Source organism: Macaca mulatta, chromosome 2 (assembly GCF_049350105.2).
Source record: "Macaca mulatta isolate MMU2019108-1 chromosome 2, T2T-MMU8v2.0, whole genome shotgun sequence".
Taxonomy (NCBI): Eukaryota; Metazoa; Chordata; class Mammalia; order Primates; family Cercopithecidae; genus Macaca; species Macaca mulatta.
In genome coordinates this window covers 110,572,146-110,693,976 of record NC_133407.1, presented here as the reverse complement: position 1 = coordinate 110,693,976, position 121,831 = coordinate 110,572,146, and the positions used below count along the sequence as shown (strand labels likewise).

The window sequence follows — 121,831 nt, the reverse complement described above, 5'->3', positions numbered from 1 at the left end:
AAAAACTTAAAAAAATAAAGTTGCCATCCAAGAGTCCAATGGACAAGACTGACCACAAGCTGACTTTTGGAAAAGTGTGACTGAAGAGTTTCCCAAAAGGCAAAACCACAGTAACCACAGTGTAATCTTGGAAGGGCAGATCTGGAATGTGGCTGTATTTAAGGGAGTGAAACTGAAGATGGTAGTTCTCACACTGAAGAGCAAAAAAATCACCAAGGAAACTTGCTCACGCCAGAAAGATGAGCTGCACCCCAGCCCTAGGGAACCTGTCTCTAGAAAGGGACTTAGGAATGAATCTGTGGTTTAAACATTTTCCAGTGGCTTTTATGTGCACCAAAGTTAAAGCACCTCTGGCCTAGAGCATAAAAAAGGAGCTGGAGGTGCTGATTCCAGGCAGTCAACAGGCAGCCACATTCCATTGCGGAACGCTGGAGTTTTAGGGCAGTGAATGGAGAAAAGGGGAAATCCGAGAGTAGGGGTGATCTGGACAGGTACCAATATGCAGTCCCATTATGCAAATAAAGTCTTTGCATATTTTTCACCAGAAGTGACTCTCATAAAATAAATCTCTCCAAATACTACTTTTGCTGTACATCTGGCTTTTCCCTTATTTTCACAGAAATATTCCCACTTTGTCCAATATATTTTTTTTCAGTGAATCACAATTAAAAAAAAGATGTACTTCTAATATCTAAGAAACAAACCAAGGAAGGACAAGAGCTATTAGGAGTGTTCTCTTTCTTTATTTCTTTGGTTTCTTAACACAAAAGACATGCATTCTATAAATAAAAGGAAGGAAGATTTTCTGGGAAACAATAAATTGGGAGGAATTCCCATAGTCACACCTCTGTGGTCAAGAGGCTGGTCTTCAGCCCCCATCTGGCTGTAATCTCTGATGAAATCCAGAAGAGAAGGCCCATGTGTTATCCGAGAAGGTGAAACACTCAAGGACAGTGAATGCCACAGTCCTCTGCTCAGAGCTGGGCTAGGCCCCAAGGCCCACTGAGCACAATGTCTACCCTATCTCCTTGTTACACCCTTTTCACAATATCCTTGGGTGAAGCTTCTTTTCATGGGGCTATTGGAAAGGCTCCAATACCAAAGAGCCAGACCAGCCATTTACAAACAGCCATTCACCATCAGACTGAGGAACCTACTGGGAGGGTGTAAATATGTTGGTGTTTGCTCACTAGTGCTCAGAGCCCAGATCAAAACACTGGCTTGATCTTACTTTGAAACACTGACCTCAGGTGCAGCAGTGTAAATTCTACACCAGGAGGTGGGATTGGACTCAGGAAGGCCACTACAAGAGCAGCAGGCCATGGGAAAATGATCTACCATATCCAGTGGCAAAATCTGGGCCAGTATCCTAAGGACCCACTCAGTAGCCCACAGACTGATTCTTAATACCTTCACAATCCAGGCTTGTTGGTGCTACTTCAAATTCACAAAAGGGGCTTGTAATAAGACAAGCACTGATACACTCCTAACAGGAAATGCACACCCCACCCACCTTCCGAGTCTACCCCTACAGGAAGGAGGGAGAAATGCTGGAGCTCTACCACCAGCCCAGGTTAAACGACATCCGATATCAGATTGTTGAGACATTAAAAATAAAAATATCATTTTCAAGTGCTTGTAGCAGAGGCCCAGCTCCTAAGTCGTAGGTAACAAAGGTACTTCCCTCTGAATACATGGCGATTGCACACACTGGTAAACCTGACGGTCCTGGGGTGGGGGAGACACCCCAGGCTCCACATTGTGCCTTTCTGAACAGGCTTCCAGGCCACCCCAGGCAGGCAGCAAAGGACAGGAAACCAACCAGGTGGAGACTGGAGCCCTAAGACCCAGTCTTGGGTTACAAGAATTGCATCTTCTTTTAGTCTCTACTGGAAGAACTTTAAAAAACCAATTTTGGCAGCAGCAGTTGAAGGACAGCCCCACTGCCCAGTGCACTGGTAAGAGAAATGTCCTCCTCTTTGAGTCCCACTGTGCTACATTAGGTCCCATCCAGGGAGAAGGAAGCAGTATGAAATCTTTCCAAAATGTAAAGGTCATTTGCCAAGATTAGAGGAAGAAATATAAAATCTGTTCTTTGCAGCAGCAAGAGATTCTTTCGGCCTTTAGTTATGTCATAAAAGCCAGCTGTGCTTGAATGTAAAGGTCCACCTTGCTGGTCAGTCTGCCCAGGGCTGGAGGGAGGCCAGACCCTTGGGATTGGCAAGTGGATGGAGGAGCAGTGGAATGGCAGGGCAGACAAGGTTACCAGACCAAGCCAGCCCACAGCTGGTAAAAGGAAGCCCCTGGTTAGATTCTAGAGGTGCATATGGTCAACGTGCCCCAGACGCATCACAATGAGGGCAATCATCCAAGAACAAGATCGACAGGCAAGTGAGAATCTGGCCGGACCTGCTGTTTCCTGCTGGTCAAAAAAGGAAGGAATGTCAGTGAGAGTGGGGAATCTGAATGAGCGCCATGGTGGCAATAGGAGGTAATCACAGGGGCGTCTGGAGCCCCCAGCCCCAGCTAGGAGCCCCCACCAAGAAGAGTGGCAGTAATTCAGCAGATAGCTCTCTACACCTATGATTTTAAAAGTCCTCTGACAGTGGGTGTGAAGACAAACCCCATGAGCACCTTACTACAGGCCCAGTCAAGAGTGTACTGATTCCACACACACTGGGGCTCAGAGGGAACCCCCAGCTTGATGCGAGGCCTCAGGACCCTGGGATCCGAATGTGGGGTGGATACCGCCCTTCTCCAGTTAGACGGTTTTCCATTTAAACACAGATTTGCCCTTAGTGTCTTTTACGCTTTTTTCTTCCTGCAAAAGTTTGTTCACATAAAAAAAAATTATTTTTCTTTCCAGTTTCTTTCAAGTGTTTCTTTGTTTAAATTTCCTTCAGTATCTTTCAAGTATCTTTTTTTCCCTTCTGTTCTCCTGGACAGATGGAAAAGGCCTCACTGAAATCCCAAAATTAGACATGGGGAAAACTTCTCTTCTCCCTGCTTACCCAGCAATGAGGACAGAATCCTTGGTGCCCCACTGTGGAAGAAGGAACGTGCCTGTGTGCAGCCCTCCACTGCTGTGGCCACACCATCTCAGGCACGGAGGACACTTGGGTCTGTCCTTTCACCCCCAACTACATCCCAGTTTCCAGCAGGCTTGGACATTGCAGTCTCCCCATGGCAAAGTGGCCAGAACTCGGCTGGAGAACAAGCAGGCGAAGGGGAGCATCAGATGGAAGGTCTTCTGTGAACAGCGGGCCCACAGAGAGGCGGTGGGTAGGAGCTGGGCCTGGATGGAGCCTGTGTTCGTGTGGACCAGAAAACAGTTCCACGTCACCAGCTGCGGGATCCAGAGGAGCTTGTTTTCCATGCTGTGCATCTTGATGACCCAGGCCTGAAGGTCACAAGGGTGGCACAGTAGGGGAGGGCTTAAGCACCTGGAAAAACTGTACCTCCGGCGAGCTCGCATTTCGCCACCTCTTCTGGTCCACTGCCTCTCCTGAGGGACTGTTCCTGGAAGGATGCGCCTATGTCTGTACCAGATCCCTGCCCCACCACATCCCCATCCTCTGCCTTAGATGGTGAGGAGAGGGATGCAGCCCACACCGACTCCTCCCTCATGGCATGCCATGGGGGCCATGAATGTCCAGCGGTCCGTCTCTGGGTCATACATCTCCACTGAGCTTAGGTTTGACTGTCCGTCGTAGCCCCCTACAGCGTAGAGGCGCCCACAGCTGGCCACCAGGGAGACCCGGCTCCGGCGCGTGTGCATGGGGACAATCAGGCACCACTGGTCTGCCACAGAGCTGTACATCTCAGCAATGCTGAGGAAGCCAGAGCCATCGTAGCCCCCGCAGACAAACATCTTGCTCCCCAGGGAGGCGGCTCCGTGCCGGCAGCGCTTGTTGAGCATGCCAGCTGCAGGGTGCCAGGTGGCAGTGTGGTGGTTGTAGTGCTCCACCTACAGTGGGGAGAGAGGCACAGGTACAGGACAGTCAGAGACAAAGCTCAGTCCATAGAGTGACCATTGCAGGGCACAGCAGCCCCCATGATGTCAAACTCCTGTGGGAGGCATGGGGATGAGGAGCTCTGCCAGTATTCCCTCTGCTGCAGGCCTGCTCTTTGGCGTATGGGGCAGGGAGAGGTCACCTCACCTGACCCTTTCTGTCTGCATCTAAGGAAACAAAAAAAAGGATGTGCCCAAGGATGCAATGCTAGGTAGTGACAGAACCTGTATGAGAGCTGGGTCTCCTGTAATCTCCAGGGCTTTCCACTGCGGCACTGACTGACTATGGAATGACTAGTAAATGGCTGTTGAGCCTTTTTTACAGAATAAATACAATTTCAAACAAATTATCCAAAAGAATACAACTGTTTGCAAATTTACACTTGTAGATTTGCAGTGTCTATGCAGTGTCCGACAGACAGTAGAACAGGGTGGTGGCTGCAGATGTGACTACCCTACACCCTTCTTTTGCGTACACTGGCTCATTCTCTGTAAGTTCAGAATTTCAGAAGACGCAGTGGATAGCCTGAAACCTCACTAGATGATACTTTATTCAGCTATGGCAAGGCTGAAGTTTTTTCAATTAATGATCTTCCAAAATAAATCTCAAAGACAGAAGAAGTAGGTGCCCTTATCCCAGGGGGAGCCCAGACTCACACTGCTGAAGATCTGCAAACCATCGTGGCCGCCTGACACATATATCCTGCCCTCAAAGACCGTAACCCCAGCAGCACTGCGATTCGAGCTCATTGGGGTCACCACTGTCCACCTTCAGGAAAGAGTCAAAATAGGAGGGAAAGCATGAGATTCAGGGTTCTTGTCCCCCCAAGATAGCCTAGCAGGGTTCAGGTGAATTGTGCTGGCCATCTCTCTACCTCTTATCACCTCTCCCACCACCTCTCTGACAGCTCTCCCTGGCTGCCGCCTCTCACCCAAGCTGCAAACCGACAGCCCATCTTCTCTGCTCATCTCCACGGCTGCTCAAAATCATTGTGTCTCATACAAGGCCTCTTTCTCTTACAGTTCTGCTCCTCCCTGCACTCCCTGCCTCGTTAAGCAGACGACCAGCTCTCTAGCTGCTGTACTTATAAATCTCAGTGCTGTTCTGGCTGCTTCTCCCTCACCGTCGACATTCCTGTGGTCCCCCAAGTCCTGGCTGGTTTGCTTCCGAGTCAGTGCTTGTTCCCATCCCCACTGCCAGTGCCCTACCCTGACCTCTCATCTGGACCACTGCCACAGCCTCTTTACAGGCAGCCTGGATTTCACACCAGTCCCATCCAACCCCACCCAGCCAGAGGGATTGCTTCTCCTGTACCTGGACCATGTCCGTCCAGTGGCTCCTCACTGTCTCCTCTAAGACAGTCCAGGTTCCGTCATGTGGTTTTAAACTTTTTTTATTTTTGAGACAGGGTCTCACTGTCACCAAGGCTGGAGTGCAGTGGTGCAATCATAGCTCACTGCAGTTTTGACCTCCCAGAATCAAGCAATCTTCCTGCCTCAGCCTTCTCAGTAGCTGGGACTACAGGCTCACGCCACCATGCCTGGCTAATTTCTCTCTCTCTCTCTCTTTTTTTTTTTTCGTAGAGACAGGGTCTTCCTATGTTGCCTAGGCTGGTCTCGAACTCCTGGGCTCAAGTTACCTTCCTGCCTCGGCCTCCCAAAGTGTTGGGATTACAGGCGTGAGCCACTGTGCCCGGCTCTTCATGTGGTTCTTTACCTCTTGGTCCTCATCTACCCTTCAGCTTCACCCCACACCATATGCTACCCACTCTGCTCCGTCTCCCATCCACACACTGGGCTCCAGCCCATGAGAGGATCATTGCTGTTCTCGATTACAGTGAACACTTTATCGCAGCCTCGCTCCTTGTTGTCTCCCCGCCTATGATGAGCAAACACCTCCCCCTGGCTATCCATGACAGGTCTCACCTTGGAAGACATCCCTGCTACCCTGTCCCTTCCTGCAACCCTGGGGAAGATGCAGGTTCTCTCTGCTCTGTGTCCAAGAGCTTCTGACACAGGCCTCCAGGGTAGGACGATCATGATGCAACCTACGGCCCAACCACACTGGGTGCTTTAAAGGATCTCAGACACCCAGCTTGCTGTCTGATCCATAGTAGACCGGTTAAGTGAACAGAATACTGACTTAAAGGCATCCTAATAAGTCCATTCAACTAATTTGTTTATATTTTATTATATAAGATGAGAGGATTCAAACACTAAAATGAAAAACTCGGGCTAACCTTGTCAATGTTTTTCAAAGAGTGTTCCACAAATGAGTCCCACAAGACGGTGACTGGTGTGTATTAAAAACCCGAGGTTAAACAGAGTTATTCACTACAGGGTTTCTTAGAGCCTTTAAAATGTTAATATATCTTATGGAAAGACAAGGACTCTGGCAGTTCAGACATCAACATTTTCCATGCCTATCTGACCACAGAACTTAAAAACTTTTTATTTTTTTTCCAAATCATATCCTACCCACTTTGGAACATGCTGTTCATCTACTTCTTATCCCCTCTTGCCTGTATTTCCATTAAAATGGGCTGATTTAGCTAAAAGGTACAGACCATTAAATAACTATTTCCAAGCATCTATGTAGACTATTTGTTTTAAAATTTTATTTACTCATTCTTTCACTTAACCAAGGGTTATTAAATATCTGGTATATACAAAGTACTATAGGGGAAAAAGGGTAAGACATTCTCTACCCTCAAGAAGCTTAAATTTAAAAAACTGCAGTTCTGATTTTTATACTGTTTATCAGCTCCAGTTGCCCCAAGGGAGTTGGATTCCTTACTTGTCCGTCTCAGGTGAGTAGGTCTCCACGGAGCTGAGGGAAGAGTTGCCATCGTAGCCCCCACAGACGTAGATCTGCCCGTCCAGCACGACTGTCCCCATGGCACTGAAACAGACAGAGCTGTCATCCCAGATGAGCCGTAGCCTTCCTGGAGCAGCCTCTCTTGCCCACTGAGAAACAAACCTACCTACTGCCTCTTTCTGCAACCTAAATCTCAGGTATGTGACTAAGTAAAGGCAAAAAACTGAGGTGACAGAAGCTGCCCCATCATTCCTCTTGTGCCCCACCCTTCTACCGCAGGCTGCCTCCCCTCCCCGCTCTTCTCTGTCCTTAATCTTTCTAAAATGCTCACCTTCCACCTCACCATGTGAAGGTTGAATTTACCTTGAAGGCCCAACGCAACTTCCTCTTTCCTCTTCCTCCCCTTTGTAAGAATTACTCTTTCCTGCCCCTACACTCCCTGAGTGGCTTATTACAGCCGTTGTTACAATCATTCATTCATCCATCAGATCTTTATCAGCTGGGGTTGAGAGTGGTAAGCAAGCCAAAGTTCCAGCCCACAAGGCACTTATGTTCTGACATTATAGGCTACCAGGAATCTATCTGCCACTTCTGTTTGTGTGTAATTTTTAATCAAAGCCTTGATCTGTCACTCAGGCTAGAGTGCAGTGGTACCATCAGAGCTCACTGTGCCTTGAACTCCTGTGCCCAGTCGATCTTCCTGCACTTCAACCTCCCAAGTAGCTGGGATTACAGGTGTGCACCACCACACCCAGCTAATTTTTTTTTTTTTGAGACAGGGTCTTGCTATGTTGCCCAGGCTGGTCTCAAAACTTCTGTCCTCAAGTTATCCTCTTGTCTTGGCCTCCCAAAGTGCTGGGATTACAAGAGTGAGCCACCACACCCAGCCAATCTATCTGCCACCTCTTAATAAGTGAGGACCTCCTGGAAGACAGGAAGGTCCTCACTTCATCTTCATCTGTGTGACCTTCACAGTGATAAGTATGATGTCCTGTATGTAACAGGCACTGAATGTATGTTTGTTGTGTTACCTCTGCTTTTTCCCACTCAATTCACATATGTTGTTTTCATCATGTGCATGGCCTCTAATTTATCTTAGTGGTTGATGCCACAGCTCCTGTTTGCTGTGCATTTACTACATGTGTCAGGTACTCTACATTTGCTATTTTCTTTTTTCTTTTTTTTTTTTTTTGAGACGACGTCTTGCTCTATCATCAGGCTGGAGTGCAGCGGCACAATGATGGTTCACAGCAATCTTGATCTCCTGGGTTCAAGGGATTCTCCCACCTCAGACTCCCCAGTAGCTGGGACTACAGGCACATGGCACCATGCCCAGCTAATTTTCTTTTTGTATAGACGGGGGTCTCACTATGCTGCCCAGGCTGGTCATGAACTCCTGGGCTCCAGCAATCATCCTCCTGCCTTAGCCTCCCAAAGTGCTGAGATTATAGGTGTGAGCCACTGTGCATGGCCCACTTGCTATTTTCAGCCCTTAGCACACCCTGCAAGGAAGGAAAGAGCACCATAATCACTGTACAGACAGGCAGCTATAGCTTGGGGAGGCTGAGGTCTCTCCTCAAGACTGCCCAGAGAGAGGCCTGCCTCAGATTTAAATGAGACAAGCCCAACTACCCAACTCCTCACATGCCAAGTTTTTCTAATACCAAAGACCCAGGGGTCTGGTGTAATCATGTAATCTTCCACTCTACACAAAGCCTTATAAGGAATTCAGCATGAATGCCAAGCTGTATTTTCAAATGTGATGCTGGTGAAGATTAAAAATGAATCTAGGTTTCTAACAAACAGGAAAATAAAACATACCAGGCTTAATGCTACCTTTTTTTTTTTTTTTTGAGACAGAGTCTCATTCTGTCAACCAGGCTGGAATGCAGTGGCACGATCTTAGCTCACTGTAACCCTTGCCTCCCTGGTTTAAGCAGTTCTCCCTGCCTTAGCATCCCAAGTAGCTGGGATTATAGGCGCCCACCATGCCTGGCTAATTTTTATATTTTTAGTAAAGACAGCGTTTCACCACGTTGGCCAGGCTGTTCTCAAACTCCTCACCTTAGGTGATCCGCCCTCTGTGGCCTCGCAAAGTGCTGGGATTATAGGCGTGAGCCACGGTGCCTGGCTTGCTGCTACCTTTTAAATGTACATAGTAATCAAACTGATCCACAGAATGTCCCTTTCAGGGACATGATAACAGACCCCCTGGACCAGCCCAAAAGAGGAGAGGGACTTGCCTTAGGTAAGTACTGAGGGAAGATCACACATTTACTAGACATGATTACTATCCTTCTGGACACGGACACAAACATAAAAATTACATAACAAAACAGGTGTTGAACAATATGAAAATGAATTAAGAGGTGCCACAAAACTGCATGAGATTAACTATCAACTAGGTAGTAAAGGTGAGTGTGAAGAGGAGAAAATGCTGATTAGCATGGACTGGAATAGTCCAGTGTAAGAAAGCTCTATGGGATGGCATAGAACACTGGGGGAGATGGGAAGGAAAGATGGCACGATGTCACTAACTGGCAGGACAGACAGCTGTGTGGGATGTCAGGAGAGAAGTGACTAGGAACGCTTTAAGGGAGCCTATAATTTAAAAGGGATGTAATGGAACCGGGCCCACACTAATAACAGGGTATTAACCACAGTGAAGGAAAGGAATACCCAGAGGACTTTCCTCCAAGACAGCACTCTAAACCAAGTAACATCAAAGCAAGGAAGTGGTCCAGAGCATACACACAAGGAAGGACAGTTGACTGCAGTCAAAGCAAAAAAGCTACTCATGGTTGGGGACATGGAGCAATGAGTCACTCAAACACAGGAAGCTGCAAAGTATCCAAGCAGCAAAAGTGGGGATGGTGGGAGGAAAGGACTCCCAACGCATTCTTGGGAGGGGCAGATCTTACGTATTTTTTTCTTCCCAAAGGAACCTACCCCAATGTTTTGTGAACTGGTCTCACCAGTACAAAGGCAGATCCCTCCCAGCTCACATCCACATGTGAACGCTGCTGGATGTGGAACAACATTAGGCATATGTCAAGGAAGCTCAATGTGTAAAAGCGATCAATGCAGAGCTGTCCTGGGTAATGGGCAAGGGGGCCCTGGGCAGCTTTCCTCTCCCCTCCTTGGGCTGCGCCAGCCTTTCGGCTGCCCACACGTGTGACGACTCCATCATGTGTCTGACATAATGAAACATGCCACCTGTTGTCACCTCAGCCTTAAGAAGGCTAAACACAGGCACCAGGATGTCTTCTAATCCCACTTCTTATTCGGGCAATATAAGCAGAGAAGTGGAGGGAGCAGGTAGCTAGAATGTACTGAGTGACATACCAACTTGGCCCACCTTGCAAATACCTATGTTTTCCTGTCTAGGAGAATGTGTGTGACCTAAATAAAAGAACACTGCTTTGGTTCATATTCTCCCCAGGTAGTGGAAACTCATGTGTGAGGGGAGTCCTGGGGAAGGAAGGTATACAGAAAAACACCTTGGATTTCCTTTTATCACTAATAAAGGTAAATCCTCCTTATTCTTCAAGTTTCAACTTTAATCCCACCTCTTCCCTGAAATCTTCCAGAAGTTCCAGTCCAGTTTCTCTCCCTCCTTCAATCTTCCATAATACACATTTCCAGTCCTTATCTGGCACTTAAAATAACAACACAACTTCCACATGTCCACGTCTGGTCTCCCCAAGTTCCTCAAAGGACAAGGCGGGTATTTTACTTTTAAGCAGATGGGGGCTTGCTCCCAGGAGGTACCGGCAGTGGCTGGCCTGGCTGCAGGAAACTCCTAGGCCAAAGCTTGTATTTTACTTTACTGTGTGCCCCTGCTTTTCTAGCATGGCGCTCCCCAGGTGCTCAGTGTGTATGTTCGGGCTGCACGTGGCTTCCAGAATACCTTCTCTTGCTATTCATGCTCCCCACTCTGGTCCATGTGTCTGTCTCCGGGTTGTACGCCTCCACAGTGCTCAGCCGTAGCTGGCCGTCATATCCTCCAATGGCATAGAGAAGCCCGTTCACCACAGCCACGCCAACACGGCTGCGGGCTGTTGTCATGGGACGGCACCTCTCCCAGTGATTGGCGATGGGGTCGAACACTTCCACCACATTCAGGGAATCACCTGCATAAAAATTTGCTACTCAAATTAAAACAAATGAGACCACTTGTTTAGATCACAGCTATTGGGCATTGATTATACGGAACATTTGACTCAATTCTATTAGCTCTTCCCACAGAATTACTCAAGGCACAAGGGCCCACTAAGAAATTTCAGCCATGATCACCTCAAACCTAATTCTTTAAGGAAAATCAGAATCAGACAGGAGGTATTTATTTTTTAGAGAGGGCAGTTTTCAGTTACAATCAGGTACTCCACCTATTTAAAGTCAAAGGTATAGGCGAATCGATACAATATTTCCTCCAGGCAGGAGGCATGCCAGAGGGACGGGCATGCGCTCCAGTGCTTTCATTTGCTAGTGGGTGACCCAAGGCAAGGGGCTTTGTGTCTCCACCCTCTGCTTCACACATGAAATGGAGATAATCTTTACGGATTAAATGATGTAACAGGTAAAGCACCTAGCATGGTTCAATATACTTAGTGCTCAATAAATAGTCACAGCAGCAAGGAATGATCATTCCAGCCCTACCTTTTGCATCAGGTTTTTGTGATGATCAAATAAAATAACCCCCTCTTCCTGTGGTATGCTGCTATGGGGCACTTGGCATTTCATTTGCACACTGCTCCAGCGTGCACTGAGTTGAGGACTTACCTGTTCCAGGCCCTATGATTAACAAGCAGCAGCTAGTACCCAACTCTCATTAACATTCAATTAAAAACAAAACTGGGCCAGGTGCGGTGGCTCACACCTGTAATCCCAGCATTTTGGGAGGCCAAGGTGGGCAGATCACTTGAGGTCAGGAACTAAAAACCAGCCTGGCCAACACGGTGAAACTCCATCTCTACTAAAAATACAAAAATTAGCTGGGTGTAGTAGCATGTGCCTGTAGTCCCAGCTACTCAGAAGGCTAAGGCGGGAGAATTGCTTGAACCTGGGAGGCAGAGGTTGCAGTGAGCCAAGATTGCACCACTGCACTCCAGCCTGGGTGACAAGAGTGACACTCCATCTCAAAAAATTTAAAAACAATAAAAAATAAAAACAAAACTGCCTGGGAGTGCCCACCAACTCCTCCCAAGTTGGGAGGCCATGCAGCTTTCTGAAAATCTTACTTTTAGATTCAAAAACTGCCAATAACCCACGGACTGTAAAGCATGTGTGTGTTTCACAGTGGGTGGGGCTGACAGTGGTAGAGCCTGTGTATTTGGATAATCTTTCTCTTGGGGACATTCTCAGTCTAACCCCAGAGATTCATATAACCAAATGTGAATAGTCTGGTATGGAATTGGGTCTCTGACTGTATCCTATCCAGGGCTGACAGGATGCTATACCATAGCCAATGTGATACTAGGGCAAAAGTGCTGGCTCAGGAACCAGTACACCCAAGTTCTAGTCCTTGGTCTGCCAAAAACAATTGTATGAACATAGTGAAAGTTCGGTGGGGCTCAATTTCTTCACTTGTCAGGTGAGCAGGCTAGGCCTCAAAGATTTCTAGAAGGTCTCTTTAGCACTGATATTCTGATTCAATGGCCTGAATATGTGACATGCTCTAACTGTAGAGCAATTGTATAAAATCAAGAGGGGCAAGGGAGATGACAGTACAAAAGAGAGAAACCAGAAGGGCCAGGCTAATTTGTTTGGTGCTTCCTCATCCATGGAGTCCAAGATGGGGGTCTATAAAGGGGAGCCGCAAGGTACCTGCTGAGTTGAGGCCCCCCACGGCGTAGATAAGCCCAGCGATGGACGTGCAGCAGCGTGGCCGGGTTCTGAAAGCTGGCAGGTGGGGCCGGCGCTCTGGCATGAGGTGGTAGTCCTTTGCTTCATCTACCAGGTCCCTGGAATAAGGTGGAAGATGCTAGAACAGGAGGTATCCCCCCCTGACTTAGTCCTTGTTTACATCCCTGAGCCTAGCTCCCCACTGCCAACTGCAGGGGAAACCTGGGAGGAGAAGCCTTCTGGAAGGTCTGGTCTCAAAGAAACCAGGTGAGTTCTGGGAAAATCATATACGGCTACTGAGATATATTCAAAATTAAAGGGGCAAGACAAGTAGAGACCACCTCAGCTAGTGTAATCAGGTACAGATTAGGCATGAGAAAAACAGGGTGGTGGCCAAAATGGCTGGACCTGGGAGTTTCGACAAGCAGCATGCACCCTGTCGCCACTCAGACCTAGCCCTTCCTTTCCATCCCCACAACTGCACCTTGGCTTGCAACCTGCAATTAATCACCACTCACCTGCATGGTGGCAGCTCCTCACACATTTCCCTGCCTCCAGCCTATCCCTCCATTCCACTTCCACACTAGAGTTCAAGCTAAGGCCCTTCAATGGCCACCCACTGCAGACAGAATAAAGTCCAAACTCCTCAACAGCACCCTTGAGACTGCTGGTCACTGGGCCATAGCCACCTCCAGACACAACTCCACCCTGTCCTGACACACACCTTCATACCACCTGCCATGGACAAGCACTTACTTCCTCCTGAACCAGCTGATCCCAACCAGGACATGGGAAATGAAGGAAAGCTGAACATGTGTAAAGTTTTTATCGGCAAAGGAGAAAAAAATATTTCAGGGTTGTGAATTTGACAAGCAATCTGGAGGAGAATGAACATTTTTCTCTGCTCTTCTACTTTTACAGCAGTCATCCTATAGGGCTGCCATCTTCTGAACTGTTTGAGTAGCTCTGCTGTGCCATGTTGTCATTGACTTACTCTGGGTAAAAGTTTCATGTGTTGGTAAACATGTCCGCCCCTTGCCCATCATCATAGATGTAAAGCCTACACCTGCCAGAGGCCCCCCATGCCCATGGCACTGACTAATATTTACTGAAGAGGGCAAGGAGCCCCAGGAATTCCCATTTGCAGCAATGAGTGAGGTGCTGGTGTGGATAGGGTCAGGGAAGGCAGTAAAGATACTTGCACATTCATAAATAGCTCAGTGGGGAAAGATGCTGGAAAATCCTCAGATAACTCAGCAGGAGAAAGCCCTTTCTGCTTTGATGCTCCCACATGGCACATCTCTCTGCCCAAGGAGTAAGATTCGGCCTCTTCACACTTGCTCTTCCAGCTTCTAGACAGACGGCTGACCAATCTGTGTGCCATGAATTAGACTGACCACTCTAAATGCTTTCTTTCCAGAACTGGAACAGGTGGCCAACTCCTCTTCCCTGCTTAGACCTTTAGCAATGTCCTGTGCAGGTCCACCCTCACTCACCTGCATTTGTGGCAGCAACGCACCAGGTCATCCTGCTGTACTCTGTCTGAAAGGAACTGGGGCCGGCAGAGGGGCAAGCGGATATTGGACAGCAGCTCAGGCAGGTAGGGACCCCTCTGCTCCCGGTCGTATCTGACCCAGGCCAATGCAGCTTCAAAGACCTGTCATGAGAGTGGATGCTCTGGCAGCAAATCCTCCCACCCAGGGGCCACACCCCAGGCCTGCAATCTGAATGCCTCCACTTCCTATACTGAAGCAGTCCCTTGGGCCCATCAATCTTTTCTCCTACTTGTCTCTGAAATCCCTGATTTCTCTCTACTTCCTAGGCTACTAGAACAGCTTCCTGAATTTCATTATGATTATGATTGCATAGTGAAAAATCATCAATGGCATCTTATTCCTTTCTGTCAAAAAAAATTCCTGTTTCCCTTCCCGCTGCCCCTGCACCCCTGCTCCCTCTAAACTCCCTCCATCACCCTCTCTGTACTCTATCGAGGCTGGGCTGGTTCTCCTGTTCGCACTGTCCTCCCTCACCTAAAATGCCCTCTCATCTCCTCTTCATCTAAACCCATTCGCCTATTTTAAGGCCTGGCTCTAGATCGATGTTCTCCAAGGAGCCTTTCTTAATGGCTCCAACCACAAGGATATCGCCTTCTAAAGCCCTATAGCCCTTACAAAATTTATCACTCAAATAAATGTGAGCTGCCCCGCCCCCCAGCCCCATCATATTAATCAGTGTAAGAGCTAGGGACAGGACACCTAGTTCTTGGAATGAGGCTTTTTCCTCGAAATCAGTGTCTACGCTGCTAAGCCCAGGGTCCACTTTTCTCTCAGGCTCCTATCAAGCCCGTTTCACCTCCCTAGCATCCCCCTTTCCTAGAGGAAAGAGGAAAATAAATCATACCTTTTAATCCCTCCTCAAATTTCTTTCTTTTTTTTTATTTTGGAGACAGGGTCTCGCCCCACCACCCAGGCTGGAGTACAGTGGCGCAATTTCAGCTCACCACAACCTCTGCGTCCCAGCTCAAGCAATCCTCCCACCTCAGACCAAGTAGCTGGGATTACAAGCCAGGAGTTTAAGCTGGACCATGCCTGGCTAACTTTTGTGCTTTTAGTAGAGATGGGGTTTCACCATGTTTCCCAGGCTGGTTTTAAACTCCTGAGCTCAACAAATCTGCCCACCTTGGCCTCCCAAAGTGCTGGGATTACAGGCGTGAGCCACTGCTCCTGGCCCTCCTTAAATTTCTAACATTTGTCCCTCATCCTCACTCTCAGGTGAGAAAACAGAAAATCAGAAGAGAATGTCAGTAAGAATCTACCTGTTCCCTGTCGCTGGGTGTGTGCCCCAGCTCTCCCTCCTGCTATTGTGGATATGGATGGCTTGTGCTCCTATCAAAGATGCACACCCTTACGCCCTAGACTGTCTGTTCTCACTTATTCCAGAACATCATTCCAACAAGTGCTCTCCCATTTCTCCAACATTATCAATTCTTCCCTCTCTTCTGGAAAATTCCCACCAGCAGTCAAATATGCTGTAATTTTGCCGGGCCTGGCGCAGTGGCTCACACCTGTAATCCCAGCACTTTCGGAGGCCAAGGCAGGCGGATCATCTGAGGTCAGGAGTTCGAGAACAGCCCAGCCAACATAGTGAAACCCTGTTTCTACTAAAAATACAAAAATTAGCCAGGCATGATGGCGTGTACCTGTAATCCCAGCTACTCAGGAAGCTGAGGCAGGAGAAATGCTTGAACCTGGGAGGCGGAGGCTGCAGTGAGCTGAGATTGTGCCATTGTGCCATTGCATTCCAGCCTGGGTGACAGAGTAAGACTCTGTCTCAAAAAAAAAAAAAAAAAAAAAAAAAGGCCTGGCATGATGGCTCATGCCTATAATCCCAGCACTTTGGGAGGCCAAGGTGACAGGATCATGTGAGGCCAGAGTTCAAGACCAGCCTGGCCAACATGGCGAAACTCTATCTCAACTACAAATATAAAAATTAGCCAGGCGTGGTAGTGGGCACCTGTAATCCCAGCTACTTGGGAGGCTGAGGCAGGAGAATCGCTTGAACCTGGGAGGCAGAGAGGTTGCAGTGAGCTGAGATTGTTGCCACTGCACTATAGCCTGCCTGGGCATCGGAGCAAGACTCTTTCTCAAAAACAAACAAACAATCCCTCTTGATTTCACAGACCCCTCCCACAGCCGCCCCAATGTTCTGCTCTTCCTTAGAACAAGATTCTCTCAAAAAGTTATCTACACTTGGCCAGGCACAGTGGCTCACGCCTGTAAACCCAGCATTTTGGGAGGCTGGGGTGGGCGGGTCACTTGAGGTCAGGAATTCGAGACCAGCCTGGCCAACATGGTGAAAACCCGTCTTTACTAAAAGTATAAAAATTAGCCTGGCATGGTGGTGCGTGCCTATAATCCCACCTACTCAGGAGGTTGATGCAGGAGAATTGCTTGAACCCGGGAGATGGAGGTTGCAGTGAGCCAAGATCGCGCCACTGCACTCCAGCTTGGGTGACAGAATGAGACTGTCTCAAAAAAACAACAAAAAAATTATCTATACTTGCTGTTTCTGGTTCACAGCAGGATTACTTCTAACAGTAAACATTGGAAATAACCCAAACATGCAAGAATAAGGTGAGTAGGTTGATAAAAATCAACAATGCTATTTAGACACTAAAATGTATAGAGGCCAGGTGCAGTGGCTCACGCCTATAATCCCAGCACTTTGGGAGACTGAGGCGGGAGGATCACTTAAGGACAGTAGTTCAAGACCAGCCTGGGCAACTTGGTGAAATCCAGTCTCTACAAAAAATACAAAAATTAGCTGGGTGTGGTGGTATGTGCCTGTAGTTCCCACTACTCGGGAGGCTGAAGTGGGAGGATGAGGCTGCAGTGAGCCATGATCTTGCTACTGCACTCCAGCCTAGGTGACAGTGCAAGATACTGTCTCAAAAAAATAAATAAAACACATAGAGAGTTTTCATGAAAAATGCATGATACAGTAAAACAAGCTCCATAATATACAACAGCCACATACATGTCATGATCTTAATTTTGTAAAAAAAAATAAATATATAAAACAATGATTATAAAGAGCAGCACCTCATGTCACCTGCACAGACTGCTACTGTGCTCACATACCTGCTCCTCAGATTTGACATTTAGCTCATCCCGAGACACCAGCTCAAGCACGTCTTCCAAGGGCAGGGCCAGGAACTCTTCTGACATGGACACCTCCACAAAGTGTTGGTGGATGAAGCTGTTGGCAGCGTCGTACAGCACAGCACACATCATTGTCTCAGCAAACTGGCGCACACCCAGGCAGTTTTTTGGGTGAAGCCTTTTGGCATAAGAAAAGAAAAAAAAAATTAGAGGAAGAAAGGATGTTATCTTTGATCATTCTCAGGCTGGTTCTGGGTAGAGCCACAGAATGAAAACAAATTCTTAACCTCAGCTTTGTTGGAAACTCTCTGTGTGACACAAGCTGTACTTCTCTGGGACTCAACTTCTAAAGGTATAAAATTAAGAAGAAAGATTATCCTCAAAGGTCCCTGCCTTTTGGGCCTGGTGCTCTGTGGGTCAGGTGGAATGAGCTCTCTGGGTAGTTCTGTAAAGTAAGTGTCAGAAGGCGAGAAGTAACCGTCACAGGAGCGCATGCACTGAAAATCTGCTTGAGATGTTCCACCACTGAAATTCCTGGTTGAGTGTCCAGGGCACTATCTCAACTTTGGTCACAAGGAAGGCACTGAAGTCACAGAATTAGAGTTTAAAAAACAAAGACAGGGCCGGGCACGGTGGCTCACACCTGTAATCCCAGCACTTTTGGAGGCTGAAGTGGGCGGATCGTGAGATCAGGAGATCGAGACCATCCTGGCTAACACGGTGAAACCCCGTCTTTACGGGGTTTACTGTATTTTACTTTGTAAAAATACAAAAAATTAGCCGGGTGTGGTGGCGGGCGCCTGTAGTCCCAGCTACTCGGGAGGCTGAGGCAGGAGAATGGTGTGAACCAAGGAGGCGGAGCTTGCAGTGAGCCGAGATCGCGCCAATGCACTCCAGCCTGGGTGACAGAGCGAGACTCTGTCTCAAAAAAACAAAAAACAAATAAACAAACAAAAAAACAAAAAACATGGAGAGATGGCTTCTTTAATATGGGAACCCTTATACTTTTTCTTTTTTTTTTTATTTTTTGAGACAGGGTCTCACTTTGTCCCCCAGGCTGGAGTGTAGTAGCACAAACATGGCTAACATCAGCCTTGACCTCCTGGGCTCAAGTGATCCTTCTGCCTCAGCCCCACAAGTAGCTGGGACTACAGGCACCACCATGCCTGGCTAATTTTTGTACTTTTTGTGGTAGAGACAGGGATTCACCATGTTGCCCAGGCAGGACTTGAACTCCCGAACTCCAGCAATCCACCTGCCTCAGCCTCCCAAAGTGCTGGGATTTTTTCTTGTTTGATATAGAAAGAGACTCCACGGGCTTAATTGTTCAGACAACCAGAAACAACAGTAGCACTATCATTTATTTACCATCAGTGAGTCAAATATTTTGCTAGGCCTTTTATACACATTCTCCAGAATCTTCTTAACCTGCAAAGTAGTAATGCACTCATAGATGGAAAACAGGCTCAGGGAAACCAAAAATGGTGCTCACAGTCCCTCGAGACAAGCAAGTGGAGGTGCTGAGATTGAAATCAGGCCTCTTGTGCATATTCCCACAGTAACCTGGCAGACTTACACTCATCAGGGCTAGAGAAATCCAGGATAAATCCTGGCCCTGATGCTCATGGGGCAATTTGGGTGGGTTATGTTCTTCCAAGTGCCAGTATGTTCTTCCAAGTGTCACCTGAAAGAAGATGATGACAACAGCTACCTACCTCTTAGGGTTGAGCCATGATGCATGGTACCTGGTACGAAGTTAGTGGCTGCCTTAATTTTTTATTATGGTTGCTTTTGTTTTTTGAGACAAGGTCTTATTCTGTCACCTAGGCTGGAGCGTAGTGGTGCAATCACGGCTCATGGATAGCCTTGACCTCTAGAGCTGAAGTGATCCTCCTACCTCAACCTGCCAAGTAGCTGAGACCACACCTGGCTAATTAACAAAAAATGTTTTTTGGTAGAGACAGCGTCTCCCTATGTTGCCCAAACTCGTCTCAAATTCCTAGGCTTGAGCAATCCTCTTGCCTTGGCCTCCTGAAGTGCTGGGATTACAGGCGTGAGCCACTGTGCCCGGCTTGTTTTTCTTACTACTGTTGCATCTAAGAAAATTCCAAACGAGCCCAGTGCGATTCTAAAATCTTGGTGACAGCAACAGACCCTGGGGGATTCTTCTTTTGGCTTCATGACTAATTCTCTGTAGAGATGGCATTGATCAGATTAAAAATTGGACAGGCTTGCTTTTCTTCATTAGAAAGGTTTATGTATTTTCCCCGATGTTGATTTAAGGTTTTAGGCACAGAGTTATATTGATTTAGCAATATTCACTATTGTCCCCTAGCAGTTGACCCATCAAGGACTGAATAGGCAAGGTACCTTGGAGCCTGGCTTTATGACTAGTCAAAAATTCTACATAGTTATTTCATTCCAGCCTGAGCTTGCTCTGTCTATTGCTTTGGAAACTGATGTGAATTTAGAAGAGCAAAGAAACATAAGCAGAGAACAACATGTAGGCAAAGTTCATGGCCACTGAGGAATACAGTGCTGAAGGTCAGAATGTCAGCTCTCATCTGTCAAATGCCTTTCTCCTAAAGCACTTACAGTGATTGAATAAGATTTGTTAAAGCACTTTACAAATATAAGGCAGACAAACCTTCCCTGGGCCTCTACAGCATGTGCTTCACTATTTCCTATCACTATGACATCAACCTGAGAGGAGGATTCAAAATGCCATGGAGCAGAAGTTGGATCAAGTACAAGGATGTGGGAGCCAATGATCAACGTAGCCACTGGCATTCATTTCCAAACTCTCCTTCTCAGGTTAGGATTCTCATACCTTATTTTTGGGTGTCTCTGATTGGCTTGGCATAATACTGAGCACAAAATACACCTTTTTTTTTTCCTTTTCTTTTTTTTTGAGATGGAGTCTCCCTGTGTTGCCCAAGCTAGAGTGCAGTGGCATGATCTCAGCTCACTGCAACCTCTGCCTCCTGGGTTCAAGTGATTCTCCTGCCTCAGCCTCCCAAGTAGCTGGGATTACAGGCATGTGCCACCACGGCTGGCTCATTTTGTATTTTTAGTAGAGATGGCATTTCACCATGTTAGCCAGGCTGGTCTCCAACTACTGACCTCAGGTGATCCGCCCACCTCGGCCTCTCAAAGTGCCAGGAGAACAAGCGTAAGCCACCACGCCTGGCCAAAACACATCTTCCTTTTTTTTTTCCTTTTTTTTTGAGACGGAGTTTCACTCTTATTGCCCAGGCTGGAGTGCAATGGCACGATCTCGGATCACTGCAACCTCCGCCTCCCAGGTTCAAGCAATTCTCTTGCCTCAGAGCTGTCACACAGGAAAGGGGCCCATTCAAGAGGAGGAGGGAGATATGAGGGAAAATAAACCTTCAGGGTTGACGGAGACCCACATCTTTCATTAGCCACATCACAACCTTCTTCCTTGCTGACACAGCTTGACTTTGGAAGCAAGAAGACAGCATAAGACATAATGCTTTATCAGAGGCAGGAAGCAGTGACTTGAATTAAATAGGTTACTGACATGGTTCACTGACATATTTGATGTCCCAATCTACCTCTGAGGGAATTTCAGAAAATACACAGCTCCAAGGCCGGGCGCAGTGACTCACGCCTGTAATCCCAGCACTTTGGGAGGCCGAGGTGGGCAGCTCACTTGAGGTCAGGAGTTCGAGACCAGCCTGGCCAACATGGTGAAACTCCATCTCTACTAAAAATACAAAAATTAGCTGGGCGTGGTGGTGTGTGCCTGTAGTCCCAACTGCTCAGGAGGCTGAGGCAGGAGGATCGCTTGAACTTGGAAGGTGGTGGTTGCAGTGAGCTGAGATCATGCCATTGCATTCCCGCCTGGGCAACAGAGCAAGACTCTGTCTCAAAAATAAATAAAAAAAAATAAAAATACAAAAGTTAGCTGGGTGTGGTGGCAGACACCTGTAATCCTGCTACTCCGAAGGCTGAGGCAGGTGAATGCTTGAGCCTGGGAGGCAGAGGTTGCAGCGAGCCAAGATAGCGCAACTGTACTCCTAGGCGACACAGTGAGACTCCATCTCAAAAAAAAAAAAAAAAAAAAAGAAAGAAAGAAAGAAGATACACAGCTCCAGTAGTGCTTGCCTAAAAGCAAGGAGGCCCATACATTTGAAGGCCGGAAAGAGGGCCACCAGAAAAAGTCAACCCCAGCTTCAGGGGAAAAAAAAGGCAGCAGGTTGAAGATGTAATAGACTGAGCAGCCTCAGGAACTGTGGCTTTAAGAACTCTGATGGCAATGCAGCTTCTCTGTGCTGTCACATATCTTTTCCACTGGTGCTCAGAATGGTTCTCCTCAAGTCGCTGGCAATCAAATCTTAAAATGATGCACCCTCAAGGGCACAGAGGAAGTGGGGAGCTGGGAGACACCACCACATTCTGTAGCCAGGCTCAGGGAGAATCATTCCAAGAAACAGAGACAATAATAAGAACTACTGGAGAGAAAACAGAAAGCAGGCCATGGCTCTGGAGTCTGTGGCAGGAAATAGGAATGAGGTATAGATTTAGGTCTCAGAAGGCGTCCTGAAGGGCTGAATGAACAAATGTCAAGGATAGACTCAAAACATCAGGTTTATGTGTAAGTACTTATTCCTAAAATGTTACTGGTGCGTGCAAACCTGCACTGGCCTAAAATGACTTTTCTTTTTTCCTTTTAGTTTTTAGAGACAGAGTCTTGCTCAGTCGCCCAAGCTAGAGTAAGATGATTATAACTCACTGCAGCCTTGAGCTCCTGGCTCAAGCGACTCTCCCACCTTAGCCTCTCCAGTAGCTGTGAACCACTGCACTTGACTAATAAAATTTTTTTTTTTTTTTTTTTTGTAGAGACAGGATCTTGCTCTGGCATAAAGGCTGGTCTGGAAATCCTAACCTCAAGCAATCCTCCTGCCTTGGCCTTCCAAAATGCTGGGATTACAGCATGAACCACCTCATCTGGCCTAAAAATCACTTTTCTAAGCAACTTTTAGATGACAGTATTTTACAACACAGCCTGGATCCAGTGTTGACAGTGACTCTCTCAAAAGCCCCCTAGGTGGAGCTGTTGTCCCTTGGTGAAGATTCGAGGATTGCCAACAATCCTTTCCAGGATTAATCCTACTTAGCCACAGAAAGCCATTTCAGCAGTGGTGAAGCCCAAGGCCTCCAAGCCTGGAGCTCTATCTTACAGAAAGAAAGAAAAAAAAAAAAAAGAAAGAAAGAAAAGAAAAAGAAAAAAAAAAGTCACTTTCCAAGTTCTGTGGGAAAAAGAGGTGAACGAAGTCCAGTCTGGGTCTTAAGAAGCTCACAAATGAGCAGAAGATAGTGTATGCCCCTCACATCTCCATATGCACCCTCTGGCCTGCCCCAGAAGGCATCCCAGAGCAGGGACAAGCTTGGTTCTGCAGCTTTACTCTTACTACAAGGTCTTTATAAAACTGCGAACAGCACCACTTACCTCAAGATGAAATCCTTTACCCAGTGTTCAGCAGATGAGCCCCCCACTAAATCTTAGGCATCATTACCATGATTATTTGACTAGCTGCACACACAGCAGTACTCAGTGTGATGACCATGAGCACCCTGTGGGCAGGATATGAACACACAGCGGGTGTGGTCCACAAGCTGCTAAGTGAACTGGATAGGTGGAGTGAGAATGGGGGAGGGGAGGTCAGCTCCATGAGGGGATGAGGTCCGGGAGGGCAGATCTGAGTCAGGAGGAATGCTGACAGGCCAGCTACCTAGTGATCGGAGTAGGCTCAGGTGAAGGCTGGGTGTGCGAAGCACCACAGACACTGGGGTGCTGTTTGGGTTCCTCCTGCCTGTGTGTGGCCCAGCACTAACCTGCATCCCCAAGCCTCTGCTAGTTAAAAGGCCTTTATCGTATAACTAAGAGCTCTGGCTCTTGAGGGGGAGGGAGAGGCTTCTTAACTGCTTAGGCAGAAGGTCATAGGAGATCCACAGGGCCCCACTGCCAAGCACTGGAAATAGGGGGGTGTATAATCCATGGTCCCAACCATAAAAGTGCATACAATGATAGTTCCCAGTGGACTAAGGAGGATAGAGAATTCCAGGAAGTGAAATTTGGGTAGGCTCTTAAACAACTGAAGTATGAAAAAGAAGGTCAAGAAATTCAAAGAGGGCCGGGAGCAGTGGCTCACGCCTGTAATCCCAGCACTTTGGGAGGCCAAGGTGGGCAGACTGCTTGAGCCCAGGAGTTGAGACCAGCCTGGGCAACATGGCAGAACCCCATCTCTACCAAAAAAATTACAAAAATTAGCCAGGTGTGGTGGCACGTGCCTGTAGTTCCCGCTACTTGGGAGGCTGAAGTGGGAGGACTGCTGAACATGGGAGGCAGAGGTTGCAGTAAGGCGAGATCACACCACTGCACTCCAGCCTGGGTGACAGAGCAAGACCTTGTCTCAAAAAAAAAAAAAAAAAAAAAAAAAGAAGAAAAAGAAAAGAAAGGAAATTCAGAGGGTAAAGTACCTAAACAAAGATGGAGATGGCTATGGAACAGTTGGGGAGCATTGCACAAATCAGTTTGGTGAGAAATCAGCTAAATTAGTGGCTGGTGAGATTGGAGAGGGAGGAACAGAAGATGCACATGTCAAGCCAAGGGAAAGGGCAGGCTGGACTATGTGAATCATGTTCTGAAAAAGTTCATCTCAAAGAAGTGGGCACTGCTACACACTGATTTCAAGAAATGTAAGTGCTGCAGAATAACCTTTCCAGATCACTCCCCTTCATAAACCTATATATGGTCCCAAGAACTCAGCAAACTGGCGCAAGATTCCAGAAATGAAATAGTCATGTTCTCTACCAGGCCCACCACATCACCTCACCGTTCTCGGAGGAATGTGCAGCAGGCGTCTTTGATGCTCTGCAGCTGCAGGAAGCTCGCCCCCATCAGCAATGACTGGACATTTTGCTGGTCAATGGCAAGGTTGCCATTGTAAGCAAAGTTGATCAGAGCCTCCAGGGCACTAGAGGAAAGAGGGAAAGCTGTGAGATGCTCTTCAGAGACAAGTCTTGGCCCACAGGAGATTCAGGCCCTAACTGAACTGACAATACTTAGCCCAGGCCCTTCGAGAATCTAATGGAGTAACTACTTCACCACAGCCTAAAACTTGTGAAAAAGAGAACACAATCACCTACAATTTCACTACTGAAAAAGTCAACACTGGTTATTTTTCTACATTCATATTTAGTCCCTGATTGCCTACATGCATGAATTACATGGATATAATCAAAAACATGTATCAAGCCCTTTCCCATGTTGCTACACTACCTTCATGTTTATTGTTTTTAGTGGCTGCTATATAATATTTCAACATGCAAATATGCTATCATTTATTTCCTTTATTGGTAAGCATAATAGCTATTGCCATCTTATTGCTGTTAGAACATTTTTGAATTATTTCTTTGGGGTAAATTTCTAGAATGAGATTTCTAACATTTTTTCTGCTTTCAATTCACACTGAAAATGAAATCAAAATTCCATCTACAGGGCTGTAGGTGTTCTGGTCCCTCTCCATCTGTCTGTCCTCCTCACCTCCACTTTCTCCTTTTCTCACTTGATTCCAACATTCTGAACATATTCTTACCTCAGGGCCTTTGCAATGACTCCTCCCTGTTTGGAGGACTCTTCCCCCAGATGGCTCACTCCCTCACTTCAATTAAGATGTCTCAGCTCAAATGCCACCCCATGACAGGGGCATTCCCTGATCACCCCAAAATAGCACAGACTCCACCATCCTTCACTAGCCTTTACTCTGCTTTACTTTTCTCATATCACTTTCACTCTTAGCCATACCATGCATGTATTTGGTGACTGCCAAATCACTACTAGAAAGCTGGTAGAGGCAGGGCGCGGTGGCTCACGCCTGTAATTCCAGCACTTTGGGAGGCTGAGGGAGGCGGATCACCTGAGGTCAGGAGTTCGAGACCAATCTAGCCAACATGGCAAAACCCTGTGTCTACTAAAAATACAAAAATTAGCCGGGTGAGGTGGCATGCACCTGTAGTCCCAGCTACTTGAGAGACTGAGGGAGGAGAATTGCTTGAACCCAGGAGGTGGAGGTTGTTGCAGTGAACGGAGATCATGTCATTGCATTCTAGCCTGGGCAACAGAGTGAGACTCCATCTCAAAAAAAAAAAAAAAAAAAAAAAAAAAAAAAAGGCGGGTGCCTGTAATCCCAGCTACTCATGGGAGGCTGAGGCAGTAGAATCGCTTGAACCTGGGAAGTGGAGGTTGCAGTGAGCCCAGACCGCACCACTGCACTCCAGCCTGGGTGCCAAGAGTCTGACTCCATCCCCCGCTGCAAAAAAATAAAAATAAAAAAACGAAAGTTGGCAGAATGAGAAGAGGTGCTGTTTTCTCACTGTTATACCTCAGATACATGATAGAGCTATGCTCATCATGGATGTTCAGGCAATCTCTGTTAAATGAAGCCCCTGGACTATTCATGGGATGAGCATGCCTCCTTCAGACACACACTTCAGAGAAGAGGAGGGCACAACTGCCCTTGGACACCTTACTTCTATGTCTTTCCTCATAAGTAACTGGCCTAAGATTTCTTTTTTCTTTTCTTTTTTTTTTTTTGAGACGGAGTCTCGCTGTATTGCCCAGGCTGGAGTGCAATGGCCGGATCTCAGCTCACTGCAAGCTCCGCCTCCCAGGTTTACGCCATTCTCCTGCCTCAGCCTCCCAAGTAGCTGGGACTACAGGCACCCACCACCTTGCCCGGCTAGTTTTTTGTATTTTTTTTTAGTAGAGACGGGGTTTCACCGTGTTAGCCAGGATGGTCTCGATCTGCTGACCTCGTGATCCACCTGTCTCGGCCTCCCAGAGTGCTGGGATTACAGGCTTGAGCTACCGCGCCCGGTCTAGATTTCTTTCTTTCTTTTTTAAGAGTCAAGGTCTCACTCTGTTGACCAGGCTGGAGTGTAGTGGTGTGATCACAGCTCGCTGCAGCCTTGACCTCCTCGGCTCACCTCCCACCTCAGCTTTCTAAGTAGCTGAGACTACAGGTGTGCACCACCGCGCCCAGCCAATTAAAAAAAATTTTTTTATACAGATGTGGTCTATGTTGTCTAAGCTGGTCTTGAACTCCTGGCCTCAAGTAATCCTCCCACCTTGACCTCCCAAATTGTTGGGATTTCAGGCGTGAGTCACCTTGCCTGGCCTGACCTGACCTGAGATTTCTACTTTGCCATAGGTATATAAATCCTCTTCCGGTATCAGGGCAGATCACCTTCGATCATCCAGAGGGTAACACACAGTCTCCTAGCTCTTTTCTCCCTAGTTGTCACCACTGTCAGATTAAGAGGTTGGGCAATAACTGACTTCCAGCTAAGGGGATAACCTTGGGCTTGATCTCCTTGAGCTTCAATTTTCTGAACCATGAAATAACCATAAAATCTGCCACCTTCTAGACCTGTGTTGTCCAATATAGTAGCCATCAGCCACATGTGACTATTTAACTTTAAAATTAAATTGATTAAAATTAAGCAAAATTTAAAATTCAAATTTTCAGTCCCACTAGTCATATTTCAAGTGCTCAACAGCCATCTGTGGCTAGTGGCTACCATTTTGGGCAGTACAAATAGAAAGAACATTCACATCACTGCAGAAACCTCCAGTGGACAACACTGTTCTAGGCTGATAAGAAGGGATGGGAATGGAGACACTTATTTAAAGAACTATTTTGTCAGCTAAAATGACTAGCCCAGAAAAGTGCAGAGAATAATATATTACCACTCTTAAACCCAGCCCCATTAAATGTATTTCTCTTATAGTAGGGTAAAAACAGCATCAAAACTCCCATCATTTTAACCCTATCTCAGACCACTGGCTGAGGTTCTAATCTGCTTCACTGGCTGAGGTTCTAATCTGCTTATTAATCACTTACTATTTGTCTGGAGCTAGGCTATTAGACACTGTGTCCTGCTGCAGGTGCTCAACGGAACCGTGCACAGGCTGAAACTGCACCTGGAAAGTAGCCTGCGAAATCTAATGGTGGGATTCAGTACCTTGGGTCCATTCCTTGCATTACAATCTCATCCTGCTTGCACTCCATCATGTCATTTGTAAACATAGCATGGAAATATGGGATTGAGGCTGCTAAGACGATCCGGTGAGCACTGAATTTGTGGTCCCCAATCTGTGGGCAAAGTAAAATACAAAGACAGATATTGAGGAACGCAAAAAAAAAAAAAAAAAAACAACGAACCCACCCCCCTCCGCAGCGTACCCCACTGCCCATTGCAACGGTGTTGAGGGCATCCCAGGGCATGGAGGCCAAGGCTTAGCATGATGCCTGAAGTATTTTAAATGCAATATACTCGGTTACAGTAGAAGAATGTAAACAACACATTTTAATGAAGTGTTAAAATAGCTAAAAAATTTAAGCCTGAATGTTTCATGTAATCATTTTTACTTATATGGTAGTCTCCAATGCACCTCTTTCAGCTACTCCACCAACTCAAATACCTGATTCCTGTAACACTTTATCCCAACCTCAGGCAGATGGACTAGACACACAGTCCAAGAATGCTGGTGCTCCTAACAGTATGCTCCTCAAGAAGAGTAAATATGTAGTGATGGGGCCGGGGGGCGGTGGGGGCATGAGAAGATACACTGGTGTTGTGGACTGGCTGCTGCTCTGTGTGGTTAGCAGGGACAGAGGCCAACTCTTCCTCCAATAAGTGTCAAATCCTCACTGACGCACCCTTAGCCTGAGGAATTCTATAAAGTGTTTTCCAACTATCTGTCAAAAGGCTCTTCCCTTCAATAAGCCATTTATAGCTCCAAGCTATATAAATATTTTCACTTAAGAACTTTCTATTCTCCAGGAAGAACAAAACAGTCCCTTTTTCCTTTTCATCAGGTTCCACATCAGTGAAATGCCAGAGAATCTCACTATCTGATGCTCTTCTCTTTGTGTCATGTTTATCTAAGGATTCGAAGTTGGAAGATCGAATCCTTGGATAAACAGGCGTGAGCCACTGCACCAGCCTCTACTCAAATTTCTTGAAGTTGTTCTATGAGGTTTATTACAAAAGAAAAAAACAACAACTAGCAGTCTCTGTTTTCTTGATTCCTTGCCCCTGATTCCCACTCACAGGGGCAACCTCTTGCTTCTAGGACTTTTCTCCATCTTTCTAAATAATATGCTTATATATTACTTGTTGATTTTTCACTTTGAGTTATTCCCTGTGGTACCCAACCTCTAAATAGCTCCCAGTAAACGCTGACTCTTGGTATTCACACCCTTGTGTGGTCCCCTCCCACAACATGTCAGGGTTGGTCTACGTGACCAACAGAATATAGCAGAAGTGATGATGGTATGTCACATTCAAAGCTAGGTCATAAAAGGCACTGAACTTCTTCTTACCCTGTTCTTCTGGATCACTTGCTCTAAGAGAAGCTAAATAACATATCCTTAAGAGAGGCCCATATGAAGAGGACTAAAGCCTTCTACGGCTACCTGAGTGAGCTTGGAAGAACATCCTCCAGCTCCAGTCAAGCCTTCAGATGACAGCAACTTTGTGAGAAATGTCTAAGCTGCTTCTGAACTCCTGGCCCGCAAAAACTGTAAGATAATAAATACTTGTTTTAAGTCACTAAATTTTGGGCCGGGCGCAGGGTGGTCATGCCTGTAATCCCAGCACTTTGGGAGGCCAAGGAAGATGGATCACTTGAGGGTAGATCAGGAGTTTGAGAGCAGCTTGGGCAACATGGTGAAACCCTGTCTCTACAATAAATACAAAAATTAGCTGGGCATGGTGGTGCATGCCTGTAATCCCAGTTACTTGGGTCACTGACACAGGAGAGTCGCTTGAACCTGGGAGGCAGAAGCTGCAGTGAGCCAAGATCGTGCCACTGCACTCCTGCCTGGGCTGGAGTCTCAAAAACAAAAAAGTCACAAATTTTGGGGTACTTTGTTATGCGGCAAAAGATAACTATTATATTACTAATCTAATTCCTATTATGGAAGATTAAGAATTTGTCCTGATACCTTTCTTCATGTACTACCCCATACACTCTCCTTATCTTTCCAATATAATTAGGTCAAATTTTGGTTAAATTAATATGAAGAGTTGCATTAAGTCTATGTAAATGTTATTTGTAGCCAAGCCATGCTGTATACTGTGAGTATATTTCCTTTTTGTATAATTTTTCTTTTCCCTGGAGCATAAGTACTCTATCAGTTGTTTAAGTTGTCTGTTTCTTGAGACATTATCTACTGGAACTCTTCCTGGGAATTCTGTTTCCCTCACCTATATTGACATCCCCATTTCCTGAACCCCACTTAGTCCTCTTTCTTATTTATTCACTTGTTCTGGTAGAAAGCGTCTTCTAGGCTGGGCGTGGTGGCTCACACCTGTAATCTCAGCACTTTGTGAGCCCGAGGCAGGTGGATCACCTGAGGTCAGGAGTTCAAGACCAGCTTGGCAAACATGGTGAAACCCCATCTCTACTAAAAATGCAAAAAATTAGCCTGGTGTGGTGGCAGGCGCCTATAGTACCAGGTACTTGAGGTGCTGAGGCAGGAGAATCGCTTGAACGTGGGAGGTGGAGGTTGCAGTGAGCCGAGATGACACCATTGTACTCCAGCCTGGGCGAGAAGAATAACACTCCATCTCAAACAAATAAAAATGTGTCTTCTAGCAGAGCTTCATAAGAAGGGGTCTATGTACAATGTCTGAAAATATCTTTACTACCCTCAAGCTTAGATAATAATTTAGTTGGTTAAAAAATTCAAAGTTTAGACTTTTTTCCTGTCAAAAGATTGAAAGTATTGCTCCATCATCTTCTAGTTCTTTGTTTTTAGAGATGGGGTCTTACTCTGTCCCCCAGGCTGGACTTGAATTCCTGAGCTCAAGCAATCCTCCTGCCTCAGTCTCCTGAATAGTTGAGACTACAGGCATGCTAGTGTGCATCTGGCTATGTTTAAAAAAAAAAAAAGTATATATGTGTGTGTGTGTGTGTGTGTGTGTATTTGTACAGACAGGTCCTGCTTTGTTGCTCAGGCTGTTCTCGAACTCCTAGCTTCAAGCAATCCTCCCATCTCAGCCTCTCAAAGTGCTGGGATTATAGGTGTGAGTCACCATACCTGGCCTAGTTTGTTGTTATTGAGAAATCGAATGCTATTTTGAATCCTAACTCTAAGCATGTACCTGTGCTCTCCAGAAGCCTTTAGGATTTTCTCTTTATTCTTATAGTTCTAAAATTTCACAGTGTTGTATCTTGGTATTGGTTTTCTTTTATTGTGCTGTATCAATCTACAGACATTATTTCAGTTCTGGAAAAATCTCTTCACACTATTTCTTTGATAATTTCCTCCCTTCTATTGTAATTTTTTCTCCTCAGAAATTTCTATTAGTTATGTATTAGATTTCTTGGAATAATCCTCTAATTTTCTTATTGTTCTTCCCTACTTTCCATCTCTTTCATTTGGTCTATCAGTGAGGAAACTTCTTCAACCCTATCTTACAATCTTTCTGTGTTGTAGGTTTTTATACTGGCTATCATATTTTTAATTTTCTAGAGGTCTTGTTTTCAAAAGCTTCCTTTTTAAAAGAATCTTATTCATCTTTCATGAATGCAATATTTTCTCAAATCTCTCCTGAGATATACAGTTACAACTTTTTTTTCTTCTTTATCTCTGCTTTTACTGTTTCCTGAGATATTTTCTCTTCCAATTGTTTTGGTCTCTGTCTTCTATGTTAGAGGTTTTCTTTAAATGTCTGGTGACACTTGGCTAGGGGGTAGGATTGTCGATTTGTGGGCTTCACATTAGGGTGATCAGGCAAGAATCAGCCATTTGATTGAGGACCCCTGGAAGTAGTCAGTACCTTTAGGACTTTTTCTCTGGAGTTAATTTTATCAGAGCAGTATCTTCCAATCTCTTGCAGGGAAATATCTGTCAGCCTACAGATATTCTGGAAACTGGGTGTAAGAGGGGGATGGTTCTACCATACACTACTGATAACTCGTATCTTAAAGCCCTTATTTTCAGTTTTGCTCCATATTGCACCCCTCTCTCCTATGCTTGGTGTGCCTGATGCGGAGCCTCTGGTTCAGTATCTAAGACTAAATTTCCTACCTCCTGAGAGGGTGGCGGGGGGAGGGGTGCAGGCATCTAATTGCCTTTCATATAGACTTCCAAGTAATCTTCCTGTTTTCAGTATTTGGTGTCTCCAATTCTGGAACTATTCCAGGGTTCTACATTAGAAATCCTCTTCCTTCTCAGTTTCTCCCCCTGGGAGGCACTTTCAGTTCCTCTGGCCCACTAAGTCTTCCACACATGCTCTCTGGCTTTAATATTCCATTGATTTCTCATTTGCTGATATGTCTTTCCCCTCTTACTACTATTTTAATGGGGTTATGGAGGGGAATGAAAGTTAAGTGTGTGTTCAATTGGCTGTGTTTAACTGCTGTGCATTTATTTTTCATCTAGAAAATAAACAGAAGACAAAAGAACAAGCTGTATGTGCACCAACAGCGTGACCCGGTTTCAAAAAGAAAGAAAGAAAGGGAAAAAAAAAAACAGCTACAGAGAAGATAGGTCTATCTTGGGATATGTTAGCCTGATTACATTTGAGTTCTGTATTCAGCTAAGGTGAACAACAAATTGGACCTTGTCTAGATGAGGAAGACCAAGATGGGCAAGAGTATGAAAGCTACATCTTATAAGGAATAGCTAAAGGATAGTCTGGAAAAGATAATTTAGGAGGAACATGATGGTTGTCATCAAATCCTAGAAGGGCTATCACATGGATTAGGGCAGATCTAGAAAATTACAGAAAGGCAGATTTTCGTTTATTATAAAGAATAAGAGCTAAGAATACTTAGGAGGGTCCTGGACTGGTTTTAAAACTATTAAGTGACTACTTAGAGACCTTCCAATTCTACAATCCTGTGGTACTACATTTTTGTGAAAAGCTTTTAAAAACCCAAACACTCTATTTGTAATCTCAGTTTTTACATGTCTTGTTTTTTGCTGGGCACAGTGGCTTATGCCTGTAATCCCAGCTCTTTGGGATGCTAAGGTGGGAAGGTTTCCTGAGGCAGGGAGTTTTCAAGACAAGCCTGGGCAACACAGCAAGACCCCATCTCTACAAAAAACTAGCCAGGCATGGTGGTGCATGTTTGGGAAGATGGTTTGAGTCCAGGAGTTCAAGGTTGCAGTGAGCTATAATTGTCACTGCACTCCAGCCTAGGCAACAGAGCAAGAGAATGTCTCAAAAAATAAAAAATAAAATAAAATGTCACTTTAAAAAAAAATGAGAGGATCATTTATTGAGCTCCTTTTGTATGCCATGGACTATGCCAAGTACCCATTCTGCACATTTTCTTATTTCAGTCCTCACAGCAACCCTCTGCAGCAGGCAGGTACTGTGAATCATGTTCTACAGATGAGAAAACCAAGATTTGGAAGTTAAGCAGCTCACCCAAAGTCAAGTAGCTATTATGTGAAGAGAAGGAATTATGCTTAGATTGTTACTGGTGGAATTGGAGAGGGACCTAATACATAGCATACCTTCTCTCAGCTTGAGTTTTCAGTCAATTGATAAAAAAATTAAAAATAAAAAACCTACACATATCATAAAACTACATAGAATTAAATATACATATACACAGAATGAATAAAAGTAAAACTGAAGAAATCTGAATAAGACTAATGAATTATACCAATGTTAATATTCTAGTTGCAATATTGTACTTCCAGTCCCTCTGGCTTAATAGTTTTGCAAGATATTACCACCGGAGAAACTGGGCAAAAGGAACAAGTTGTGAGCATGGTAGTTCACGCCTGTAATCCCAGCACTTTGGGAGGCTGAGGTGGGAGGACTGCCTGGGTCTAGAAGTTTCAGACCAGTCTGGGCAATATGGCAAGACCATGTTTTTACAAAAAATAAAATAAAATAAATTAGCTGTGTGTAGTGGTGTGCACTTGTAGTCCCAGCTACTCAGGCAGCTGACACAGGAGGATTGCTTGAGCCTGGGAGTTCAAGGTTACAGGAAGTTATGATCACACCATTGCACTCCAGCCTGGGCAGCAAAGTGAGATCCTATCTCTATTTAAAAAAGAAAAAATTACGCTGGGCACGGTGGCTCACGCCTGTAATCCCAGCACTTTGGGAGGCCGAGGCGGGCGGATCATGAGGTCGGAAGATCGAGACCATCCTGACTAACACGGTGAAACCCTGTCTCTACTAAAAATACAAAAAATTAGCCGGGCGAAGTGGCGGGCACCTGTAGTCCCAGCTATTCAGGAGTCTGAGGCAGGAGAATGGTGTGAACCCGGGAGGCGGAGCTTACAGTGAGCCGAGATCACGCCATTGCACTCCAGCCTGGACGACAGAGCGAGACTCCAGCTCAAAAAATAAAATAAATAAAATAAAATAAAACTATCAGGAAACCAGGGAACAGGCCTAAGGAAGAAATTCCAAGCTGACCAGGCCACTCTATGGAGATAAGAGTGTGAACTGGAGGGACAGGAGTGGCAGCTAGGAGCACAGCCAGGAGACCACTGCCTGGTCCAGAGAGAGAAGAGCGGAGCTTGGCCTGGATGGTGGCAGTGGGAAAGGAGAAAAGAAGTCAGACTCAGGAAAGATGCTGACCTTAGAACTGCTGTGATCTGGTGACTGACTAGATGTGGGAATGAGGGAAAAGAGGTGTCAAGATGACTTCCAGGTTACTGGTGTGATCTGGCATGTGCAGGTGGCATATACTTAGATCAGGAACAACAGAGAAGGACAAAGTCAGGAGTAATGACCAAATAAAGTTTTGGACAAGCTGACACTGAGTGCCTGGGAGGCATCTAAACAGAGACTATGTAGAAACTGGATGGCCGAGTCTGGAATACAGAGATAAGTCTGGGCTCAAATAACACTTTTGGAAATAACCAGTGAAGACAGAAAAAAAGATCACTTAGGGAGAGAACTCGAAGTGTGAAGAGAAGAGGCTATAAGCCTTGAAGAACTTCAACATCTAAAGATCACCTAGTAGAGGATGTATCAGCAAAGACACAGATGGGAGCTACAGAAAGGAAATGAGAAGAGAAGCAGGGAGAGGTCTGGAGGTAGAAGAGAGTGTAGGTCCACCAGACAGGCAATGTGGCATGGAGACTGGATGGAATCAGAAGGTCCTCACCAGCTCTGCTACCTCAGACAGGGCTGCTCACACAAATTCTGTTCCCTACCACAGGCAGGTGGGGCTCAGTATTCAGGCAGTAAAGCAGCCCGGCAAAATCTGAATTGGGAGTAATCTGAGACAGATGTTCCCAAAGAAAGCAAAAGATATACCCAGAATAGGTTTCTCTTTGATGGAAAACATTTTGATACTATTGTTCCTACCTTCAGGAGCACACAATGAATATAAATAAAGCATTAAGAACAGTTAAGTGCTCAGCCTGCATGGACAGAATGCCCTTGGGATCAGTGGGGTTAAGACCAAGCTTTAACGCAGTCACAAAGAACGCTTAAAGTGTATGATAAGTAGTAATTCATAATTTTTATTGAGGCACATATTTGAAACATAGAGGCCATGAAGCTGGTGGGTAAGAATAAGTCTATAAAATGGAGAAGCAGTAGGGATGAATTAATCCCTAAAAAAAAATTAAAAGAATAAGGTACGCAGAACTGCCCTATCAGATGTCAACACTTATTATAAAGCGATAAAAATTAGGAAATTGTGGTACTGAAACAAACAGACCAATTGAATAGAATAAGCAGTCAGAAATACATCCCATATATATGTAAACTTGATAAATGATAGAAATGGCATTGCAGATAATATGGAAAAGAGAGTTCACTTAATAAATGGTGTTGGGACAACTAGTTATCCACATGGAAAAAAAATCAAATTGAATTCCTGCTTCACATCACACTCCAAAATCAATTCCAGATAGAAAAAAGCCTTAATGGCCAGGTGCAGTGGCTCACGCCTATAATCCCAACACTTTGGGAAGCCGAGGTGGGAGGACTGCCTGAGCCCAGGAGTTTGGGATTGGCCTGGGCAACATGGCAAGACCTTGTCTCTATTTTTTTTTTAATAAAATACAAAAAAAGAAGAAAAAAAATCTTAAGCATTAAAGGCAAAACTTCAAAATTTTGGAAAAAATATGGTAGGTCTTTTTGACCTTGAGATTAGGATTTCTTAAACAAGAATTCAAAAAGCATTAATCTTAAGAGAGAAGACTTCAATATTTGACTACAGTAAGATTAAGAACTTCTGTCCAGGCCAGGTATGGTGGCTCACGCCTGTAATCCCAGCACTTTGGGAGGCTGAAGTAGGCAGATCACTTGAGGTCGGGAGTTCAAGACCAGCTTGGCCAACATGGTGAAATCCCGTCTCTACCAAAAATATAAAAAATTAGCCGGGTGTGGTGGCATGCACCTGTAATCCCAGCTACTCGGGAGGCTGAAGCAGGAGAATCACTTGAACCCGGGAGGCTAAGGTTGCAGTGAGCCAGGATCTTGCCACTGCACTCCAGCCTGGGTGACAGAGCAAGACTCCATCTCAAAAAAAAAAAAAAAAAAGACAAGTTACAAGTGAGAAGAGATATTTGCAAACATCAAACCAACAAATAATTAGTATCCAGAGTACATAAAGGACTCCAATAAATCAACGAATCATAATTTGGAAAAAAAAAAAAAAAAGTGAGCTTAAGACTTACCTAAAAGTAGGTATTTCATAGACAATGAAACAGAATGGTCCAAAACAAAGGAAAAGATGATCAATCTCAGTAATAATCAGGGAAATACGAGCATCACAATGAGATACAATTTCATATCCAGGAGAAGTCCAATTAGGAAGTCCAATTAGAAGGTATTATTATACGCAAAGCTGCTGATGATGTGGATGGACAGAAGAGCTCTTAAGCACGCTAGAATGTATGTAAATTTATAAAATTTCCACTTTGAAAAATAATGCCAATACTAACATGATCATGAAAAGTTGAACACGCACATACTCAATGACCTAGCAATTTAACTCCTAGCTATATACTTTAGATGCATACGCTCCAGAAAATATGTAATAAAATGTTTACATAACTAGTCAGAAAAGCAGAAAACTAAACAAAAAAAAGCCAACCTAAATAACTATTGAGAGGAGAATCCTAATTTCTGATATTCATATAATGGAACATAATTCATCAGTGAAAAATGAATGAATTAAAAGCTACACACAACACAAAGTAAAATCCCCAAGGGCAGGAATCTGACCATGTCAAAAATTTTTCCTCTCTTACAATGATATGTACATTATGCAATATTTGATACATAGAAAACAGTATCTGTAAATTAGGAAAATAAACTCATGAATCCATCAAAGGTCCAACATGCTTGGAAACAGTCTATAGGTCAAAGAGGAAGTCTCTAAAAAAGGAAGGGAAATTTAAAAATACATTGAATGAACGAAAATGAAAATACAATATATCTACAGCAGTGGTGAAATTATGACACTAAATGCTTACATTAGAAAAGTCTCCAGTGAATAATCCAAACTACCACTCCAAGGAATTAGAGAATAAACTCAAAGCAAGCAGAAGGAAGGAAATTAAAAGGAGCAGAAATCAATGAAATTAAAAACAGGAAAACAGTAAACTAATGAAACAAAAAGATGCTTCTTTGAAAATATCGATAAAATTGACAAAGACAGAAAAGACAAATCACGAATATAGGAATGAAACAGTCGATAATACTACAGACACTGAAGTCATAAAAATGATAACAGGAGAATACTATGAACAACTCTACAAATAAATTTGACAACTGATGAAATGGAACAATTTCTTGAAAATGACAACTTACCCAAGATGGGGGAATAATTGAAAAGCCTTGTAACTAACAAGAAAACTAAATCTGTAATTTTAAAATGCTTGAAAAAGAAATCTACAGGTTCAGATGGTTTCACTAGAGAATTCTATCAATTGTTTAAAATAGAATTAATACCAATTTTAAACAATCTCTTCCAGAAAACAGAAGATTAAGGGATAACTCCAAGTTCATTTTATGCACTATTACCCTAGCACCAAAACTAGACAGACAGTATAAAAAAAAAAATACAGACCAATATCCCTCATGAATATAGATGCAAAAATCCTTAACAAAATATCAGCAAACAGAAGTTAGCAATATATAAAAATAATTATATACCATGACCAAACAGGGTTTATTCTGGGGTAAGGCAGACTTAATATTTGAAAATAAATCTATGTAACCCAGTATATTAATAGACTCAAGAAAAAAGAAGAAAAAAGAAGTGATACGATCCTCTCCATGCAAAAAAAAAAAAACAAAAAAAAAAACCACTTGACAAAATTCAGCACCCATCCATGATAAAAATTCTCAGAACACTAGGAATTGAGGGGAACTTCCTCAACTTGATAAAGAACATCTACAAAAAACTTCCAGTATTCCAGAAAAACACTGAACGGTCGCCCCAAAGATGCTGAACATGGCAAGAATGTCCGCTCTTACCACTGCTATTTAACACACTCTTGGAAGTTCTAGCAAGCTCAGTAAGGCAACAAAATGAAATAAAAGGAATACAAATCAGAAAATAAGAAATAAAACTATCTCTATTTGCTGATGACATGGGGTTTTTTTCTTTTTCCTTTTTCTTTGAAACAGGGTCTCCCTCTATCACCCAAGTTAAGAGTGCAGTGGTCCAATCTTAGTTCACTACAACCTCCACCTCCTTGGCTCATGCCATCCTCCCACCTCAGCCTCCTGAGTAGTTGCAACTACAGGTGCACACCACCACACCCAGCTAATTTTTGTATTTTTTGTAGAGATGGGATTTCATCATGTTGCCCAAGCTGGTCTTGAACTTGTGAGCTTGAGCGATCCACCCACCTCGGCCTCCCAAAGTGTTGGGATTACACGTGTGAGCCACGGTGCCCGGCCCGACATTATGGTTTATGTAGAAAATCCAAAGCAGTCTGCAAAAAAACAAATAACCCTAGAACTAATAAGTCAGTTCAGCAAAATTACAAGACACAAGATCAACATACAAAAATCAGTTGTGTTTTCCATATACCAGCAAGTAACACATGGAAACCAAAATTTAAAATAAAATTATATTTACAATCACTAAAAAAATTAAATACTTATGTGTAAATCTAACAGACCAATGTACAGGACTTGTGTGTCTTGCTCTGTTGCCCAGGCTAGAGTGCAGTGCCATAATCATAGCTCACTATCACCTCAAACTCCTGGGCTCATGTAATCCTCCTACCTCAGCCTCCTGAGTAGCTAGGACTACAAGATGTGCACCACCATGCCCAGCTAATTTTTTTATTTTGGAGACATGGAGTCTTGATATGTCGCCCAGGCTAATCTCGAATTCTTGGCCTCAACTGATCCTCCCACCTTGGCCTCCCAAAGTGCTGGAATTACAGGCAAGATTGCTTTTATAGCTATAGATGGTATTATTCTAAAATTTATACGAAAGACAAAGGAACCTGAATAACTAAAACAATTTCAAATGAGAAGAATAAAGTGTAAATGGCCAATAAGCACATGAAAAGATGTTCAACATTGTTAGCCATCGTATGTGTGTATGTAGAGATAGGGGATATAAGGAAAATCTCTGTACCTTTCACTCAATTTTGCTGTGAAACTAAAACTGCTCTAAAAAAATAAAAGTTGAACTTTGGGAGGCTGAGGAGGGAGAATCACTTCAGGCTAGCAGTTCGAGACCAGACTGAGCAACATAGGATAGAGCTCATCTCTACAAAAATAAAAATAAAAATTAGTTGGGCATAGTGGCATATGCCTGTAGTCCTAGCTACTCGGGAGGCTGAGGCAGGAGGATCACTTGAGCCCAGGAGTTTGAGGTTGCAATGAGTTATGATCGTGCCACTGCACTCCAGCCTAGGTGACAGAGTGAGGCCATGTCTCAAAAAATAATGATGATAATAAAATAAATAAAAGTCCATTTAAAAAGGCAATGAAATTCCAGTCAGGCACAGGGGCTAATGTCTATAATCCCAAGATAGGAGTCCAAGACAGGAGAATTGCTTGAGCCCTGGAGTTAGAAGCCAGCCTAGGTGACAGAACGAGAGCTTACCTATAAAGCTGCTAAGCCCTGAGCCTTGAAGGAAAGGATGACAACAGCTGCCAGTCTTTTAGTTGTACAAGAAGATAAGGACAATTAAAACTTTTTCTGGATTGGTTCCTTTGATGTTTTGTCACTGAAGTCAGGAAATGCCTTGCCAGTAAGGGATGGTCTTTTAAAGTTCTTTGATATTGGACAATGCCCATGGCCATCTGGAACCCCAAGAATTCAACTATGAAGGCATCAAAGTGATCTACCTGCCCCCAAACACAATGTCTCTAATTCAGCCTCTAAATCAGGGTGTCACAGGACCTCTGAAGCTCATTACACACAGTACTCTATGGAAAGGATTGTCAATGCTATGGAAGACAGCCCTGGCACAGAGAACATCATGAAAGTCTGGAAGGATTACAGCATGGAAGATGCCATCATTGTTATAGAAAAAGCTGTGAAAGCCATCAAGACTGAAACAGTAAGTTCCTGCTGGAGAAAGCTGTTCAGCTGTTGTGCATGACCTCACAGGATTTATGACATAGCCAATCATGGAAGAGATCGTGAATATGGTCAAAAGTTGAGGGGTGAAGAGTTTCAAGATACAGATCTTTGAGAAATAAAACAGCTAATTGATACTATATCTGAGGAATTAACAGAAGACAACTTGATAGAGATGAGAGCTCCCAAACCAGTGCTGGAAAACAAGGAAGATATACAAGAAGCAGTGCCAGAAAACAAATTGACATTAGACAACTTGGCAAAAGAGTTTCAATTATTCAAGGTTTCTTTTATGACATGGACTCTTTTATGATACCAGCACTGAAACTAAAACAAATGGTGGAAAAAGAATTGGTACCATATAGAAAAGTTTTTGGAGAAATGAAAAAGCAAAAAGTCAGACAGAAATGACAATGTACAGTTGACCCTTGAACAACACAGGCTTGAACTGTGCAGGTCCACTTGTATACAGATTGTCTTCCGCCTCTGCCACCAGGGACAGCAAGACCAACCCTCATCCTTCCTCCTCCCAGACTACTCAATGTGAAGATGATGATGATGATGATGATGAAGAACTTTATGATGATCCACTTCCACTTAATGAACAGTAAATATATTTTCTCTTCCTTATTTATTTATTTATTTTTGAGACAGAATCTCGCTCTGTCGCCCAAGCTGGAATGCAGTGGTGCGATCTTGGCTCACTGCAACCTCCGCCTCCTGGGTTCAAGCGATTCTCCTGCCTCAGGCTCCCGAGTATCTGCGTGCCACCATACCCAGCTAATTTTTGTATTTTTAGTAGAGACGGGGTTTCACCATGTTGGCCAGGATGGTCTTGATCTCTTGACCTCATGATCTGCCCACTTCAGCCTCCCAAAGTGCTGGGATTACAAATGTGAGCTACCACGCCCAGCCGATGAGTTTCTAAATAACACTTTCTTTTATCTAATTTCCTTTATCATAAGAATACAGTATATAATACACATAACATACAAAATATGTGTTGTTAATAAGCTGAGCACAAAGGTTCACACCTGTAATCCCACTGCTTTAGGTGGCTGAGGCAGAAGGATTGCTTGAGGCCAGGAGTTCAAGACTAGCCTGGGCATCATGGCAAGATCCCGTCTCTGCAAAAAATAAAAAACTCAGCTGGGTGTGGTAGTGGTAGGGTGCCCCTGGGGTCCCAACTGCTTGGGAGGCTGAGGTGAGAGAATTGCTTGAGCTTGGGAGGTCGAAGCTGCAGTGAGCTATGATCATGCCACTGCACTTCCAGCCTGGATGACAGAGCAACATCCTATCTCAAAAAAAGAAAAAAAAGAAGAAGAAACAAAACAAAACAAAGTTAACTGACTGTTTATGTTATCTGTAAGGTTTCCTTCTAGTCAACAGTAGGCTATTAGTAATTACGATTTTGGGAAGTCATAAGTTGCACTTTGATTTCTGACAGGGGGCAGGGGTCAACATTCCAACTCCCACATTGTTCAAGGGTCAACTATATAGCCACAGTAAGACTGTGTCATATTGGTGAAGGGACAGGAACAAAGAACAATGGAACAGAATAGAGAACCCAGAGGTAACCTCACACAAGAATGGCTAGCTGCTTATTGACAAAGGTACAAAAGCATTTAGATGGAGAAAAGAGTTTCTTCAACTATCAATGGGGCTGGAGCAACTGGATGTCCATATGCAAAAAAAAAAAAAAAGAAAAAAAGAACTTCAACCTATACTTCACACCTGAGGCAAAACTTAACTCAGAATGGACCAAAGATTTAAACATAAAACTTAAAACTATAAAACTTTTAGAATAAAATATAGCAGAAAATAATTAGGACTTAGGGCTTGGTGAAAAGTTCTCAGATATGAGACCAAAAGCACAAACCATTAAAAGAAAAAAAAAATTGGACTAAATCACAATGAAAAAATTTTGCTCTGTGAAAGAACCAGTTAAAATTAAAAGACAATCTACAGACTAAAAAATGTATCTGCAAACTACATACCTGACAAAGATCTATCTGTATTTATAATATATAAAGAACTCTAAAAACTCAACGATAAAAAAAAAAAAAGCAATCCAATGAGAAAACGGGAAAAAGACATGAAAAGATATTCCATTTAAAAGGATATACAGATGGCAAATAAACACGTAAGAAGATGTCCAACATCGTTACCCATTAGCAAAATGCAAATTAGAATCACAATGAGGCTGGGTGCGAGGACTCACGACTGTAATCCCAGCACTTTGGGAGGTCAAGGTGGGTGGATCATCTGAGGTCAAGAGTTCAAGACCAGCCTGACCAACATGGCGAAATCCCCTCTCTACTAAAAATACAAAAATTAGCCGGGCGCGGTGGCTCAAGCCTGTAATCCCAGCACTTTGGGAGGCCGAGACGGGCGGATCACGAGGTCAGGAGATCGAGACCATCCCGGCTAACACGGTGAAACCCCGTCTCTATTAAGAAATACAAAAAACTAGCCGGGCGAGGTGGCGGGCGCCTGTAGTCCCAGATACTCGGGAGGCTGAGGCCGGAGAATGGCGTAAACCCGGGAGGCGGAGCTTGCAGTGAGCTGAGATCCGGCCACTGCACTCCAGCCTGGGTGACAGAGCGAGACTCCGTCTCAAAAAAAAAAAAAAAAAAAAAAAAAAAATACAAAAATTAGCCGGGCATGGTGGCACATCCTGTAATCCTAGCTACCTGGGAGGCTGAGGCAGGAGAATCACTTGAACCTGGGAGACGGAGGTTGCAGTGAGCTGAGATTGTACCACTGCACTCCAGCCTGGGCAACAAGAGTGAAACTCTGTCTCAAAAAAAAAAAAAAAAAAAAAGGAATCACAATGAGATACCACTACTCATTTAACAGAATGGCTAAAATAAAAAACAGTGATCATATAAAATGCTACGCTGGGTGTGGTGGTTCATGTCTGTAACATGGTGGTTCACGCTTGTAATGCCAGCTGGTCTTGAGCCCAGGAGTTCAAGACCAGCTTGGGCAACATGGCAAAACCCATCTCTACTAAAAATAAAAATAAAGAGAATTTAAATATATATAATATATACACACATATATACACACATATACATATATACACACATATACGTATATACATATATACACACATATACACACACACATATACACACATATATACATGCACACATATATGTCTATACATATATACACACACACATATACACACACACACATATATATATAAAAAATGCTGGTGAGGATGCAAAAGAATTGGGTCACCCATAGTAGTCAGGGTTTTCCAGAGAAATAGAACTAATGAGGAAGAGAGTGGGAAGGAGGAAAAGAGGGAGGTGGGGAAAGAGAGGTGAGGGAGAAGAGTGGGAGGGGGAGAAGGGAAAAGGGGAAGACAGCGGGAGGGAAGAAGGGAATGGAGAAGGGAAAGAGGACAGGGAGTGAGAGAGAGAGAGGGAGGAGGTACTGGGGAGAGAGAGAAACTTATTTTCATTTTAAGGAACTGGCTCATGCAATTGTGGGGGCTGGCAAATCCAAAATACACAGTGTGGGCTAGCAGTCTGGAGATTCAGATAAGATTCGATGTTAGTCTTAAGTCAGAAATCTCCAGGGCAGGTGAGCATGCAGGAAACTTAGGTAGGGTTTTTATCTTACAATCTTTTTTTTTTTTTTGAGACACGGTATCACTCTGTCACACAGGCTGGAGTGCAGTGGTGCAATCACGGCTCACTGCACCCTGGACCTCCCAGGCTCAATCAACCCTCCTGCCTCAGTCTTCTGAGTAGCTGGGACTACAGGCATGTGCCATAACATCTGGCTAATTTTTCTATATTTTGTGGAGACAGAGTCTCACTATGTTGCCTGTGCTGGTCTCAAACTCCTAGGCTCAAGCAATCCTCTTACCTCAGCCTCCCAAAGTGCAGGGATCATAGGAGTGAGCCACTGCACCCAGCCTAGTTCGCAATCTTGAGGCAGAACCGCTTCTTCAGGGAAAGCTCAGTTTCTGCTCTTTAAGGCCTTACACTGACTGTATGAGGCCCACCCACACTATGGAAGGTAACTGACTTTACTGAAAAGTCTACTAACTTAATATTTTAAAATGAGGTGGGGTCTCACTATGTTGCCCAAGTTGGCTTCAAACTCCTGGGCTCAAGCAATCCTTCCGCCCCAGCTTCCCAAGTAGCTGGGATTACAGGCATATACCACTGCACTCAACTAAAGTCTACTAATTGAAATGTTAATCACATCTAAAAAATACCTTCACAACAACATCTAGACTGGTGTTTGACCAAACTGGGCCTAGCCAAGAGGACACATAAAATTAACCACCACGCTCATATATGTCAAAGGGAATGCAAAATGATATCGCTACTCTGGAAAATAGTTTGACAATTTCTTCTAAAACTAAAATACACAAACTGCATGACATAAAATTCTACTCTTGGGCATTTATTACAGAGAAATGAAAATAAGTTCACTCAAAATCCTGTACATGAATATTCATAGCAGCTTTATTCATAATACCTAAAACCTGAAAAATGTCCTTTGATGGTTGGAAATGGCTAAACAAATTATGGTACAATCATATCATGGACTACTACTCAGAAATATGAAGGAAAAAATGATCAATATGCACAATAACTTGGATGGACCTCATGGGCATTAGGCTGGGTGAAAAAAGGTCATGAACTCTATGATTTCATTTATATAACAATTTCAAAATGAGAGACAACAAATTCACGGTTGCCAGAGATTAGAGATGGTGGGTGGAAGGGGGCTGGATGTGACTATAAAGTGTGGCACATGGAGATCTGCGTAGTTATGAACTAGCTCTATATTGTGGAGGTCATTAGTAACTTTGACAAGAGCAAATGGTGGTGACCTGATATAATTAACTTACCTATCCTTACTAAAACATGGGCTCCACCAAGGGGGCAATCTTTGTATGTTTCATGTTTTCCGGAATAGTCAGAAATTAATATTCAGTATTTGTTGAATAAATGATGATTCGGAATGAGTCAACTCAACATATAACTGAGTCTGGTCATGTCAGTCTCCATTTTAGGGGGCTCCCTACTGCCTACAAGTCAGATCTAAACCCTAAACAGGTTTTTTTTCTCTCTCTTTTTTTTAAAGACAGGGTCTCACTCTTGCCCAGGCTGCAGTGTAGTGACACAACCATAGCTCACTGCAGCCTCGAACTCCTGGGCTTAAGTGATCCTCCCAAGTAGCTGGGACTATAGGTGCATGCCAATGTGCCTGGCTAATTTTTTTATTTTTGGTAGAGATAGGGGTCTCACTTTGTTGCCCAGGCTGGTCTTGAACTCCTGGATTTAAGGCATCCTCCTGCATCAGACTCCCAAAGTGCTGGGATTATAGGTGTGAGCTGCTGCACCTGGCCCCCATCCAGTTTTATCCCCCACCATGACTCTCTTCTAAACTGTTGGCAATTCCCAGAAATTGTCTTGTTCCCTCAGGTAGGATTCTTATCCCCTCATTTTTATGCCCAGTGAAGGATTCCTCATCCTTGAAGATTCAGTGCAAATGTTCCCTCCTCTGAGGAGCCTCTGACTTCCAGGCAGTCAGCTCTCTCCTTCCTGTGGCACTTGGTACAAGCCTCCACTATAGCACACATTATATTGTCCTAATGAATGTCTCTCCATCTAGGCTGAATATTCTTCCCAAAGAAAGGAAGGTTATATCCTAGTACTTAACACAGTGCCTCACACTCAGTTGTACTTAATGAATTCTAAAGCCTACTTCATCTAAAAATAGGCTTCATCTGAGATACAAACAAGTAACAACATTTCTGATGAATTTTACTTCTTCTTTTTAACTGTTGACCTTCTGGCTTAGGACTGGCAGAGCTGGTCAAAGTGGGAGCTCAAAGGTGGAAAAGCATGACCTTCTCATCTCATCTGAAAATTGGCTGAAGTAAAAGGCTCAAGAAAAAGATGGTGAGGCTTAGGGTCAATTTGTGGAGGGCTTGACTCCCAGGGTAACAGTGCATTCCCAGTCCTGAAGAAATAAACAGACCACACTAGCTACTTTGTGGGTTTCTAACAAGATGGCATATAAGGAAATGGAAGTGGGGGGATTCTTTCACCTTGAATGCTGATGGCCTGAATGCCAGCCTAGAATATGGGCAGAGAGACACAGGTTCATATAATACTACCACAAGCAGAAATGATGAGTCCTCATAAACTCTTCGGGTTAAGAATCTGATGGCGGCCGGGCACGGTGGCTCAAACCTGTAATCCCAGCACTTTGGGAGGCCAAGACAGGCAGATCACAAGGTCAGGAGATCGAGACCATCCTGGCTAACACGGTGAAACCCCGTCTCTACTAAAAAATACAAAAAACTAGCCGGACGAGGTGGCGGGCGCCTGTAGTCCCAGCTACTTGGGAGGCTAAGGCAGGAGAATGGCGTAAACCCGGGAGGCGGAGCTTGCAGTGAGCGGAGATCTGGCCATTGCACTCCAGCCTGGGCGACAGAGCGAGACTCGTCTCAAAAAAAAAAAAAAAAAGAAACTGATGGCAAGTATAATAAAACATACTGGGCTCAGCCTGCGGTTTTCGATAGCATTTTAGAGCACACTCTTTGAACACTCTGTGATGGAGCTTTGGTCTCTCTGCTTCAGAGTGCCCCACTGGGTAGTGACACAGGAAGGGGGTGAGGAAGGAAGTAGCTGACCAGCTGACACTAAAAAAGGACTTGGGGCTCCAGTCCCATATAAACAGCTGGCTAAAACATTCAGGCTGCTTCCCACTTCTTCCAAACCCTCCCCCTACTTCCTACCACTCATATCCAGCAAGGTAGAATGGGAACAGAGGAAGGGAGACGAGAGGGCAGAGCCTTCAGGAACCACTGAACATGTAACTGTACCAACTTCAACTGATTTGCAGGTGTTTCTTAGCAGTCTAGACTCCTTACCATGAAAATTTAAGTTCACAGTCTGCACTCAACCTACGGCTCCAATCCCACCTTCCACCTTGCTCCTCTATGTCTTACTTATTTGAGAAACATGTAGGTGTACTTTCATGCCTGGGCCTCTGAACACTCTCCCCTGGCCTGGAATGCCTCTTTCCACTGTACCTGTCTGTCAAAGTCCTATTCATCTTGCAATGTACCAAATAAATACCATCATTTCCATGAAATAGTCACAAACCCTCAGAATTGTAAATATTGGCTACTCCTTCGATGTTCCCTTAGGCCTCTGGTGATGCCTATGCAGTTACAGAATTTATCAGATTCTGCCTTTTCCCATAATTATTAGTAATTGGTGTATCTCTATCTTCCACACTCATCTATAAATGTCAAAGACAGAGGCTGACGCCCATTCACAGCAGGGTGTCTCACGTACCTACACAGCACCAAGCACAGGTAAATGCATTTATATAGTATGTTGACTGAACAAGCATCTCAAACATAATGTCGGGGTCAGTTAGGGTAATTCAGTAAATACTTTTAAGTGCTTGAAACATGCTAAGAACTATACTAGGTAAGAGATGGCTCACAATTCAGGAGTTCAACATCTAGAGGGGAAGAAAAACACTCGAACACATCTACATCCTGTTCAGACCGGTAAGGGGAGTAGGACCAATGAGTGGCAGCAATGCTTCTCAAACTTTAATGTGCACAGGACGTAAGAAGCACCAGATTCTAGTTCAGTAGGTCTGAGGTGAGACCTGAAATTCTGCACTTCGAACACGCCCCCACCCAGGTGATGCTGATGCTATTAGTCCAATGACAACACTGAGTAACGAGGGGTTAAGGTGCAATGGAAAAGGGGGAGATGAACTACACCTGGAGGGATAGGAAAAGCCTGTCTTCAGAGAGATGGGACTTCACACAACCCCCCACTGTGATAGGGCAGAGCACAAGAAAGATGGCATGTGTCCCTTTGAGAAAAAAAAACATGGAAGGGGCCGGGCACAGTGGCTACAAAGCACTTTGTGAGGCCGAGGCGAGAGGATTGCTTGAGGCCAGGAGTTCGAGACCAGCCTGGGCAACAAAGCAAGACCCTATATCTACCAAAAAAAAAAAATGTTTTTTTTTTTAATTAACTGAGCGTGGTGGCACACACCTGTAATTCCAGCTACTCGGAAAGCTGAGGTGGGAAGATCACTTGAGCCCAGGAATTCGAGGTTATAATCAACTATCTTTGCACCACTGCACCAGCCTGGGCAAGAGCGAGACCCTGAAGAAAGAAAAAAGAATAGAGGAGAAAGAGAAAGGGAAAGGGAAAGCAAGGGAAGAAAGAAAGCAAAGGAAGAAAATATAGAAGCCTAAAGCATGGATAGGGCTCTGCTTGGCAGATGTGAGCAGATACGCCAAGCCAAAGGAACACTAAAGCAAAGGCCCAGAGGAGGGAGAACACAGTCACAGAGAGATGGCCAGCTGACGCAAGAGGACACCATGGGAAAGTAGGGGAGAACAGCAGAGAGGGACCACGTCTGCAGGACTCTGAATATCAAGAATACAGCTGGAAGTCTTAGAGAAGTCAACCAGAATGGCTGTGAACAACAGAACATGCTTAAGCTTCTCCCTCTGACGTCCGAGACGGCTGTGACTGGCGGATTTCTATGAGCAGCTTAGAATAATCAGATTCCGTTAAATCAGCAGTTCTTTCCTAAATCCTACAGAAAACTAGCCACCACCTGCTGCTTCTGCATTCCCATTACCCCTCAGACACCTTGATTACGTAAAATGCTAAGCCATATACATGGAAAACACAAGCTTTCCCCAACATGAGGTAGGGACACGTTTTACAACCATGGAGAGCTGAGCAGCTCTGCTAGACTCCCGGCTCCGCTGACAAGTTTCTAATCTCTGATTGTCACTGTGTGCAGAATAGAATTTCCTTGTGGGGAGGGGGGAAAGGGGAGGGATGGCATTGGGAGTTACACCTGATGTAAATGACGAGTTGATGGGTGCTGACGAGTTGATGGGTGCAGCATACCAACATGGCACATGTATGCATATGTAACAAACCTGCACGTTGTGCACATGTACCCTAGAACTTAAAGTATAATTAAAAAAAAAAAAAAAAAAGAACAAGCCAGAATTAGTCTTCTGACTCCGGCCATTATCATCATCTCTCCTAAATGGCAGAAGGGGAAAGTGCAAGCAAAATGCAGTGCTGTCTTCATGAACCACAGAATATGCATCCTAACTTTCTATACCTTAGGTATACCTCTAACACTCTGCCCTGATTCTTCATTCATAAATACACAATTATTGCTTGGTTTCATTCATTCATAATGTATTTACTGACCCATACCGTACCATGCAAGGAACTGTGCTAGGCCTGGGGGGCTACTTCTCTGACCTCGTGTCCTTGCACTTTTCTCCTCAGTCACTCTGCCCTTACCATTCTGGCTTCTCACTGTTTCCCCAAAACACCAAGTGTGCTCCTACCTCAGGGCTCCATGCTTACTCTTCCCTCTGCCTTCAGATATCCTCCTGGATTGCTCCCTCACTTCATTTAGATCTCTATTCAGAGGCTGGCTCCTGCTTTACTTTTCTTCATGGCACTGATCACCACTGATCTTCCGTCTGTTTATTGTCTGCCACTCCCCCAGGATGTAAGCGCATACTCAAAAAGGCTTGGCCTACTCTGCTCACTGCTGCACCCTCAGCACCTAGAACCATGCTTGGCACATGGAAGGTGCTGACATACCTGCTCAGCATCCTGTTGAATGAAAATGAAATGAGAAGCCACTCAGAGCAGAACAAGATCAGAATTAAGCCTGAGGAAAAACAATCTGTTAGTAGCCCAAGGCTCATGGGCTCATTCTCTAGAGGGTTGGTAAGAATTCTCTCAACATGCTAGTAAAGTTAAAGAAATCCTGGGTTAGGTAAAAGATGAAAAGGATCTCAATTAGGACAGTGGTTTACTGAGAAGCTATTATGTAGATACCTCAGTAAATAATTCAGTCACAGCCTTGCTCTTGTGGAGTGACAACACTATAAATAATTATGTAATTACTATTGTAATAAGTGTCACAAAATACACATAAGAGAAGATGAGCCAAAGTCAATCCCAAAGTTTCAACTGTGCATGACTAGATGGATTGTGTCCCCTCCTTACATAGAGGAAACAAGAGACGGGCAAGGGTGTTCATTTTAGACATAATGAGTATGAGGACCCACAGGACAAATGAAGTAGAAATATAGATTTGAAAGCTATCTGTAATTTGCAGATGATGCCAACACACCTTTACTTGGAAGACATGTTAGCATGGCTTGTTTTGCTGGTCCTCAGAATAGCTCTGTCAACGTTACACGACATTTAGAGCATACAAATCAACCCAAGAAAAATAAGCTCACAACGCATCTGCATCTCCTAAGTAGGTACCTTCTAGAAGGCAATCCCTTTTAAGTGACCATTTGAAGTGCAGCTACAGGGCTGAGCTAATACAATTTGGCTCTTAACAGCTGAGGTGCCATAGTACAAAAATAAAGAGTAGGAAAGATTACTCCTTAGCATCAGATGTTTCTACTCATTGGGTTTCAACGCAGAGACAAATTCTGTTTTTAGTGTCTACAGTCACAAAGCACTATAAGCAATCTCTCTTGCCCACCTGGTAACAAGTCTTCTTGAACTAATTACCTATCTTTTGAAAACTGGATTAAATATAAATAACATACAGTTTACCATTTTAACCATGTTTAAGTGTACAGTTCTGCGGCATTAAGTACATTCTATAACCATCACCACTTTCTGTCTCCAGAATTCTTCATCTTCCCAAACTGAAACTATACCCATTAAACAGTACCTCTCATCCCCCCTCCTACTGGCCCTGGGCAATCACCATTTCACTTTCTGTCTTCATGAATTTGACTATTCTAGGTAGTTCATGTAAGTGGAATCACACAACATTTGTCCTTTTGTAACTGGCTCATTTCACTTAGTATAATGTCTTCAAGGTTCACCCATGTTGCAGCAGAATTTTCTTCCTTTTAAAGGCTAAATAATATTTCACTGTATTATACACTTTTTTTTTTTTTGGAGACAGGGTGTCGCTGTTGCCCAGGCTGGAGTGCAGTGGTGTAATCATGGCTCACGGCAGCCTTGACCTCCCGGGGCTCAGGTGATCCTCGCACCTCAACCTCCCAAGTAGCTAGGACTACAGGTGCGTACCACCATCCCTGGCTAATTTTTGTATTTTTTGTAGAGACAAGGTTTTGCCACGTGGCCCAGGCTGGTCTCAAACTCCTGGGTTCATGCCATCTGCCTGCCTTGGCCTCCCAAAGTGCTGGGATGGTAGGTGTCAGCCACTGCGCCCAGCCGTATACCATATTTTGCTTATCCATTCACCCACTGGTAGACTCTTGGGTGGCTTCCACCTTTTGGCTATTGTGAATAATGCTGCCATGAACATTGGTGTACAAGTATCTACCTGTTCTTTAGCTTATTTTTTGAAAGTTTTTTTTTTTTTTTTAAATGGAGTTTCGCTCTTGTTGCCCAGGCTGGAGTGCAATGGCGTGATCGCGGCTCACTGCAACCTCCACCTCCTGGGTTCAGGTGATTCTCCCGTCTCAGCCTCCCGAGTAGCTGGGACTACAGGCATGCGCCACCACGCCTGGCTAATTTTATATTTTTAGTACAGATGGGGTTTCACCATGTTGGTCAGGCTGGGTCTCGAACTCCTGACCTCAGGTGATCCACCCAACTTGGCCTCCCAAAGTGCTGGGATTATAGGCGTGAAAAGCATTTTTGTGTTCTGATCAGCTATTCAGAACACTCTGCCCACACATACCATTATATTGGGTCATATTTGAACTACAGCTTCTCTATTTTGCCTGCCAAAAGCCCAAGCTCTGACCTTTACCTTTAAGGCCCTGAACACAGACTGTCTGTTCCACTGGAACCTAAGAGCCATCAGGGTCTCCTCTGGCCGGCCATTCTGCAAGCAGCTAAGCATCCTCAGCTTCAACTGAGACAGATGGGAACATGGTGTCTTTAGTTAGGACTTTGGAAACATTCTGCTTCAAGTTCTAGCAGAGCTGGAAGGCTTTACAAATGAGATGCTAAATTTAACAGTAACTTCTATGTCACTTACTCACTCACTAGTCAGTATAGTAACATGATCACCTGTAGTAAGCTGGGAGAAATTTTTTCGCTTCTAGTTCATTTGTATTCTTTAACAAGAAATGCTTCAATTCCTAAATACTGTGTTGAAACTACAGAAGTATATGCTGGGGCAACAAATAATAAAAATAAAACCTACTTCAAAAGCCTTAGAGGCCCTATCAGTATATAACAGAGGTCAGAAACTATAGCCAACGGATTCAACTGATGCTTCTTTTGTAGTTTCACTGGAACACAGCCACACCCATTCATTTAAATACTGTGTAGAGCTGCTTTTGCACTATAGCATCAGTTAAGTAGCTGCAAGGGAAACTATATTTCCCATGAATCCTTAAATAGTTACTATCTGGCCCTTTCCAGAAAACGCTTGTCAACTCTTAGTTCATGCACCTTGGTTCACCCACTTTTGTCCCCAATTGGAAAAAAGCAGTGATGTAATCAACTGTTCAGATGTTCTTCCTAAGGTCTTTTTTTTTTTTTTTTTTTTGAGACGGAGTCTCGCTGTGTCTCCCAGGCTGGAGTGCAGTGGCGTGATCTCGGCTCACTGCAAGCTCCACCTCCCGGGTTCACGCCATTCTCCCGCCTCAGCCTCCCAAGTAGCTGAGACTACAGGCGCCCGCCACCATGCCCGGCTAGTTTTTTGTATTTTTAGTAGAGACGGGGTTTCACCATGTTAGCCAGGATAGTCTCGATCTCCTGACCTCGTGATCCACCCGCCTCGGCCTCCCAAAGTGCTGGGATTACAGGCTTGAGCCACCGCGCCCGGCCCCTAAGGTCTTCTTAAGCTAACCACAGGCCAGCTGGCTGGTTCCATGCCAAAGAGGCAACGAGAGTGCCAATACTCAACAAGTTCCAAAGTAGAAAGGTAGCTGCCATGCTTGTAATTTGGGAAGGGCTAGGGATACACCTTTAGAAAAACACTGTGGTCTCATCTTCCATCAACTAGCCTCCAAGCTAAACCAAGTGGGGCTAAGAGGCAAACAATGGAGTCTCATGTACAGAATAATAAAGGAATTATCTGCAGTTAAGAAACATCCCCAAGCACAGGCTTCTTAAATGTACCTGGTGAGTCAGCCGGCCAAGCTCCATAAGCCTTAGGGTGAACATGATGAATGTTGCTTGGCTGATAATGGATCGTCCAAGCTGTACCTCCAACTCTCTTTCCCTACCCACATGTCAGGCAGCATCAAGCTCTCTAATTCACCTAATTGGTGTCCAAATTTAATAGCATTATCCACAACATAACTTGAACAAGGAGATTAAAACTGAATTTTTGATATGAAATTCATATAACAAGTGCTGTGCCCCTCAAGGAGCATGTTCTTCCTCTCAGTTCTGATAGCTCACTAGAAAGAGACAAGGCTGGGCCAGGTGTGGTGGTTCATGCCTGTAATCCCAGCACTTCCGGAGGTGGAGGCAGGAGGATCACTTGAGCCCAGGAATTTGAGACCAGCCTAGGCAATAAGGTGAGGCCCCATCTCTCAAAAAATAAACAAAATTAGCCAGGCGTGGTGGCACACACCTGTGGTCCCAGCTACTTGGGAGGCTGAGGTAGGAGGATGGCTTGAGCCAGAGATTTCGAGGCTGCAGTGAGCTGTGATCCCACCACTGTACTCCAGCCGGGGCGAGAGAAGAGACCCTGTCTCAAGGAAAAAAAAAAAAAGAGGAAGATGAAGCTAACTACATAGAGAGAGATAAACCTAACTACATGAAAAATGTCAGTAGAAAACCCTGGTAATGAGCAATATTCAGAAGCACAAGTTTCTAATACAATGTCATTTCAAAATCAGAGTCAAGAATTCATATGTCTAAGAGACTAGTAGAAAAAGCCTGCATCTTCTCTCCTGAAATAAAATGTTGGTGTGGCATCTGGACATTCATATCCCTGCCCTCTGTACTCAAGAATGACACTAAGGATGCTTTGTTCCCTACTCTGCTTCATACCATCAGCAGGGCAGGTGAATAATCTGACAGGATGTAAAAGCATGGCTTCCACCAATAAACAGCTGTGTTAGATCTCAGCTGATATAGCTTTGTGCCGTGGGCAAATCCCTTAATAGCTCTAAGCCTCAGGGTTTTTTACATCTGTAAAATGATGGCTTAAAAATGTTTTTATTTGTATAAATTTATGGGTACAAGTGCAGTTTTGATACATGGATATATTGCATAGTGGTGAAGGCTGGGATTTTAGCGTAACCATCATCTGAATAATGTACATTGTACCCAGTAATTCCTCATCCCTCACTCCACTCCAGTCTCCATTCATTCCACACTCTATGTCCATGCATACACATGTAAAATGATAGCTTTGATAGGGAACCTCTACAATTCCCTTTTTCCTTTTTTTGAGACAGAGTCATACTATTGCCAGGCTGGAGTGCAGCGGTTCAACCATGGCTCACACTGCAGCCTTGACCTCCTGGATTCAAGCGATCCTTCCATCTCGCCTCCCAAAGTGCTGAGATTACAGGTATGAAACACTGTGCCCAGCCTACAGCTCCTTTTAATATGATTATTCTAGATCTATAATTAACCCTGTGTAACTCACTGTACTATACACAACATAAAAATGGCATGCATCGACAAGCCCTTAATTCATTTCCTCATATCCTTCTCCACCTACTCTTTCATCACAAAGCCAGTGGTGACAACAAATTAGGCAAGATTCCAGATTCAAATGCGTAGCTCTTGAAGCCAATTTCGTGAAAATTGTGTGCCTACATTTAGTTGGTCACACAAGGAAATATTCTAATACTGTACCTTTCATCCATGGAAAAAACATTTCCTTCTGAGGGCTAAATTATCAGAGCCAGGTTCAAAACCTTGGCAGGAGCCTTGGGAAAATGCTGAGAAGGCTAATGCCAGCAGATCTTTCAGGAACCATTTATCAGCGGTTGCAAAACAAAGGGTGTGTGTCTATATAGGGAGCTCCTCTCTCCTTTAAGCTTATGGCCCTGTGAATAATACTCAGGTTTGGTGACCTCATTCTGCTGTCACTCAAAAAGAAAATAAATGTGTGAGATAAAGGGAAAGCAGAAATATATGAACTTCAAAGCCTTACAGAAGCATAAGGGAAAAAAATAAACATATGAATCTGGCTCCAAATCTTATGACTAAGAAGAAAAACTCATTAAATCTAGTGAGTGTGCCCAAATGGCTAGACCCAGATGAATCAGACAACACTGCCTGAGCCTTGGGCTCCTGGCAGCCCAGAGCAAAGGACACGAAACTCAACTCAGGGAAGAGGGGACGAGAGCTTCCATGGATGCAAATCTGTCTACCTAGGCCAAGCCTTATGCCAAGAAGTCTTGCACTACAATCCTCATAACTTTTAAGATAAAATGATTTGCCAAGGAAAAGAACCATGGGCTTTTCCTCATAACAGCTTCAAGCCATTGGAGATACAAAAGTGATTTTTTTTTTTTTAATGAATATGTTACTCTTTTCTGTCATGCCTCTACTTCACTATCCGACAGGCTCCCAATGAATTTAAATTTCAAATATTTCCCAAAAGGAAATTAAGCCTAGGTTCAAGTGTTGGCAGTGAATTTTGAGAATGTGGCATGAATGCTAATACTCACTTTCACGTTCTCCCTATAATTCAGGAAGAGAGAAAAGATGACACGCCCTTAAGGATGAATACAGTAGATCTGAGGTAGATTAATTCATGTGGCAGCAGCTGAAATCAGTTCATTTACCGACAGTGACAGAAGAGGCAACAGGAGAGCATGAGAGAACACCTGACCCTGAATATGGAGACAAAGAGTTTAGTCCCAATGCTGCTTAACTCAACCTGTGACCTTGAACGAGTCTCTTCCCCTTCTGGGCTTGGGTCTTCATTTGTAAAGTGCAGGCTAATGAATTAGTGCAGAGGTCTTTTTTGTTGTTTTTGAGACAGAGTCTCGCTCTGTCCCCAGGCTGGAGTGCAGTGGCGCGATCTTGGCTCATGGCAACCTGTGCCTCCCGAGTTCAAGCGATTCTCCTGCCTAGCCCACGCCAGCATGTCCAGCTAATTTTTGTATTTTTAGTAGAGATGGGGTTTCACCAAGTTGGCATGGATGTTCTCGATCTCTTGACCTCATGATCTACCTGTCTTGGCCTCCCACAGTGCTGGGATTACAGGCGTGAGCCACCACACCCGGCCGGCAAAGTCATTTAAGGCAATGAACATTTTGTCCAGATAAAATCATTCAAAATTCATCAGAAGCTAAAAAAAATTCAAAATGGCAGGTTGAACACATGAACTTATCTCCACTCCTTCTAGAAAATTCATTAAATTATTATTAATAAATATATACTACTGGCCGGGCGTGGTGGCTCACGCCTGTAATCCCAACACTTTGGGAGGCTGAGGCAGGCAGATCACTTGAGGTCAGAAGTTTGAGACCATCCTGGCCAACATGGTAAAACCCTGTCTCTACAAAAATTCAAAAATTAGCCAGGCAAGGTGGTATGCGCCTGTAATACCAGCTACTCAAGAGGAGGCAGGAAAATCGCTTGAACCTGGGAGGCGGAGGTTGCAGTGAGCCAAGATTGCGCCACTGCACTTCAGCCTGGGCAACAGAGCAAGACTCTGTCTCAAAGAAAGAAAGAAAGAAAGAAAATACTCACACACACACACACACACACACACACACACACACACACACTAGTTACTGAGCATTTACTACATGATTATTTGAAGTACATTAACTAATTGAATCCTCAACATTCAAGTAGGTGGTGATCTGCATTTTACAGATGAGACAGAGAATCACCAGTGTTTAAGGAAGCCGCTCATTTTCACAGCTAATAAGTGGCAGACCCAGAACTCAAACGTAGGCAGTGTGGCTGCAGAGTCTGTGTGATACTGCCTTTCAGACTGATGATCAAGGAACAGCAAAGCTCTGAAGGAAAAAGAAGCAGAGAGAGACAGCAGATTAGAAGGGTCAACAAAATTTTAGAAGAAGAAAAGATGAGTAGTAACTGACTTAGAGGATACTGAGTGTTGTGGAATGCAAGCCACTGAAGAATCCCCTCCAAAATGGAACCACTGGAGGGACCAGTTTCCTCTGAAGTTGTGAGCAAGAAGGAGGACTGAAATCAGGAAGTACTGGTCCCCCTCCCTGAGGCAAGCAACTGCTGCATCACCACCCAGGTAGAAGACTGGAGGTTTACTCTTCAGACAGAATGAACAAGAGCCTCTGGACCTGGGTAACCAGGGCACCCCTGAAGACAAGGAAGTGGTACCATTTAGTGGGATTGAGTGAAAGTCTGCACACAGAAGGGAGAACCTCCAGCCCTCTCCTACCATAAGTCTCCCAGAATAACAGCCAGGCTTATACCACCTAGGAAGAAGCCTGGAGGAAGATCTACGGACTTTGAACATATCCCACAGAAAACGACAGGTCCATCACCCTACAACCATGGCCCTCAGAACGTGGTCCCAGACTAAGAGTAGCAGCATAGGGGAACCTGTCAGAAATATGAGTTCTCAGGCCCATGCCAGACCTAATGAATTAGAAATTCTGGGTGAGGTCCAACAACCAGCGTTTTGACAAGGCTACCAGGTGATTCTGAAGTCCACTGAAGTTTAAGAACCACTGCCTGACAGGGAGGCCAACCAGTCAATAAAATATCTCACACCAAAAAGCTTCCAACCAGTTTTTCAGTGTCTGTTTACTTGAAAAACATTGTGGAGTCACCAGAAAACTGAAGAAAGACTTTGACAAGAAAGAGAGACAAAACAGATTTCCCAGGACAGCTCTGGTGGCAAGTAGTGAAATGTGCAAAGCCTGATTTGCATGCCCTTTCCCCGGTTCCAGCATTATATTGCTACAGAGCTACTCCTTGGACTCTACAATACAGTTTTCAAAATCAGTGAAGTAAATGCTCTCTACAGTCCTGTCCAGCTCTAGCGCCTGCCTTTATACTAGTCCTTCCTACTGGAGGCTTTTTATTAGAGAGAAAAAAGTAAATATACTGGTCCTTATGTTCTAGATCCTTGAAACTAACACAGCAATTCAGACTGACCGTCTCAGTTGAAACTATGTCTGATTCTTTTCTTTCTTTCTTTTTTTTTTTTTTTTTGAGACAGGGTCTCACTCTGTTGCCCAGGCTGGAGTGTAGAGGCACGATCTCAGCTCACTGCAGCCTCTGCACTCCAGCCTGGGCAACAGGCTCAAGTGATCCTCCCACCTCAAGTGATCCTTCCACCTCAGCCTCCTGAGTAGCTAAGACTAAAGGTACACACCACTACAGCTAATTTTTTGTAGAGATGAGGTTTCACCATGTTGCCCAAGCTGGTCTCCTGAGTTCAAAGCAATCCACCTGCCTCGGCCTCCCAAAGCGCTGGGATTACAGGCGTGAGCCACTGCACCCAGCCACGTCTGATAACTTACTTTTCCCTCTGAATGAATGAGCAAAGTTCTGCTGAAAGATTACTATATTCAATATCTGCATTAAGTGTACTATTAATACTTTATGTAGAAGTATATGTGACCATCCCACGCTGCCATGCCCTTTTTGATTCCCTGTGTCTTATAAGATTCCCCTGGTTCACCCTTACAGCCTAACTCTTTTTTTTTTCCCCCAACAGAGATGGGGTTTTGCCATGTTGCCCAGGCTGGTCTCAAACTCCTGGTCTCAAGCGATCCACTCGCCTTGGCCTTCCAAAGTGCTGGGATTATAGGCATGAGCCACGGTGCCCAGTCTACAGCCTAAATTTTAATTTAGAAATTCACACCTATTACTGTTTTTCACTAGTCTCTATTTACACCAAGTGTTGCTGCCACAACCGGATCATTTTTCTGCTTACAAATTTCTAGTGGCCTTAACATCTTCCACCATGTAATCACTGTGGATAAAAACTTCTAATTTACTTTTACTTCCTCTGCCTCCTTTAGTCTAGCTCATTTTTCTGAATTCTCTTAGTTCCTCTTTCCCATCTGAGAAGATCTCGTGCCTTCTCAGATCACTTCACTCCTCTCCTGGAAAATAACCTCCTTCAGGAGAGTTTAGAATGATGAAAAGGGCCGGGCTCAGTGGCTCACACCTGTAATCCCAGCAATTTGGGAGGCTGAGGCGGGCGGATCATGAGGTCAGGAGCTCAGGATGAGCCTGGCTAACATAGTGAAACCCCGTGTGTACTAAAAACACACACACACACAAATTAGCCAGGCGTGGTGGCAGGCACCTGTAGTCCTGCTACTTGGGAGGCTAAGGCAGGAGATTCACTTGAAGCCAGGAGGTGGAGGTTGCAGTGAGCCAAGATCATGCCACTGCACTCCAGCCTGTGCGACACAGAGAGACTGTCTCAAAAAAACAAAACCAAAAACAAAAAAAACCGAGGCTTACAGAGATTAAGTAACTTGCCCAAGGTTACAACTAGGATTTTAATCCAAATTCTTCTGCCTTCAAAGCCATACTCAACCATCCTACTCTACCATCTCCAGAGATCTGACTCAACTATGTTGAAGAAGGAAAGTTTCCTTAACCACGCAGAAAATAAGAGCGGGCTGGGCGTGGTGGCTCACACCTGTAATCCTAGCACTTTGGGAGGCCGAGGCAGTCAGATTGCTGAAGCTCAGGAGTTCGAGACCACCCTGGGCAACATGGTGAATCCCCGTCTCTACTAAAAATAGAAAAAATTAGCCGGGGTGGTGGTGTGTGCTTGTAGTCCCAGCTGCTGGGGAGGCTGAGGCAGGAGAATCGCTTGAACCCAGGAGAGAGGTTGCAGTGAGCCGAGATCGCTGCAACTCCAGCCTGGGCAACAGAGCGAGACTCTGTCTCAAAAAAAGAAAAGAAGAAGAGCAAAAGGATCTCTGCAGTTTTATTTTTTCTTTCTTTTATTTCTTTGTGTGTGTGTATGTGAGAGAGAGAGAGAAATAGGAGAAATAGGGTCTTGCTCTGTTGCCCAGGCTGGAGTGCAGTGGTGCGATTACAACTCACTGCAGGCTTGACCTCCTAGGGTCAAGCGATCCTCCCACCTCACCCTCCCGAGTAGCTGGGACTACGGGCACAGGCCACCATGCCCAGCCAATTTTTTATTATTTGGAGAGACAGGGTCTCCCTACATAGCCCAGGCTGGTCTCCAACTCCCCCACTCAAGTGATCCTCTCGCCTCTCAAAGTGCTGAGATTACAGGTGTGAGCCACCATGTCTGCCCTTTTTTTTTTTAAACAGGGATCACCCACAGATGCTGAGAACTTTCCGGTCAAAGCCCAACAGGGAGCCCCACTCATCATCTCCCGGGCCGGACGTCTCCACATGGTTCGGTGGCTTGGCCAGGGAGCAGCACAGCATGCCCCTTCCACATGAAAAGACCCAGGCACAGGAGGGAGGCTGGCTCTTGCGACCAGAATGCTGGTGGGGAACAGGTGGTTAAGATATCTTTCCCTTTTAATGTCAGTCAGCATCCCTCTCCCCAGGCGGCCAGTAGGCCCAGCCCCGGGAAGCTTGTGGTGGTGGTGGTGATGCCTTCCAGTGTGGGGCAGGGTGGCTTCCCACCTCAAAAAATTTCCAGATCAGATTTTAAAAGCTCTTAAGAGACAAAGTAGTGATTCAACAATTAAGGGCAGGCAATGACTCCCAAGGAGAAGCCTTCTCTACAACAGCACAGCCAAGTTCGACAGGCACAAAGAAATATCTGTAGTGACAAGAGAGGGTGCTGAATTCAGTGGTGCCCATCAGCATGTAGGGCCGGCCACCGCCCCTGCCTCCATAGAAGGTAAGTCCATTTTCTCTCGTCTGTATGACAGAAAAGGGAGGCTGTCACCCCAATATCTCCCACTTCAAGGGCCTAAGCGGCGCACCTCTCAACCTTTCCCTTCAGGGGCTGAAAGGTTGTCCTCTTCCTCTCCCCGACTCGGCCCCGATCCCCTTCTGCTCGGCACCTCTCTCCCCACTACTCGGCAACCCTCAAACCTCTTCTCCCCAACCCTCTCCCCGCTCGACCTCTCTTTCTCTGACCCCCCGCCCCTTTTTACTCCCCGCTCGACCCCTTTCCCCTCAGCTCGCTGCCGCCCAGTCCGCGATACCTTGAGGGTCACGTCGCACAGCTTGCCCTGCCGCCGTATCTCCTCCATGACGCCGTAGCCGCGACTAGGCAACTCGGACACCGAGAAGTGCACCAGATCCTCCAGCTCCTCCGCGCCGTCCTCCACCATCTTCCCCGGCCGCCGCAACTGCGCAGGCCTCGCCGGCCGGCTAGACACTAACCAGGGCGGGGCGATCTAGCACGCCGACAGCGGCTCGGAGCGCGGAGCAGCAATTAGACGGGCCTCTGCGGCCGCCGTAGTTGAAACTCCTCGGCGCCGGAAGCCCCGCCGCCCCGCTTCCTGGTTCACGTGAGGCCTTCGTTGTCTCGCTACCTCGAACTTGGCTTCGCGCATGCATCGGCCGAAGTCTTTCTAGATCAATCGGCCCCATCTCTCGTCTTCCCGATTCGGCCATGACCTCACCCGTATCCTCGACGTAGGACCTCGGACTTCATTTCCGCCACCCCGACACTTCCGGAATCCCCGGAAGCGACCCGTTGCCATGGCGACTGTGTACACTGCTAGACAGCCCCGCGTGGGGAGTGCAGGTGGCTTCGGTTGTGGCCGTCGCGTCCCGGGAGCGTCGCTGCCTGGTGAACGGTGAGCAGGGGCTGCGCGCCGGTGGGAGTGGAGAGACGGGAGAAGGGTGTGCGCCTGGACTGCTGATAGTGGCTGGGGTCCAAACACCGCTCTATCTGGGGGTTCCCAGCTGGATCGCTCATCTCTGAAACCCAGGCGAAGGTGGGCGCGACATCACGAGAGTCCTTTCAGCCTGGCCTCGGCTTACGGTCTTCGGAACTAATGTTCATTGGTCCCATAAAGGGGTCGCGCCCAGGACACAGAGGCCGTGAGGCAGGGAGCCAGAGGTCGTCTGGACTCTTCTGCACTAGTCGATTTTCGTACTAGAGGGGGCTTTGGGATCACCAGTCGCGGCCCTTCGCGTTACAGATGAGGAAACCTCTCCAGAGAGGGACCGGAATGGGTTCAAAGCCCACTGCCGCCCAGGCTCCACGCGGGGGTCCGGCACATTGGGTGAGAAAAAGGAGAAAGGCTAGTTTTGCCTGCGTCCTAGTCTTGTTCAGCCAAGGCCAGGTGCAGTTGGACCAGTGTTTTGGATTCGGGTGTTGCTGCTGCCGCTTCGGGTAGCTATGAGGGTTCCCCCATGACAGCCCCTCGTCTAGACAGGAGCACTGGAAGACAGGGACCCACCTGGTGCCTACCACCCCAACCACCAAACGCTCCCTTTCCTCTTGTCGAGTCTTCATGGGTGCTTGTTGACAATTCTGTTAATTCCCACTAAAGACAAATGAGGAAACCTCGAGCGTCTTAACACAGAAGTCTCTTGGTGACCATTCAGAGACTTGCTTTGTTATACCAGAAATATCAAAGGGTGGTTCCCCAAGGAGAGACATTCCCCACAAAGTCCTGAGGGAAAAAGGGAGGGGTCCGGGCGCCGTGGCTTACGCCTGTAATCCTAACACTTTGGGAGGCTGAAGTGAGCGGCTTGCTTGAGCTCAGGAGTTCAAGACCAGCCTGGGCAACACGGCGAAACCCTGTCTCTAGGAAAAATACAAAAATTATTCGGGCGTGGTGGTGCACGCCTGTAGTCCTAGCTACTTGGGGGACTGAGGTGGGAGGATCGCTTGAACCCAGGAGGTGGAGGCTATGGTGAGCCGAGATTGTTTCACTGCACTCCAGCCTAGGTGAAAGAGTGAGACCCTGTCTCAAAAAAAAAAAAAAAAAAAAGGGTGAGGTGAGGTGCTGGACGTGGATTTTTGCACCTGGAAACCAAGTGTCCTCCTGGAAGGGCTGTGGGCTTGGGTTGGAGTTGTCATGGAAGGGGAGTGACATCATATGCCCCTTGGGACTCTCTCAGTAGTGATTGAAGATAGATCCACATATGAAGATTCAGCTGCCCTCTGACTTCCAGCCATTACCATCACCACCCACCGCCATTTCCTGAACACCTACTCTGGCCTGGGCTCTGCCCTGGACATTGTGAGGGGATTCCAAAGAGATAAAAAGCACAATCCTTGCCTTCAAGCAGCTTGTAATTTAATTTGGGAACTGAAACCCACTCAAATGAAGCGACATAAGAATGGTAACAAGCAGTATTTCAGTAAGTGCAAGATGGCGTGGGGTCTCCAAATGTTTGGGTGTTAAGGGGCTGCTGAGTAGCAGGCTTACAAGACGGGTGTGCAAAGGAAGACTTATTGGAGGTGGATATGGCTCCTGGCCTGCTTGGAGCCATGGTGTCAGCATGGGGAGGGAAGCATACATGGGGTGACTGCATGTGCATGTGCATGTTGGCAAATATCGGGGCAGAGAAGGGCCAGGCTCTGGAGGGAGAGTGATGCTTTTGCTTATTTGTTTTGTTTTGTTGAGACAGTCTCATGCTATTGTCCAGGCCGGAGAGCAGTGTTGTGCCATCACTGCTTAAGTGATCCTGCTGCCTCAGCATCCTGAATAACTGGGACCACACGCATGCACCACCACACTTAGCAAATTTTTAAAATTTTTTGTAGAGACGAGGTCTTGCTGTGTTGCCCAAGCTGGTTTCTAATTCCTGGCCTCAAGCAATCCTCCCACATTGGCCTCCCAAAGTGCTAGGATTACAGGCGTGAGCCACCATGCCCAGCTGAGGTTGATGCTCTGAACTGGCCTGTGCTACTCTTGTGCAGGGACTTCAGGGAGGGAGGCCCGGGCATCTGCTCCCAGAGCTCCCCTGCTTCTTCATGGTCCCTTTCGGAGCATACCCTGGATGGCATCTGAATTTCTCTGGGCAGGAGAATGGGCCCTTGGATGTGAAGAGTGGTTCCCCAAGCTTTAGAAATTGAGTGTGAGGCTGAGGTGGATGGATTGCTTGAACCCAGGAGTTTGAGACCGCCCTGGGCAACATGTTGAAACCCCATCACTACAAAAATGCAAAACATTAGCCGGGTGTAGTGACGCACACCTGTCCCCCCAGCTACTCTGGAGGTTGAGGTTGAGGTGGGAGGATTGCTTGAGCCTGGGAGACAGGGTGCAGTGAGCTGAAATCACATCAGTGCACTCCAGCCTGAGTGCACTGTCTCAGACAGAGTGAGACTGTCTGAAATAAATGTCTCGAAAATAATAAATAAATAAAATCGGAAATAACTTTTGTCAGGTAACACCCAATGGACCTCTCTTAGATAATTTTATATAAAATGTTACCATTATTTAATGTACTTTTTTTAAAAAGCAAGATAATCTAATTAAAACAAGTCCCTGTTATACATGAGGGGTTTTTATGGTTAACGTCTTAAAAGTTAGTTAGACTGAGTCTTGCTCTGTCACCCAGGCTGGAATGCAGTGGCATGACATTGGCTCAGTGCAACCTCCACCCTCCAGATTCAAGCGATTCTCCTGTCTCAGCCTCCAGAGTAGCTGAGATTACAGGCGCCCACCACCACATCCGGCTAATTTTTGTTTTTTATTTTTTTTTTAGTGGAAACAGAGTTTTATCATGTTGGCCAGGCTGGTCTTGAACTCCTAACCTCAGGTAATCTGCCATCCTCAGCCTCCCAAAGTGCTGGGATTACAGGCAAGAGCCACTGTGCTTGGCCCAAGTTAGTTTTTTGTGTTTTTTTTTTTTGAGACATGGTCTCACTGTATCACCTAGGCTGGAGTGCAGTGGTATGATCAAAGCTAACTGCAGCCTCAACTTCCCCAGGCTCAAGTGATCCTCCCACCTCAGCCTCCTGAGTAGCTGGGACTATAGGCATGCACCCCTATGCCTGGCTAATTTATTTATTTTATTTATTTATTCATTTATTTATTTTTTGGAGATGGAGTCCCTCTCTGTTGCCGAGGCTGGAGTGCAATCGTGCGATCTCAGCTCACTGCACCCTCCACCTCCTGGGTTCAAGCGATTCTCCTGCCTCCGCCTTCTGAGTAGCTGGGATTCCAGGCGTCTGCCACCACGACTGGCTAATTTTTGTATTTTTAGTAGAGATGGCATTTCACCATGTTGGCCAGGCTGGTCTTGAACTCCTGACCTCAGGTAATCCACCTGGCTCGGCCTCCCAAAGAGCTGGGATTACAGGCATGAGTCGCCGCACCTGGCCTCCTGGCTAATTTTTGTATTCTTTGTAGAGATGGGTTTTTGCCATGTTGCCCAGGCTGGTTTCAAAACTCCTGGCCTCGAGGGATCTGCCCACCTTGCCCTCCCAAAGTGCTAGGATTATGGTGTGAGCCATTGCGCCCAGCCAAAAGTTAGTGTTTTAAAAGCCAAGCCATGCGCCTGTAGTCTCAGCTACTTGGAAGGTTGAGATGGGAGAATCACTTGAACTCAGAAGTTAAAGGCTAGCCTAGGCAACATAAAGAAACCCTTATCTCCAAAAATAAAACAATGAAATAAATGTTAATTTAAAAAAAAAAAATTGAACATCAGCTGGGTATGCCTGTAATTTCAGCACTTTGGAAGTCCAAGATAGGAGGATCACTTGAGGCTAGGAGTTCAAGACCAGCCTAGGCAACATAGTAAGACACCATCTTACAAAAAGAAGGTAAGAGAACTAGCCAGGCACAGTGGTACACACCTGTAGTCCCAGCTACTGGGGAGGCTGAGGCAGGAGGATCACTTGAGCCCAGGATGTCAAGGCTGCATTGAGCCATGATAGCACCATTGCATTCCAACCTGGGTGACAGGGTGAGACTCTGTCTCAAAAGAAGAGAAAAAAGTATGTATATATGTCCTATGTCTTCCTTTATTTATACTACTATATATATATGTGCACATGCATATACACACACACTGAAAGAAAATGATGAGAATATAGTTAGGTTTTAGGAGAGCAAGAGGAGGTAGGGGACTGTCTGTGATATTTTTTCTTAATATAGTAAGAGAAGAAAGAATATTTGATTATGGACCAAATATACTTCTAGGGCATTTATTTCTGATCTAGTTAGTCTCTTGGAGAAGAGGATGCTGTATCTGAAGCAAGATAAGTTAATGAAAAGAAAATTAGTTTTAATGTATTTCATAGTAAGTATTTCAGAAGAAAATATAATAAAAGAAGGAAAGTATAAGTGGACTCATCATCTTAGATGCAGAACATTTCTAGAAATGACATCTAAGATTAGGACACTAAAGGAAGCATTCTTTTTACTTTGTATTTCGGTCTCTCTGGGGTCATTGGTGGAAAATGGCAAAGCAGTCTGTGAAGCAGAAAGTGCCTGTATTTGTTGGGCAGTGTCTTGTGGGTAGAACACTGAAATGCTGAGGGGTGAAAAGGAAGACTGGCTTTCAGGGAGAGAGGGAAAAATGGACTGCTTGTCACTCTTTTCTGATCTTCTTAACGAATGACCCCTCTTCTCTACTTGTTATTTAATAATGACTATTCAAAATTTCATTGTTCCCTTCTTTTTAGCTAGAATGGGTACTAGGAAAAAAGTTCACGCATTTGTCCGTGTCAAACCCACCGATGACTTTGCTCATGAAATGATCAGATACGGAGATGACAAAAGAGTAAGTGCGATGTGTTTGCCTTCACCTGACTGGGCCTCTCTGTCCCACCTTCCTATAGTGTAACCGTATTTCCAAACAACCTTTGAAGGACCAAGATAGTATTGGACAGGGTCCAATGGACTCTAGAGTCCATCAAGTCCAAACCACCCCCTCACAACGCTGCTAATGAGGAAATTAATAAAATCCCATCTTTGTCTTTTAATAATTTTACCTTTAATAAATTAATAAGTTTACCCTCATATCTGACACAGAAAAATTGACATTTCTTCACATTCATAAAGCTTTCTAGTGATTGATCTGTCATTGTATAATCTCCCAAGGGGTGCAGTAAGAATATCTTGAGTTCATTACTGCTTAGCTTATCAAAACATCTGGAGAAATACTTATCAAGAGAAGTGGAAAGATATATCTGTCCCTATATACTCACCCTGAGAACGCTTCTGAAGGCTTAGGACAGCGTGAGAGTGTTAGATGTTTTCATTCAGCAGACAATTATGGGCCTACTCTGGGCAGCATTGAAACATTCTTCAAAGGAAAAATTAAAGGGCAAACTGCCCAAGCCTCATAGATCCTAGCGGTCAGAAAAGAGCTCACATGCAGCCCTTTCAAATGTTTCCTGCTGGACATGGTTTTCAATGAACACAGAAGCACAGAGCATTTAATGTGTGAATGGACCACCTCTTTCTTTCTTTCTTTCTTTTTTTTTTTTTTTTTTGAGACAGAATCCTACTCTGTTGCCCAGGCTGGAGTGCAGTGGCACAATCTTGGCTCACTGCAACCTCTGCCTTCCAGGTTCAAGTGATCCTTCTGCCTCAGCCCCACTAGTAGCTGGGATTACAGGCACGTGCCACCATGCCCAGCTAATTTTTGTATTTTTAGTAGAGATGGGGTTTCACCATGTTGGTCAGGCTGGTCTTGAACTCCTGACCTCAGGTGATCCACCTGCTGTGGCCTCCCAAAGTGCTGGGATTACAGGCATGAGCCACCGCGCCTGGCCAAGTCTGTCTTTCTTGATCTTAATTTTTCTCTCTGTAGCCAGGTATAGCTTCTGCGTTAGGGCAGTCAGTGTAAGATTTCAGCAAGAGTCTTTACATCAGAAGTTCTCTTTTTTTTTTTTTTTTTTTGAGACGGAGTCTCACGCTGTTGCCCAGGCTGGAGTGCAGTGGCGCGATCTCGGCTCACTGCAAGCTCCGCCTCCCAGGTTCCCGCCATTCTCCTGCCTCAGCCTCCTGAGTAGCTGGGACTACAGGCGCCCGCCACCGCGCCCGGCTAATTTTTTGTATTTTTAGTAGAGACGGGGTTTCACTGTGGTCTCGATCTCCTGACCTTGTGATCCGCCCGCCTCGGCCTCCCAAAGTGCTGGGATTACAGGCTTGAGCCACCGCGCCCGGCCCAGAAGTTCTCATCAAGAAGACATACCATTGACCTTACCCGGTATGTCCCTAACCCAGCTGCTACCACAATGGCTTACTATGAAGGGGCATGCATCTAAAAATCTGCTGATGGCACCCTCAATTTACTCTTAATTCCAATGTCTGAGAAGTCCATAGCCTTCTCTGTGGCTTTCATTTCATTATCACTCACTTTGGCTCATAGCATGTGTGTGGAAGTAGGTGTTCACCATAATGCAGAGCTGAGAGAGGCCTCACTGCCAGCAACCAGAGCAATGGGGCTGGAGCCCAGGCCTCTGTCGCCAGGCTCACTATTCCCTCTGGCGTAATTGAAGGCCTCCCTGTGCTTATGGAATCTATGTAAAACTTGTTTAATAAGAACATGATAAATTTGACTTCATATCATAGGTGGAGAAACCAAGACAGACAGCACCCTATGAACTAGGGTTAGAGGTGCTAAAACTAGGAAGTGCTCCAGTCTCCTGATCTTTCCACCTCCCTGCAGGAGCTCTCTTCTCCCATCCCAAAGAATTCATCTGGAATATCAGCCCCTACATGGGAGTCCCTGTTCATCCTACAGTTCACTTCCTCTGTTCCCTCCAAATTAGGCCTCAGCTATCAGTGATTTTTTTAATACCTGTTTTTGAACAAATAACATTTTTTTCTTTCTCACTCTTTTTTCCTAGAGCATCGATATTCACTTAAAAAAAGACATTCGGAGAGGAGTTGTCAATAACCAACAGATAGACTGGTCGTTCAAGTTGGATGGAGTTCTTCACGATGCCTCCCAGGACTTGGTTTATGAGACAGTTGCAAAGGATGTGGTTTCTCAGGCCCTCAATGGCTATAATGGTAACTTAATTAATTAACTGTTGTCTTATATAAGAACCTGAAGAGTAAGAGATGCAAATATTTTATGGTGAATAAAATAAAACCTCACTTACTATCATTTGTATGCTTATTTGTCTGTCTCCATGTTCTTACGTTGCAAAACTTACTGTTTGCTTGTTGACATTGTGGGCATGGCTTGATCCAATGTCCTGGGATTCTACCTTCATAGGAAAATTAAAAGATTGTAGCTGTCTATAGGTCACAGGGGTTCAATTATTATCCTGTTTCAAATCTCTCAAATATTAGTTTTGAAGATGCATCTTTATGATGAATTTGATGGAGTCCAAACATTTGTCTCTCAGCTTCCTGCTAGGAGCTATTTTCATTTATTCTACCAACACAATTAATGTACAGTTGATATTCTAGGAATATATAAAAGAATATATCACAGTTTGTAGACTTTGCCATCTGGTGGCTGCTGAGTAGGATGTTCCCTGTTTTGCAAGTTTAGGTTTTATATTTAAAAGTGTGTTGAGTGTAGATGCTGTAATTTATACTGAATGTGATACTTAGATGTGGTCCCCAGACTTAAGGAGGTTCTCTTTTGGTTTTCACGATGCTCTGAAGGGATTGTGACCTTGAGGAGGTGAAGACAGAGGAACTAAGGCCCAGGGAGATGAATAGTCTTGAGCAGAGGTGCTGTGGAACCACAGATGGGCTCTGAGTTGCAGCTGAAGTGCCTCCTTCCCATTCATCTGTGCTGGGTTAATAGATACCATTTCTGGCTCCAACTCAGATGCTGAATCAGGGTCCCTTGTGTAAAACCTGCTACCAGTCCCAAGAACTAGAGCGTCTGTGTGACAAAGGCAAAAAATTTCCACAGCCCAGCATTGCCGGGGCAGATCTGCCATGTAAATGCCCATGGGCAGTCTGTGGGATGGGGTCTGGCTCAGGCTGCCTATGCTAAGGGGAAGAACAGATAGGAACTTGAGCTCAGGGTGACTGCATGGTTTGCGTTCCAGAGCCTGGTGGTGATGGTAGACCTAAAGGATGTTGAGAAGTGCAATGAAAGTCTTCCCAGTGGGGGCAGTGGTCCAGATCAGGGCCTGCTCATGGCGGTACATTTCTGGAAGTGACATGGAACCAACTAGGAGCCCTGTTTGATCCTGCAGGAATTTGTAGTCTACAAAGAATTCTCACCCTTGACAGAAAATGCGCTTTCCACTCCATCTCTTCCTGGAGATTTTGAAAGCCCCTCTTTGCCTCTGTGGGAAGTTGATGCCTCCTGCCAACCCTGAGACCCTGGCAGTTCATAGCTATGCTAGAGAAGGGTTGGAGTCTAATGCTCCTATCTCCCTCCTCATCTTTTTAGGAAAAGTTCCAGTTCCTCTGTACCCTGAGATTCCCTGTCCTTCTCAGAAGCCCTAGGGCAGGATCATCTCTTGGTGGAGGGAACAGCAAAGCATTGTGGGGACCACAGATTCAGGGCAGATGTCCTTGTTTTGACCACTTTTGTCCCTGCTCCCCTGCCCACCCATCCTCTTCCATGGTGGAATTCCTGATGTTCTTGGCTGCTCCCACTGGCCATCTTTATGCGAAGGGCCCTGGCTGGCATTAGGCATGCTGGGGGAGGGGAGAGTATCCTTGGAGCTATTTTCCTGGATGTCACCGTGTTTTGAAATGTTTGCAGGCACCATCATGTGTTATGGGCAGACGGGAGCTGGCAAGACATACACCATGACGGGGGCAACTGAGAATTACAAGCACCGGGGGATCCTCCCTCGTGCCCTGCAGCAGGTAGAGAGTGGGCCCAAGGGTGGGATGCCACACAGGTTCCCTCTCTCTGCCATAGATGTTACTGACCCCAGGCCAGCTACTAGAGACAGGGGGGACCAGGCCTCAAAGGAGTTGCAGTGGGTACTGGTACTGGAGAAAACATACACAGGGCTCTGGAGTCAGTAGACTCAGGGGCCTCAGGAAACCAGGAGGTTGGGTGTCAGACTCTGACCCATACCCGCACTGAGCCTGTTTCCTCATTTGGGAAGGAGGGAGTCAGGCATGCTAATCAGCCTCTTGCTGCTCCAATGGTCTGTGATCCTGTAATTAAGGATTTGGAGGTCCTAATCGTTCTCCTTCCTGGTTTTAATGAGGGGCATATGGACCCTTGCAGAGCTTCCTTACTGGCCTACTCTGGCTTTTTTTTACCACCACAGACCCTGAAAGATCAAAAGCAAAAAGCAGGGCATGACCTGAGCTTTCAGGACTGTGTCAGCCCTGGGGGTCTCAATAGCATAACTGAAGATAGGACAGAAGGGCCTTCCTTTGGGCCCCACTAGCCTGGGTTCTGTAAGGACCCTCTGGTTGGAGGTAGGAGGCAAAAGACTTTCCCCGAAAACATCTTGGTGGCTTTACAGCCCTGTCCTATAACACTTTTGCAGCCCGGTCCTATAAGAAGTGTAGACATTCCTCTAGTATGTGAACCATCCATGTTCCTGTTTTTGGAGCAATATCCTTAATATCCCACTGTCAAAGCTTTAGTATCTCAGCATCTTAGACTTTAGTAATCTAGCCCAATGCCTCTAATAGAAATATACTGTAAGTCACATGCAAATTTGAGTTTTCCAGTAACCACATTTAAAAAAGTAAAAATAAACAGATTAAATTAATTGTAATGATATATTTTATTTAACTAAATATATTTAAAATATTTCTGCATGTAATCAATATAAACTTATTGAGATAGTTTACATTCTTTTTCTCATACTAAGTCTTTGAAATCCAGTACATATTTTATACGTGGAGCACATTTCAGTTTAGGCATAAATATGATCAGAAATGCTTGATCTGTATTTAGATTTCATAAAATGTTGAAAAAGTAGATTTACATACCCAAGTTGTTCCAGACATACTTAAAGTTTACCAATAACTGAATTGCATCAGTTTTTAAATCTAAATGTGGCCGGGCGTGGTGGCTCAAGCCTGTAATCCCAGCACTTTGGGAGGCCGAGACGGGTGGATCACGAGGTCAGGAGATCGAGACCATCCTGGCTAAAACGGTGAAACCCCATCTCTACTAAAAAATACAAAAAACTAGCCGGGCGAGGTGGCGGGCGCCTGTAGTCCCAGCTACTCGGGAGGCTGAGGCAGGAGAATGGCGTGAACCCGGGAGGCGGAGCTTGCAGTGAGCCGAGATCCGGCCACTGCACTCCAGCCTGGGCGATAGAGCGAGACTCCGTCTAAAAAAAAAAAAAAAAAAAAAAAAAATCTAAATGTAATTAAAATGACATAAAATTTAAAATTCAGTTCATTTGTACTAGCCACATTTTAGGTACTCAGCAGCCGTCTGTAACTTATGTCTACCATTTTGAACAGCACAGGTGTAAATTCTTAGAGGAGGGCAGGACCTCAGGAATTATCCCTTCCTTGATAAGCACTGGGGAGGGAATTGGGAGTTGAGAAGGCTAAGTTCTGGCTTTACTTCTACCCTTACTAGCTGAGTGACCATAGACAAATTATTTTATTTATTTATTTATTTATTTTTTTGAGATGGAGTCTCTGTCACCCAGGCTGGAATGCAGTGGCACGATCTCAGCTCACTGCAAGCTCCGTGTCCTAGGTTCAAAAGATTCTCCTGCCTCAGCCTCCTGAGTAGCTGGGACTACAGGCGCACACCACCATGCCCAGCTAACTTTTATAATTTTGGTAGAGACGGGGTTTCACCATGTTGGCCAGGATGGTCTTGATCTCCTGACCTTGTGATCTGCCCACCTCCACCTCCTAAAGTGCTGGGCTTACAGGCCGCACCCGGCCGACAAATAATTTTATTTCATGGTGCCTTCCACAAATAGGTATTGCCCCTGCACTGCCTCAATCACAGAGATTTATAAGCGGATGGAATTAAATAGATTCGAAAGAGGCACATAAATGATGAGACTCTATAAAATAAGAAATCCTCACTCCAGAGTCCTTTCCACTCATTATGCTTCTACTTCTTGAGATGGTTCAAGTGTTAGCCAATCTGATGTCAAGCCTCAAAAAACTATAGGATGATACTAAATATCACCCAATTCCTTTAGGACAAGAATAATTCTGTATGTCTTGATGTTCCCTTCTGAGGTAAGAAGCCCCCCTTATGCTAGTTGACTGTTGGAGTTCTACTCTTGTCTGTCATCTAGGTTTTTAGGATGATCGAAGAACGCCCCACACATGCCATCACTGTGCGTGTTTCCTACTTGGAAATCTATAATGAGAGCCTGTTTGATCTCCTGTCCACTCTGCCCTATGTTGGACCGTCAGTCACACCAATGACCATTGTAGAAAACCCTCAAGGAGTCTTCATTAAGGGCTTGTCAGTTCACCTCACAAGTCAGGAGGAGGATGCATTCAGCCTCCTTTTTGAGGTGAGATAATAAAACCTGAGAGTTCCTTTCCTTGTCTCCCTCCCTCCCACACTCCTTCTCAGCTTTTCTTTTTCTTTGTTCTTTTTCTTTTTCCTTTTTTGAGACAGGATCTTGGTTTGTCTCCGAGTCTGGAGTATACTGGCATGAACATGGCTCACTGCAGCCTCGACCTCCTGGACTCAAGAGATCCTCCTGCCTGAGCCTCCCAAGTAGCTGGGACCACAGGCGCATGCTACCATGCCCACTTAATTTTTTTTTTTTTTTTGTAGAGACAAGGTCTTGCCATGTTGCCCAGGCTAGTCTTGAACTCCTGGGCTCAAGCGATCTTCCCGCCTCAGCCTCTTGAAGTGCAGGGATTACAGGCAAGCTACTGTGTCCAGCTAGTTTTTTACTTACTTTGATTATCAGAATGGAAATTAACATATGCACATTTAGCATGTTCAGACAGTGCTGAAAAAAATATATAGGAACAAAAAAGAATTTTATTTCCTCTTCCTTTCCTGTTACATAAATAAAAAGACAAAGAAAAAAATGATTCATGCATAATATGTTTTTTACATAAGGCAACAGTAATGTATATTTTAGCTCATTTCCTTCCAGTCTTTTTTCCTGTGCAGTTTTTTCTTTACATAGTTGAAATGATTCTTATGTCCCTTTTTTCGGTTAATGTTAAATTATGAGCTCTTGTATGGAAAAAAATAAGGCCGGGTGTGGTGGCTGATTCCTGTAATGCTAGCACTTTGGGAGGCTGAGGTGGGTGGATCACCTGCAATCAGGAGTTTGAGACCAGCCTGGCCAACATAGTGAAACCCCATCTCTACTAAAAATACAAAAAATTAGCTGGGTGTGGTGGCGGGTGCCTGTAATCCCAGCTACTAGGGAGGCTGAGGCAGGAGAATCACTTGAACTCGGGAGACGTAGGTGCAGTGAGCCAAGATCGTACCATTGCACTCCAGCCTGGGCAACAGAGCAAGACTCAGTCTCAAAAAAATAAAATAAAATAAAAGCTTTTAGAAACCAGTCAAATGCACTGCTACAGTGGCTCACGCCTGTAATTCCAGCACTTTGGGAGGCCAAGACGAGTGGATCACTTGAGCTCATGGGTTTGAGACCAGCCTGGGCAACACAGTGAAACCCCATCTCTACCAAAAATACAAAAATTAGTCAGGCATGGTGGCGCATGCCTGTGGTCCCAGCTGCTTGGGAGGCTGAGGTGGGAGGATCACTTGAGCCCAGGAGGTAGAGGATTCAGTAAACCGAGATCATGCCACTGCACTCCAGCCTGGGTAATAGAGCAACACTCTGTCTCAAAAACAAGAAATCAGTCAAGTGTATGTTATTCTTTTAGAAGTCATATAGGCTAGGAACTCTTTATTTTTTTATGCGAGTTCTTGCTATATTGCCCAAGCAATGGGCACCTATGCAATGGCTACTCACAGGCATGATCATAGCGCCTTCTCACGGCATAGCTACTTACTTCCTCAACGTCAATAGCGGGATCTTTTTTAAAGGCTGGGAGCGGTGTCTCACGCCTGTAATCCCAGCACTTTGGGAGGCCAAGGCAGGTGGATCACAAGGTCAGTAGATAGAGACCATCCTGGCTAACATGGTTAAACCCCGTCTGTACTAAAAATACAAAAAATTAGCCGGGTGTGTTGGTGGGCACCTGTAGTTCCAGCTACTTAGAAGGCTGAGGCAGGAGAATGGCGTGAACCTGGGAGGCGGAGCTTGCAGTGAGCCTAGATCACACCACTGCACTCCAGCCTGGGGGACAGAGTGAGACCCCATCTCAAAGAAAAGAAAAAAAAAAAAAAAAAAAAGGAGGTCAGAAAGGCAGGGCAAGGCTGGGCGTGGTGTTTCACGCCTGTAATCCCAGAACTTTGGGAGGCCGGGGCAGGCAGATCACTGGAAGTCAGAAGTTCAAGACCAGCCTGGCCAACATAGTGAAACCCCCTCTCTATTAAAAATACAAAAAAAAAGAAAAAACAAAAAAAAAGAAAGACAAGGCAAGAGGGTACTTCAGACGGGGGACTGAAGCATAAAGGTGAATGACCTGGTGTGGTGGCTCATGCCTGTAATCTTAGTACTTTGGGAGACTGAGGCAGGAGGATTGCTTGAGCTCAGGAGTTTGAGACCAGCCTGGGCAACACGGCGAAACCCTGTCTCTACAAAAAAAATACAAAAAATTAGCCTGGCATGGTGGCCTGTACCTGTGGTTTTAGCTACTTGGGAGGCTGAGGTAGGAGGATCACTTGAGCCCGGGAGGCAGAAGTTGCAGTGAGCCAACATCATGCCACTGCACTTTAGCCTGGGCAACAGGGTGAGAATGATCTCAAAAAAAAAAAAAAAAAAAAGATGAAGTGACCCCTTATATTCTTGGTGAGTGTCACTGGATTTGTAGAACAGGCCTGACCACAGACTATATAGCCTCACTGCTATAAGCTATAGAGGTCTGGCCACAGGGGTCTGCTAGGCTTGCTCCACAGCCTCAGGCCTTCCCTCTTCAGCAGGTGTTCTCCTCTCCCCAGGGGGCTGTCCCCCACCCTCACTTTGGGGCTTGTTCATAGCATTTCTCATCAGCATTTAAGGAGACATCAGTCTATCTCTCAAAGACCTTTTTCTCCAAGAACAGCCATTTCCACCACATTCCTTTTTAAGTATATTCTGGTCATAAGGCCTCCTCCTGTAAATTAGAGGTAAGGGCCTACTGTCCCTTTAAAAATACAAATTACTAGGTCAGGCACAGTGGCTCATGCCTGTAATCCCAGCACTTTAGCAGGCCGAGGCGGGCAGATCTCTTGAACTCATGAATTCCGGACTAGCCTGGGCACATGGTGAAACCATGTCTCTACAAAAAATACAGAACTTAGCCAGGTGTGGTAGTGCACGCTTGTAGTCCCAGCTACTCAGGAAGCTGAGGTGGGAGGATGGCTTGGGCCCGGGAGGCAGAGGTTGTAGTGAACCGAGATCGTGCCACCACACTCTAGTATGGGTGACAGACTGAGACGCTCTCTCAAAAAAATAAATAAATAAATAAAAAGGAGAACACAAAATAAATAAATAAAAATATAAATTATTATTATTTTTTTTTTTAATTTTTTTTTTTTGAGACGGAGTCTTGCTCTGTCGCCCAGGCTGGAGTGCAGTGGCCGGATCTCAGCTCACTGCAAGCTCTGCCTTCTGGGTTTACACCATTCTCCTGCCTCAGCCTCCCGAGTAGCTGGGACTACAGGCGCCCGCCACCTCACCCGGCTAGTTTTTTGTTTTTTTTTTTAGTAGAGATGGGGTTTCACCGTGTTAGCCAGGATGGTCTCGATCTCCTGACCTCGTGATCCGCCCGTCTCGGCCTCCCAAAGTGCTGGGATTACAGGCTTGAGCCACCGCGCCCGGCCATAAATTATTATTTTTTAAAGTAATACAAGCTTACTAAAAAAAAAACACAAAACTGTATAAAAAAGAAAAAATAACCTATAAATCCCAACCCAGAAGCAATTATTATTAACATCTTAGTAGCAGAATTCTGCTTATTTCTTCTATGAATGCTTTTGCATTCCTTAGATCGTGCTATAATATGCTATAATATGATTTTGAATTCTACATTTCTGTTTTTTTTTGTTTGTTTTTTTAGACAGACTCTGTCGCCCAGGCTTGTGTGCGGTGGCGTGATCTCGGCTCACTGCAAGCTCCGCCTCCTGGGTTCACGCCATTCTCCCGCCTCAGCCTCCAGAGTAGCTGGAACTACAGGCACCTGCCACCATGCCCAGCTAATTTTTTGTATTTTTAGTAGAGATGGGGTTTCACCATGTTAGCCAGGATGGTCTCGATCTCCTGACCTCGTGATCCGCCCACCTCGGCCTCCCAAAGTACTGGGATTACAGGCATGAGCCACTGCGCCCAGCCCCATTTCTCTGTTATTAAAAACTATGTGTTAGCATTTTCCTGGCTGCCCAATATTCCATTATACACATAGATCATTCCCAAATTGTTGGACATGCAGGTTGATTCTGATTCAATATTCATAGATATTTTTAAGGCTCTTGATTTTTATTGTCACTTTGCTTTTCAGAAAGCTATACCAATTCACACGTCCCCAGCAGCGGGTGAAAGTATAGATGTGGACTCCAATTGGACTCCCTTTCTATTAGTTTATAATAGACGTTTGCCTGGAAGGCCCAGCTGATTGCAGTGATGTGTGACTACTTGTGTAGCTATTGGTATAATTGAAAAATGACACAAGTGCCTTGTCGTTTTTGTTTTTCAAAATGTTGCCTATGATTCCCTTCCTCTTCAGGGTGAGACCAACAGGATTATAGCCTCCCACACTATGAACAAAAACTCTTCTAGATCACACTGCATTTTCACCATCTACTTAGAGGTAGGTGCAAGCTCTTTGATCAGCCCAGGCGGGGCAGTCAGTTCCCATGGGGCCTGCTCAGTCAGAAACTTCTCCCTGTGACAGTCTAACTTCTGCTTGGATGTTTTGTAGGCCCATTCCCGGACCTTATCAGAGGAAAAGTACATCACTTCCAAAATTAACTTGGTGGATCTGGCAGGCTCAGAGAGGCTGGGGAAGTCTGGGGTAAGTGATGGGGGCTGGAGGTTGCTACTCAATAAGCCACAAGCCCTCTTTCTGGCATAGTGCCCGCACATCTGGGCCATGACTCATTGGATATTTGTGAACACAGTCCTGAGCTAGGCGAAGTAGGACGTGTGGGCTTGCTGGAGGGACAGGATTGGCAAAGAGGGAACAGCTATTACCTGGGGGCGGTTCCTATCTCAGAGGATTTTTATAAACATTAAATGAGATAGTGCCCTCTACATTCTTAGCAAAGTGCCTGGCACTCAGTGCTCAGTAAATATTCTTTGCTGGTATAGCATTTCTCTGTGTGTGTTTTTGTTGTTGTTGTTTTGAGACATAGTCTCACTCTGGCTCCCAGGCTGGGGTACAGTAGCACAAACACAGCTCACTGCAGCCTTGACTTCCCAGGCTCAAATGATCCTCCCACTTCAGTCTCTCAAGTATCTGGGACCACAGGTATGCACCACCATGACCAGATAATTTTTAAATTTTCTTGTAGAGACGGGGTCTTGCTATGTTGCCAAGGCTGAACTTAAACTCCTGGGCTCAAGCGATCCTCCTGCTTTGGTCTCCCAAAGTGCTGGGATTACAAGTGTGAGCCACCACACCTGGCTTCTTTATGAATGAATATGAGTATTCGCATGAATATTTCAAATAAATATTTGTATGAGTGTATTAGCACGAGTATTAACAAGAGTATTCAGATGAGCATTTGTATGTGCATTCATGAGTGTTTGTGTGAATATTCACGGGATTCTTTGCTCAAATATCTAGACGAGTATTTCAGTACATATTCATACTAATGTGAATCTTTGAGTGAATGTCCATATGAATATTCATGTAAGCATTCACATTCTCACGAGCGTTCACATGAGTGTTCAAATGAGTATTTCTGAGTTTTGGTATTACCATTATTAGCCCAAGATGGAATACAGTCACATGACACTGCGGGAAGACTCTGGTTCTGGGAAGGAGGCGCTGGCCTGACCACAGACTTACAGCGTTTCTCCAGACCAGGAAGGCTGCTGTTCTTAGTGGGGCAGCTGCTTGATTCCATCCAAAGTGGAACTGACCTTTGCTTTCTAGTCTGAGGGCCGAGTCCTGAAGGAAGCCACCTACATCAACAAATCGCTGTCATTCCTGGAGCAGGCCATCATTGCCCTCGGGGACCAGAAGCGGGACCACATCCCCTTTCGGCAGTGCAAGCTCACCCACGCTCTGAAGGACTCGTTAGGTGAGGGGGTACAATTGCTGCCCAGGGAGGAGGGTCTGTGTCTTTGGGGAGGGACAGGTTTGGCACATCTGCCAGTGGCGGTAATAGAATTGCTCCCTCCTGGTGGCATGGATTCACCTGCAGCACATTCACAGTGACTTCAGACACCTGGAAAGGCAGAATCAAGCACTGTGCCCAGAACACACCATGCTATTCACTCCTCGGAACCTTCCTTAGGCTTTTTACCTGTACTAGGAATACCTTCTCTTTTCCCCTTGTCTTGAGGGAACAGCTGGCAGAATCCTTCACAGCCTGAAGACTTGGGGCGAGGGCCTCTCTCGGATGGTGTCTTCCCTTCCCCTGCAGCCTCCTAGACAGAGCAGCGGGGGCTGTGTCTCATCATCCTTATGGCCCTAGGCCTTTGTGTTAAGCCTGACAACACAGTCACTAGTGTCTGATTGTTAACTGAGTGCCACCCTGAGCAAAGCTCCGACTCATACCTCCCTCTGCTGTCCCTGCCCCTCCCTGCCCTGTATCATCTCTCCTCTGCTGTTTTCTCCTGGATCCTCTTTCAGGTACATGTGGTGGCCTCTCTTTCTCTCTTCCCCTTACCTCCAAGCCTCACAGATGTATGTGTCCTCTCTGACCCTGTCTCAGTTCAGGCTGCTATAAGAAAATACCATAAGCTAAGTGGCTTAAACAACAGGCATTTATTTCACATAGTTCTGGAGACTGGAAGGTTCAAGATTCAAGTGCCAGCAGATTCAGTGCCTAGTGAGGGCCCTCCTCCTGGCTTGCAGATGGCCACCTTCTTGCGTATCCTCACATGGAAAGAAAGAGAGGGCTCTGGTCTCTTTCCTTATAAGGACACTAACCCCATCGTGGGGGCCCCACCCTCTGACTTCAACTAAACCAAATTACCTCCCCCTCCCCAAGTCCTCACATCCAGATACCATCACACAGGGGTTATGACTTCAACGTATGAATTTTGTAAGGACAAAAACATTCAGTCTTGACCAGGTGCAGTGGCTCACACCTGTAATCCCAGCATTTTGGGAGGCTGAGGCAGGAGGATCGCTTGAGGCCAGGAGTTCAAGACCAGCCTGGGCAACATAGCAAGACCTTGTCTCTAAAAACAAAAAAAATTAGCCAGGTGTGGTGGTGTGCACCTGTGGTCCCAGCTGCTTGGGAGGCTGAGGCAAGAGGATTGCTTCAGCCCAGGAGATTGAGGCTGCAGTGAGCTGTAATCGTGTCACTGCACTACAGCCTGGGTGACATGGTGAGGCCCTGTTTCAAAAAACCAAACAAAAAACATTCAGTGTGTAACAGACCCCATCAACTCCTTTGAGCAGAAAAAACACATGGTTCACAGCCCTTCTGTGGCTTGCTTTCTGCAGGGGGAAACTGCAATATGGTCCTCGTGACAAACATCTATGGAGAAGCTGCCCAGTTAGAAGAAACGGTATGTAAACACAGTCAATGAAACCAGGTCGGAATCCCCCCCATGGGTGCCAGGGCAGGGTAAGGCTGCAGGCTGGCTAAGCTGGCACAGTGACCATAGACATTGTCAAGAGTGGAAGGATCCAGGGGTGAGTCTGAGCCACAGTTGCTGAGGGGGCCCAGAGCCAGAATCCACACACCAAGCACTAAACTGTGTGGAGGAAGAGGGCCAGCCAGCAGGCGGGCTCGGCATGGGGGACTGCATGAGGAGGGAGACTGAGAGCCAGCTTTGTGAAGACAAGGACCATGTTTCCTGGGGTGCTGCTCCTGGAATTGGGATCAAGAAAGATCATTGATCACTTGTTCTTTATAATCGGGCATGTTTAAACATCTTGAAAACCCCACAGGGTTCCAGGCTGTGGTTATAAGGCCAGTATGAGCAGATGGTATTAAGCACCTGCCACGTGCACCATGGTAAGGAGGCGTAACCTGGTAGAAATTAGTCATAAATGGCCTTGGGCCTCAGCATCCTCAACCCAGAAAGAGAGAGAAGCCATGGTCCTAAGTAATGTGAGTCCCAGAAGGAGGAGACCTTCAGAGGAGGCCAGGATGGGGGTGATGGGGAACTTTTCCTGAAGCTAGAGTAGGGAAAGGTGGGCACTGAGCTGGCTGGGGTTAAAGGCTTGGTGGTAGGATAAGTGGAGGTATTCCTGGCAGAGGTAATAGTGGGACTGAAGATGTGACCCACACCAGGAACATCTGTCTGCTGCGGGGGTGGGGGCTCTCAGCAAGAAGAATAAAAGAAATCACAGGGGCTGAATGGGCCCTGGTGGCCCAGCTGAGGCCTTGGCTGTTCTCCTACAGGTGGCTGCAGCTGTCACAGGGAGGGCTGTGGCCAGAGGTGGGATTAGTCAGGGAGATTATCCAAGCGGCAGGACACAGGTGGCCTGGGGAAGGGAGAAGCCTGTGAGAATTAGAGGCAGGAATAAAGGTCCAGCTCAGTGACACAGGTGAGTCCACACAGCTGAGCACCTCCAGCCTGGGACTTTCTCAACCTTCCTCTGAAGTGCCACCCATCATACATAAGACAGATTAGGGGCCGGGCACGGTGGCTCACGCCTGTAATCCCAGCACTTTAGGAGGCTGAAGCAGGTGGATCACCTGAGGTCAGGAGTTCGAGACCAGCCTGACCAACATGGTGAAACCTTATCTCTACTAAAAATACAAAAATTAACCGGGCATGGTGGTGCACGCCTGTGGTCCTAGCTACTCGGGAGGCTGAGGCAGGAGAATTGCTTGAACCTGGGAGGCAGAGGTTGTAGTGAGCCGAGATCGTGCCACTGTACTCCAGCCTTGGTGACAGAGCGAGATGTCTCAAAAAAAAAAAAAAACCCACAAGAGACAGGTTAGAAAAGCTATCATTAGACATTTTATTTTTCAAGTGTGGATGTTTAAGGCAAACTTCAGTCACCTGGATAATCTACTTAGGTGAAACAGGTTATTTCCAAAGATGCTTCAGGGCAAGACATGCCTGCAGGGTCTCCCAGCTGTGTGCATTAGGGACTGTCCCAGCTTCCAAGGAGAATGCTCCTGTCGTACATCCAGCACCCTGGGACTTGGGAGGTAGGGGAGGAGAGCTCCAGCTGACGTGCAGGCAGCATCCCCAGAGGAAGGCTTCTGGAACTTCTTGGTCTCATGGCATAAAAAGCATGGTTGAAGCCAGGCATGATGGCTCATGCCTGTAATCCCAGCACTTTGGGAGGCTGAGGTGGGCAGATCACTCCTTGAGGTAAGGAGTTTGAGACCAGCCTGGCCAACATGGTGAAACCCTGTCTCTACTAAAAATACAAAAATTAGCAGGGCATGGTGGTGGGCGCCTGTAATCCCAGTTACTTGGGAGGCTGAGACAGGAGAATCGCTTGAACCCTGGAGGCAGAGGTTGTAGTGAGCAGAGATTGGGCCACTGAACTCCAACCTGGGTGACAGAGCAAGACTCCATCTCAAAAGGAAAAACAAACAAACAAACAAAATACATGGTTGAACCCTAAGAAGAGCCATAAGAAATAGGCTTCCTGGCTGCCTTGTTAAGAAAGATGCCCTCCAAGACAGTAGAAGCTCCCTGTCTCCCTTTATCCCCACCTCCTGTGATGGTTACAGCTCAGGAAACAACTCTCCTAGTACCCGCCGTCTCCGGGGGCTTGTGCCCATATACCACTTGGGTTCTCTGCCCAGGACCGAACCCAGAGCCCAGAGGAGCTGTTGGAGGAGTCTCAGGGGTTTGGGAGAAAGGTATATTGGGCGTATGAAAGCTAATGATTGTCTTTTCCAAATATGTTAAAACTTGAAAACTATTCTCATCATGGATTGTGTTGCTTTATGCAGTGACATTGTACATGTGTGCGTGAGTAACCACAGGGATGGGACATGGCCATACTTGCTGCTATACTTGGAGCAGGAGAGTCTGACTTGGTCCTGCACAGAAGCAACACCACCTGTAATGACAGAGACGTCTTCCTGAGGGCTTGCTGTGAACCAGCTCTGTACAGAGCGCATTATACACCTTAGCGAGGCAGCTCTCCCTTCACCTTACAGAGAAGTTGTGAGATCTGTCGGTGGTCACGCAGCGGGTCAGTGGCTGAGCTCTGAGCCACCAGAGTAGATGCCCAAAGAAGAGCCCTTTCAGTCTTTCCTCTGGGCCACTTAGGGGTCAGCCACTCCTAGCCTACTTCCTCATTTCAGGATCATTCATTGAAATACGAGATAGCCCAGCATGGCCTGAGGCTAGAATCTCTGGGCCTGCCTCCTGAGGCCCCTGGCTGTTTGTCACTGCCAGGGAGGAGCCCTCCATCCCTGAGCTAACATCCGAGCAGTGAGGCATGGGATCTGGACCTGCTCCCATAGCTTCCCCAAAGGCCTCCAGCCATAATTATCCTTGGCTGGCTACCCCTCCAGAGAGACTCTGCTGGGACCCTGCAGGCATCATTCACTCTTAGTGTCTTGGGCCTGAGAGTCCATTTTGGAGCATGCTTCTATGCAGATATTTATCTTTCCTAGTGGTCTCATTTTACCTATTTTGCAAATATCTCTATTCACAAGCAATGGGCCAAAGACATAGAGGCCAGTCAGCACACACACACATTTTAGACCTCTGCTGAGTTGAATTTTTAGCCTCATTACTGAATAGCAAAGGTTAATGAGCATTCTAATGCCTCCCTCCTTTCAGGTTCGACATTTACCACACACCTACCACTTGCTGGCCTTACCTGAGAAACTGATTCCCCAGGCCTATGATTCCTCAAGGCCCTTCTCAGTTCCACTGCCAGTACCACTGAGTCTCCTCCCAGAGCGCCTTGTCATTGTCTCAGTCCACCTGAGATGTTGACCTGGCTCTCGCCTCCCTCACACTTGGGGCCTACTGTTCCTCCATCAGGATGCCCTTATGCCTTCCCCATCACCTGGCAAACTACTCTTCTGACCCCTCCCAGGCCCCACCCAGTCTTTAGGATGGGTTTCCTATCGGTCCTGCTCCCAGCCGTGAAGAGCACAGACTTGGGAGCTGGAGTGCTTGAGTTGAATTCCTGTGTGGCCACAGACCAGCTCTGTGGCCGTGAGTAGGTGACTTGACCTCCCTGTGTTTCAGTGTCCTCATCTATAAAACTGGGTTGATGATGCATCTACTTTATAGGAAGTTGTGAAGATTAAATGAGCAACCATGCCTCTACACTTAGAACAGAGCCCGGCCACAGCAAGCGCCGTGGGAGGGTTGGCCCTATCGTAACTTGGCATGAGCTTACCTACTCATTATCTGCCCCTTCTCTCACAGAATGAAGGGCTGAGCAAGCTGAGGCCACTCTGGGAAGTCCAGGCCCCAAATGTTGGATGCAGGGTTAGACATGATAGCCATAAGCCTTGCGGAAGGGAGGCAGAGAGAGCCCAGTACCCCTCCTGTCCTGACATGGCCTCGTGGCTCGGCAGCAGAGAGGTCCCTGAGGGAAGTATATACAGAGGACGAGGCTGGTAGGGGCCTATCCCTGTGCCGGCAGTGAAGCCTTTCAGCTCAAACCTGTGGAGACTCCCTGTGGATGGTGGGGAGGACACTTGGCTGAGGCTGGTGGGCAGAGTCCAGGCTTCATTAACAGATTGGTCATGCCCCAGAGCAGCATTTCTCAGCATGTGTGGCTGGAGGCCCCTGCCTCCAAATGCAGCAGAACTACCCATTCCCACCCACACTGCTGAGTCATTCATCAGGGGGCCTGAGCATCTGCCCTCTGGGGAGTGGCTCAGGGGAGTCTTCACAGGGTAAAGTTTGAGCAGATGCTGCTCAGGGGCTAGACCTGCACTGGCTACTACGGCAGCCACTGGCCACATGTAGCTATGGAGCACTCAGATGTGGCTAGTCCCGACTGACATGTTATGCAAGTGTAAAATGCACACCAGATTTCAAAGACCCAGCAACAAAAAAAGAAGTGTATCAATCCGTTCTCACACCTGAGACTGGGTACTTTATAAAGAAAAGAGGTTTAATTGGCTCATGGTTCCACAGGCTGTACAGGGAGCATGGCAGCATCTGCTTTGGGGGTGGCCTCGGGGAGCTTTTACTCATGGCGGAAGGCAAAGCAGGAGAAGACGTCTTGCATGACAGGAGCAGGAGGAAGAAAGTGAGGGGCAGGGAGGTGCCACACGTTGAAATGACCAGATCTCATAAGAACTCACTCACTACCCTGAGAACACCACCAAAGGGGAAGTCTGCCCCCATGATCCAAACACCTCCCACCAGGCTCCACCTCCAGCATTGGGGATTGTATTTCAACATGAGATTTGGCTGGGGACACAGATCCAAACCATATCAGATGGTAAAATATTTCAATAATTTTAAAATGTTGATTACATGTTGAAATTATAACATTTTGGGACCAGGTACAGTGGCTCACACCTGTAGCCCCAGCTACTCAGGAGGCTGAGGTGGGAGGATTGCCTGAACCCAGAAGGTTGAGGCTGCAGTGAGCTAACATTGTGCCACTGCACTCCAATCTGGATGACAGAGCAACACCCTGTCTCAAAAGAACAAAACAAAACAAATAAAACCCCACAAACAAATCATAATATTTTTGATATCTTGGGTTAAAATTTAAATAAAACATATTAAAATTATTTGCACCTGCTTCTCTTTAACTTTTCTTATATGGTACTAGAAAATATAAAATTACATGTATGGCTTACATTTGTAGTTTGCATTTGTATCTCTGTTGGACATGGCTGATCTAGACCCTGAAAATTGCATGAAGGAGGGGAAACACTGTGGTTTGTGGAAGGGGCAGAGACGTTTCGTGTGAAGGAAAACCAGGAGGGCTCAGGAAGGAAGCTGGTTTTCAGCTGAGTCTTGGAGAGAGAGTGGAACGTAGGAAGGCAGACAGCATAGGAGGACAGAAAAGGGTACTCCAGGCAGGGGTCACCTGAGCAGAGGCCTACAGGTAGAAGAGAGTCAGGTTTGTGTAAGAAATAGACCAGTGTGCATCCTCATAGTTTGCCTGACGAGGACCAGGCTGCTGGATGTGCCCTCTGTCACCTTCCTGCTCTTCTCATGGGGACCTCATACCCAAGAACCCTTTTGGCCAATGTCCTCTGGGGGAAGGGAACAAACATGGGTTGACAAGGGAGCCTATGGAGCCAGGAAAGGGCAGGCAAGGTCTCTGAGAAGGCCGGTCTCTTGGGGTCTCACTTTAGTAGCGAGCCATCTGACGTCTACCTGCTTTGTTTTTCAGCTGTCTTCGCTGAGATTTGCCAGCAGGATGAAGCTAGTCACCACTGAGCCTGCCATCAATGAAAAGTATGACGCTGAGGTACATCAGGGGTTGTGGGCAGGTGTCCCACTGTGGGGAAAGTGTGTGGGTTTGCTACTTGGGTCACACAGGCGAGGCTTCCCTTCCTGCCTCAACCAAAGATCGCCATGCAGCCCTGGGTCAGCCCCTTTCCACTCCTGGACTGGCCAGAGTCTTCAGAGTCCCTGGAGACCCTTAGGGGCTGTCATGGGGTGAAAGGGCTAGGTCAGGCCACCAACAATTCACATGTGAGGCTTCAGGAACTCTGGGTGCTCTAGGCTTCTACATGAGGTTTCCTTAGAGCTAAGGGCTAAAGTGGTGCGGACCATCTTTCAGAATCACCTGGCTGTGTCACTACAGAATCTCTTTCCTCCCAGAAAACAGAGCTGGCCAATCAGAGGGAGTGCTCAGCATCACCATTAACAAGGGAAATACAAATTAAAACCTCAGTGGAATTCTACCCTCAAATTAGCAAAAAATAGAATGTTTTTGGCAACACAAAATGATGATGAGAATGTGGAGAAATGGAAACTCTTGTCCACTTCTGGTCAAAGTGTAATTGATACAACCACTTTGGGGAGCATTCTGGCAACATCTGGTGTAGTAAAAACACATTTATTGTTAATCTGGCTTTCCTCTAAGATACTTATGGAATCATAGCTCATGGAGAAAGGAGCATTTGTAAGCCCTAAGCTCAACAAACCAGTTAAACGTTTCAGATTCTAAATCCTGAAGGAAAATGACAGTCCCTGTGGCTCTGTAGAACTAGCCCATGGTTTGGAGATTGGGGAGGGAGTGGAGCTTAGAGCAGCGGTTCTCAAATGTGACAAGGCATCAGAGTCACCTGATTGATGCTGAACCACAGGTCACTAGATCCATTCCCAGAGTTTCTGATTCTGCGGGTCTAGGGTGGGGCCTGAAGATTCCCTTTCTTTTCTTTCCTTTTTAAAAAATTTTCATCTTAAGGTCAGCTTCTATTCCATTTCTAGTAAGTTCTTTAGGCCCTTTTATGACACCGATGCCTCCTCTCTTGGGGCCACACTTTGAGAACCACTGGCATCCTAGTTAAGGCCATGGCGACTGGATTGGGCTCTCCTGGGTTTAGCACCCTGCTCTTTCCTCCACTAGCTGTATATAGCCTCAGCAAAATACCTACACTTTTTTTTTTTTTTTTTTTTTTGAGACAGTCTCCCTATGTCACCCAGGCTGGAGTGCAGTGGCACAATCTCGGCTCACTGCAACCTCTACCTCCCAGGTTCAAGCCATTCTCTTGCCTCAGCCTCCCGAGTAGCTGGGACTACAGGCGCATACCACCACACTGAGCTAATTTTTGTATTTTTAGTAGAGACAGGGTTTCACCATGTTGGCCAGGCTGGTCTCAAACTCCTGACCTCAGATGATCTGCCTACCTCGGCCTCCCAGAGTGCTGGGATTACAGGAGTGAGCCACCACACCTGGCCAAAATAGCTGCACTTTCTAAGGCTCAGTTTCTTCATTTGTAAGTTGGGTACATAACACAATCCATGCTCAAAGAGATCTTGTGAAGAATGAGATAATGTGTAGAAACCTCTTAGCATAGTGCTGTCAGGGGGTAAATATTCAATAAATGTTGACTAGCACTCCTCTCCCTTCTGCAGAGCAGCAGTATTGCTTCTAGGTATATATAGTCTAGAGACATTCTCACATGTGTGAGAGACTATAGAAGTCACTATTAAAACAAGCACTGTGAGCACCATTCTTCTATAGAGTCTACAAGTCTCTTTATAGACTTATTGTAATAATGATTAAATAGTGACTCTTTATAGTACTTAACTGTAATAGCAAAAAAATTAGAAACATAATCAATATCCTTTAACAGGGGAGTAGCTAAATGAGTTGTGGGGTGAGGGAGCCAGAGCTAGAGCTACCTGAATGGATAAATCTCAAGTGAGAAAAAACCTAGATGCCTGAAGTGGCCCAAATGATAGTCTCTATTATTTACACCACATATAAAAACATGCGGAGAGATGCTGATATCATTAATGGATATATGTGTGTGCAGTAAAAGAAAAAATGCATGGGAGTGAAAAAAACAGACCGAGGCCAGAGGTTCCTTTTGGGATGGGAGGGGAGTGGATTTGGAGCATGGTATACAGAAGCTTCACATTTATCTGAAATGTTTTACTTCTTAAAAAAGCATGGCTCGTGCCTGTAATCCCAGCACTTTGGGAGGCTGAGGCAGGCGGATCACTTGAGGCCAGGAGTGCAAGACCAACCTGGACAACATGGAGAAACCCCATCTCTACTAAAATATATAAAAATTAGCTGGGTGGGCCGGGCGCGGTGGCTCAAGCCTGTAATCCCAGCACTTTGGGAGGCCGAGACGGGCGGATCACGAGGTCAGGAGATCGAGACCATCCTGGCTAACACGGTGAAACCCCGTCTCTACTAAAAAATACAAAAAACTAGCCGGGCGAGGTGGCGGGCGCCTGTAGTCCCAGCTACTCGGGAGGCTGAGGCAGGAGAATGGCGTAAACCCGGGAGGCGGAGCTTGCAGTGAGCCGAGATCGCGCCACTGCACTCCAGCCTGGGTGACAGAGCCAGACTCCGTCTCAAAAAAAAAAAAAAAAAAATTAGCTGGGTGTAGTGGTGCATGCCTGTACTCCTAGCTACTTGGGAGGCTGAGGCACAACAATTGCTTGTGCCTGGGAGGCAGTGGTTGCAATGAATGGAGATCATGCCACTGCATTTCCAGCCTGGGCAATAGAGGGAGAATCTGTCTAAACAAACAAACAAACCAAAAAACCACCCTTGAAGCCAATATGACAGCATGCCATTGAAGTCACATTTTGGGGCAGTTTGCCCAGGTTTTATGGCATTATTTTGTATGCTTTTCTGCTTTTCGGTATTCTTGAAGATTTTCTTAGCTTTTTGTTTTTGTTTTGTTTTAGATGGAGTCTAGCTCTGTCTCCCAGGCTGGAGTGCAGTGGCACAATCTCGGCTCACTGCAACCTCCACCTCCCAGGTTCAAGCAATTCTCCTGCCTCAGCCTCCTAAGTAGCTGGGATTACAGGCACCTGCCACCACCCCCAGCTAATTTATGTATTTTTAGTAGAGACAGGGTTTCATTGTGTTGGTTAGGCTGGTGTTGAACCCCTGACCTCGTGATCCTCTGGCCTCAGCCTCCCAAAGTGCTGGGATTGCAAGCATGAGCCAACATGCTCGGCCTTCTTATCTTTCCTTATTTGGCGTTCCCTTAGCTTAGGATTATCAACATTGCTACCAGTGAACTTGGCTGGGTGAGTGTTGTACCTTTCTTGAAGGTTTTTCATGCCCCTGTTTTTTATTTTTTATTATATTTTTTTAGATAGGGTCTTGCTTTGTCACCCAAGCTGGAGTGCAGTGGCACTGTCATGGCTCACTGCAGCCTCAACTGCCTGGGCTCGAGCAATTCTCCCACCTCAGCCTCCCAAGTAGCTGGGACCGCAGGCCTGCACCACCACGCCTAATTTTTTTTTTTTTTCTGTAGTGATGGGGTCTCCCTATGTTGCCTAGGATGGTCTTGAGCTCCTGGGCTCAGGGGATCCTCTTAACCTCCCAAAGTGCTGGGATTACAGGTGTGAGCCACTGTGTCTGGTGAAGTTGGAGAATCATGCTTTTTCATGTCATTTCTGTTCCAAGATCTGCACTGTTGACCCTGGACAACTGAGTGAGTCTCTGTGCCATCCAGTGTGAATGTGGGTATAATCTTTCTGATAAGCATTCTTCTTTACAAACATGAGTTCTTGACAGAGACGTGGAAACATTATTTTGGTTACTGCCTTTCCTAGACCGTAGCCAGTATTCTCAGGTCATTTTCAGCACTGTCTTCTGTATTGACGCCTGTTTTCAAGAGGGTGGAATCGCGTCTTCAGAATTTCTTTGGCTGATGGGGCTGGCTATAAGGCAGAAGACTGGGTTCCTAATCCACCTCTGCCGCAAGCTCTCTGTGGCGAGTTGCTCAGACCCTCTCAACCTCAAGGTCGTCTTCTATGAACAAGGAAGTTGGCCTGATAACCTCCAGTGACCCTCCACTCTGCCAGTCAGTGATTCTGTGAAGGGATGTAAAGGGCTGTGAGGCTCGGGCATAAACAGCCAGCAGAGAGAAACTTAGTATACCCCACTCTGCCAAGAGAAGATACACCGGCAAGCTGCAGTGAGATGAAAATTGGAAAGCAGCCTGACCCAAGAGCTGCCCCACAGCCTGATGTGCAGCTTCAGCAGAATTCTCTGAATTATCCTCATTACATTTATAATGAAAATGCCTATTAGGAAACTTACATGAGTCTGTGCTGTTTCCAAGGCATTTTTTTTTTTCTATCTAAAAAAAGCCCTGTTTGTTGTTGTTGTTGTTTCTGAGACAGGGTCTCACTCTGTTGCCCAGGCTGGAGTGCAGTGGCGTGATCTCAGCTCACTGCAACCCCTATGCCCCAGGTTCAAGCAATTCTCCTGCCTCAGCCTTCTGAGTAGCTGGGGTTACAGTCATGTGCCACCGCGCCCAGCTATTTTTTATTTTTTATTTTTAGTAGAGACGGGGTTTCGCCATGTTGGCCGGGCTGGTCTTGAACTCCTGACCTCAAGTGATCTGCCCACCTTGGCCTCCTAAAGTGCTGGGATTACAGGCATGTGCCACTGCACCTGGCCTCCTATATCGCCTTCTGATTGGCCCAGACATGTAAGTTTGGCTCTGCTGTGCCTCGCTGAACAGAGTCATCGAGCGGGAGGCCCCTGATGGCTCAGTCAAACTTTCTATAGCTGGGCCATTATATATTTTCTAGAGCTGGGAGAAAGGGGGCATGTGGACAGGTGAGACTGGCCACCAGATCTCTCCCATTGATCCCACAGGAAGTCCACACCTGAAGGAGACCTTCGTGGGGCTTCCCAGAGGGGCAGATCCAGCATCTGGACACTGGTCACATGCCTTGGGTCCCAGGCTTTGTACCTGAATTGCCACAGAGCCATCAGGATGCCAGGGGTTCTGTTGACCCTTGCTATATGAGGGCAGATGGGCCTCAGTGCCCAGGTGACCTGGTTGGATGAGGGCTAGAGTACAGCAGGCCTTTGGTGGGGCGGTGGACTGGTCACAGTTTTGGTTACCAGTCCCGGGATCCAGGTGTCAGGAGCTCCCTCCAGTGGCCCTTTTATGACAACTAAAGGAAGTTCTACTGTTCACAGCAAGGGTTCTCAGCTTGCAGTTCCTTGTGCCTCTTTTAGGGAAGACACTCAGCCAGTAAATATCAAATATAAAATGACTTAGCGATTCTTCTCGAAATGTATCATTTATTTTCTTACCTAAAATCTATGGAGTGCTTACTATGTGCCAGGTGCTTTTTAAAGCACTTGGGATACCTGACTGCATGAACAGAAACACAAATCTCTGAGCCTGCAGTCTGATGGGAGTAGGGGAGATGCGTAATAATAATCACAATAAATAGGTAGGTTCTAAAGCTTCGCTATTTAATACAGTAACTGCTACTCAAATGTGGCTGTTTAAATTAATTAAAATTAGAATTACTTCTTCAGGCACCCTAGCCACATTTCAAGTGTTCAGTAGCTGTATGTGTCTCATCATTACCATACTGGGCAGCACAAATATGGACATTTCAATCATTGCAGAAAGTTCTATTGGACAACACTAATCTAGAGTATGTTAAAAGGCAAAACGTGCTATGAAAAAAAAATTAGAGATTTTTTTTTTTTGAGATGTAGTCTCGCTCTGTCGCCCAGGCTGGAGTGCAGTGGCCGGATCTCAGCTCACTGCAAGCTCCGCCTCCCGGGTTCACGCCATTCTCCTGCCTCAGCCTCCGGAGTAGCTGGGACTACAGGCACCCGCCACCTCGCCCGGCTAGTTTTTTGTATTTTTTTAGTAGAGACGGGGTTTCACCGTGTTAGCCAGGATGGTCTCGATCTCCTGACCTTGTGATCCGCCCGTCTCGGCCTCCCAAAGTGCTAGGATTACAGGCTTGAGCCACCACGCCTGACCAAAAATTAGAGATTTTTAAAGCATGTTGCAGGGGTGGAGAAGGAATTACAATTATTTATTTATTTATTTATTTTGAGACAGAGACTCGCTCTGTTGCTCAGACTGGAGTGCAATGGCATAGTCTCAGCTCACTGCAACCTCCACCTCCCTGCAACCTCCACCTCCCGGGTTCAAGCCATTCTCCTGCCTTAGCCTCTCTAGTAGTTGGGATTACAGGCACACGCCACCATGCTCAGCCAATTTTTGTAATTTTTGTAGAGACGAGATTTCATAAGGATGGTCTTGAACTCCTGACCTCAGATGATCCACCTGCCTCGGCCTCCCTAAGTACTAGGATTACAGGGCTGAGCCACCGCACCTGGCTGGAATTACAATTTTAAAGAGTAATTGTGGTGTACCTAATTTAGAAGCTTTTGAAAAAAGATTTTCAGAAGGTAAGTGAATGAGTCTTGGAAATACCTAGGAGAAGAAAATTCCAGGGCAGTGGACAGGCAATGCAGAGGCAGAAGCATACCAATTTGTGGAAGTGGTTGGAGTGCACCAGGGAAGAGAAGCAGAAAAGAGGTAATGGGGGCAGATCTCAAAAGCCTCATAGATCGCTGTGTTTTTCTGCAGAAATCTAAGGACATAAATATGAGTACAAAAATGTTCTTGCAGCATTGTTTGTAAGCAGCAAAAAATTAGAGGTGAGGCCAGTCACAGTGACTCACACTTGTAATCCCTGCACTTTGGGAGGCTGAGGAGGGCAGATCACCTGACGTCAAGAGTTCGAGACTAGCCTGGCCAACATGGCAAAACCCCGTCTCTACTAAAAATACAAAAATTAGCTAGGCGTGGTGGTGTATGCCTATAATCCCAGCTACTCGGGAGGCTGAGGCAGGAGAATCACATGAACCTGGGAGGCAGAGGTTGCAGTGAGCCGAGATCACGCCACTGTACTCCAGCCTGGGCAACAGAGCGAGACCCCATCTCAAAAAAAAATAAAAAATAAAAAATAAGAGGTGACATACATGATTATCATTGGGGAGTGGTGATATGTTCATGCAGTGGTTGGTGAGGATGAGGGTAAAAGGATGAGGGTTATAACCATGCATAGAAAGCATCCTGGAGGCCGGGCACGATGGCTCACACCTGTAATCCCAGCCTTTGGGAGTCCGAGGTGAGAGGATTGCCTGAGCCCACGAGTTTGAAACCAGCATGGGCAACATAGTGGGACCCCTGTCTCTACAAAAATTAGCTGGGTATGGCAGTGTGTACCTGTAGCATGACCTACTCAGGAGACTGAGGTGAGAGGATTGCTTGAGCCCAGGAGGTTGAGGCTGCAGTGACCCATGATGGTGACACTGCACTGCAGCCTGGAGGACAGAGCAAGAGCCTGTCTCTAAAAAGAAAGCATTCTGGTGCTGGGTATGGTGGCTCATGCCTGTAATCCCAGCACTGTGGGAGGCTGAGGTGGGCGGATCACCTGAGGTCCGGAGTTTGAGACCAACCTGGCCAACATAGTGAAACCATGTCTCTACTAAAATTATAAAAATTAGCTGGGTGTGGTGGTGGGCAACTGTAATCCCAGCTACGCAGTAGGCTGAGCCAAGAGAATCGCTTGAACCCAGGAGGCGGAGGTTGCAGTGAGCTGAGACCACACCATTGCACTCCAGCCTGGGCAACAAGAGCAAAACTCTGTCTCAAAAAAAGAGAAGGCATTCTGGAGTCTATAGGCTGCACCGAAAGGGCCATTATCCTGGTAGACTGGAAGAAGCTTGGGGCCCCTGGGAGTTGGGGTTTGAGGTGGCCCTGTAGCTTGTGCTGTCTCTTTTGAGGCAGTAGCAAAGGCCAGGGTACTATTCAGGTCCTCCCAGACCCTGAACTCACCCCAGTTGGGGAAGAGTCACCAGTGGGGAGGTAATCGACAGAAGCTGAAAGCATACCCTGTGGATCCAGGAATGGCCGGGATGTCTGGGCACAGAATGAAGAATTGTGCTCTTGCTGTGGAAGAGACAGGGTAGCTTCTCTGATGACCCTTCCTGTTGGCCCCCACCCTACCATGTTTCCCGGCAGAGAATGGTCAAGAACCTGGAGAAGGAACTAGCACTGCTCAAGCAGGAACTGGCCATCCATGACAGCCTGGTAAGAGGCTAGAGGCAAGGAAGGAGGGCAGAGGTGCTGGGATAAGGGGCGACTGGGGCTAGGGGCAGACAGCATAATGGGTCAAGGCCGGTAGTAGGCGGGGTCAGGGGGCAGGCTGAGTGGCAGGAAAGGGGCAGCAGCAAGGGGCCATGAGGACAGGGGGTGGGGGCAGAGTCCTCCGGTGGTCCTGAGGGGCCTCAAGCCAGAGGCAGCGCATGCCTCCCGTCCTCGCGGTTCTTATGCTGCAGAGTCTGCTGGGACTCAGGCAGCAGAGCCTCTGTCTGGAGTAGCAGGCCCCATGTCTGAGGGACTTTCCTTTCCTCCCCGACCCCATTACCCATCTCTGACTCAAGCACCTGGCCTGTGTGTTAGGCCCTCTGGCAGGACCCGATGATGAAGGGAATGAGCCAGCTTGGTCAGCCAGGGCCTGTGCCCAGCCTCCCTACTTTGCCTCTCAGAATGGCCCCTGCCACTCCCGCATGGGCTTGGGTTCTTGTTGCTTATCCACATGTTCTTCATCCTCCTTCAAGACCAACCGCACCTTTGTGACCTATGAAGCCATGGATGAAATCCAGATTGCTGAGATCAACTCCCAGGTGCGGAGGTACCTGGAGGGGACGCTGGACGAGATCGATGTAAGGAACCCGTCTGTGACCACTGTGCTGAGCCAGCCTGGACCTCCCTATCCTGGGCACACCCCAACGCATGCTCTGCTAGCCTCAGAACCTCACATGAATGGGTGCAGTGGGTGGAGGGTGGTGCTGGACTCTTGATGTCAGGGACCCTTCAGCTCATCTCAGGGGCACAAGCACAGGCCCTAGAGCCAGGCTTTCTGGGATTGAATCCTAGCTCAGCTGCTTCTTTGCTGAGTGACCTTGGCAAAATACTCAACCGCGTGTACTTCAGTGGCCTTACCTGCCTAGTGGGGAGGGAAACGGAGTGGTGATGAACTGAACTGCTGCACCTGGGTGGCTTGACTGTGTCCGCAGAATGAAGCTGATAAAGGATGGTGGTCATGCTGGTTGTCTACAAGGTAGACCCCAGGGCCCATGTTGGAGTGGGCCAAGGAGGGGGAAACTGCCCCACAAGGAAGGGTCCTCAGGGGGAAGAGGCTGCATCCTGTTTTCACAGTGCAGTCCATCGAACCCCTCTTCTTGGAGACATGGGCAGACCCCCCTGTCTGTTACTATGGGCAGCTCCAAGAAGCAGGCCTGGGGCAACTAAGGGATGGACTCTTCTGGCCTTCATAGGAGGGGCAGTCCCAGATTAACCCTTGGTCAAGGGGAATGCTGTGGGCTTTAGGCCCGGGGGGAGGCCAGTAACCTTCCTCCGGCCTCATGTGTACGTGTCTGTGCCCATGCAGACAGGTCCATAAATGGGCTCCATCTGAAGACAGCAGGCAGAGCCTTTTGGAAGAGAAAGCTGAGGAAATACGTTTTATTTATAAAAAACTTTAGAAGGTATTTTCAAGGTATAGAATCATTTCGTTTTATAGAGGTCTTCACTTAGAAAAGGTGGTTTTTATAGCCTCAGCAAACACTTAGTTTTAAAATTATTAATCAGGTGTTTCTCTGCTCTGGAGAAGGGCTTGGCTGCCACTTTGCTGAGAGGCTGTGTGCAAATGTCCTCTTCTCGAGACAGATGGTCCAGGAGTCAGCCAAGGGGTCTTGATTTCTCTACTAACATAGACGCAACCTGGTCCCTCTAGGTGCCCTTGGTCTAACCTCTGCCTTGCTCTCTTCCCTCCAGATAATCAACCTTAGACAGATCAAGGAGGTGTTCAACCAGTTCCGGGTGGTTCTAAGGTGAGAGACCCCCACCGCTGCCTCACTCCTACATCAGGCTGCCATTTTCATCTCCTGCGATCTGGGCACTTGCCTCCAAGAGCATCCTCTTCATGCTTGTGGATAAAGAGCCAAATTAGAGTCCTTGGGGGCATGCCTGGGTCCCTGGTAGATATTCAGTGAGTTCATTAATTGGACAGGAGGTGTTTATGAAATGCCAGCTCTGAGTGTGCCCAGAGCAGGGCGTTGTGAATATTCACCTTGTGAATATTGCCACACACCCCCACCTCAGGAAGCATTTGTGGTTTACTTGGGTGCAAACATACCCATAGTCTAAGCAGCTTATGCTAGGTGGTGTCACTAAAGCTGGTCACATGATTCCAAGGGGCCTGTTAGAGACAGAACCTAAGACAGAACCCCACATGGTCCCAAGTGAAGCTTACAGTCCTTATCAAGTGTCATCTTGGAGCAGATACACATGGCATAAGGTGGCCCCTGCAGGTTTGGGGGTTGGACAGTGGGTATATGCAATGGGGCAGGGGAAAGTGAGTCCTTTGTCCTTTTGTCTGGTCTGGTTCATGATGAAGGTGTGGCCCCATACAAGGGACCTTGCCCATATGACTTTTAACCCCAGTACTTGGTTCTTACCCCAGTGGATTCAGCATGGCTCCAGGTACAAGCTGTTCTCTTGTGCTGTCTCCCAAGCCAACAGGAACAGGAAGTGGAGTCCACTTTGCGCAGGAAGTACACCCTCATTGACAGGAATGACTTTGCAGCCATTTCTGCTGTCCAGAAGGTAAGCATAGTTGCCACTTGCCGACAGCACTCACCTCACATTTCCCATCCTCAGACCTTTGCAGAGCCAGCAAGTATTATGCATTAAACCAGAGCTAGGATTGCAACAGATAAAGGTAACAACAGAATGAACATAGGCGACCTGTGTAAGAGTAAACCACTTTTGAATTAAAAATAATTTCCATAAGGTAGAAACATGGATAATAATATTAAAGACAAATTCCTGGAATTAGGTTGGAAATAAGCTTTTAAATCCCCAGAGTATGGAATGAGGTGCCATACTGGTGAGGGGGTGCATGTGGAAAGTGAACATTTGGCAGAGTGATCAGGGACCGCTCTACTGGGGACAGCCTGAGGCTGGCATTAGCAGCTGCCAAACCTTGGTGTGTACGGTGAACATGTCCACCCTGAGCCTTGGGCCATATACACGTGGGTCCCTAAGGGGCCCAAGCCCTTAATCTAACTCACAGACCTTTGGCTGGCCTCTCTATGTAGGCGGGGCTTGTGGATGTTGATGGCCACCTAGTGGGTGAGCCTGAAGGACAAAACTTTGGACTCGGAGTTGCCCCTTTCTCTACCAAACCTGGGAAGAAAGCCAAGTCCAAGAAGACATTCAAAGAGCCCCTTAGGTGAGTGACCTTGCCGCTCTGCCTCCTCAGCAGCTGGCCCTCCTCGGTGGGTGAATGGGAGGATGTGCACTGTTCCCGCCTTCCCCCGGTGTCTCAGCTACTGGGTTGGCGCAATGGACGTCACTGCTGCCAATACTAGCAAGTCTGTGGGGTCTGGGCTGGGGTTGGTTTGGAACCCCACAAGAATCACCTCTCATCTTCACAGCAACCTGGTGAGGTGGGAGTTAATGTCTTCATTATACTGATGAAGAAACAGAGGCTTAGAGAGGGGAAGTCACTCCCCAAGGCCACACCACCAATGACTAGTGGAATGGCAGCGAGAAGCTGGACCAGCTCCCCAGAGCCCATGCCCTCTGGTACTTTATGTTGTACTGCCTCCCCTCACTTCACTAGGGTCTTCCTGCCGACTGGCACTCAGGTCACCTAAAACTCCAGTTCACCTTTCAGGCAAGATCCGTTTGTATGTGCAAGGTGGGAAGAGCATTTAGGTTCACTTAGTGAGCCCACTCTCCCGGGGTGCTGTGTAGTGGTGGGTAAGAGCACAGGCTCTGGAGCTGACGCCCGGGCTCCCCTCCCTGCTCTGCACTTCTCACACCCAAGGGGTCACCCCATGTGAGACATGAGAACCACTCTGTGCCTGTTTCTGCATCTCCAAAATGGGAAAAATAATAATAGCATCCAAGTCATTGAGGTTGTTGTTGAGGTTGTTGTGAGGATAAGTGAGTGAGCGCAGGCCACGGGCCAGAGCTGATTGTAGAAAACTGTTACACGCAGGACAAGAGTCAGGCGGCAGAGGATGCCAGTGTCCCTGGCCTCCTCCTGCCTCTTCATGAGTGCAGTCACACCCCAACCCTCTCTGTTCTGCTTCCGGATGACCAGTGCAGTAGTTGATTGGTTGAGGCCCAGTCCCCTGAGCCATACTTGTTGCAAGGAGGATGAAAGAGGAAGAAACAGATTTTCTATCCTCAGACCTTTGGGAAGAGCCATGGGCATCCTCCTGCCAGTTCGGTCCTCAGATCTGCCTCTTCTTGGAGAAAGGCACCAAGCACTGTTGCTTCAGCAGGGAGGACAGCTACTTTTCTGGGAGCTGGTGTGGAGAACAGGGTGTGGACCAGTAAGAACAGCAGGGCAGGCCGGGCGCGGTGGCTCACGCCTGTAATCCCGGCGCTTTGGGAGGCCGAGACGGGCGGATCACGAGGTCAGGAGATCGAGCCCATCCTGGCTAACACGGTGAAACCTCATCTCTACTAAAAATACAAAAAAATTAGCCGGGCGTGGTGGCGGGTGCCTGTGGTCCCAGCTACTCAGGAGGCTGAGGCAGGAGAATGGTGTGAACCTGGGAGGTGGAGCTTGCAGTGAGCCAAGATCACGCCACTGCACTCCAGCCTGGGCAACAGAGGTAGACTCTGTCTCAAAAAAAAAAAAAAAAAAAAAAAAAAAAGAACAGCAGGGCAGAGCCATCCTGCCTTACCATTGGTCCACAGACAGACCCACCCTGTATGGGGCTCTGCCAGCCCTTCCCAGGGCAGCCTGTATGACTCAGACCTCAGCAGCCATGGTGGTTCCTGAGAACCTGTGGCCCATCCCACAGGTCCATACACTTTCAGTCCCTGGAGATTGTACCCATTTTTCCCAAGCGTCTCCTGCCAAGACCACTGAGAGCTCTTTGTTCTGATAAAAGGGAGAAAAATGCCCTCTTCTTCCTCCACATCTGCCTGGCTTAGCATCACACTATTTGCGCTTTTACCTAGGAATATGAACAAGGTGGGAGCTGAGTGAGGTGGGGCTCCCAGTGTAGTGAGTGCTGAGAAAGGTCACTCATCCTGGCATCTGCGATACCTCACTGCCCATGACTGAACCCTGGGGCTTCCATGCCTTCTTCCAGCTCCTTGGCAAGAAAGGAAGGTGCCAGCAGCCCTGTGAATGGGAAGGACTTGGATTACGTTTCCACCTCCAAGACCCAGCTGGTCCCATCCTCCAAAGATGGGGATGTCAAAGACATGCTTTCGCGGGACCGGGAAACTTCCAGCATTGAGCCCCTTCCCTCAGACTTCCCGAAGGAGGAATTACGCCCAATTAGGTAATCAGCTAATGTTAGCTTCTGCACCAGATCAAACAAAACCATGTGTGATCCTCAACATGTAAAGAGTACCTGCAGATAAAAGAGAAATAAAATAAGGAATAATAGGCAAAGACTAGGAGCACAGTCCCCAAGGAAGAAAACATGACTATGCACCTGCAAAATGATCCAACCTCAAGAGTCATCCAAGATGTACAATTAAACATGGAATCATTTTAGACCCTCCAAATAGCAATTATTTAAATAATTAAAGTTATGTATCTTTTGTACAAGTACTGCATTCAAAAGATTAAAAATTTTTAAGATATGAAAGAATATAACCTCTTCCCTTTCCTTGAATCACTCAGCCTCTCTCCCTGATGAGTTTTTAAGGATCTATCCTAAGGAAATAGATGTGAAACAAGATTTATGCAAAAGATATGTATTCATCATTTATTTAAAAAGCAATATATATATATTTTTGAAATACCTTCAGTAGCCAGCACTAGGGAAAGGGCACTAAGTGAATTGTTCTCTGCCATTGGGTTGTCCGTGAAGAATTTCAGCTTATGAACATTTCTAAACATTCAGAGAAGTTGAAATAATTGTACAGCGAACACCTGTACACCAAGCATCCTCCCAATTCTACAATTTACATGTTACTATTCTTGTTTCATTCTGCCTCTATCCTTCTATTCCTCTATGTTATTTTTTTGATGCATTTCAAAGTTGCCCACATCAATCCACTTCCCCTTGCCCCAACACTTCATCTTACACTCATTAACTAGAGTTCTCAAAGGGTTTTTAATAACATTAAATGCTCTTTTGAAAAAAGTAAGATGTAAAATTAAACATACTGCATGGCCTTAGCCATTCAAAAATATATCAAAGAGGCCAGGCATGGTGGCTCATGCTTGCAGCACATCGGTTGGCCAAAGTGAAAGGATTGCTTAAACCCAGGAGTTGGAGAGCCTGGGCAACATAGTGGGAGTCTGTCTCTATACAAAATTAAAAGGTAGCTGAGCATGGGAGCACATGCCTGTAGTCCGAGCTACTCAGGAGGCTGAGGCACGAGAATTGATTGAGCCCAGGAGCTCAAGGCTGCAGTGAGCTATGATTGAGCTACTGAACTCCAGCCTGGGCAACAGAGCAAGATACTGTCTCAAAAAAAAAAAAAAAACAAAAACCATATATATATATACACATAAAAGAAATCCAGGGCCAGGCGTGGTGGCTCATGCCTGTAATCCCAGAACTTTGGGAGGCCAAGGCCGAGGCGGGTGGATCACCTGAGGTCGGGAGTTTGAGACCAGCCTGACCAACATGGAGAAACCCAGTCTCTACTAAAATTAAAAAAATTAGCCGGGCGTGGTGGCGTATGCCTGTAATCCCAGCTACTCGGGAGGCTGAGGCAGGAGAATCGCTTGAACCTAGGAGGTGGGGGTTGCAGTGAGCCAAGATTGCGCCATTGCCCTCCAGCCTGGGCAACAAGAGCAAAACTCTGTCTCAAAAAAAAAAAGGAAAGAAATCCAGAAGGAGACACACCACCATACGCCATTGTTCTTTTCTTTTCTTATTGTTGTTTTTTTCTTATACTTTTCCTTGCTTTCCTCCCTTTCTGCCATGGGCATGTGACCTTGTACATGTGCTGAGTAAAACAAAGAGGAGGGAATGATTCACACAGTTTAGCTCCTGTCTGGGGTAGGTGGTGCCTAGCACTTCTGCCTCCTGCCCACAGAAGCCCCAGGGAAGAAAGATGAAGTGCCTGGTGGCTCCAAGGCAGCCACCTCATTTATCCTCTTTGGTCTCACCCTTGCGTCTCAAGGCCCGACACCCCACCCTCCAAACCAGTGGCCTTTGAGGAGTTTAAGAACGAGCGAGGTAGTGAGATCAACCGAATTTTCAAAGAAAACAAATCCATCTTGAACGAACGGAGGAAAAGGGCCAGCGAGACCACGCAGCGCATCAATGCCATCAAGCGGGAGATTGATGTGACCAAGGAGGCCCTGGATTTCCAGAAGTCACTGCGGGAGAAGCAAGGTAAATGTGATGGAAAGATGGCTAGGGAGCTTTGGGGTCTCAGAGTCATGCTGATCGAAGCAGAACAGCCCTTGGCACTAGAGGACTGAGATGGGAGGGGCCAGTGGGGGTACTGGGATGTGGCCTTCACCCATAGGTCAGATCACTTAGCTCTGGTCAGCCCCTGAGAGCCTCAGAGTCCTCCCCTGTCAGCCAGCCTCTGCCTGTGGGTCCCTCATTGTTGCATTATCTCAGACCTAGGTGCTGGGCCTTCCACCCCATATGTGCTACTGTCCATGGTGAAACAGGCCTTTTGTCCTGCAGAGGTATCACTGGGAGATGGGTAGCTGGTGACTTCTACAAGGTCATGGGTCTCTGTGTGGTTTCCTCACTGCTCCAGGTGGTCAGATTGAGGTGGGGCTGCTGGTAGGGACTATGGAAAACCAAGTAAGGGAACAAGAATATGGATGCCAGAGAGCCAAGGGACTCACTTTCAGTAAGGCCATTCCCTATGCTGAATCCGTGACACCGGTGCTGGTCTGTCAAAGTCTTGTCTCCTAGGGCAGGTGGCAGAGGGTGCTCCAGGCTCAAAGAGCAAAGGACCCCAATGTGGGGAGGGTGCTCACCTGGTTACCCTGACCCAGTGTCCTTGTCCTGGTGGTGTGCACCACCCACACCTGCACTGAGGGCCAAGGCCCATCAAGCTTACGTGTTCAGATGACTTATCTGGGAGGGCTGCTCAAGTGCAGATTCCCAGCCCCTCAGCAAGTGGTTCTGACTGAGGAGAGATGGAGCAGGCCCAGGACCTGCATTTTAATGAGTGACAATTCCAACTCTGGGACAGGTGGTTTAGAGGCCACCCTGTTCTTCACACTCCTGGCTCAGTCTTATTGTCTTCTTCCAGACAGGAAACACCACAGGTTACTGGGCTTTCCCTTGCTAAATCACAACCCTGTTCCAGGCCAGCTTTCATAAGTGATCTCCAGATGTCACTTGGTTTATTCCTGCAAGTCAGATGCATCATCTCACTCACAGAAGGTGCATTTTACTCATTTATTTCTCAGAGGAGCAGGGTATGGTGGTGCACACCTGTAATCCCAGCATCTTGGGAGGCTGAGGCATGAAAATTGCTTGAACCCAGGAGGCAGAGGTTGCAGTGAGGCAAGATTGTGCCACTGCACTCCAGTCTGGGTGACAGACCAAGACTGTCTCAGAAAAAAAAAAAAAAAAAAAAAAAAATTAAACAATTATTTCTCAGAGGGCAACTTTATGTTCTAATTCTTGGGGCCATTCTTATACCTCACAGACCAATTATGACATGCTATTCCTAAGGGCAAAGCCCTCCACGGGTCTGGGAAGCTGGAGAAGGCCAGTGATGGTGGCTATAGACATACCCCTATCCAGAACCACAGGGAGAGGACGTGGTGAAGATTTTATGGGACAAACAAGCACTTCTTTGTCCTCTCTGCTCACACTTTCTTTGAACATACAGCTCCTTATTACATATTTAAGATAAAACATATGCATGCTATGCTGGCATATCATGTACTCCTAAATACACCTGAAAGTGGACAGTTTCAAAGGATGAGATGAGGAAGGCATTAAAATTATTTTTTTTTCTTTTTTGAGACAGAGTTTCACTCTTGTTGCCGAGGCTGGAGTGCAATGGCACGATCTTGGCTCACTGCAACCTCTGCCTCCCGGGTTCAAGCAATTCTGCTGCCTCAGCCTCCCAAGTAGCTGTGATTACAGGCATGCGCCACCACGCCCAACTAATTTTTATTTTTAGTAGAGACAGGGTTTCTTCATGTTGGTCAGGCTGGTCTTGGACTCCCGACCTCAGGTGATCTGCCCACTTCAGCCTCCCAAAGTGCTGGGATTACAGGTGTGAGCCACTGCACCTGGCCAAAAAAAATTTTTTGTGTGTGTGTGACAGAGTCTCGCTCTGTCGCCCAGGCTGAAGTGCAGTGGCGTGATCTTGGCTCACTGCAAGCTCCACCTCCTGGGTTCACGCCATTCTCCTGCCTCAGCCTCCTGAGTAGCTGGGACTACAGGCACCTGCCAACATGCCCGGCTAATTTCGTGTATTTTTAGTAGGGACAGGGTTTCACCATATTAGCCAGGATTGTCTCAATCTCCTGACCTCGTGATCTGCCCTTCTCAGCCTCCCAAAGTGGTGGGATTACAGGTGTGAGTCACAGCGCCTGACCCAACAAATTTTTAATATTTAAAATTTTATCTATCAGTATCAAAAAAACTCATTTTTGTGCTCTCCTCCAAAATTAGTGTTTTTCCACTGATTATTAAAATATTAATAAAATACCTTTATTTTATTGAATTTACTTGAACAGATCAAGTAAAGTCATATCTCCTAGGCCAGGCAAGGTGGCTCACACCTGTAATCTCAGCACTTTGGGAGGCCGAGGTGGGTGGATTGCTTGAGCACAGGAGTTTGAGACCAGCCTGGGCAACAGAGTGAGACCCTGTCTCTACAAAAAAAATATAAAAAATTAGCTGGGCGTGGTGGCACATGCCTATAGTCTCAGTTACTTGGGAGGCATGGTAAAAGGATCACCTGAGCCAAGAAGGTTGAGGTTGCAGTGAGCCATGATCGTGTCACTGAACTTTAGCTTTGGCGACAGAGTGAGGCCGTGTCCAATCAATCAATCAATCAATCAATCTCTTAGATACCTTATGATTGATAGCCACTTGTTGACCCAGAAAGGTCAGCATATTTGGAACATTAGTCTTTTGTAAAAGAAAAATACAGGGCCGGGCGCAGTGGCTCAAACCTGTAATCCCAGCACTTTGGGAGGCCAAGATGGGCGGATCACGAGGTCAGGAGATCGAGACCATCCTGGCGAACACCGTGAAACCCCGTCTCTACTAAAAAATACAAAAAACTAGCCGGGCGAGGTGGCGGGTGCCTGTAGTCCCAGCTACTCGGGAGGCTGAGGCAGGAGAATGGCGTAAACCCGGGAGGCGGAGCTTGCAGTGAGCTGAGATCTGGCCACTGCACTCCAGCCTGGGGGACAGAGCCAGACTCCGTCTCAAAAAAAAAAAAAAAAAAAATACAAAATTGCCAGTTGTGGTGGCATATGCTTGTAATTCCAGCTATTTGACAGGCTGAAGCAGGAGGATTACTTGAGGCCAGTAATTCAAGAAAAAGAAACAAAGAAAAGAAAAAAAGAAAAATGTAAAAATGTAAAATCATCTTTAATTCAACTCTTTTTTTTCCTGGAGATAATCAGAGATTCTCTGAGTAGAACAAAAGATGTTCACAGTTACTCCCCATCTCAACAGAGTACTGTAAAGACTCTACTCTGTAAAGGATTGTGGCTTATTCAAATAATCACATCAGAGACCTCCCACAGCATAGAGACCGCAGCAGATTGCTCCGCACTGAAGGTGAGACACCTGGTGAGGGTGACTCCCACTCCCCACTCCAGATCCCAGATCCCAAAGTCAAGACACTTGCTTTTCCATTAATGACTCCATTAGTGACTTTTAATGTGTCTCACTTTTTTCTCAATAAACATCAGTGGAAGTGCTAACACTTTCCTCTAGCACCTGGGGGCTGCCTCATGCACCCCAGCCACACACCTCAGGTCATGTGCAGAACACACTTGCCTTACACTTGGGGATGGGGATTGATGTGATGCCTTTGCTAAGCTTTCAGGTGCTGTGAGCAGTGGAGAGCAGGGTGAATGGCTTTGCACATCATATTATTTTGTGTTAACCCAACAACTGTCACTGAACTGACAGACCTTAAAAGATCCTTGCAAAGAGACGAATAGCACTAACCCTTGTCCCTGGAGCCCTTTGACAGCTACTCAACACGATATAGATGTCTAATCATCTCTAACAAGAAGGTAGCTAGTGAGCTGCGCATGGTGGCTCACGCCTGTAATCCCACCACTTTGGGAGGCTGAGGTGGGCGGATCACCTGAGGTCAGGAATTCAAGACCAGCCTGGGCAACATGGTGAAACCCCGTCTCTGCTAAAACTACAAAACTTAGCTGGGCGTGGTGGTACATGCCTATAATCCCAGTTATTCAGGAGGCTGAGGGAGGAGAATCGCTTGAACCCGGGAGATGGAGGTTGCAGTGAGTTGAGATTGTGCCACTGCACTCTAGCCTGGGCAACAAGGCAAGATTCCATCTCAAAAAGGAAAAAAAAAAAAGTAGCTGGTGGATGTGGGAATCAGCAAGAGACAATTTGAACATCTGCTGTTATTAATAAGGAGCCTTGCCCAAGTGCCTTGTAGTACTAGCCAGTGATGGCAGTTTGTAGATGTAATTTACAAGAAAAACAGACATTTGTATACTAGGGGTGCTTACTAAATATCTTTGACTAATAGAGTTTTAAATAAAATAAGCATGGAGCATGGGCCTTCTGCACCTTCCCCTGCCGTCTGCTCCTGTTTGTCCTAAAATGCCAGTGTGGCCCCACTTAGCTGAGCTCCCCTCCCTGTGAGATTATGCCCTGGCAGCCTGGCCTTCTTGTGCTTTACCCATCTCCTTGCCATGACCCAGCCCTGCCTGTGGTCTCCTGTCTTCATGATTTGCCAGCTCTGTGCCCGCCTTCTGGAATCCCTTCCTCCCCCAATTTCAGGTGGACACCTCATTTCCTGACTTCTTCTATCACCTTGCAGGTGAATATGAAAACAAGGGGCTGATGATCATCGATGAGGAGGAATTCCTGCTGATCCTGAAGCTCAAAGACCTCAAGAAGCAGTACCGTAGCGAGTACCAGGACCTGCGTGACCTCAGGGCTGAGATCCAGTATTGCCAGCACCTAGTGGATCAGTGTCGCCACCGCCTGCTCATGGGTGCGACAGTTGGGAAGGTTGGCCGCCACCTGAGGTACAAGGAGGCTCAGGGAGAGGCCACAGCCTGAGTTCTGGAAGCACCCTCAGAGTTTCTCTCTGGCAGAGCCAGGGGCTGGGCAGGGGCTTCAGATGTGTGGTTCCCAGGACTGTGAGGGCCAGAGATGGAGATGGGGACAGGGTAAGACCCTGGAGCAGAAAGTAAACAGGTGGTGAGTCTGCAACAGATATAAGACAGATGAGAGCACACAGCCCTTCCCAGCTTCCTCAGGTTCTGTCTCCTCACCTCCTTGTAGAATTTGACATCTGGTACAATGAGTCCTTTGTCATCCCTGAGGACATGCAGATGGCATTGAAGCCAGGCGGCAGCATCCGGCCAGGCATGGTCCCTGTGAACAGGATTGTGTCTCTGGTGAGCAGCACAAGGGCAGGAGTGTGGCAGTGGTTAAGCATGGGGCAATGGGCAGTGCCCCTTGATCTCTGTTCTCATCACAAACATGGCAGTGTGTGTGGTGCACCCAGCCTCTCCATAGCCAGCCCAGGCAGGTGGGCAGGTACAGGTCTCTCCTCGGTTACCAAGGGATGGGGGAAAATACCACTCTTGCTACTGCCACCTTTCTAAAGCAGTTCATCCTGCTCAGGCAGCAGTTACAGGTTGTCTGTGGGAACACTGACAGACATGGGGGCTGGAGGGCTGTGAGATGCCCTTTTGGTATGGGGGTGTATGGCACAAACCGCCCTGATGCCCATCACAGGCTCTGCTAGGGTATATCCTGACAATACCATGCTAAAGAGACTCTCCTCCCCCAGGGAGAAGATGACCAGGACAAATTCAGCCAGCTGCAGCAGAGGGTGCTTCCTGAGGGCCCTGATTCCATCTCCTTCTACAATGCCAAAGTCAAGACAGAGCAGAAGGTAACTCAGAGGCCTATGTCTCCAGGAGGCTGGGGGCCTCAGTGACCTCATGACTAGGAAACCCAGGATCATATTCCCTACTTTAGAGAAGTAAGGGAGGAGTGATGCCATTCCAAGGAGATTAGTCACCCTCAGTCAGTGAGTGTCTTCTGCCAACTGGACTGCGATTGGGCTGGACCCTAGAGGAGTCCCACCAACCATGGCCAGGCCAAGACATGGCTGGTCAGTACTGACTAGCCTATGTATGGTTTGCAGCACAAAGCCCAGGGATCCCCTGAGGCTTCCACCTGTCAGGGAGGACCAACAGGGTCCACTCTGCACAGGTGGCAGGGGACAGAGGATCACATGCAGCTGAGGCATAGCTAGACATGGTGTTAGCTATAGATTGGGTGGGGTACTCTCCTCCTCGAGCAGGTTAGGCTGGTGCAGAGGGTCTCCACTCTACTAAGGCCTGGCCTAGAGCTAGAACACAGAGGGCCCTGTGCACTGCACACTCCTGTTCGTGCAGAGGCAGTGCTTATACAGCAAGTGGCAGATGCACACAGGGCAGATGCCCAAGTGAGTTCATTCTTTCATAAATATTTTTGTAGTTATTTATTAACATACTCAATAGGTGATACATTCAGGTGTTTCAAACATTAAGAAAGCGTGAAAGTACATGGCTGGGCACGGTGGCTCACGCCTGTAATCCAAGCACTTTGGGAGGCTGAGGTGGGTGGATCACTTGAGGTCAGGAGTTCAAGACCAGCCTGGGCAACATGATGAAACCCTGTCTCTACTAAAAATACAAAAAATTAGCCAGGCGTGGTGGCACATGTTTGTAATCCCAGCTACTCAGGAGGCTGAGGCAGGAGAATCGCTTGAACCTGGGAGGTAGAGGTTGCAGTGAGCCAAGATCATACCACCTTTACTCCAGCCTGTGCAATAAAACGAAACTCTATATAAAAAAAAGAAAAAAAAATGCTGGGCACAGTGGCTCTGGCTGGGCACGGTGGCTCAAGCCTGTAATTCCAGCACTTTGGGCAGCTGAACCAGGTGTATTGCCTGAGCTCAGGAGTTCGAGACCAGCCTGGGCAACATGGTGAAACCCTGTCTCTACTAAAATACAAAAACTTAGCTGGGTGTGGCAGTGTGCTCCTGTAGTCCCAGCCACTGGGGAGGCTGAGGCAGGACAATTGCTGGAACCTGGGAGGCGGAGGTTGCAGTGAGCAGAGATTGCACCATTACACTCCAGCCTGGGTGACAGAGTGAGAGACTCCGTCTCCAAAAATAAAAAAGAAAGTACAAACACTGTCACCTTCCATCAGCTCCCGGCAACCCCCTCTGATAGGGCACCCCTGTCACTTGCTTCAGATCCTGGCAACCCCTCTGACAGGGCACCCCATCACTTGTTTCTAGCGTTTCCCTCAGTTTTCTCCCTTCCTTCCTTCCTTCCTTCCTTCCATTCTCTCCCTCTCTCTCTTTCTTTTTTTTTTTTTGTTGGGGGGTACAGAATTTCACTCTTATTACCCAGGCTGGAGTGCAGTGGTGTGATCTTAGCTCACTGCAACCTCCGCCTCCCGGGTTCAAGTGATTCTCCCGCCTCAGCCTCCTGAGTAGCTGGGATTACAGGTATGCCATCATGCCCGGCTACTTTTTTGTATTTTTAGTAGAGATGGGGGTTCACCATGTTGGTCAGGCTGGTCTTGAACTCCTGACCTCAAGTGATCCACCCACTTCGGCCTCCCAAAGTGCTGGGATTACAGATGTGAGCCACTGTGCCTGGCTTCCCCTCAGTTTTCTGCATCTTGCTTTTTCTACTTAGCAACACATCCTGAAGATCATAAGAACATGCCATGTCAACCTATAGGTGCTTCTGTGTCCTTTTTTTTTTTTTCCTTTTTTTTTCTTTTGAGACAGTGTTGCACTCTGTTGCCCAGGCTAGAGTGCACTGGCATGATCATGGCTCATTACAGCCTCGACCTCACAGATTGAAGCAATCCTCCCACCTCAGCCTCCCGAATAGCTGGGACTCTAGGCATGCACCACATGCCCAGCTAAATTTTATTTATTTATTTTTTTTGGTAGAGATGGGGTTTTGCCATGTTGCCTAGGCTGGTCTCAAGCACCTGGGCTCAAGTGATCCGCCTGCCCTGGCCTCCCAAAGTGCTGGGATCACAGACATGAGCCATTGTACCTGGCCAGTTTTTTCTTACTAATTTTTAGGATTTTTTTTTTTTTCTTTTTTTGAGACAGAGTCTCACTCTGTCACCCAGGCTGGAGTGTAGTGGCACAATCTTGGCTCACTGCAACTTCTGCCTCTGGGCTCAAACTATTCTCCTGCCTCAGCCTCCTGAATAACTGGGACTACAGGCACCCGCAACCACACCCAGCTAATTTTTTTGTATTTTAAGTAGAGACGGAGTTTCACTGTATTGGCCAGGCTGGTCTCGAACTCCTGACCTCAGATCATCCACCCACCTTGGCCTCCCAAAGTGCTGGGATTACAGATATGAGCCACTGCACCTGACCAAGAAGTTAGCTCTTTGTGATATGATTTACAACTATTTTTTCCTGTTTGTCATTTGTCTTTTGACTTTCCTTATGGTTTTTGGTAGGTATTTTGTTATTTTTAAGAAATCAAGCTTAGTCCATTTAGGCTGCTGTAACAAAATACCTTAGACTGGGGAACTTCTAAACAGCAGAAATGGGCTGGGCGCAGTGGCTCATGCCTGTAATCCCAGCACTTTGGGAGACCGAGGTGAGTGGATCACTTGAGGTCAGGAGTTCGAGACCAGCCTGGCCAACATGATGAAACCCCATCTCTACTAAAAATACAAAAATTAGCTGGGCCTGGTGGCGCATGCCTGTAGTTCCAGCTATTTGGGAGGCTGAGGGAGGAGAATTGCTTGAACCGGGGAGGTGGAGTTTGCGATGAGCCGAGATCGTGCCACTGCATTCCAGCCTGGGAGACAGAGTGAGACTCCATCAAAAAAAAAAAAAAAAAAAAAAAAACAGCAGAAATGTATTGCTCACAGTTCTGGAAGCTGGCAAGTGTAACATCAAGGCATCAGCAGATATGGGCTAGTAAGGGTTTGCCCTCCACTTCAGAGGTGGTGCCTTCTAGTTGTGTCCTTACACAGCAGAAGTGCAATAAACTAACGAGCTCCCTCAGGCCCCTTTTATAGGGCACTAATCCCATCCCTGAGGGTAGAACCCTCAAGACCTGTCACTTCTCAAAGGCCTCACCTCTTCATAGCATTGCCATGGGGGTTAGCTTTCAACATACGAATTTTGGGGAGACACTGACATTTAGACCATGGCACGAGTTTATCGGTCTTCTTTTTCTTAGTTTCTGGATTTTGTGTCATCATTTCCCCCAGTTGACTTCACTCTTTACATTTAGGATTAAACTGACATCTTCACTGACCTGATGGTTGTGAGGAGCTGAAGCCCATCCAGAGAGGCTTAAGCATAGGGGTTTCTTACATGGATTCTGAAGGTCCCATAGAGCAGCATGTCTCATCCTGTGCTGTGCACACAAATCACCGGCGGTCTTTTCAGAATGCAGATGGCCGGTAGCAATAGCTTATGCCTATAATCCCAGTACTTTGGGAGGCTGAGGCGGGCAGATCACTTGAGGCCAGGAGTTCAAGACCAGCCTGGCTAATGTGGTGAAACCCCATCTCTACTAAAAATACAAAAATTAGCCAGCTGTGGTGGTGCATGCCTGTAATCCCAGCTCTTGGGAGGCTGAGGCGTGAGAATCTCTTAAACCAGGGAGGTGGAGGTTGCAGTGAGCCAAACTTGCACCACTGCACTCCAACCTGGGCAATGAAGAGAGACTCTGTCTAAAAAAAAAAAAAAAAAAAAAAAAAAGCAGATACTGATGGAGCCTGAGATTCTATATTTTGAATAAACTCCCAGATGATGTCCATGCTGCTAGTCCAGGACCACACTTGGGGTAGCACACTTACAGGCTTTACTTTAGAACCTGCTCTTTATTAGGTTGAAGATGTTCTTTTCTGTTCCTATTCATTGAATGTGTATTTTTTTCCTCAATCATGAAAGGGATATTGAAACTGTTATCTTTTTGCATACTGCCTCCCTTTTCTTTCTATTCTCATTCCTAGGACTCTGATTAGATGTATTTTATTTCATTCTGTCCTCTGTATCTCTTAAAATATCTTACGTTTCTTCCAGCTCCTCATCTCTCTATGCTGTAATTTAGGTAACTTTTTTTTTGAGACGGAGTTTTGCTCTTTCACCCAGGCTGAAGTGAAATGCCACAATCTCAGCTCACTGCAGCCTCCACCCGCTGGGTTCTAAGGGATTCTCCTGCCTCAGCCTCCCAAGTAGCTGGGATTATAGGCGTGTGCCACCATACCTGGCTAATTTTTGTATTTTTAATACAGACAGGGTTTCACCATGTTGGCCAGGCTGGTCTCAAACTCCTGACCTCATGATCCACCTGCCTTGACTTCCCAAAGTGCTGGGATTAGAGGCATGAGCCACCATGCCCAGCCTGGGTAATTTCTTTTTTTCCCGCCCAAGATGGAGTCTTCCTCTGCCGCCCAGGCTGGAGTGCAATGGTGTGATCTTGGCTCATTGCAACCTCCGCCTCCCAGGTTTAAGCAATTCTCCTGCCTCAGCCTCCTGAGTAGCTGGGATTACAGGTGCACGCCACCACACCTGGCTAATGTTAGTGTTTTTAGTAGAAACAGGGTTTCACCATGTTGGCCAGGCTGGTCTTGAACTCCTGACCACATGATCCGTGCACTTTGGCCTCCCAAAGTGCTGGGATTACAGGCATGAGCCACCACGCCTGGCCTGGTAGCTTCCTTAGATTCCTCTTTTAGTTTATTAATACGCTCTTCAGTTGTGTTTCATCTCCTACATCTAAACATTGTATTTGGTTCTCCTTCAAATATGCTTGGTCTTATTTTTTTCTTTCTTTTCTTTTCTTTTTTTTTTTTTTTTTTGAGATAGAGTCTCGCTATGTTGCCCCAGGCTGGAGTGCTATGGCGTGATCTCGGCTCACTGCAAGCTCCGCCTCCCGGGTTCACACCATTCTCTGGCCTCAGCCTGGCCTCTTTTCTTTTTCTTATTTATTTATTTATTTATTTGAGATGGAGTTTTGCTCTTGTTGCCCAGGCTGGAGCAATGGCACAGTCTTGGCTCACTGCAACCTCTGCCTCCTGAGTTCAAGCGATTCTCCTGCCTCAGCCTCCCAAGTAGCTGGGATTACAGGCATGCGCCACCACTCCTGGCTAATTTTGTATTTTTAGTAGAGATGGGGTTTTTCCTGTTGGTCAGGCTGGTCTCAAACTTCCAACCTCAGGTGATCTGCCCACTTCGGCCTCCCAAAGTGCTGGGGTTACAGGCGTGGGCCACCGCGCCTGGCGTTTTCTTTTTAATTAAAAACAATTTTTTAAATAGAGATAGGGTCTCCCTTTGTTGCTCAGGCTGGTCTCCAGTTCCTAGACTCGGGGGATCCTGCTGCCTGGGCCTGCCAAATTGCTGGGATTACAGGCATGAGCCACTGCACGAGGACTTACTCTTTTTTTTTGACAAGGTCTTGCTCTGTCACCCAAGCTGGAGGGAGTGCAGTGACACGATCATAGCTCACTGCAGCCTTGATATCCTGGGCTCAAGCAATCCTCTCACCTCAGCTTCCCAAAGTGCTGGGATGATGGGCGTGAGCCCCTATGCCCAGCTAGTTATTTTAAATAAATCCTTATTTTATGCTTTTTAAAAAGCTTTATTGAGATAGAATTTGCATACCATACAATTCGCCCATTTAAAATGTGCAACTCACCAGGCCTGGTGGCTCATGCCTGTAATCCCAGCACTTTGGGAGACTGAGGTGGGCGGATCACTTAAGGTCAGGAATTCAAGACCAGCCTGGCCAACATGATGAAACCTTGTCTTTACTAAAAACACAAAAACTAGCCGGGGATGGTGGTGCACATGTGTAATCCCAGCTACTCAGGAGGATGAGGCAGGAGAATCACTTAAACCTGGGAGGCGGAGGTTGTAGTGAGCCGAGATTGTGCCACTGTATTCCAGCCTAGGTGACAGAGACTGTGTCTCAAAAAAATAAACAAATTCTAAATCATTAAGCAGAGGAATCCTGTATTTCTACAGTCAAAACTCTATTCTGTCATCATTCCCCAATCTCTAGAATTCTCTGTATTGGCCATTTTTAATGTTTAAGATATGTCCATGCACAAACTTTTTATGCAAATATTATACTTGAACCATTCCATGTTCTTTCAATTCTATGTTATAGTTATTTAAATATATATTTTTATATAGGAAATGTATAGATCAGATTTTTCATGGTCAAAATCTGTTTCCTGTTTTACTGAGTCTCATGGTGGCTTGACGGTGGCGTGTGTGTGTGTGTGTATGTGTGTGTATTGAAATCATGAGCTTGTGTTTGACTGAACTTAAGCTCAAGGAGACCTGAACACATAAATTGAAATTATTTTCCCACTGAAAAGGTTTGCACTTGCTTTCTGCAGTTAGCTGTAGGGCATTACCAACCCAGGACCATTTTAACCCTCTTCAAGAATTCCAGTTTAATACGGGAGCTTCCGTTCAGACTCCTACTTTGTGGGGAACCTAAGATTCCATGTTCCAAGCTAGTTTTAGCATTTGCTGGCTTATAGCCCACTGTTTCTGTTTCAGCCCACAGTTTTCACCTGCTTTCTAAGAGCCTAGCAATGCATTAAAAAGGTATAATTTGTGAACATCTGATTGATTGCAGTGGCAAAGAGAGGGCCCTTCTGAATACCTGGCCCCTAACTCCTCTGGAGATAGAACCCTCTTCTTTTCTTTCTGAACCTGTTCCCTGTCAGAAACTCTCAAGTATGCCCTTGAGACCTACATGCCTCCTTTCAAATATGCCTGCCAGACTGTTTTAAAATAGTTTTACACACTTTCTTTAGGATAAAAGAATGAAAGAGTTTGAATGGAATGTTATTTCTCACAGAATTGGGGCTACTCAGAAGGAATCCTTGTCCACAACCTGTGATGTTTGCAGGAGGAATGATAGGGTGAATGTGAGTGGCCTGGTCTGAGTCCCTGCTAAGTCTATCCCTCATAATAAGTTCCTGTTTTCTCCTCCCTCTGTGTCCAGCATAATTACTTGAAAACCATGATGGGTCTCCAGCAGGCACATAGAAAATAGAACCTCATCACCATACCTTAAAGGACAAGACCAGCAACTCTAACCTACTGTAGTGGAGCTGCTCAACCACCTGCCTAGAGCTGCAGCCCTTCTACTCCAAGGCTGGGACCCAAGACAGAGAACACATATGGCCTGCATGCTGGGAGGAGTATCCTCCAAGGACAACCTTGCTCCTCTTCACAGAGCACTTTGGGTTTTAATTCACTGTCTTATATGCAGGGACAGGATAAAATAACTTTCTAGTTTAGACTTTTAGTGCTCATCTGAGAACTTTGTCTTATTTCCTGTCTGAAAGGACATCTTCTCTATGTATGTGTGAGGTCAGAACTGAGTCTCAAGTAGGAAAGCAGAAAAGTAGCTCAGCCAGGCTCCTCCTGGCAGGCCTTTGTCCCACTGGTCAGCCCCTTTCCTGGATAGACATCCTAGGGTGGGGGTGGGAAGCTCAGTCTGAGGAGCTCTGCTTCTCACAGCTCCCTCAGACCCTAAGTTCTCTCAACACATCTTTTCTGTGTTTCTGAGCCAGTGAAGAAGACAGGAGGAGGCCCTCCTTCATTTGGCAACCAGGGGAAGATAAGGTCTAGCCACAGAGCCCAGAAAGGGATGAGGCAGAGCTGGCTCCATGTACCAGGGAATAAATGAGCAGCTTCTGGGAGACATGTCCTCTGTGTGTTTCCAGAACACCACAGCCTTCCCTACACAGCATGCACGGCCAGGTGCCTCCCCTCCCCTCATTCTCTCTCTGTGTAGGCTGCGCTGAGCAGAAGTGAAAGTGGATGATTTACCCTGAATAGGAACTGGGATCGCTGTCAGAGCTGAGCAGGGAAGAGAGAAGATATCACTCTCTGTCAAGTTATCAGGCTGCAGCTTGGGCCCTTGGTGGTGGCACCAAAGGGAAAGAGTTCACTACTTTGCTCAGAGAACAAACTCAGGCCCTCTGGGGCCTTCCAGGCTGACTAATACGCCCCTAGGTTGGTAAACTGAGCCTCCACTGAGTGAAAAGTTTCAGCACTTCCTTGGAATTCTATCTCACCCCCTCTTCTGTTCTTGTGGGTCAAGGCCTTGGCCTGGCACTCTGTGGGTGCTCCCCCATCTGACACCCTCATCAGGCCTTTGAGGTTGCTGTTATTCTTCCAACAGTGGGAGAGGAGGTTCTGCTCACCTGGCAGCCCTGTCATGGGAAGCTGTGAGAGAAAAATACATCACTTCTGGTGGGTAATATCCAACTCTGGGACCACTTTGTATGAGAAAAGATGGAAGGAACTAGGTCTCCTTACCTGAAGAGGAAGAGAAATGTGAAAGAGGCCATGAGGGGCTGCCAGGTAGAAGGGAAAGCAAGAGGATGTGGGCTGAATGAGTTGCAAACATTTTTCCCAAAGCTTTGTTTTGTTGTTGTTGTTGTTGTTGAGACAGGGTGTCACTCTGTCATCCAGGCTGGAGTGCAGTGGTGCCATTACACCTCATTGCAGCCTGAACCTCCTGGGCTCAATCCTCCCACCCCAGCCTCCTAAGTAGCTGGGACTACAGGTGCGCACCACCATGCCTGGCTAGTTTTTAAATTTTTTGTGGAGATGGAGTCTCACTATGTTGTCCAGAATGGTCTCAAAACTTCTGGGCTCAAGCGATCCTCCCACCTCAGCCTCCCAAAGTGCCGAGGGATTACAGGTGTGAGCCACCTCGCCTGGCCAAGATTGTTATCTCAAAATAAGAAGAGGCTTAAAATGAGAACAGTCCTGGCATGAAGTCATTAGTGAGGGCCCTGCAGCAATAGGCTGTCTGACAAGGAGGTTGCACCCAGTTGAAGGTTGAACTGGATAGCATCTATCCAATCAAAAACCCTGTGATTCTGCTCTTTAGCCCATCAGCAGATGGACATGGATTTTGTTGAAGAAAGTGATAGGATTGCCTTGAAGGCTCTGCCCTCTCCCTGCTCCAGCTCCTTTCTCTTCCCCTGACTAATGCTTCCAGGAGTCGATGCTTCCAACATGGCAGGAAGGTAGGGGGTGTTGTGTTCATTCAGATGGGTCTGTCGTTCCAGAAAATAATTCCTGCCAAGTTAATTTGACCATCCAAGTCACCCCTGGGGGGACTTCCAGTTGCAACAACATGACAGGTGAGATAACCTGAAAACATTCCTGCTACAAATAGAGGTGCTGACTAAAGTATAACATTCTTTTAAATACAATTGACCCTTGAGGCTGTGTGCAGTGGTCCACACCTGTAATCCCAGCACTTTGGAAGGCTGAGGTAGGTGGATCACTTGAGGCCAGGAGTTTGAGACCAGCCTGACAAACATGGCAAAAACATGTCTCTACTAAAAATACAAAAATTAGCCGGGTGTGGTGGTGCATGCCTGTAATCCCAGCTACTTGGGAGGCTGAGACACAAGAATTGCTTGAACCTGGGAGGCGGAGGCTGCAATGAGCTGAGATGACGCCGCTGCACTCCATCCTGGGGAACAGAGTGAGATTTTGTCTCAAAAAAAGAAAAAGAGAAAAGAAATACAGTTGACCCTTGAACACCATGGGTTTGAAATGCACAAGTCCACTTATACATGGGATTTTTTCAACCAAAGGTGGATTGAAAATACAGTATTCAAGGGATGCAAAATCCGCATATGTGGAGAGTCAACTTTTTGTACGTGCAGATTCCGCAGGGCTGAGTGCAGGACTTATGTGTGGATTTTGGCATATGCAAGGGGCCCTGGAGCCAATCCCACATGTATACCAAGGGACGACTGCACAAAGTAAAATTTGCAAGAAAGAAAGAGAACTGTCAGGAGCCGGAGGTAAAGGAGGAACTGAAAACCTGAGTGGTCAGTATGTGAACTGGCTATGGCTTCTAGGGACCAGGAGAAGGTATGTGAGTGGATTGTTACTTTTGAGAGTTAAATGTCCACATAAGTATGAGAATTAAGACTTTGGTTCATGCCATATAGGAAGTTGGAAATGGGACTGCCTAAATAAAAATGGCACCCTGAAGGCTTCATCACTGGTGAAGAGGTGAGCTAGAAAGCCAAATGTCTAATTGTCTCCCTAAACATACTTTACCCATAACCTTCCTTAGCCTAATTGCTCAGGCTAAAATCCTTAGTTTTGTACTTCATTCCTCTTTTCTCTCACTCCTCACACTGAATCTGTCCAGAAATTCAGTAGGCTTTACCCTCCTACTATATTCAAAATCTAACCACTTCTTACCACTTCTTGCCTGGAAGAAGACAGCAAGACAACAGCTTCCTGTCTCCTGACTTCCCCTTTTGCTATTTCCAGAACAGCAGCCTGGCTGAACCTTTTTTTTTTTTTTTCCCCCCCAGAGGCAAGGTGTTACTCTTTGCTCAGGCTGGAGAGCAGTGGCATGATCCTAGCTCACTGCATCCTCAAACTCCTGGGTTCAAGCAATCCTCCCATGTCAGCCTCTAGAGTAGGTAGGATTACAAGTGTGAACCACCATGTCTGGCTCTGGTTGACCTTCTGAAATATGTTAGATCACATTACACTTCTTTTCAAGTTTTTAATGGTTTCCTATTTTGCTCAGAGTGAAACCCAATTCCTTAAAACATCCCACAAGATCCTATATAATTGTGACTTCTATGATTTCTCTACTCTTGTCTCATCTACTCTCCCCTTGCTCACTCTACTCCAGCCACATGGGCTTCCTTGCTTTTCCTCCCAACATGCTAGACAGACAGCTCCTGCTTTGGGGCCTTTGCAATGGCTGTTTCCTCTGCCTAAAACATTCTTTCCCTACATGTCCACATGATTCACTTTCCTGAGTCCTTGCTTAAATGTCACTTTTTTTTTTTTTTTGAGTCTGAATCTTGCTCTGTCTCCCAGGCTGCAGTGCAATGGCGCAATCTTGGCTCATTGCAACCTCTGTCTCCCCGGTTCAAGCAATTCTCCTGCCTCAGCCTTCCGAGTAGCTGGAATTACAGGCACAATGCCACCACACCCAGCAAATTTTTGTATTTTTAGTAGAGATGAGGTTTCACCATATTGGCCAGGCTGGTCTCTTGGCCAGGCTGGTCTCAAACGCCTGACCTGGTGATCCGCGTGCCTCAGCCTCCCAAAGTGCTGGGATTACAGGCGTGAGTCACCGCGCCCAGCCCTGTTTTGAGACAGAGTTTCACTCTCTTGCCAGGCTGGAGTGCAGTGGTGCAATCTCAGTTCACTGCAACCTCTGCCTCCCGGGTTCAAGCGATTCTCACACGTCAGCCTCCGAGTAGCTGGGATTACAGGCATGCACCACCACACCCAGCTAATTTTTTTTTTTTTTTTTAGTAGAGGCTGGGTTTTTCACCATGTTGGCCAGGCTGGTCTCAAACTCCTGACCTCAAGTGGTCTGCCCGCCTCAGCCTCCCAAAGTGCTGGGATTATAGGCATGAGCCACCATGCCCGGCTTTAAATGTCACATTCTGTAGCAGATGCTGTCATGCCTTGACACAGTCCCTTGCACTTGCCATTCCCGCTAATGGTTTCCTAGTGAAAGCATCTGCAACTTTCCATATAAAGGCTTTGTCTACATAGGTGTTCATCTGCTTCAGGGTAGTTCCAAATGCCAGGGAGTTAAGGACACCTTTAGGAGCAACCCTCAACCAATAAATCAGTGGATTAGTATCTCAACTTTCTCCCCTTTGGGTAGAACAACTCCTTTGGGGCATGTTTTCCACTAAATGGAACTTTCCCAGGACTTCCCGGCATAAACACCCAAATCCACACATACACGAATGGAGCCAAAGAAAAAAATGTTGATATATTGTTTGTGGACTTGTCAATGAAGTGATAACATCTTAAAATATTTAGGCTGGGCGCAGTGACTCATGACTGTAATCCTGGCACTTTGAGTGGCTGAGGTAGGAGGATTGCTTGAGCTCAGAAGTTCGAGACTAGCCTGGGCAACATGGCAAAATCCCATGTCTATAAAAATAAAATAAAAAATTAGCTGGGCATAGTTGCACTCCAGCCTGACAACAGAGTGAGACCCTGTGTGTGTGTGTGTGTGTGTGTGTGTGTGTGTGTGTGTGTGTGTATGTAAGAGGAATTTGAGGAGAAAAGTAAGAAAACAAAAAAGCATAAAAAAGAATATATATGATATATATAACATTACTTTAACAGCTTTAATTTTTATTTATTTATTTATTTTTTGAGACAGGCTCTCACGCTCACCCAGGCTGGAGTGCAGTGGCATGATCCCAGCTCACTGCAGCCTTGACCTCCCTGGGCTCAAGTGATCATCCCACTAAAAATCCTGGCTAATTTTTTTTTTTTTTTACTTTCTATAGAAACAGGTTCTCACTATATTGCCCAGGCTGGTCTTGAACTCCTAGGCTCAAGTGATACTCCCACCTTGGCCTCCCAAAGTGCTGGGATTATAGGCATGAGCTACTGCACCTGGCCTATATTTTTAATAATATATATTACAAAAGTATAATGAAAAGGATACGGTTGAATCAGGATAGCACCCAAAGTTTCTTTCTAAAGGTCTGAGATTCAAGGTAGGACAAAAAGCTCTGGAGAGTCCCCCCTATGTTCCATTATCTTTAATCCAAAGGGCTCAGATACCTCTACTGCTATTTCCTCTGGCACTGTGAGGAAGTTCCAATCCACCTGGTCCACACTAGCTGGGCCCAGGGAGTCTGGGCTTGATTGTTGGTCAGTGGATTGCACTTTTATGAAGCAATACAAAATAGGGACAGATCACAGGCGTTGGGCCCAGAGACACCTGAGTTTAGATTGGGATTCTGTATCTTACTGACATTTGACGTTGAGTAAGTTGTCTAATTTCTCTGCTTTTCTTTCCTTGTATATAGAACCATGATCACCATAGGGCTTTGTGGAATGAAGGAATTAATGTATGTGAAGTGCACAGCAGGTCCTCAACCAATTGAAACAGCCATGACAGTAACAATAACTGTAATAATAAAGATGCAAATGTACCCAGCATTATGTTTGATAGGTGATTAGCTTGTACACACACACACACGCACATACATATACATGCATGCACACATACAACCAATGTTAGGCTCCCTCTCCACTCCCTAAAATGGATTTTGGATTTGAAGAGGCAGCATTTGGGCCAATATTATCTCTCTCCAATTAATGCTGTCTGTCATGGCATTTTAAGACCAATCTCTGGCCGGGCGCAGTGGCTCACACCTGTAATCCCAGCACTTTGGGAGGCCGAGGCAGGCGGATCACTTGACGCCAGGAGTTCGAGACCAGCCTGGCCAACATGGTAAAACCCCATCTCTACTAAAAATTAAAAAAAAAAAAATTAGCTGGGTGTTATAGGCGCATGCCACCCTGCCTGGCTAATCAAAACTACAAAAAATTAGCCAGGCCTGGTGGCACACGCCTGTAGTCCCAGCTACTCGGGAGGCTGAGGCAGGAGAACTGCTTGAACCTGGGAAGTGGAGGTTGCAATAAGCCGAAATTGTGCCACTGCACTCCAGCCTGGGTGACAGAGTGAGACTCCATCTCAAAAGAAAAAAAAAAAGGAAAGTTGACTTAACAGAGGAGAGGTAGCCACTAAAAATATACCCAGTGCCATCATGGGCAGTGTTAATGGAAGGCAGGGGTCCTGGTAAGGGAAGTAATATTCCCACATCTGCCTGCCCACACTTATAACTTCATATCAGGGTCTGAAGGTAGTGTTTAAGTTAACAAACTCCCCAGAGGAAGGTGACCAGCATCATGAGAGGCTCTGAAAACTCTGTCAAGCAAGGAATAATCACAGCAACTATGGATATTCAATCTGAGAAGTCCAAACAGGGCAGATTGTTCTGTAATTTCAGGAGGAAAAAAGGATGAGAGCTTGGTGCCAACTGGGCTCCCAGTCCCTGGAAGATGCAAGCAGTGTCTGGGCAGCCCCCATCAAGATACGTGTGAGAGAAATCCTCAAACCAGAAAGAAAGGATTTGGATGCCTCTGGGTTCCTTCTGAATCCAAATTCTGTGATTCTATTGAAGCAGTTGTGCGGCTGGGCACAGTGGCTCATGCCTGTAATCCCAGCACTTTGGGAGGCCGAGGCGAGTAGATCACCTGAGGTCGGGAGTTCGAGATCAGCCTGACCAACATGGAGAAAGCCTGTCTCTACTAAAAATACAAAAAATTAGCCTGTAATCCCTGCTACTCAGGAGGCTGAGGCAGGAGAATCGCTTGAACCTGGGAGGCAGGGGTTGTAGTGAGCCGAGATCGTGCCATTGCACTTCAGCCTGGGCAACATGAGTGAAAGTCCATCTCAAAAAAAAGCAGTTGTGGAAACGTTATTTAACATAGTTGAAAGTTATATTCTATACATATGTATTTACACACATATGT

General features: G+C 46.3%; 2 protein-coding genes and 3 long non-coding RNA genes across 28 annotated transcripts; 3 read left to right on the top strand and 2 right to left on the bottom strand.

Moving 5' to 3' along the window:
- Positions 1-723: 723 nt before the first annotated feature.
- Positions 724-61,174, bottom strand: KLHL18 (kelch like family member 18). Of its 6 annotated transcripts, none has more exons than XM_077992517.1 (11): positions 61,024-61,174; positions 38,231-38,316; positions 27,389-27,519; positions 24,199-24,339; positions 17,315-17,513; positions 14,171-14,331; positions 12,657-12,793; positions 10,741-10,978; positions 6,810-6,914; positions 4,670-4,781; positions 724-3,967 (listed from the first exon to the last, which is right to left on the bottom strand). In XM_077992517.1, the coding sequence occupies exons 2-11, from the start codon at positions 38,285-38,287 to the stop codon at positions 3,581-3,583; spliced, it is 1,668 nt and encodes a 555-aa protein (XP_077848643.1). In that variant the 5' UTR covers positions 38,288-38,316; positions 61,024-61,174; the 3' UTR covers positions 724-3,580. The 6 variants fall into 6 exon arrangements, with proteins under 6 accessions (XP_077848643.1, XP_077848644.1, XP_077848641.1 ...); XM_077992518.1 differs by having other exon boundaries at positions 10,741-10,963; XM_077992515.1 differs by lacking the exon at positions 38,231-38,316 and having other exon boundaries at positions 6,810-6,929.
- Positions 11,955-16,005, top strand: LOC144339157 (uncharacterized). Its single transcript, XR_013413880.1, has 2 exons — positions 11,955-15,221; positions 15,894-16,005. It is a non-coding gene; the product is annotated as an uncharacterized LOC144339157 (long non-coding RNA).
- On the bottom strand, positions 18,341-20,303 carry LOC144339164 (uncharacterized). The gene is made up of 2 exons (XR_013413887.1): positions 18,570-20,303; positions 18,341-18,437 (listed from the first exon to the last, which is right to left on the bottom strand). It is a non-coding gene; the product is annotated as an uncharacterized LOC144339164 (long non-coding RNA).
- On the top strand, positions 56,309-61,172 carry LOC144339144 (uncharacterized). The gene is made up of 3 exons (XR_013413866.1): positions 56,309-58,350; positions 59,063-59,653; positions 60,009-61,172. It is a non-coding gene; the product is annotated as an uncharacterized LOC144339144 (long non-coding RNA).
- A 148-nt stretch (positions 61,175-61,322) lies between the features above and the next one.
- KIF9 (kinesin family member 9) lies at positions 61,323-120,449 on the top strand. Of its 19 annotated transcripts, none has more exons than XM_077992469.1 (22): positions 61,323-61,623; positions 62,900-63,142; positions 66,417-66,514; positions 68,592-68,757; positions 70,427-70,533; positions 72,912-73,136; positions 77,428-77,511; positions 77,623-77,715; positions 78,802-78,949; positions 80,326-80,390; positions 86,131-86,208; positions 94,244-94,312; positions 94,843-94,947; positions 96,062-96,117; positions 96,802-96,892; positions 97,387-97,520; positions 99,406-99,600; positions 101,405-101,619; positions 106,253-106,429; positions 106,723-106,838; positions 107,237-107,341; positions 114,465-115,167. In XM_077992469.1, the coding sequence occupies exons 2-22, from the start codon at positions 63,106-63,108 to the stop codon at positions 114,513-114,515; spliced, it is 2,415 nt and encodes an 804-aa protein (XP_077848595.1). In that variant the 5' UTR covers positions 61,323-61,623; positions 62,900-63,105; the 3' UTR covers positions 114,516-115,167. The 19 variants fall into 19 exon arrangements, 17 of the variants coding, with proteins under 17 accessions (XP_077848595.1, XP_014986585.1, XP_077848598.1 ...); XM_077992470.1 differs by lacking the exons at positions 62,900-63,142; positions 114,465-115,167 and adding exons at positions 115,653-115,723; positions 120,319-120,449 and having other exon boundaries at positions 61,520-61,623; XM_015131099.3 differs by lacking the exon at positions 62,900-63,142.
- The last annotated feature ends 1,382 nt before the right edge of the window (positions 120,450-121,831 follow it).

Excerpts from the sequence above, each read along its gene's own strand:
- KIF9 (XM_015131092.3), top strand. The coding sequence starts at position 61,526 with ATGGCGACTGTGTACACTGCTAGACAGCCCCGCGTGGGGAGTGCAGGT. Across the intron at positions 80,391-86,130 it reads CTGCCCAGTTAGAAGAAACG|CTGTCTTCGCTGAGATTTGC; the intron begins GTATGTAAACAC and ends TTTGTTTTTCAG. Across the intron at positions 96,893-97,386 it reads CCATTTCTGCTGTCCAGAAG|GCGGGGCTTGTGGATGTTGA; the intron begins GTAAGCATAGTT and ends CTCTCTATGTAG.
- KLHL18 (XM_077992515.1), bottom strand. The coding sequence starts at position 61,152 with ATGGTGGAGGACGGCGCGGAGGAGCTGGAGGATCTGGTGCACTTCTCG. Across the intron at positions 12,794-14,170 it reads CGTTGCTGCCACAAATGCAG|GGACCTGGTAGATGAAGCAA; the intron begins GTGAGTGAGGGT and ends ACCTTATTCCAG. Across the intron at positions 6,930-10,740 it reads AGCATGAATAGCAAGAGAAG|CTCTGTCTGTTTCAGTGCCA; the intron begins GTATTCTGGAAG and ends CTGGGATGACAG.